The sequence below is a fragment of the Heterodontus francisci genome, chromosome 4 (genome assembly GCF_036365525.1).
Source record: "Heterodontus francisci isolate sHetFra1 chromosome 4, sHetFra1.hap1, whole genome shotgun sequence".
In the NCBI taxonomy this organism is placed as follows: domain Eukaryota; kingdom Metazoa; phylum Chordata; class Chondrichthyes; order Heterodontiformes; family Heterodontidae; genus Heterodontus; species Heterodontus francisci.
In genome coordinates, this window is record NC_090374.1 from 147,456,317 (window position 1) to 147,565,591 (window position 109,275).

The following is a 109,275-nucleotide window of genomic DNA, read 5'->3' on the forward strand; positions in this document are numbered from 1 at the left end:
GCATTGCTGCAGTGCATCTTGTAGATGGTACACACTGCTGCCACTGTGCGTTGGTGGTGGAGGGAGTGAATGTTTGTAGATGGGACCCAATCAAGCAGGCTGCTTTGTCCTGGATGGTGTCGAGCTTCTTGAGTGTTGTTGGAGCCGCACCCATCCAGGCAAGTGGAGAGTATTCCATCACACTCCTGACTTGTGCCTTGTAGATGGTGGACAGGCTTTGGGGAGTCAGGAGGTGAGTTACTCGCCTCAGGATTCCTAGCCTCCGACGTGCTCTTGTAGCCATGGTATGTATATGGCTACTCCAGTTCAGTTTCTGGTCAATGGTAGCCCCTAGGATGTTGATAGTGGGCGATTCAGCGATGGTAATGCCGTTGAATGTCAAGGGGAGATGGTTAGATTCTCTCTTGTTGGAGATGGTCATTGCCTGGCACTTGTGTGGCGCAAATGTTATTTGCCACTTATCAGGCGAAGCCTGGATATTGTATAACTTACCCTGTAAGCCTCCAGCTAACCAGAGGGCTCTAGATTTGGCCTTTATCTTTGTGGGGACATGCCTATACTGTGCCTGTAGAATCTCGCTTTTGAATACCTCCCACTGGTTTGCCACTGATTTTCCTTCAAGTAACTGTATCCAGTCCACTTTCGCTAGGTCACCTCTCAGCTTCGTAAATTTTGCCTTCTCCCAATTTAGAACTTTTATTCCGGTTTTATCCTTGTCCTTTTCCATGGTTATGCTAAAACTAACTGTATCATGGTCACTATTTCCAAAGTGGTCACCGACTGTTACTTCATCCACTTGCCCAGCTTCATTACCAAAAACTAAAACTAGAATTGTGCCCCCTCTCATTGGGCTTGTTATGTGCTGGCTAAAAAAGTTCTATTGAATGCAGTTCAAGAATTTTGTGCCCTCCGTGTCCTTCACACTGTTTGTATCCCAGTTGATATTTGGGTAGTTGAAATCCCCAAATATTATTGCCCTATAGATTTTGCACTCATAAATCTGCCTACTTACTTGTTCTTCTATCTCCCTCTCACTATTTGGGCATGTCTTGTACACTCCTAGTAGTGTGACTGCCCCTTTTTATTTTGGGCTCCACCCATAGGGCCTCATTTGATGATGCATTTAGCATATCATCCCTCCTCAAAGCTGTTATTGATTCCTTAACCAATAATGCTACACCCCCTTTTTTATCCCCCTCTCTATCCCACCTGAAAACTCTGTATCCAGGGATGTTGAGCTGCCATTCTTGCCTCACTTTAAGCCAAGTTTCCATTATAGCAACGATATCATGTTGTCATGTGTCTATCTGTGCCCTCAGCTCATTCGCTTTATTTACATCCTCCTTGCATTTAAATAAATACCCTTTAACACTGCCAAATTCCTGTGCTGCACACTTTTTAACCTTAGTTTCTTCTGTCTTTCAGTCACTCGCTAATTTTCTGCCTCCCGTTCCCTGCCCTGAAATTGTCCTATCGGAGACTGCGTTCAGGTTCCCATGCCTCTGCCAAACTAGTTTAAACCATCCCCAACAGCACTAGCAAACCATCTTGAAAGAATATTTGTCCCAGTCCTGTTCAGGTGCAGACTGTCCGCTTGAACAGGTCCCATCTTTCCAATGGTCCCAATGCCCCAGAAATCTGAAGCCCTCCCTCCTGCATCATCACTCCAGCCATGCATTCATCTGGTGCATTCTCCTTTTTCTATACTCACTAACACGTATCATAGAGTCGTACAGCACAGAAACAGGCCCTTCGGCCCACCGCGTCCATGCCGACCATAATGCCTATCTATACTAATCCCACCTGCCTGCATTAATTCCATATCCCTCTATGCCTTGCTCATTCAAGCACCTGTCCAGATGCCTCTTAAATGTCGCTACTGTTCCTGCCTCCACCACCTCCTCTGGCAGCTCATTCCATTTACCTACTATTCTTTGTGTGAAATATTTACCCCTTTGATCCCCTTTAAACCTCCTCCCTCTCACCTTAAATCTATGCCCTCTAGTTTTAGTCACCCCTACCATGGGAAACAGACTCTGGCTATCTACCCTATCTATGCCTCTCAATTTTATATACCTCTATCATGTCCCCTCCCAGCCTCCTTCACTCCAGGGAAAACAGACCCGGCCTATCCAATCTCTCTTTATAACTCAAGCCCTCCAAACCAGGCAACATCCTTGTGAATCTTTTCTGCGCCCTCTCTAGCTTAATCACATATTTCCTATAGTGCGGCGACCAGAACTGCACACGGTACTCCAAATGCGGCCTAAACAACATTATGTACAACTGTAACATGACGTCCCAACTCTTGTACTCAATGCCTCGGCCGATGAAGGCAAGCATGCCATACACCTTCTTCACCACCCTGTCTACCTGTGTTGCCACTTTCAGGGAGCTATGTACTTGCATGCCAAGGTCTCTCTGCTCGAGAACACTCCCCAGGGCCCTGCCATTCACTGTATATGTCCTGCCCTGGTTTAACTTCCCAAAATGCATCACTTCACACTTGTCTGCATTAAATTCCATTTGCCACTCCCTTGCCCACTTTCCCAGTTGATCTATATCCTGTTGTAACCTTAGACAATCTTCTTCACTGTCCACTATACCACCAATTTTGGTGTCATCTGCAAACTTACTAATCATGCCCCTTACATTCACATCCAAGTCATTAATATATATAACAAACAACAGAGGGCCCAGCACCGATCCCTGCGGCACACCACTGATCACCGGCCTCCAATCTGAAAAACAACCCTCCACTACCACCCTCTGCCTCCTATCACCAAGCCAATTTTGTATCCAATTTTCTAGCTCACTCTGGATCCCATGTGTTCGAACCTTCTGGAGCAGCCTACCATGCGGGACCTTGTCAAAGGCCTTGCTAAAGTCCATGTAGACAACGTACATTACCTTGTCCTAGTCAATCCTCTTGATCACCTCCTCGAAAAACTCAATCAAATTCGTGAGACATGATTTCCCACGCACAAAGCCATGCTGACTATCCCTAATCAGACCTTGCCTCTCCAAATGCATATAAATCCTGTCTCTCAGAATCCCTTCCAATAACTTTCCCACCACTGATGTTAGGCTCACCGGCCTGTAGTTCCCTGGCCTATCCCTGCTGCCCTTCTTAAATAAAGGCACAACATTAGCTATCCTCCAGTCTTCCGGTACCTCACCCGTGGCTAACGATGATACAAAAATCTCTGCCAGGGCCCCAGCAATCTCCTCTCGCTTCCCATAGCAGCCTAGGATATACCTGGTCAGGCCCTGGGGATTTATCCACCTTAATGCGCTTCAAAACCTCCAACACCTCCTCCTTTGTAATGTTGATATGCTCCAGGATATCAGTGTTCCCTCCCTTGAACTCACTAGCTTCCATGACCTTCTCCACGGTAAATACAGATGAGGAATATTAATTTAATACATCGCCCATTTCCCGTGGCTCCACACATAGATTACCACACTGATCCTTAAGGGGACCTACTCTCTCCCTAGCTACCCTTTTACTTTTAATATACTTATAGAATCTTTTAGGATTCTCCTTTATCTTATCTGCCAGGGAAATCTCATGGCCCCTTTTCGCCCTCCTAATTTCCTTCTTAAGTGTAGTCCTACATTCCTATACTCCTCGAGGGACTCGCTCGATCCCAGCTGCCTATACCTGACATATGCCTCCTTCTTTGTCCTGACCAGACCCTCAATATCCCGTGGCCTTGGGAGTAATCCGGAGATTACTACCTTTGAGTTCCTGCTTGCTAATTTCTTTCCTAACTCCCTAAACTCAGCCTGCAGGACCTCATCCCTCTTTCTTCCTACATCTTTGGTACCAATGTGGACCACGACCTCTGGCTGTGCACCCTCACCCTCCAGAATGCCCTGTAGCCACTCAGTGATATCAATGATCCTTGCACCAGGGAGGGAACATACCATCCTGGAATCACATCTGCGACCACAGAAACGCCTATCTGTTCCCCTAACTGTAGAATCCCCTATGACTATTGTTCTCTTGTCTTTTCTCCACCCTCCCTGCACAGCTGAGCCACCTATGCTTTCCGGGCACTCCTGCACTACCTGCCTTGACCTTCTGGTCTGTCTGGCAGCCACCCAGTCCCTCTCTGCCTCTGCTTTCTTCAGCTCTGGTGTGACTACCTTCTGAAATGTGCCACAGTGACTCCAGCTGCCACTCCAAGCTTCTGCAGTCGGTGACACTTCCTGCAGATGTGTTCATCAAGGACACATGGTGCATCCACAACTTCCCAAGTGCCACAGGAAGCACATTCCACTCTGTTGAGCTGCCCTGACATTACTTAGCTTTACAAAAAAATTATTGCTAATGTAATAAGTAGAATAACTAACCAGTTATTTGCCAATCAGCTTCTTTCCCTGTACCGTGGAGGCTGAAAAGGCAGAAAGGAAAAGACTGCAAAGAGCACCTCCTTCCCCTAGTCAGTAAAATCCCACACACACAACTCACAGCCTTACACTCTGTCCAAACATCACTTACTAATTAATTACTAATAAATTACACTAAAACCTTAGTATTACCAACCTTACGTAGCTATTTGAGGGTTTTTAAAAAAGTACTTTTCCGATTTTTAAAAGCTATTTACAGGCATTAACAGCGGTTATTTACTAAGCAATCAGCTTACAGATTTCCCATGACGTCACTTAGTTTTTTTCACTTTTCAAATCCAGCCCCACTCTCGATTTATAGCTCCCGCTCTGGTCCCGTTTCCACAGAGGTCCGCCGCTGACTGCTCCGTTCCTCAGGTAAGATCCTGAAAGGTCTTGACAATTTGGATGTGGAAAGGATGTTTCCTCTTGTGGGTGAGTCCAGAACTAGGGGCCACTGTTTTAAAATTAGCGGTCACTCTTTTAGGACAGAGATGAGGAGAAATTTTTTTCTCTGAGGGTTGAGACACTTTGGAACTCTCTGTCTCAGAGGGTGGTGGAGGCGGGGTCATTGAATATTTTTAAGGCGGAGGTAGACAGATTCTTGTTCGGCAAGGGAATCAAAGGTTATCGGGGGTAGATGGGAGTGTGGAATTCAAGACACAAACAGATCAGCCATGATCTTATTGAATGGCGGAGCAGGCTAGAGAGGTTGAATGGCCCGCTTGATCAACACCCCATCCACCAACTTAAACATTCACTCCCTCCACCACCGGCACACAGTGGCAGCAGTGTTTACCATCTACAAGGTACATTGCAGCAACTCACCAAACCTCCTTCTACAGAACCTTCTAAAGCCGTGACTTTTACCACCTACAAGAACAAGGGCAGCAGGCGCATCGGAACACCACCACCTGCAAGTACCTCTCCAAGCCATACATCATCCTCACTTGTTACTATATTGCTATTCCTTCACAGTGGCTAGGTCAAAATCCTGGAACTCCTTCCCTAATAGCACTGTGGGTGTACCTACACCACGTGAGTGGTTCAAGGTGGTGGTTCACCACCACCTTTTCAAAGGCGACTAGGGATGGACAACAAACCTTGCTAGCAACACTTAGATCCCATGAACAAATAAAAAAAATTATGTAGACTTCCAGAAGGCATTTGATATGGCTGCAGACAAGAGACTATTAGCTAAAATTAAAACTTATGGAATTATTGACCTGTTTAGGAGATCGTTAGATGATAGAAAACATAGAGAGAAGTTAAGTAGATAAGTCATTGCTAGTTGAAGTGAGTGGGCAAGATAAATTTCAACACAGTGTGAGGTTATCCACTTTAGATCAAAAAAAATAGATCCAAGTATTACTTAAAAAGTGAAAAGCGATCCAAAGAGTTTTAGGGCTCTATGTACACAGATCACTAAAATGTAGTAGCCAGTTATAAAGAATCAAAAGGTATAATGGAATATTAGCCTTTATAACTAGAGGGCTACAATATAAAAGAGTAGGAAGTTTTGCTGCAACTATACATGTACAATTCATGGCATCATGCCTTGAAGGGAATATATTGGCCTCGGAAAGAGTGCAACCAGAATGTTACAAGGGCTCCAAGGGTTAGATCATGAGGAGAGATTACATACAATAGGCTTGTATTCCCTGGAATATAGAGAGTTATGGTGTGATTTGACTGAAGTTTTTAGGAATTGATAGGATAAATAGAGAGAAATGGTTTCTGCTGGTGGGGGGAGTCTAGGACAAGGGGCCATCACCTTAAAATCAGATCCAGGCTATTCAGGCGAGAAGTTAGGGAACACCTCTTCATGCAAATAGTGTTAGAAGGGTGGAACACTCTCCCACAAAAAGTAGAAAATAGTAGTTCAATCAATAATTTTAAGTGAGATTGATGAGATTTTTGCTAGACGAGGGTATGGAGCTAACCAGGTGGATGGAATTAAGATATAGATCAGCTATGATCTCACCGAATGGCAAAACAGGCTTGACAGCTGAATGGTCTACTCCTACTCCTCTTTGTATTCTGACCTATGAACACAATTTTGTTGTTAGCAATGAATAAAAAAGAACAATTGTGTGAAGTAAGCTAGAAGCTGGAAGTGTCAGGTTTGACCGAAAAAAGCAATCCAAATGATTTCAAGTTTAATGCAAATGGCCAAAATTAGAATATACTTGGACGTATAACTGAAATCTGAGTGAAGAGTATTGGTGCTTCTGTAGACCCTGGTCCTTCATTCCCCCTTGGAAAGCTTGACAATTCTTAGGACCCTTCCTGCATTTGGTCTCTGAGCCCTATTTGTAGATTATAATCACAGTTTGTTACCCCCTTCTCGAGCTTTGTGCATTATTCCTGCCCTCAACCAATAAAATCAATTTCATTGTATAACAAAATGAGAACTGTTATCTTTTTAGACTGTAAATCTTATATGCTTGCTGTTTAGAAATTGTGGGAGCCCAGTTGTCAATGCATTCCAAGCACGTTATTGAAACCTGAAATGCTGACTGATCACAAGTAGTATGAATCATGCCAACTCATCTCAAGTTGCTTTTTCCAGACATAAAATTAGATTGTGTCCTTCTAATTACTGTGAACTAGAATGTGGTATTTGGAATCCACACAATATGTTTAGCTCTCATTTGCATTGCACAGGAATATTTTAGTATCAGTTCATCATGGTAAGATGTAAAAGACTAATAAATAGTTTCTGCCAGCTGTTGGGGTGAAGGTGCAGGAAAGTCCCAGGTATGAAACAGGATGCCCAATTTCTGATCTCATTATTCAGGATTGTGTTTACCATCTTTAAAAAAATTTGCTGGCAATTGAGAAAAGAGAAAATATTCTAAATCTCAGGAATTGTGCAGCGCTCTGCATCCAGTGCCATTACAGGTAACAACAATTTTTATTTATATAATGCCTTTAATGTAATAAAATGGCCCAAGGCGCTTTACAGGAACATTATAAAACAAAGTACGACACCGAGCCACAAAAGGAGATATTTGGTCAGATGACCAAAAGCTTGGTCAAAGAGGTAGGTCTTGAGGAGTGTCTCAAAGGAGGAAAGTGAGGTGGAGAGGCAAAGAGGTGTAGGGAGGGTATTCTAGAGCTTGAGGCCTGGGCAGCAGAAGGCATGGCCACCAATGGTGGAGCGATTAAAATTAGAGATGCACAAGAGGCCAGGATTGAGGAGTGCAGATATCATGGAGAGTTGTGGGACTGGAGGAGATTACAGAGATAAGGAGGGGCAAGGTCATGGAGGGATTTGAAAATAAGGAATCAGACGTTGCTTGACGGGAGCCATTGTAGGTCAGCGAGCACAGCAGCGTTAGGGGAATAGGACTTGGTGCGGGTTATGACACGGGCAGTAGCGTTTTGGATGAGCTCAACTTTAGAGAGAATAGAATGTGGGAGACCAGCAGGAGTGCATTGGAACAGTCAAATCCAGAGGTAACAGAAGAATGAATGAGGGTTTCAGCAGCACATGAGCTGAGATGGGGTGAAGGTGCAATAAACACCCCAATTAGATAGCTTATATGTTATGGATTCTCACATTTATTCATGGAAGCTGGGAGAACAAGAGATTTGTTTTGTAAATAGTTATTCAAGTAGCATAATTAATGATTCATCAAAGCAAAGAAAAAAATTATCAGTAAATGGCAGTCAGTAGTCTAGCCAGTAAAAATGGTTCAGGATTATGATCCATTTCCTCCAGCTTGACAGGAGATATCATGGGTATCCTATATGCTCTCTAATAAACAATTTGCCATGATTAGAATGATTAGATTTGTTTATTACATAGTGAATTATTTTAGTTACTGTACATCAAAAATGACAGTAATAAGTAAAATAGAACTGGAATCAACTTACTAGTGTGACATGTGCCTCAACATGAGGTTTGTGCCCTTGATCCTTCACTCCGATGAAGGGTCACTGACCCGAAACGTTAACTCTGCTTCTCTTTCCACAGATGCTGCCAGACCTGCTGAGTGGTTCCAGCATTTCTTGTTTTTATCTAATGCACCATCACCTTGTTGGATATCGGGCAGTATAGGCACAAGATTTTCAGATGATTTACAGTAACACCTAGCACTACTGTACAGAGACCAAGGCAAAACCTAAATTCATTACAGTGTTGACATTAAAAACCAAAATACATGAAGAGTGCTCGTATTGATGCCATGTTGAAAAGAAGAAATTGTCTGTTATTTTAGAAGTAACCCCATTGTACAAATAAGTACTTACTCCCTCTAAGTGGAAGCCTTTTATTAATCTACTGCAGGTCTGGACTACAACCTATAAATACCTAAACTTAATGTACCCAATCTTGCTTAAAAAAAATGTTATGAAGCATGCAATGGGACTCCCTCATCTGATCACTCCAGTGTGCCCACTGCTTTAAAATTGACAAGTAAAATTAAACATAGCATTGTTCCCCTCCCCCTCCAAAAAAAGCTTGTAACTGGACAGAAATAAAAGCAAAATACTGCAGATGCTGGAAATCTGAAATAAAAACAAGAAATGCTGGAAATACTCAGCAGGTCAGGCAGCATCTGTGGAGATAGCAGAGTTAACGTTTCAGGTCTGTGACCTTTCATCTTGTGACCTGCTGAGTATTTCCAGCACTTTGTTTTATTTGTAACTGGACAGAGTCTATTATCCCCAAGAGTATATGGTCTCCTTTATAATTAACAATTTGATTAAATTATAAATAAGTAAATGTAAACAATTATTAAAGCCAACAGTTTTCAAAGCAGGTTTTATTGTGTAGATGGCATGATCAATTTTTTTGCTGTATATTTGGTACTTTCTCCAACCCTGAGTAAATTCAACTACTGTTGAAACTGCATAGCAAAGATCTGTAGCACAGGCTTTCTCTTCTCAGTAGTTTACAGTCTTGGGGTTAGTGAATATTCTGCTTAGCACCAAGTACAACTAAGCATCATATTAAAAAGGAAAAGCCTCTTATTTAAAAGGGCAGACAGTCAATTGTCACTCAGCAAGAACCAAACCATGTGCGTATAACTCTGCATTGTTGACTAATGTCTGGTGGGGAGCAGGCTAAGGAAAATGTGGGACAGAGAAAATGGGGATTGCTTATTTTTGCAGTACATTCTCAATTAGGACTACATCTGTGTTGCTTGTTTATACTCAGTAACTGCTATGTAGCAGTCTGCCCAGTTATGGCTTCCTTGCTTAGTGTTACAGAGCTCACTTTAGCCATGAATAGGCACCTCCTACCAAGGACTTACTGCAGAGAGAACAGACACAAAAAGACAAGCCCCTTCCCCGTTGAGAAATAATGCAGAGTTACTTGCTGCATTTCTCCAAAATACAGCAGCACATAGTTGAAAGCGTACAATGGATTTGTTGCAGCAAATTTGTCATTTACTTTTAAGACAGTATATACTTCTCCCTTTAAATATCTTACATAAGTCATATTGCAATTACAACAGGTAAACATGTAGCTGAGATAAGCAGTTACCTGGTCAGCATCTTTCAATGCAGAAATTCCAAGGTCAAATCTCTGCTGTGACATCTTTTTGTAAAGCCAAATGCATAAGACACATTACAGGCATTTAATTTATTCAACTTTACTGGAGTTAAGTTGAGAGTTCACTTAATATTTGAGGTGTAAAGTTTGACAAGATGATTATGAATTGTATGCCTATTATGACAAGTACTGTTGATTTTACCCAAGAAATAAAATCATGTTTTGTTGCACCAGAACAATGATTATTGCTCGGGTCCTAGGTGCTAATATAATGGAGAGCATTAGCATATTGTTATACAAGTGATATACACTACAATGAAACATGCACAATAAATGAAAAGTATGAAACCATATAATGAAACTGTAGTTAAATCTAGAAATAAGTAGGCTGTGCTATAGCCCAGTATGTGATAGCTTACACAAAAAAGATAAACACTTAGTAATTAAAGGTAGTCAAAATCCTGCACCTGTAAACTCCTTTAATGCACCCTACAGGATTAGTTATAATATTTTGTTCTGTTTGATAAGACAGGTGTAATAGAATTAAGGATAATGAATTGAGTGCAATACATTTATGCAGCATTCTCCTTTTAAACATCCATAAAAATTTTCCATATTGTGGTTGCTGCAAGTTCATTGACAGCTTTAAAGTCCCCAGTTTGATATTCTATGGCTCATAGACAGAAAGCAAGTCTGAAGTCCAAATACTGACTGAAAGCAACGTGTTCATATTCACCTTAAGTGCAGCACACAGACTCGAGTGAATACATGTTTCAATACTCAGCTGTTCATTTAGTACCATTGAACATGTAACCATTTGCCCAGTCTATAGCTCTGGTGAATGATTCTTCCAATATCTCTCTCCTATTAACTTGAATGGTATTCACTAGTTAAACTTAGTCTAGTAAAAACAAATCTTGACTATTAGTACCATTACAAAATATAGTAATGTAGGTTCATTAGTTAACAAAAAATACTAACACCACCTAGGCATCAATAGAGAGCAGGAAATTGGAATGGAAAGAAACACTCTGCAGTCTTCAAGTGGGTATTACTATCTGAAATGATATTCACTTTCACATATTGATTAGCTGGTTATCTAATTAAAAATGCAAGCTAAGATTGCAGAGATGTGATGGGATAAACTGTTTAACACTTTGCCCCAAGGTACATTCATGTTTTCAAACTGACTAGTTCCAGCAGAAGTCAAAGGCCCCTTGGTTTTTCTGGCTGAACACAGCATGGGAACATGGTTTTGAATGTAAATTTAGGCCACAAGTTCCTAAGATCAGAAACTTGGAGCAGGTGGTTTGACAGACTGGATTGGAGATGATGTCAAACAGTCAAGTACAATGTCGTCTGGGAATGGTTCAAAAGTGAGGTTTATGGTATTAGAAAATAGAAATGTCTGCAGAAACTGTATTGATAATATTACAATATTGGCTGATAAATCAAATCCACGACTTGAATTTACCATTAAGGTTAAATTCAACCACGCTAATACTAAATCACCCTTTAAATTTGAGGAGTCATGTGATACGAATCAAGCTGAGTATTTTAAGTCTCAAATTATACATTGAACAAATGGACAGCAAGATTAAAAACTCCCAAATTTATTCATTAGACCAAGATGATGTCAGTCAAGACTTTTTTTTTTAAACAGCATTCTCACGATGCTGACATGACCTTGGAGGAAACCAAATGCAAGCCAGGACTTTATAGGCACTAATACTAGGAGAGGGTTCACTCTTTGTGCACAATGGACAGTGCTAATTATTTTTTTTCAGCCCAGGCAGGTTAACTGTATCATTCATTCTATCTTTACTGAAAGTTTCAGTGCATTCTAATATAGGTAATCTGCACAATCTGAACTTCAAATTTACTCTCAGCCACTTTTAAAGGGTTACCAATTTTCAGTGCTATTTAAGATGGCTCATGATGTACACTAAGGAATTACATTAATTGTTCTAGCGGCAAAGCCCAATTCTGAATCCTATGTGCCTGGAAATTTAACTGTTGTGCTGGATACATACACTGTGCTAATTGTAGTAAAGTACCTCCACTAAGAAGAGTAGTGTTTAACAGATTCTCAGCCGAAATAATAAAAGTGCTCACTAACAATTACTCCAATAATGACTGCTCATTTTGCTGTAGTTCTGTATTCCTTTCATATACACCTCATCATGTTACGTTAAATAAGGCAGCTTCACAAGATCATGTACATACTAAAAGGGAGATTTAAACATCATGCTTTGGTGTTATCTTCATATTGGTGCAATCATAGCCTTCAGCTCCATTACCAAACATTCCAATCCAATAGGCTTCATTAATTCCTTGGCATTCCAGCTGAACTATCCCACCCAATAGAAGGTATGAAGTACCCTCTACCTTATCTCTAGAAGGTCAGTTCTGTAGGTTAAGCCACAGAATTAACTTAGTTTCTTTTGCGAATTTTACATGTTCCTTCCAGCTAAAGGAATAATGGCATGGGTACAGATGCACATGGTAGATAAAACCCTGAAGTAGTGCATGTACACTACACATAAATGTATGTTTTTGAAGTTCATGAACACAGATCAACAAGACATGGCTGACTACGGATGTAACCCTGAGTTACGATACAGAACTTTGCTTGTATATTACACGCTGAAAACATTTGCCGTAACTGGGTGTGAAAGGAAAACCAAAGAGTGGGATTGGTCCATCGTATCCACGCTTCCATTCCTTATACGACACAGATTTCCAATCAGCGAGGAATTAAAATCACATCACTCTAAGTAGGTTAGTCTCACGCAAACAATTATTGAGCAAGACCAATTAAACTGTTTTCAGAGCCGCCCAACCCACCATCGCCCTTCTGGAAGGATTTTATAGCACTCGGTACTTGGAGTCCCGTGTACAAGTTTAGGCCACCACACCAGACCTGCAAGGGGAGGGAAGAGTCAATCAAAATAATGGAACATTTCCTAAAATCTGCAATAGAACATGTTTAATCCATACAAATGCAGCTCATTATAAAAAAAAAAGCCCAAAGAACTTAGGAGAATTTTACAGTAGGCAGAATAGTTTAAAGGCAAGCAGCAGCTGCTCAATTTATCTGAAATATTTTTGGATCACATGCCTCATTACAAGTTTCCAACAAATGCAAATACACTGGATCGAACTTACCTCCATCCTACAGTCCGCTTTTTATTGGCACTATTTTTGTACTTTTAAGATTAGAAGCAGTCTTATTTGCATGCATCAGTTTTAGTAACCTTCCTTTGGTTATTTGCACAAATGGGCAAGTGCAATTAGAACAGTTCGTCATTGAATATCAGATTTTCAGAGCTACAATAGTTTACAAACACTTCCCCCAAAGTTGTCCTTCAGCACAGTGTCTATTACTGACTTACCATAAAGGCTGGAATTACTGGTTGAGTAAACTTTGTCTTGAAAGTATGCAATAACTGCTTTGTATCAGCATTGTAAAAGGAAATGTGACCTACAAACACAGAATTGCAAATTTACAAGTGAGCACTTCCATTTTTATATCGAGTCAAGCATAAGGTCTTTTTAAGATGCATCAGATAATCAAATAAACTCAAAATAGGAAAACTTCCACAATTAGTCTGTGCAGATACAACAACTTGCATTTCAGCTGTGGCTCAGTTGGTAGCACTCTCACCTCTCGAGTCAGATGGTTGTGGGTCCAAGACCCACTTCACAACTTGAGCACAAATTCAAAAGCTGACACTTGAGTGCAGTACTGAGGCATTTCTGCTCTGTTAGAGGTGCAGTCTTTGAATTAGACATTAAACCGAGATCCTGTCTGCCCTCTCTCAGGTAGATATAAAAATATCCCACAACACTATTTCAAACAGGAGCGATCCCCGGTGACCTGGCCAATATTTATCCCTCAGTCAATATCACAAAAACAGATTATCTGGTCCATTATCACCTTGCTGTTTGTGGGAGCTCGCTGTTTGCAAACTGGCTGCCGCTTTCCCTGAATTAAACAGTAGCTACAATTCAAAAGTACCTCATTGCCTGTAAAGTGCTTTGAGGTGCCCTGTGGTCGTGAAAGTTGCTAAATAAATGCAAGTTTTTCTTTAGCACTTTCAATGTAGTAAAACACCATAGTAAAGTTTTCAAACAAAATTTGACAGTCACAGAGACAGGTGACCAAAAGCTTGGTCAAAGAGTTATGTTTTAAGAAAGGTTTCATCAAGTCTACAGTACAGAAACAGGCCATTCGACCCAACTTGCATATGCTGATGTTTAAGCTCCACATGAGCCTCCTCCCATCCCTCTTCATCTAACCTCATCAGCGCATGTCCGTCTATTTCTTTCTCCCTCATGTGCTTATTGAGCTTTCCCTTAAATTTATCCTGTTTGCCTCAACTACTCGTCGAATGTTCCACATTCTTACCACTCTTTCTCCTGAACTTCCTATTAGATTTTAGTGATTATCTCATATTTATGACCTCTAGCTTTGGACACCCCAACAAGTGGACACTTTTTCTTCAGTCTACCTGATCAAATTGTTTCAAAATCTTAAAGAACTTATATATTCGGGCAGTGGCTAAACCCAAAACACTACACGTGTAGTGTTTCCCACCCATCCTCCTCCTCTAACCAAAAAAAAAAAGGACTGTGTGGAGGGTTTGGTAAGGTAAGGTTTTCCTTTATTTTTTTTTTTAATTCTCTGATGTCAATTTAGAGCAGAGGGGATGGAAGCTAGGGCAGTTGCATGCTCCTCTTGCAGGATGTGGGAGGTAAGGGTCACCACTTGTGTCCCTGCTGACTTCACCTGTGAGAAGTGCACCCAACTCCAGCTCCTCACAGACCGCGTTAGGGAACTGGAGCTGGATGAACTTCGGATCATTCAGGAGGCTGAGGGGGTTATAGAGAGCAGTTATAGGGAAGTAGTGACACCTAAGTTACAGGATAAAGGTAGCTGGGTGACCGTCAGGGGAAGGAAAGGGATTAGGCGCACAGTGCAGTGGCCGTTCCCCTCAACAATAAGTATACCGTTTTGGATACGGTTGGGGGTTTGGGGGGGGGGGGGGGGGGAGATGACCTACCAGGGGAAAGCCACAGCGGCCAGGTCTCTGGCACTGAGCCTGGCTCTGTGGCTCAGAAGGGAAGGGGGGAGAATAGGAGAGCGATAGTGATAGGAGATTCAATGGTTAGAGGAACAGACAGGAGATTCTGTGGACACGAACGAGACACCCGGATGGTATGTTGCCTCCCGGGTGCCAGGGTTAGGGATGTCTCGGATCGAGTCTACGGGATTCTTAAGGGGGAGGGGGAGCAGCCAGAAGTCGTGGTACACATCGGTACCAATGACATAGCTAGGAAAAGGGATGAGGACCTGAAAAGCGAATATAGGGAGTTAGGTTGGAAGCTAAAAGGCAGGACGAGCAGAGTAGTAATCTCAGGATTGATACCGGTGCCACGTGCTAGTGAGGCTAGAAACAGACAGCGAGTGCAGCTGAACATGTGGCTACAGAGCTGGTGTAGGAGGGAGGGCTTCAGATCTATGGATCATTGGGATACCTTCTGGGGAAGGTGGGACCTGTACAAGAAGGACGGGTTGCATCTGAACTGGAGGGGCACCAATATCCTGGGCGGGAGGTTTGCTAGAGCTCTTCGGGAGGGTTTAAACTAGTTTGGCAGGGGGATGGGAACCGGAGCTACGGATCAGTGGATGGGGTAGCTGTTGAGCAGGCAGATACAGAGTGCAGAGAGTCTGCGAGGAAGGTTAGACAGTTGACAGGGCAAAGTTGCAGCCAGTATGATGGGTTGAAGTGTGTCTATTTTAACGCAAGAAGTGTCAGGAATAAGGGTGATGAACTTAGAGCATGGATCAGTACTTGGAGCTATGATGTTGTGGCCATTACGGGGACTTGGATATCACAGGGGCAGGAATGGATGTTGGATGTTCCGGGGTTTAGATGTTTCAAAAGGAATAGGGAGGGAGGTAAAAGAGGTGGGGGAGTGGCATTGCTAATCAGGGATAGTATCACAGCTGCAGAAAGGGAGGTCGTCGACGAGGGTTTGTCTACTGAGTCATTATGGGTGGAAGTCAGAAACAGGAAAGGAGTAGTCACTTTATTGGGAGTTTTCTATAGACCCCCCAATAGCAACAGAGCCACAGAGGAACAGATTGGGAGGCAGATTTTGGAAAGGTGCAGAAGTAACAGGGTTGTTGTCATGGGTGACTTCAACTTCCCTAATATTGATTGGAACCTCCTCAGTGCAAATAGTTTGGATGGAGCAGTTTTTGTCAGGTGTGTCCAGGAAGGTTTCTTGACTCAATATGTAGATAGGCCAACTAGAGGGGAGGCTATATTGGATTTGGTGCTTGGCAACGAACCAGGCCAGGTGGCAGATCTCTCGGTGGGAGAGCATTTCGGTGATAGTGATCACAACTCCCTGACCTTTACTATAGGCATGGAGAGGGATAGGAGCAGACGGGATGGGAAAATATTTAATTAGGGGAGGGGGAATTACAATGCTATTAGGCAGGAACTGGGGAGCTTGAATTGGGAACAGATGTTCTCAGGGAAATGCACGACAGAAATGTGGAGGTTGTTTAGGGAGCACTTGCTGCGACTGCTGGATAGGTTTGTCCCGATGAGGCAAGGAAGGGATGGGAGGGTGAAGGAATCTTGGATGACAAGAGATGTGGAACAGCTGGTCAAGAGGAAGAAGGAAGCTTACTTAAGGTTCAGGAAGCAAGGATCAAACAGGACTCTAGAGGGTTACAAAATAGCCAGGAAGGAACTGAAGAAAGGACGTAGGAGAGCTAGAAGGGGACATGAAAAAGTCTTGGTGGGTAGGATTAAGGAAAATCCCAAGGCGTTCTACACTTGTGAGGAACAAGAGGATGGCCAGAGTGAGGGTAGGGCCGATCAGGGATAGTGGAGGGAACTTGTGCCTGGAGTCGGAGGAGGTAGGGGAGGTCCTTAATGAATACTTTGCTTCAGTATTCACTAGTGAGAGGGACCTTGTCGTTTGTGAGGACAGCGTGAAACAGGCTGATATGCTCGAACAGGTTGATTTTAAGAAGGAGGATGTGCTGGAAATTTTGAAAGACATGAGGATAGATAAGTCCCCGGGGCCAGACGGGATATACCCAAGGTTATTACAGGAAGCGAGGGAAGAGATTGCCGCGCCTTTGGCGATGATCTTTGCGTCCTCACTGTCCACTGTAGTACCACCAGATGATTGGAGGGTGGCAAATGTTATTCCCTTGTTCAAGAAAGGAAATAGGGATAACCCTGGGAATTACAGACCAGTCAGTCTTACGTCGGTGGTGGGCAAATTATTGGAGAAGATTCTGAGAGACAGGATTTATGATTATTTGGAAAAGCATAGTTTGATTAGCGATAGTCAGCATGGCTTTGTGAGGAGCAGGTCATGCCTCACAAGCCTTATTGAATTCTTTGAGGATATGACAAAACACATTGATGATGGAAGAGCAGTGGATGTGGTGGATATGGATTTTAGCAAGGCGTTTGATAAGGTTCCCCATGGTAGGCTCATTCAGAAAGTAAGGAGGCATGGGATACAGGGAAATTTGGCTGTCTGGATACAGAATTGGCTGGCCCATAGAAGACAGAGAGTGGTAGTAGATGGAAAGTATTCAGCCTGGAGCTCGGTGACTAGTGGTGTTCTGCAGGGATCTGTTCTGGGACCTCTGCTCTTTGTGATTTTTATAAATGACTTGGATGAGGAAGTGGAAGGCTGGGTTTGTAAGTTTGTCAATGACACAAAGGTTGCTGGAGTTGTGGATAGTGTGGAGGGCTGTTGTAGGTTGCAACGGGACATTGACAGGACGCAGAGCTGGGCTGAGAAGTGGCAGATGGAGTTCAACATGGAAAAGTGTGAAGTGATTCATTTTGGAAGGTCGAATGTGAATGCGGAATACAGGCTTAAAGACAGGATTCTTGGCAGTGTGGAGGAACAGAGGGATCTTGGGGTCCACGTCCATAGATCCCTCAAAGTTGCCACCCAAGTTGATAGGGTTGTTAAGAAGGCGTATGGGGCGTTGGCTTTCATTAACAGGGGGATTGAGTTTAAGAGCCGCGAGGTTATGCTGCAGCTCTATAAAGCCCTGGTTAGACCACACTTGGAATATTGTGTTCAGTTCTGGTCGCCTCATTATAGGAAGGATGTGGAAGCTTTAGAGAGGGTGCAGAGGAGATTTACCAGGATGCTGCCTGGACTGGAGGGCATGTCTTATGAAGAAAGGTTGAGGGAGCTAAGGCTTTTCTCATTGGAGCGAAGAAGGATGAGAGGTGACTTGATAGAGGTGTACAAGATGATGAGAGGCATAGATAGAGTGGATAGCCAGAGACTTTTTCCCAGGGCGGAAAGGGCTATCACCAGGGGGTATAATTTTAGGGTGATTGGAGGAAGGTTTAGGGGAGATGTCACAGGTAGGTTCTTTACACAGAGAGTGGTGGGTGCGTGGAATGCACTGCCAGCGGTGGTAGTAGAAGCAGATACATTAGGGACATTTAAGCGACTCTTGGATAGGTACATGGATGATAGTGAAGGGTATGTAGGTAGTTTGATCTTAGAGTAGGTTAAAGGGTTGGCACATCGTGGGCCAAAGGGCCTGTACTGTGCTGTTCTATGTTCATCAGGTCACTCCCCAGCCTTCTCCATTTTGGAGAAAAGAGCTCTAGCATGCTCAGCCTTTCTTGAAAAGTATGTCCTCTCAGTTGTGGCATCATTGTTATGAAACTTTGTTGCACTGTTGTTAATGCTGCTGCATCCTTTTAATAATGCCAGAACTGCGCACAGTACTCCAAATGTGTTCTAACCAAGTTTAACATAACTTTACTGCTTTTCAATTCTATCCCTCTAGAAATTAACCCCAGTACTGCACTGTTGAACTACAAGAAAACACCCAGCGAGCTAACAGCCGTAGCACTTAAAGTAGCCTGAAGCACTGCACAAAGAACAGCCAGGCGCTGTGCAAATGACTACTGGCAACACCTATGCAGTCGTATTCAGCTGGCCTCTGACACCGGAAACATCAGAGGAATGTACGGTGGCATTAAGAGCGCTTTTGGCCAACCATCAAGATCGCCCTCCTCAAGTCTAAATCAGGGGAAATTATCACTGACCAACACAAGCAAATGGACCGCTGGGTGAAGCACTACCTAGAACTGTATTCCAGGAAAAATGTTGTCACTGATACTGCCCTCAATGCAGCCCAGTCTCTGCCAGTGACGGATGAGCTGGACGAACAGCCAACAAAATCAGAACTCAGTGATGCCACTGATGCTCTAGCCAGTGGAAAAGCCCCTGGAAAGGACGGCATTACCCCTGAAATAATCAAGAGTGCCAAGCCTTCTATACTCTCAGCACTCCATGAACTGCTTTGCCTGTGTTGAGATGAGGGAGCAGTACCATAGGACATTCGCGATGCCAATATCGTCACCCTCTATAAGAACAAAGGTGACCGCGGTGACTGCAACAACTACCGTGGAATCTCCCTGCTCAGCATAGTGGGGAAAGTCTTTGCTCGAGTCATTTTAAACAGACTCCAGAAGCTGGCTGAGCATGTCTACCCTGAGGCACAGTGCGGCTTTCGAGCAGGGAGATCCACCATTGACATGCTGTTCTCCCTTCACCAGCTACAGGAGAAATGCCGCGAACAACAGATGCCCCTCTACGTTGCTTTCATAGATCTCACCAAAGCCTTTGACCTCATCAACAGACGTGGTCTCTTCAGACTACGAGCAAAGATTGGATCTCCACCAAAGCTACTAAGTATCATCACCTCATTCCATGACAATATGAAAAGCACAATTCAGCATAGCGGTGCCTCATCAGACCCCTTTCCTATCCTGAGTGGCGTGAAACAGTGCTGTGTTCTCGCAACTACACTGTTTGGGATCTTCTCACTGCTGCTCTCACATGCGTTCAAGTCTTCAGAAGAAGGAATTTTCCTTCACACAAGATCAGATGGCAGGTTGTTCAACCTTGCCCGTCTTAGAGCGAAGACCTAAGTACGGAAAGCCCTCATCAGGGAACTCCTCTTTGCTACGATGCATTAACATCCCACACAGTAGAGTGTCTGCAGAGACTCATCGACAGGATTGCGGCTGCCTGCAACAAATTTGGCCTAACCTTCAGCCTCGAGAAAATGGACATCATTGGACAGGACGTCAGAAATGTTCCATCCATCAATATCGGCGACCACGTTCTGGAAGTGGTTCAAGAGTTCACTACTTAGGCTCAACTATCACCAGTAACCTGTCTCTAGATGCAGAAATCAACAAACGCATGGGAAAGGCGTCCGCTGCTATGTCCAAACTGGCCAAGAGAGTGTGGGAAGATGGCGCACTGACACGGAACACAAAAGTCCGAGTGTTTCAAGCCTGTGTCCTCAGTACCTTGCTCTACGACAGCGAGGCCTGGACAATGTATGTCAGCCAACAGCGACGTCTAAACTCATTCTATCTTCGCCATCTCCAGAGAATCCTTGGCATCAGGTGGCAGGACCGTATCTCCAACGCAGAAGTCCTCGAGGCGGCCAACATCCCCAGCATATACACCCTACTGAGCCAGCGGTGCTCGAGATGGCTGGGCCATGTGAGCCACATGGAAGATGGCAGGATCCCCAAGGACGCATTGTACAGCGAGCTCGTCACTGGTATCAGACCCAGCGGCCCTCCATGTCTCTGCTTTAAAGACGTCTGCAAACACGACACGAAGTGCTGTGACAGTGACCACAAGTCAGTTGCCAGTCAACGCCAGAGCTGGCGGACAGCCATAAAGGCGGGGCTAGAGTGGCGAGTCGAAGAGAATTAGCAGTTGGCAGGAAAAAAGACAGAAGTGTAAGGAGAGAGCCAACTGTGTAACAGCCCTGACAACCAATTTTATCTGCAGCGCCTGTGGAAGAGTCTGTCACTCCAGAATTGGCCTTTATAGACACTCCAAGAGCTGCTCCACAAATCACTGACTACCTCTAGGCACTCACCCATTGTCTCTCGAGACAAGGAGGCCAAAGAAGAAGATGATGATTCTGAGAGACAAGCCAAACTGTCACTTAGAAAGACAGATTAATCAAGGGTAGTCAGCATGCATTTATTAATGGAAGATCTTGTCTGACCAACTTGATCGAATTTTTGGAAGTAGTAACAAGGGAGATAGATGAGGGTAGTGCAGTTGATGTGGTCTACATGGATTTTAGCAAGGCTTTTGACAAGGTCCCACATGGCAGACTGGTTAAAAGATTTAAATCCCATGGGATCTAGGCAAATGCAGCAAGGTGGATACAAGATTGGCAGGAAACAAAGGGTAATTGTTGACAACTGTTTTAGCGACTGGAGGGCTGTTTCCAGTGGCATTCCACGGGGCTCAGTACTGGGTTCCCTGCTTTTTATGGTATATATTAACGATTTGGATGTAAATGTGCAGGGCATGATCAAGAAGTTTACAGATGACACAAAGATTGGCCATGTGGTAGGTAGCAATAGCTGTAGGCTGCAGGAAGATATTGATGGTTTGGTCAGATGGGCAGCAAAGTGGCAAATGGAATTCAACCTAAAGAACTGTGAGGTGATGCATTTGGGGAGGTCAAACAAGGGAAAGGAATACATGATTAATGGGAAAATACTGAGAAGTGTAGAGTAAGTGAGGGACCTTGGAGTGAATGTCCACAGATCCCTGACGATAGCAGGACAGGTCGATAAAGTGGTTAAGAAGGCATGTGGAATCTTTTCCTTTATTAGCCGAGGTATCGAATACAAGAGCAGGGAGATTATGCTGGAACTGTACAACTCATTGGTTAGGCCACAACTTGGAGTACTGTATGCAATTCTGGTCACCTCATTACAGAAAGGATGTAACTGCACTAGAGAGGATACAGAGGAGATTTACAAGGATGTTGCCCAGACTGGAAAAATGCAGCTATGAGGAAAGATTGGATAGGCTTGGGTTGTTCTTGGAACAGGGAAGGCTGAGGGGAGATTTGATTGAGATGTACAAAATTGTGAGGGGCCTGGATGCAGTTAATATGAAGGACCTATTTACCTTAGCAGAGAGGTCACTGACTAGGGGGCATAGACTTAAGGTGAATGGTAGAAGGATTAGAGGGGAGATGAGGAAATGTTTTTTCACCCAGAGGGTGTTTGGAGTCTGGAACTTACTGCCTGAAAGGGTAGTTGAGGCAGAAACTCTCAACTCATTTAAGAGAAGTCTGGACATGCACCTCAAGTGCTGTAATCTGCTGGGCTACAGACCAAATGCTGGAAGGTGGGATTAGAATGGGTGGAACGTTTCTCAGCCAGCAGAGACACAGGTATGGAGGGCAGGCAAGCCCCGAAGCTATTTGAAGGATATTACTAACTGAAGTCCAAACAGAACTCCTAGAATTATTGGGGAACAGCTACTGATCTGGACCCAACTACCAATTCAAGTCAATGAAGTCAATGTTAAACTGTGTACTGTTCTTTGGCTGGTAAGACTCAAAATATACTGACCAATATCAAACTGACTGCTAGATGTGGGTAAGTGAATCATACCCATTCAGAAACACCATTACCCATATATCATTTTAGAAAGAAATATTCATACAACAATGCTACTTCATGAGTCTTGGTTTACAGATTGATAATCTGGACAGTTTCAATTTACACAGACATCACTTTAGAGTATAAATAGAGAATTAATAGATTTATAGAGTAAGGAACTAAGATCACCATCACTGAGCCTAAAATGTAAGTCAATTGTATTGATTTAGACAAAACATTACTGACAGTAATTTCAAGATTGATGTTCAAAACTATTTCAAGGAAAACAGGTATCTCGAAATCACTCCATGCTCTTGTAATGAACTATGGCTGACCAAGACGTGGAGCTTAACAAGTTTTTCAGTTGACAAAGCCATTAGAATAACCATCTAGCAGGTAGCAAAGGAGGAAAAGTTATGATGGGAAAATGACAAATATCTTCTAACAAAACACAATAGACACGAATAAAGCTTTGATAATGTCTTTTAACAAGAAAACTACCTCCATCATAGTCGCAGTATACGCCTATTTTGTCTGGAACCTGTGTGTCCATGAATTTGGCTTTATTGTTGTGTTTAGCAGCAAAGGACGTCTGCAGCCAGTTGTTAATATGAATACACCACGACGCAATAGTCTTTCCCAGCTGATCAAACTTTCCTAGATTTCTGTAGGACACACCTATGCTATAGGATTTACAGTCTTTTTGAGACTTCACTTCCCAATAATGCTGCCCACTTTCGATCACTGCATCTCCTGTGAAAAAAGTACAAAGATTATTTTTTTAATTTAAACAATTTGTATAGCATCTTTTGCACAACGAAGCATCTCAAGGCCTTTTACCAGTGAATGGTGAGCAGAGAAGAGACCTCACCCACTCACCTATGCCTTTTGAAAGTATGTAATAACTGCTTGTATCTGCATCATAAAAGACCACTGCTGTGAGGTTGCACCATCATTTGTAACCTGGAAAAGGAGCCGAACCGAATGACCTCAGATTTACCAATATAAGAGCAAAATACTGAGGATGCTGGGACTCTGAAATGAGAACAGAAAGTGCCGGAAAATACTTACCAGGTCTGGCAGCATCTGTGTAGAGAGAAACAGAGAGTTAAAGTTTCAGGTCTGTGACCCTTCATCAGAACTAGCAAAAGTTAGAAATCGAACAGTCTTTGAGCAAGTGAAAGGGGAGGAGGAAAGAACAAGAGGGCAGGTCTGCGATAGGGCGGGTGGGGGCAGGGGGGAACCTTCCACAGCACCTTCCCATGCAACTGCAGGAGGTGCAATACCTGCCCTTTTATCTCCTCTCTCCTCACCACTCCTTCAAGGTGAAGCAAGGATTTACTTGTACTTCTTTCAATTTAGTATATTGTATTCGGTGCTCACAATGCTGTCTCCTCTACACTGGGGAGACCAAACACAGATTGGGTGACTGCTTTGCAGAACAGCTCCGCTCAGTCTGCAAGCATAACCCAGAACTTTTGGTTGCTTGCCATTTTAATTCACCACCCTGCTCTTATGTCCACATTTCTGTCCTGGGCTTGCTGCAGTGTTCCACTGAAGCTCAACGCAAGCTTGAGGAACAGCATCTCATCTTCCGTTCAGGCACTCAACAGTCAGCCAGCTGGACTAAATATTGAGTTCAATAATTTCAGAAAGTGAGCCCATTATTTATTATTGTTTATTTTTTAACCATGTGCTAGTCTTACACTTGTTTGTCATGTTTTGCTTTTGTACAGAGCTGTTCGTTATTCTGCCATTAGTATTCTCTCTGGACTCATGCTTTGTCTTTCACTACAACTATTTAGCACTTCATTTGCATTCTGTTCCATGACATCTCTTATTTTATTTCTCCCCCTCCGTCCTATCACAGACCTGCCCTCCTCCTCTTCTTTCCCTTCCCTCCTCTTTCACTTGCTCAAAGACAGTTTCATTTCTAACTTTTGCCAGTTCTGATGAAGGGTCACAGACCTGAAACGTTAACTCTGCTTCTCTCTACGCAAATGCTTCCAGATCTGCTGAGCATTTCTGGCACTTTCTGTTCTCATTTCAGATTTACCAGTGTTGAGCTGAAGATAAGTTTTGACTTATCCACCACTTTACAGTTTGGTTTCCAATATCAACTCTCCCAAACTGAGTTATTTCTAAAACAAAAAAGGTTTATACAGTTCTCTGGCAGAAACAAGCTAACTTCAGAATATCAACCTTATCTGCCACTCTCAAGAAGTTAAAAGAAAATAAATTGAACCCTTGCAGATTCACATTCAACAAGATAAACTGGACATCAGAGCAAAATAATTCTACAAATTAGCTGATGTTACTTCTCATCACAATCCAGAAAAAGCCCCATTTTGTACTTCAAAGCATTGTCAATGAAATCTTTCTTCAAAGAATTCACCAAGTCCCCATTCCCAAACATTTAACTTCGATTCAAAATATAACATTTTGGCACGTGTTTCTGATATCAACATTTTGTCCTTCAGAATCAAGTGGAATACGATTGCACCTGTTCTTAAACAGCACAATATTGGCAGCATTTCCTACTTTTTTTTTGAATCACTGATACCACTATTGATCATATTGGAATAGTTTTCAGATTTAAAATATATACAGCATTTGGAGCAGAAAACCACATTGTAAAGTACAGGATCAGAAGAGTATGCAGTCAAACTGGCCACCCCTAAAAGTGAAATAACCACTCAAATCACCCATGCCCTCAAATATCTTCCCAGTTGCTTAACATTTTACACGCTAAATGCCTCCTTCATATCCCTGGCCAGTCCACTGCACACATGTACCATACTCTGCATGAAGCAGTTAAATCTGAACTGCCCCTGTAACTTCCCTCTTTGAAGCTCAAACTACGTTCCTGCTTCAATTCCCTGGTTTGAAAGATTAGAAATTGTCACAAACAATCATTGGACAATGTTATATATAATATTCTGACAAGTAAAAAATCAAATGAAAGGTTCCGAATGGGGAGCTTCAATAGACACAATACTGCAGTTTTTATACACAAAGGCACAGTATTACCTAAAACCGTATAAGATTCACCAGTAAAACGATCTCTGTTACTTCTTGCCGATGCTGGCCGGCAGGACAGTGATGTCCTCTTTGGAGATGGTGTACCACTTCTACAGAATAATGAAAGGAAAGTAAGATTAATTTATATTTAGTAATTGTGGGTAACAAAGGTAGCAGGAAGCTATATAAACAAAATGACAAACCAAGAGAAGCTTACATTTCAACTTTGAGATTTGTACAATTGTCTAAAAACCAAATCACTGTCCTTTAATGTGTAACTGCCTATTTAATGAGTTTTAGGAAGAGTGGATCATGGTGACCTAAGTGAATAGCAATAGTTACCAGAGAAATCATGTGACTTGTAGACAATGTTTATTTCAAGGAGCTTTTAAGTGCCTTATTCAGGTTATTGTATAAGTACAGTAGCCTGTCAGCACTTAATAACATTTATGACTTTCCCTCAGCCCAACCCTGTTCCTATAAATTTAGAGAGAGATGCCCAAGGACTAAGCATCTACTGAATTATCAGTTACAATGTTTTGATATTTCAAGCAAACAGATAGGAGGTGCAGAGTGAAAAACCACCAAACTCATGCATTGGTGGAAAAAGGGAAAAGAATAGCAGCTTTTGAAACACACAAAACTTACTCACCAAAAAATTAAGAATGAATCCGCAGGAAAGGAAAATTAAAAGAGAAGTTAACATTTAGACCTACGATGGATTGATCGAGGGCTGTCTATCACTTCAGCCCCAAACACAGAGTCTTTAATATTGGGATCTAACAGACACTTCAGACCCACCCCCAACACAGATCCCTGTAAATAAGCTTGCTATATTGAGCATTAGTACTCATAATCCACATGCTTCCAGGCTAATTCCATGTTCTCAGATGTAGGAACTTACAATTTTTATGATACTCCTACTAGGAAGTTCACAGCAAAAATAAATTAAAAATTTAGCCGAGGGGATGGGGGGGGGGGGGGGGGGGGGTGGGAGGGGAATCACAAAAGACCCACATCTAATGGTGTGCATCATCAACCACCAAAAACGAAAAGCTGTACACTTGGAATTGAAAACTTTTGAAAGAATCTCCATCAGTTAGTGGTTTTGAAACCCACAGACATTAGAAGCTGTAAAGCAACCATTAATTATGAAACAAACTGAAAAGGTTTGGTAAACTCCAATGTAGGAGGCAGACCAGTGCTCCTGTACAGTCACTTACAGGGTCAAGCGCAAGCAATTATTAATTTGAAGCATGCTTTTGAAAATATGCAATCAAAATTTAATGTAATTATTTAGAGCTTATTTACAATAGCAGAAGATCTGATAACCATAGCTACTTTTGAGAAGACACTGCGCAAAACACTTATACTTGATGTTTGACTTAACTTGATACATCTAAATCCTTCCAAACTATTGTGGTTATGTTTGGCAATCCTGGGGCAGCCCTAATACATGCAATGGAATGGGGCAAAAAAAGCACAACACTTGCCTAGATACAAACTCATTAGTTTGTAACATTCAAAAAAAGTCCCATCAGTATGCAATGACCACCAAAAGGTCAAAACATTTTAAAAAGGATGCACTTTTAGCATGTTAACCACTTGACGATTGCAGTATAACTAACCAGTGCTCCAAATAATTTATCCCAAATTCAGTAAGATTTTTGGAACTAAAGCAAAAAAAAAAATGTATTTAAAGATTTTTTGTGCTTTTAAATTGCTGTTTGAATGAGTAGAAGTGTACTAAATGTGAAATGGCTCCATGACAGTTAAACCCCATCTCTTGAATATTTGCTAATACACACTGACCAAATCTTTAGTTTCACCACTGAGGTGAAATATTTGGAATTTTTTCAGCATTAAGTACCCAAGACTTCACACAGCCTATTCTAGGTGAGATAGCCAACAGGAGCTTCCTGGAGTCATTGCCCAGACAACACGGAATCCCACAATAGCAGCTGAGAAATTTAAATTCAATTAATTAAATAAAATCTGGAATAAAAAGTTAGTATCAGTAATGGTGACCATGAAACGACCAAATTTGCATAAAAATCCATTTGGCTCACTAGTGTCCAATAGGGAAGGAACTCTGCCACCCAAACTGGCAGATATAGGCCATATATCTGGCTTATATGAAACTCCAGATCCACAGTAGCACAGTTGACTCTTACCTGCCCTCTGAACTGGCCTAGCAAGCCACTCAGTTGTATCCAACTCACCACCACCTTCTCAAAGGCAATTAGGAATGGATAACTGGCCTTGCCAGCGACACTCAAATGTCAAATGAATAAAAAAAAACTATCACTGTAAAACCGAACTGCTCCTTTTCATGCTCCGTTCCAATAAATTCTCCATTTTAATGCCACTGGTTCTGGTGGCAGATGATATTCCTGTCGGATTCCAGCGGGTGCCTCAGTAATAAATGCAAATTGGGATCCAATGTGCGTCATAACATTTTAACCTGCTCCCGAGTGGGACACCTGCTGTGGCCAACCTGCCAGGAAAGCAGCGAGTTCATGAAAAGGAAGTTTGAAAAAAATCCTGAATGGGGCCCAAGTGGCGCCTCTAATGCCCTGGGCTTTTCCTTGCCCCCTATTTTCCCAAAAGCATCAAGAGTCTTGCAACACCTCCCCCTCCCATACTTACCCTGTTGCAGACAGGTGGCCTCTGGGCTTCCAGATCACTGTAAACCCACCTCCGTCCCTCACCCCACCAACCATCAGTGTCAGCTGTGGCACAGTCAGTTGCACTTGCGCCTTTGAGGCAGAAGGTTGTTGAGCGATATTTACTGCCTTCTGGAGTGGACAAATGTGTGTATGGTGTGCATCCCAACAATAAATTGCATTTATATAGTATCTTTAATGTAGTGAAACATTCCAAGGCACTTCACTGGAATGTTAAAAATTTGACACAGCCATGTAAAGAGCTACTGGGACACACAACTAAAACAGGTAAGTTTCAAGGAGATTATTAAAGAAGGAAAGACAGTTAGAGAGGTGGAGAGGTTCAGAGCTGAGGCAGGTGAAGGCATGGCCACAAATGGTGGAGTGATTAAATTCGAGGATGTGCAAGGGGCCAGAACTGGAGGAGTGCAGAGATCTGAGCGTTGAAAGACTAGTAACAGATTAGAGATAGGGAGGGGCAAGGCTGTGGAGGGATTAGAAAACATTTTTTAATTGAGGTGTTGCCAGATCCACGGACAACGTAGGCCAGTGAGCACAGGGGTGATGGGTGAATGGGACTTGTGATCCCATGTGATTGATGTCATGCTATGCCATGGTAAAATGGTAACTTAATTTTGTGATACAGTCTCTCATTCACAACATGCATATGGATGCAAGCTTCAGTTCATAGACTGTTCTGGAAACTGTCCTTTTGCCGTGTACACAACTTATAAATGCTGCAATAAAAACATATGAACATACATACACACAAATTAGAAGCAGAATAGGCCACTTGGCTCCTCAACCCTGCTCCACCATTCAATAAGTTAATGGCTGAACTAATTACTCCACATTTCCACCTACTCCCGATAATCTTTCACCCCCTTGCTTATCAAGAATCTATCCACCTCTGCCTTAAAAATATTCAAACACTCTGCTTCCACCACCTTTTGAGGAAGAGAATTCCAAAGAGTCACGACCCTCAGAGAAAAAATTTCTCCTGATCTCAGTCTTAAATGGGCGACCCCTAGTTCTAGATTCTCCCAAAAGGGGAAACATCCTTTCCACAACCACCCTGTCAAGAACCATCAAGATCTTATATGTTTCAATCAAGTTGCCTCTTACTCTTATAAATTCCAGCGGATACAAGCCTAGCCTATCCGTTCTTTCCTTATAAGACAGCCTGCCCATTCCAGGTATTAGTCTAGTAAACTGCTTCCAACGCATTTACATCCTTCATTAAATAAGGAGCCCAGTACTGTCCAGATGTGGTCTCATCAATGCCCTGTATAGCTGAAGCATAACCTCCCTAGTTTTGTATTCAATTCCCTCACGATAAATGATAACATTCTATTAGTTTTCCTAATTATGTGCTGTACCTGCATACTAACCTTTTGTGATTCATGCACTAGGATACCCAGATCCCTCTGCAATCTCTCACCATTTAGATAATATGCTTCTTTTTTATTCTTCCTGCCAAAGTGGACAATTTCCCACTTTCCCACATTATATTTCATTTGCCAGGTCTTTGCCCATCACTTAACCTATCTATATCCCTTTGTAGCCCCCTTATGTCCTCTTCACAAGTTAATTTCCTACCTATCCTTGTGTCATCAGCAAATTTAGCAACCATACCTACAGTCCCTTCATCCAAGTCATTTATATAAAACGTAAAAAGTTGAGGTCCCAGCACAGATCCCTGTGGCACACCACTAGTTACATCTTGCCAACCAGAAAATGACTCATTTAGGCCTAGTCTGTTTGCTGTTAGCTAGCTAATCTTCTATCCATGCCAATATGTTACCCCCTTCAGCATGAGCTTTTATTTTCTGCAATAACCTTTGATGTGGCATCTTATCAAATTTCTTCTGGAAATCTAGGTACAATACAGTACATGAAACTCCCTCAAAGAACTCCAATAAATTGGTTAAACATGATTTCCCTTTCACAAAACCATGTTGACTCTGCCGGATTACCTTGAATTTTTCTAAATGCCTTTTTATAACGTCTTTAATAATAGCTTCTAACATTTTCCCTAAGACAGACGTTAAGCTAACTGCTTTCTGCCTCCCTCTCCTTTTGAATAAAGGAGTTATATTTGCTATTTTCCAATCTAACAGAACCTTCCCCAAATCTAAGGAATTTTGGAAAATTAAAACTAACGCATCAACTATCTCACTAGCTGCTTCTTTTAACATCTTGGATGAAGTCCATCAGGACTAGGGGACTTGTCAGCCTGCAGCTCCAACAATTTGTTCAGTACCACTTCCCTGGTGATTGTAATTTTCTTCAGTTCCTCCCTCCCTTCCATTTCCTGACTTACAGCAAATATTGGGATGTTACTTGTATCCTCAATAGTGGAGACCGATGCAAAATATCTGTTCAATTCATCTGCCATCTCCTTATTATCCATTATTAATTCCCCAGACTCACTTTCTATAGGACCAATGCTCACTTTGTTAACTCTTTTTTTAAAATATCTATAGAAACTCTTACTATCTGTCTTTATATTTCTAGCTAGCTTTCTCTCGTACTCTAATTTTACCTTCTTTATCAATCTTTTAGTAATTCTTTGCTGTTTTTTTATATTCTGACCTGCCTCCCATCTTTGCGCAATTATATGCTTTTCTTTAAGTTTGATACTATCTTTAACTGCTTTAGTTAACCATTGATGGCGGGTCCCACCCTTGGAATTTTTCTTTCTTGTTGAAATGTATCTATTCTGAAATATCCCCTTAAAGGTCTGCCACTACATCTCTATTGACCTATCCCTTAACCTAATTTGCCAGTTCACTTTAGCTTGCTCTGCTTTCATGCCCTCATAATTACCTTTATTTAAGTTTAAAATACTAGTCTTGGACCCACTCTTCTCTCCCTCAAATTGAATATAAAATTCAATCATATTATGATCGCTGCTACCTAGGGGTGCCTTAACTATGAGGTAATTAATTAAGCCCATCTTGTTGCACAATACCGGGTTTAGTATAGCCTGCTCTCTGGTTGGATCCAGAACATACTGTTCTAAGAAATTATCCTCAAAACATTCTATGTACTTCTCACCTAGGCTACCTCTACCCAGCTGATTTTTCCAGTCTATATATATGTTAAAATACCCCATAATTATCGCTGCATCTTTCTGACAAGCTGCCATTATTTCTTCCTTTATATGCCGTCCTACAGTGTGGTTAATGTTAGGTGGTCTGTACACCACTCCCACAAGTGAATTCTTGCCTTTATGATTTCTCATCTCTACCCAAACTGCTTCTACATCCTGGTTTCCTGAACTTAGGTCATCCCTCTCTACTGCGCTAATACCATCATTAATTAACAGAGCTACCCCTCCACCATTTACTAGCTTCCTGTCTTTCCTAAATGCCACGTACCCACAGTGGCGCAGTGGTTAGCACTGCAGCCTCACCGCTCCAGCGACCCGGGTTCAATTCTGGGTACTGCCTGTGCGGAGTTTGCAAGTTCTCCCTGTGACCACGTGGGTTTTCTCCGGGTACTCCGGTTTCCTCCCACAGCCAAAGACTTGCAGGTTGATAGGTAAATTGGCCATTATAAATTGCCCCTAGTATAGGTAGGTGATAGGGGAGTATAGGGACAGGTGGGGATGTGGTAGGAATATGGGATTAGTGCAGGATTAGTATAAGTGGGTGGTTGATGGTCGGCACAGACTCGGTGGGCCGAAGGGCCTGTTTCAGTGCTGTATCTCTAAATAAAATAAAAATAAATAAAATAATATACAGGTCTCAATCTATGTCATCCTGCAGCCATGTCTCTGTAATGGCTATCAGATCATATTTATTTTTGTTTGCGCTCTCAGTTCATCTGTTTCATTTCGAAAGCCACGTGCATTCAGATAGAGATTTTAGTTTTGTCCTTGTATTATTTTTGTAACCTCTAGCCTTATCCTGTTGATTTACTCTTTGATTTGTACACTCTGTCCCTTCCTGTCACAGTCTGTTTATCATTTCCCACATTCATACTTTTCTCTCGCCTTGTCTCTACGCCTTGATTTACCATATCTTCCCAAATTTGATCCCTTGCCCCCACTATTCAGTTTAAAACCCTCTCTACTTCCCTAGTTATGCGGCTCGCTAGAACACTGGCCCTAGCACAGTTCAGGTGTAAACTGTCCCAACGGTACAGCCACCACTTTCCCCAGTACTGGTGCCACTGCCCCATGAACTGGAACCCACTTCTACCACACCAGTCTTTGAGCCACGCATTAATTTCTCTAATCTCATTTGCCCTATGCCAATATGCACGTGGCTCAGGTAATAATCCAGAGATTATTACCTTTGAGGTTCTGCTTCTTAATTTGGTGCCTAGTTCCTCATATTGACTATGCAGAATCTCTTTCCTTGTCCTGCCTATGTCATTGGTACCGACATGGACCATGATGACTGGATCCTCCCCCTCCCACTGTAGGTTTCTCTCCAGCCCTGAGGCAGGCAACACAGCCATTTGGCCTCTCACTCTTTGCTGCAGAGAACAGTGTCAATCCCCCGAACTATACTGTCCCCTACTACCACTAGATTCCTTTTTTCTCCCTCCACTTGAATGGCTACCATGGTGCCATGGTCAGGTTGCTCATCCACCCTGCAGCCCCCACTCTGGTCCGAACAAGCTGAAAGAACCTCAAACCTGTTGGACAATCGCAAAGGCTGAGGCTCCTGCACTCCTGCCCTCTGGGTCCCCTTACCTGCCTCAGCTGCAGCCACACTCTCCTGTCCCTGACCAAATCAGAAGACCCTATCCTAAGGGGTGTGTCCTGGTGCAAAGTGTCCCGGTAACTTTCCCCCTCCCTGATGTGTACCTTAATTGTATCAAAGCGACTCGTTATTTTGTCTGCCAAGTCACTGGTGAAATTTCTCTCTGAAGTAATAATTGTAACAATTTTTAAAACACACCAAAACTATGCTAAAACTGAGTAAATGTGGATTAATTTAAATTTAGATTTTTTTTTTTAAATGGACAAAGGCAGCAACAAACGCTGCAGACACCATTGTTCTTTAAAGCCACTTTCTCACATGTCCTGATGCCCAAATAGTTGCATCAATAAAATTCATATAAAGACAAAATACTGCAGACACTAGTAATCTGAAACAATAAAATGTTGGACTTACTCAGGTCAGCTAGCATCTATGGAGTGAGAAAAAACAGAGCTGTTTAAGATTGATGACCGTTTGACAGAACTGGAAAATGCTGCAGATGTAACAGGTTTTAAGCGAGTACCAAGAGGCAGGCAAAAGTTAAATTTATAGCATTTTCAGTTCTGACGAAAGGTCATCAACCTAAAATGTTAACTCTTTCTCTCCCCATAGATGCTGCTCGACTTGCTGAGCATTTCCAGCATTTACTGCTTATATTAAAAATTAGTGTTTATTAGGCATTTTAGTAGGGTAAAGATGGCAAAGGTACTGTAAATCAAATTGGCAAGTAGAAACTGATTTCCCATCATCCTTCACAGAACAGGTAACGTAATACAGAATCTGCAAGTCAGTACTTCATCCATGTAGCGCAAACAAGAAAATGCTGAGCGCTGTTCTACCAGCTGTTACCATACACTTCCACATAAACACAGATATTTCATCATCTGAAAGAAAAGTTACTGGATGTAGCACCATTCATTTCTACTGAAACAGATTTATCCTTTTACCAGAATTCATGATATTTTCTTGGGTTTTCTCAATCTCTATTCAATGATATAAAGGCATTGTGTATATATTAGTTTAATTTTAAGCCACTTTGCTTTTATTACAATACATTTCACCAATAACCCCACTCAAATTTTGAAGTCTACAGGATCAACTTCTAGCTGCTTTCACATATTTATTGGTTAAAAATGGCAGGGAAAGGAACACTGAATTCAGAGGACGAATATCAAAACTAAACAGCCACCAGAGATCATTAACTGGGGGCAACTAAAATGAGTTTCCCTAAGCCCTAAATTAAATTAAGAGTAAGTCTACTCAACTTCAACCTGTACAAGATGGATATATTCCAAATCAACAAGAAAATTGAAAGGATTGATAAGGCTGGCAGATCAGTTCCACATTATTCCCATTAGTAGAAGAAATGCAAGTACGGTTATCAGTGTGCTACTGCTAGCAGCTAAGCTCAAACTATGCAACTATTATATTTCACCTCATATTGTTCTTCACCAAGGAAACCTGGCCACTGTGAGATGATGAAAATAAGTAGATTAGCAAAATACATTATGTAAACACGGAAAATTTAAATAAAAATGCATATAGACAGTTTTTTTAAATACTGCTATATTATGCTTTGTTGCGAGTTAACTACACAAAAGGATACTGGTCATCAGAAAGTGGATTTTAAAGCAATACAATCAAGTGCAAAACCAAATGACTCCTGTTCATTTGAACCTAGCCCCTTAAATTCCCTCACAGATTTAGAATAGAATTCAGTGATTACTTTGTATTATTTTCTTACTTTGCAGTAGCCAGTGCCTTAAAGTTTTCCCAAAGTTAATTAAACTGGAAGTAGGAGAAACGGTGTTACCAATTAGGATCGCAACATGTTCAGATGAAAGGTCACTGACCTGAAACGTTAACTCTGCTTCTCTCTCCACAGATGCTGCCAGACCTGCTGAGTATTTCCAGCACTTTTTAAATTTAGGATCTCAACATGTATTTGATTACATCACAGGACTTGTGGCTATCCTGCATATTTTCTACACAATGCATTATGGGGTTTTGAGGGTGTGGGGTGAGGGGGGGGTGGGGGAGGTAAGCTAATACTGGCTCCATGCAAGACAGCCCACGTGCAAGTCTGAAGCTTCAGGTTTGATCTGACAGGCTTGAGGGGCTGAATGGACTACTCCTGTTCTAATGTTTGGAATACAAGAGAGGACTAACTTCCTGCTCTTTGTATTCATATTGGATCCTGCAGCATTTACATTAGAGGCAATTTCCACCCAGAATTTCCACAGGGTTCTTCTGGGCAAAGTTACTGCAGCGAAACAGTGATTGCTTGTAACTATGCATGATGGGGGATCCTGTAAGTCTAGACAAAAATGAGGAAGACAAACATTTCCTGCTTTAGATCAAATATTCACAATACACCCACCTGAACCATACACAGTACTGAACCTAACAACTGCTAAATAGATTCTTCCATTTAACCTGCACTTTAGTGTTACAAGTTCATTGGATTAATTCTTTTCATTACATGATTACGTTAGTCCTTGTATTACAGAAATATCTTCAAGTATAGTTGTTGATACAATAACCTCTCTTGCAGTAGTTTAAATCCACAGATTATGGGCCTGGAAAACAGTGACAGTTTATTAGGTACAAAATCTTTTGCTCTGAATAAAAGAAGTGGATGCAATAAAATGATTACCTGCCCTTGTTTTCTTTTCCTTTTACTTTACTTTCCTGCCCTTTTCCCCCAGAAGAGTCCCATTCAACAGTGAAATCATCAACTTTTAAGTTCTGGTGTGAAGTTGTGCCATCAAAGCTAAAGTTGAAACCTACAAACAAATTGGTACAAAACTAACTTTGATCAACATTTTAGGGCAGAGAATGAAGTGAAATGGCACATAAAACACTGCTTTACATTTTTCACAAATTAATTCAAATTTCATGTAATAAAATTAAAACATTCAAGAAATATAAATTAAATTACACAAAGCACAACCTTGATAAATCTGGAACAATGCTCCACTGGCAGAGCTCAAACTACAAAAATAAATTGGTGAGTGCTCAAACCTGACCACACAGTAGAGTCAAAACAGTCAGCTTTTACAGAGGAACCCTACTGGCTTACAGCCTTAGGAAGATGAAACACCATGCGAGTATGGGCAATTGGTTTGAGGAGGGCTGTGGAAAGACAAAAGATCATGGGCGAGGCTCATGTGCTCATTTCAAGAACATCGGGAATCCTGAAACATTTCTAAAGCTTAGAAAGCTTTTATTTTGAGAGTGAGCAGGACAACGGAAAGGTAGGGCGGCACAGTGGCGCAGTGGTTAGCACCGCAGCCTCACAGCTCCAGCGACCCGGGTTCAATTCTGGGTACTGCCTGTGCGGAATTTGCAAGTTCTCCCTGTGACCGCGTGGGTTTTCGCCGGGTGCTCCGGTTTCCTCCCACAGCCAAAGACTTGCAGGTTGATAGGTACATTGGCCATTATAAATTGCCCCTAGTATAGGTAGGTGGTAGGGGAATTGAGGGAAGGTGGGGATGTGGTAGGAATATGGGATTAATGTAGGATTAGTATAAATGGGTGGTTGATGGTCGGCCGAAGGGCCTGTTTCAGTGCTGTATCTCTAAATAAAATTAAAATAAAATAGACTTTGTAGAGTTGTCTTCTTCAATAACCACAGGAACTAGGCCAACTCAACTGGTTGAGGAAGCCAAGTGCTAAGCTTGCCCAGCTGCATAATAATATACATTCCCACTTCCGTCTTGTGTGAAACCCCAGGAGGTATGCAATATTACAGGTTTCTTTATGGCCTGAAGCTAATTTCTACTGACCTCTCACCATAACGCCCAACTGAACCAAAATAATCTTGGGAAAGCCAGAGGTATGTGAATTAAGACTTGTATCAAATGCATAAAGAGCCTAAAAGGCAAGCAATTTATCTTTATTCAAGCATCATTCACACATTGCAAGAGCCATGCAAATGCAATCCAGATTCAGAAGCATGGCCCTCCTAGAGGAAATAAACATCCCATTGCAAAAATATATCTGCAAAAAAGACAACTGCTTTATTCAATAAATTTAAACTGACTTGAAGTGAGGAGCACTTCATTTAGCTTCTTTATAAACACTACTTGGGAAACAGACCTGGGAACCACTCCAATGACGTAAAACTAGATACTCAAGAGAGCAATACCATTCCACCAGCTATTTTAACGCCTTCTTCGTTATTAACTGCCTAATGCTATCCTGACACAGGACACAAACAGGTAAATTCAACTCCTGGATTCTCAGTCCACAGCAACTTGGGCATGAAGAATCCTCAACAAGTTGGAGGCTGTGATATTTGGAGGAAAGCTGCCAAGGTCCCATACAGTACCCTTGGGAGTTAGGGAGTGCTCCAAACTGTGAATGTGCACTCATTTTCCAACACTTTCAAGGAAGAAATCTGGTAAGCCTTTTGACGGGGGAAGCGGAATGCCTTAGGACATATAAGCTAACAAAGACAACCTCTTTGGGATCAGACAGACAGTCCTACGCTTGTTGGCAGAGCTAGAAGTGATAAAGGTAGGCCGAATAAAGGTGATCTCATCAGCTGAAGTGCTGAATCTGTCGTTTTTGGCATATAGAATCATGGAATAGTACAGCACTGAAGGATACTATTCAGCCCATTGAGTCCATGCCAGCTCCTTCAAAGGGCAATCCAGTTAGTCCCACACCCCAGTCTTTTCCCATATCCCTGTAATTTATTTCTCCTTCAAGTACTTATCCAATTCCCTTTTGAAGGCTACTATTGAATCTATATCCACCACCCTATCAAGCAGTGCAATCCAAATTCTGACCACTTGGTCCATAAAAAATCCTGACCACTTGTTCCATTTTTCCTCATGTAGTCCCTGATTCTTCTTCTTTTGGGCCTCCTTATCTCGAGAGACAATGGATACGCGCCTGGAGTTTATTCTGAGTAAAAATGCACCATCTTTCTCTCCTCCCATGAGATGTGTTGGTAAGATTGGAAAGAATTTTTTTGTCTGTATTTTGCTTGAGTTTGGTATGAGGAGCAACTAAACTAGAATTAGTGGACCTCAAAGCTGGGCTCTCATTCAGTATGAATTGACAGTTGCTCACACCCGGTAAAACGACCCCTTTTAAAGTGAAACTTTTTATGATCTGAAACAGATAATGAACAACTCCAGAATACATTTTAAAGAATAACATTTATGTGCTGTGCTTAATACCTCCAAAACCTACAAGCTGGACCACATTCCTACAGAGAGTGGAGAACACAAGAATAAAAACAAAAATTTAACATTATTTGAAAGATGCAATGAAACATTAGGCAGAGTCCAAATGATGCTACAACACACCCTGTGAACAAATCACTATAAGAGGATTATAAAAGCAATGAATTATGCATCTTTACTTTCCAGTATTAAGTGTCAATTTTAAACTAAAACCTACTTATACATTCAAATTTATTTTGGCCAATGAAAGCAATAATTCTTTGAAATGCAGCCTTTGAAAGTAGTCCTAAAATTTACTGATTGGGAACAAATGTGAAACATTGCAAAGGAGTCACCTTTTGTTTCCAAGGTTATTGGTTCAGAATAGTCTCCTGCCACAGCCTTGTTGCATGCTCTGACCCGAAAATTCATGTATTTGGATTCAAACTTTAGACCTGGAGAACAAAGTAAGACCATGAGTGAACGAGGCTCCACCCTCATTGGTGAAACATTCAAAATATGAACATTTTCTTTTGGTATTACACACTGTAACCCTCCCCTGTTCTAGTTCACTGCTATGATAAATCATACCTATCCACATACACTCAGGAACAAATAAGCATTGCCCTTTAGAATTATTCCTAATTATAATGCCAAACCTAGTTTCCACATGCTCCATAAACTAGTTTGGATATTAATGGACAATTTACAAAATTTCAAAACTGAGAGCAGTTAAATTTGCTCTCGTTTGAGAACTGTTACACAAGTAATACTCAGATAGAATGTCAGCTACTCTACAAAAAAAAGGCTGGCAGTAGAAGGTGTCGAGGGGACCTAGTCAGATTCACAGTGAAGAGAGAATGGATAAATTAATTTTCTGGAGAAAATATGGAATCCATAGACAGTGCAGCAGGTCCTTCTATATTGCAGAAATGTGTTTGAAGATATCCTGACGACCATAATTCCATGCAAAAGTCTTATTTCAGGGATTATACATTCCTAGAATTGGCTGGAACTTGGGACACAATGAAATGGAAAACTTTCACACTATGTTGCCTTTGATAGTGTAAAAAGCTGGAAATGTGATAGTCTACCCGAGATTTTTTTAATTAAACTGCCCCTAATTATTAATCTCATTACATAGGCGTGACAAGGATGGGAAATTTAAATGTCATAACAATGCAATGAATGATTTAGCCCTGGCCTCAGATGAATAACTGTGTTTGGGCAGAGCAGAGAAAGCTTTACTGAGCAGCTGCAACATTTATACTTGTCTGCTATTTAAAAAAAAAATATATTCATTCATGGCATGTGAGCGTCACTAGCAAGGCCAGCATTTACTAAGCTGCACAGTGGCGCAGTGGTTAGCACTGCAGCCTCACAGCTCCAGTGACCCGGGTTCAATTCTGGGTACTGCCTGTGTGGAGTTTGCAAGTTCTCCCTGTGTCTGCGTGGGTTTCCTCCGGGTGCTCCGGTTTCCTCCCACATGCCAAAAGACTTGCAGGTTGATAGGTAAATTGGCCATTATAAATTGCCCCTAGTATAGGTAGGTGGTAGGGAAATATAGGGACAGGTGGGGATGTGGTAGGAATATGGAATTAGTGTAGGATTAGTATAAATGGGTGGTTGATGGTCGGCACAGACTCGGTGGGCCGAAGAGCCTGTTTCAGTGCTGTATCTCTAAACTAAACTAAGCATCCCTAATTGCCCTTGAAGGTGGTGGTGGAGCCGCTATCTTGAACCACTGCAGTCCACGTGCTGTAGGTACACTAAAGCCTGGCTAACTGACCCGAACCCGACCAAACCAGACAACACGTGTCGGGATCGGGTCGGGTCTGTATTCTATGTCCAGCATTCAGGCTTGGGTCGGGTTGGACTATACTGTTTTGTTTCGTAGTGTTTTCATTTTAATCTATGATTTTTTTGCTGTTTCAATAATATGTTTGTTATTTTCGGGTCGGGTCGGGCATTAAAAAAAATTAAAGGACTCGGGCTTGGGTCGGGCCCGGGTTGGGTTTTAATTTTGCAGCTGAGCCAGGCTTTAAGGTACACCACAGTGCTAGTAGGGAGTTCCAGGATTTTGACCCAGTGACTGTGAAGGAATGGCGAATTAGTTCCAAGTCAGGATGGTGTATAACTTAAGAGGCGAACTTGCAGGTGGTGGTGGTGTTCCCACATGTCTGCTGCCTTTGTTCTTCCAGGTGGTAGACGTCATGGGTTTGGAAGGTGCTGTCAAAGGAGGCTTGGTAAGTTGCTGCAGTGCATCTTTTAAATGGTACACACTGCTTCCACTGGGTGCCAGTGATGGATAGGGTGGCAATCAAGCAGGCTGCTTTGGCCTAGATGGTGGAGAGTTTCTTGAGTTATTGGAGCTGCACTCTTCCAGACAAGTGGAGAGCATTCCATAACACTTCTGACCTGTCCACAAGATGGGATACTCAGTACAGAATTCCCAGCCTCTGACCTGTTCTTGTAGCCACAGTATTTACATGGCTGGTCCAGTTACATTTCTGGTCAACGGTGACTTCCAGGATGTTAAAGTTGGGGGATTCAGCGATGGTAAGCAATGCCATTGAACGTCAAGGGGAGATGGTTAGATTCTCTCTCGTTGGAGATGGTCTTTGCCTGGCACTTGTGTGACATGAGTGTTACTTGCCACTTATCAGCCCAAGCCTGAATGTTGTCCAGGTCTTGCTGCATGTGGGCACGGACTGCTTCAGCATGAGGAGCTGCAAATGGTACTGAACATTGTGCAATCATCAGCAAACAATTTCACTTCTGACCTTATGATGGAGGGAAGGTCATTTATGAAACAGTTGAAGATGGTTGGGTCTAGGACACTACTCTGAGGAATGCCTGCAGTGATGTCCTGGGGCTGAGATGACTGCCCTCCAGCAACCACAACCATCTTTCTTTGTGTTAGGTATGAATCCAACCAGTGTAAAGTTTTCCACAATTCCCATTGACTTCAATTTTGTTAAGACTGCCTTGATGTCAAGAGCTGTGACTCATCTCACCTCTGGAATTAAGCTCTTTTGTTCATGCTTGAACCAAGGCTGTAATGAGGTCTGAAGCCAAGTGGCCCTGGTGGACCTCAAGCTGAGCATAGGTGAGCAGGTTATTGCTGAGTAAAAGCTGTTTTGATAGCACTGTCAATGACACCTTCCATCACTTTGCTGATGACTGAGAATAGACTAATGGGGCAACAATTGGCCAGATTAGAATTGTCCTGCTTTTTGTGGACAGGACATACCTGGGCAATTTAGCACATTGTCTGTTAGATGCCAGTGTTGTAGCTGTACTGGAACATCTTACCTAGTGGCGTGGCTAGTTCTGGAGCACAAGTCTTCACAACTCAGCCAGGATGTTGTCAGGGTCAATAGGCTTTGCTGTATCCAGTGCTGTCAACTGTTTCTTGATATCACATGGAGTGAATTGAGTTGGCTGAAAACTGGCATCTGTGATGCTGGGGACGTCAGGCGGAGGCTGAGATGGATCATCCACTCAGCACTTCTGGTTGAAGATGGTTGCAAATGCTTCAGCCTTATCTTTTACACTGATGTGCTGGGCTGCATCATCTTTGTGGAGCCTCCTCCTCCGGTTAGTTGTTTAATTGCCAACCACCATTCACAATTGGATGTGGCAGGATTGCAGAGCTTTGATCTGATCCGTTGATTGTACGAATCACCTAGCTGTCTATAGTAAAGGGCTGCTTAGGTATAAAATTGAAACCCGACCCGAACAAAGCCAACCCGAACCCGACCCGGGATAGAGTCCTTGAATTTTTTTTGCGCCGACCCAACCCAAATATCATTCATCTGTTCTGGCAGCAGGCTATTCCTGCAGCTGGAGTTGTGGGGAATTATAGGTGAGCCTGATCCTGTGGGTTCCTGTAGACAGCACTGTCCAGCCCGACCCAAGCCCGAATATTGGACTCGGAATATAGACCCGCCCCATACCAGACACTAGACACAGGTCTAGTCGGGTAGCTAGGCTTTAGTCTGTAGCATGCTGCCTCTGCTGTTTAGCATGCATGTAGTCTTATGTCGTAGCTTCACTAGGTTGGCACTCATTTTTAGGTTTGCCTGGTCCTGCTCTCCTACACTCCTCATTGAACCAGGGTGGGTCCCCTGGCTTGATATGATATGCTGGCCCATGAGGTTACAAATTATGGTTGAGTACAATTCTACTGCTGCTGATGGCCCACAGCATCTCATGGATGCCTAGTTTTGAGCTGCTAGATCTGTTCTGAATCTATCCCACTTAGCATGGTGGCAGCACCACACAACATGATGGAGCATGTCTTCAGTATGAAGACAGGACTTTGTGGTAGTCACTACCAATAATGTCATGGACAGATGCATCTGCGACAGGTAGATTAGCGAGAACGAGGCCAGGTAGGGTTATACCCCTTGTTGGTTATCTCGCCATCTGCCGTAGGTCTAGTCTGGCAGATATGTCCTTCAGGAGTCAGCCAGCTTGGTCAGTAGTGGTGCTACTGAGACACTCTTTGTGATGAGCATTGCAGTCCCCACTCAGAGTACATTCCGTGTTCTTGCTACTCTTGCTGCTTCTTTTGATGAATGGTGGTTAGGTGCCTGAAATTGGAAAATGCCCAAGTTCCCAGTGCCTTGATGGTTATGTAAAGTTCAGCAACGTGTACCACTATGCCCCCACCACCCCCCACCCCACCCAACCAATACCAAGCATGTTATAGACAATGAACTAAGTAGTGGAAGAATTTCTGCTTGTCCATGAAAGTTTTGGGTAATAAATTATTAACAATAGCTAGCTGCCAAATATTCTATTTTCACATGACAGGATTTTGAGAAGTATTGTGCCTGACCTTCCTATCTGAAATGTATTTACTGTTGGACAATGTTAGAGAAAAGTTAGGAGTACATCACAACTAATGAGTGTACAGCTTTGGCTCAGAGTTCTAGATTGAAGCTTCATTCTAGAGACTTGAGCACAAAATCTAGGTTGACGCCTCAGTGCAGTAAGAAGAGTGCTACACTGTTGTGGGTACTCTTTCGGATTAGACGTTAAACCGAGGTTCTGTCTGCCCTCTAAGGCGGACGCAAAAAATCCCAAGATATTAAAGAAAAGCAGGGAGTTCACCCATTATCCTGGTCACCATTTGTTTTTCAATCAAGATCACGAAAACAAATTATCTGGTCATCACATTGATGTTTATGGGACCTTGCTATGTACAAATTGGTTGCCACGTTTCCTACATTACAACAGGGATGACACTTCAAAAGCACAGCACTTTGGGACTTCCTGAGGATATGGAAGATGTTATATGAAATGCAAGTTCTTTTTAACGATGAAGACATGAGCAAAATGAATCACCTATTTACAGATGCTGATCTGGGGTGACAGGACCCTCCTGAGTTCAGCTGCCTATTATGTTACAGTCCCAAAGCTCATGTTGTCACTTTTCCCCACTCCGCTGAAAGTAACAAACATTAGCACTGCTACTACTTGCAAGGTTATGCAGTGGAATCGCATATCCCAACCCGAGAAAGTTGCAAATATGGCTGTTCCAATTATAAGAATAAGTCATTTTCACTCAACTTCAATTTTTAGGTGGGGTGCGCATAAAGAGAAAAGATAATAGGAGTATTTTTCAGCAGGGAGACAAGACCATTCACCTAGAATACTCTTTCAGCAAATAAAATATCCATTATCTAATTAATTCCCTGATGTGGAACTGTATGGTCATGTGACCTGCCATTAATAAAGCCATAACTCTGACAGAGAGATTGTGGATCAACAACAAAATGGCCAGGGCCTGATGGGGCAAAGTATTGGTGGATCAGTAACACAAGAAATTTATCCCCATCCACTGCTTGCACATATATTATGTTTAACTTTTAAAATGCAGAAGTGACCTGATAATGTGTATTCAGTGCCCTTGATATTATCAATGATATCCCAGTTACGTTCTTCTTTAACTCTAGGAGGTCCTTCATAGTTGGTTTTTCTGTACTCTAGGATGTAGTGATCAATCTTATTATCTTCCTCTGGCATTCTCCACAGTACAGTTGCACAATTATCAGCAACCAGGCAGTCATCTGGATCTATCTCAGGAGCTCGTGGGACTGCAGAAAAAGTTACACATTTAATCATTTACAGCAATAACATTTTACCACACATGGATATAACCAATAACTCAAAATTAAATTAGAAAATAAAACTTTCCAAACAGAAGTTAACATAAACAAATATTTCATTACAATACGTTCACTGGTGAAATTTCAAGGAATTAACACCTCAATTTAAAGATGTAACCATGTAGCTCCCTCAAGGCTCAGTTAACACAGGCAGCGTCTAGCTTAACCACAAAGAAAAGAAATCCCAGGTTTGATTTCTGACTTGTGGGGTGTTGGCTGATCTCAGCTAGGATAGAAGAAAGGGTGCTATAGTTGCCCTGGACACCCAAGCATTGGGATGGTTGAAGGGGGTTGGGGGTAGAAAATTAAGCAGGGTTCTCACTCCTGATCATTATACAACACTGCCCCAGTTAAATATTCTTGCCATCTGTGCTCACAAGAAGATTGAAAGACACCCAATGAACTACAGCCAAGTACTGTGAGGACAATGGCAACCCATGGAAATACAGCCAGTAAAGGAGAAAGTTGCCTTTAAATAAAGGCTGAACCATGCAAAGTCATGGCAATGGTACTCAAACACACACCACATACCAAACCTGTACTTTAGGGGAAAAAAATGGCAACAAAACTGCAGGACTTCAATAAAAGCAAAATACTGCGGATGCTGGAAATCTGAAATAAAAATAAGAAATGCTGGAACCACTCAGCTGGTCTGGCAGCATCTGTGGAAAGAGAAGCAGAGTTAACGTTTCGGGTCAGTGACCCTTCTTCGGAACTAGCAAATATTAGAAATGTCAAAGGTTATAAGCAAGTGAGCCGGGGGTGGGGCAAGAGATAACAAAGGAGGTGTAGATTGGACAAGGCCACATAGCTGACCAAGAGGTCATGGAGCAAAGGCAAACAATATGTTAATAGTGTGTTGAAAGACAAAGCATTAGTACAGATAAGGTGTTAACGAACTGAAGATTGAACAGCAAGTACAAACATGAAAAATAACAGTGGGTAAGCAAACTGAACAAACTACAATGAAATGAAATAAACAAAAGAAAAAAATTGTAAAAAATGTAGAAAAGAAAAAGTAACTAAAAATAAAAGAGTAAAATGGGGGGCCCCGTCATGCTCTGAAATTATTGAACTCAATGTTCAGTCCGGCAGGGTGTAGTGTGCCTAATCGGAAAATGAGATGCTGTTCCTCGAGCTTGTGTTGATGTTCAGTGGAACACTGCAGCAAGCCCAGGATAGAGATGTGAGCATGAGAGCAGGGGGGAAGTGTTGAAATGGCAAGCAACCGGAAGCTCAGGGTCCTGCTTGCTTATTTTTAGTTACTTTTTCTTTTTTACATTTTTCTTTTGTTTATTTCATTTCATTGTAGTTTGTTCAGTTTACCTTCTCTACCCAATTAACTTCTCTCATACTGCCAAAGCTGAAAGTCACAGCTAAATAATGAATGGAGTATTGTCACATGCCAGGAACCAAAGTATAACAGTTCCCGTTGTGAAACAAGTGCTCAACCCTTACAACGAGGCAGCACTGATAATTCACCCTTCCAACACCCCAACATTGCTGATTCTTTCAATATGTACAACAAACCCATTTGTATTCATGTTCCAAATGAAGGTTTTGGAAAAAAATATTGTAATTGCATCTTTGTGGAAAAAGCTTACATGTCAAGATCGAAATGAAGAATTGGCCTGGAGATGACAAAAAGGCACCAGAAAAAGTATTGATTAAAAAAAAAACTTTAATCTAGCTTCTACACATTCTTGCAAGCAAATCATTACATACATACTTCCCAATAACAAAATTTACAATTTGTCGTCCCGATTACAGACAAGGCAATCTCCAATCGCTCAAGACCCATATTGCCCTTTCATTCACATGTCCTTCTGCACTTTGTACTGGAAAAACATGCCTTATTTCACTTACAACTGTACTTCAGCACTACTAACTGTCCAATCGTTTGGACCTCTATTTGCATGATACCTCCAACTGTCGATTTGCTCAACCACTGCTTCACCTCCACCTTTGATGCCCTTATTAGCAGAAAAACCTTCATCTCCTCCCCTCAGCCCTTTGTTCCCATGGCATGGGCCCCATCATTGGTCCCTCATGACTGGAGTATATTTGGTGCACAAGTGGTCAATCACTCATCACAGATCTAGCTGGACCACATCAAGCTCTACCAAGTCTCACTCCACTGCATGAAAAACAGCCACTACTCCAGGATCATGAAGAAGATAGATAATCCATTTCCCCTCCCCCCCCAACCCGTCCATTACTAACAATTGAAACCCCTCTGCACTGTCACCTCCACCCTTCCCTTAAGTGCAAAGAACTCACAGCCTTTTGTCACCAAGATCAAGACCATCCATTCAGCTGCCACTGCTGCTGCACCTTGTCCACCAAAACAAACCTTGCCCAGGCTTCCCTCTGCTGTAGCCCAGAATCTTCAAATCTCACCAGTTTTTCTCCTATTTCCTTCTGTGCCCTCTGCAAGCTATCACACCCACGTAACCCATTTCCTGTTCCCTCAAACCCATTCTATACTGTAAACTGCTTCCCACTTCAAATCCATCATTATCACACCTCTCCTCAAAAATCCCATTAGTCCCACTGTCCTTACAAACGACTGTTCCATCTCCAAATTCCCGTTCTTCTCAAAGTCTTGAAATGTGTTATCACTTCCCAGATCCATGCCCATCTCTCCTGCAGATTCAATTAAACACTTCTGTCCCTCCAACAAAGTGGCCTAAAAAAGTCACAAATGATATGACCAGGGTGCATTGTCCCTCCTCAAACTCACTGCAATCTTTAAAATGATCAAACACACCATCTTCCTCCAATTCCTCTCCTCTGTTGTACAGATCAGTGGAACTGTCCTCGCTTGGTTGATTTTACTTCTCTGACCATAGACAGAGCACCTCTGCCAATGGTTTCTCTGCCCACTCCATCACTTCAGTGGTTCCCCCTCCCTGACCACCTTATCAGGCTAAACCATCACAATTTGGATGTGCTTTCAACTGCAAGCTGAATTTACAAACCACTTCCTACTTCCACATGAACACCGCACACCTCTACTCCTACCTCCTCAAAGAAATTAGGTAAGAATTTCATTCTTGTGCTTATATCCTTCCGTGGCCTTTTCCATCCTTATCCAACGTTCTCCAGCATGTAAATTCCTCCTCAAATCTTTATATTCCTCTGACTTCTGTCTCTTGTGCAACCCCACCACTTTGTAGCACCATTGTTGGCCGTCTTCAGCACATAGGTCCCTCAATTTCCTTCCTAAATTTCTCCATCTCCCACTCCTCCCTAAACTCAGCTTTTGGTCACCCCTTCTAATAATCTCGTTGGATTGGTACCCTATGTTTTCTCTTGACAAATCTGAAAAGTAATTTTTTCTTCATTAAAGACAAATTGAAGTTTGGGAAGTCACATTGCTTGAAAGATCATCCAGAGTTATATTTGGGTATTGCACAACATCTGCCTCCATGGAACTAGATGATAGCCACACGACCTCTGCAGCTCCAGTTATGAGAACTTAAAGGGTATGAGCAGCAAGATCGAAGAGCAAGGACCAGAGTTTTTTTTTAAAATTTGTTCATGGGATGCAAACATCACCGGCAAGGCCAGCATTAATAGTACATCCTTATTGCCCTTGAGAAGGTGGTAGTGAGTTGCCTTGTTGAACCCTGCAGTCCATGTGGTGTAGGTACACCCACAGTGCTATTAGAAAGGGAGTTCCAGGATTTTGACCCAACGACAATGAAGGAACGACAATATAGTTCCAAGTCAGGATGGTGTGTGGCTTGGAGGGGAACTTCCAGGTGGTGGTGTTCCCATGCAACTGCTGCCTTTGTCTTTCTAGGTGGTACAGGTTGTGGTTTGAAAGGTGCTGTCGGAGGTGGCTCAATGAGTTGCTGCAGTGCATCTTGTAGATGCTACACACTGTTACCACTGTGCACTGGTAGTGGAGGGAGTGAATGTTTAAGATGGTGGATGGGGTTGCAATCAACCAGGCTGCTTTGGCCTGGATAGTGTTGAGCTTCGACTGTTGTTGCAGCTGCACTCATCCAGGCAAGTGGAGAGTATTGCATCATACTCCTGACTTATGCCTTGTAGATGGTGGACACGTTTTGGGGAGCTAGGTGACTTACTTGCTGCAGAATTCCCAGCCTCTGAACTGCTCCTGTAGCTACAATATTTATTTATTTTTTAAAATTTGTTCGTGGGACGTGGGCGTCGCTGGCCAGGCCAGCATTTATTGCCCATCCCGAATTGCCCTCGAGAAGGTGGTGGTGAGCTGCCTCTTGAACTGCTGCAGTCCAAGTGGGGTAGGTATGCCCACAGTGCTGTTAGGAAGGGAGTTCCAGGATTTTGACCCAGTGACAATGAAGGAATGACAATATAGTTTCAAGTCAGGATGGTGTGTGGCTTGGAGGGGAACTTGCAGGTGGTGGTGTTCCCACGCAACTGCTGCCCTTGTCCTTCTAGGTGGTAGAGGTTGCAGGTTTAGAAGGTGCTGTTGAAGGAGCCTTGGTGCGTTGCTGCAGTGCATCTTATAGATGGTACACACTACTGCCACTGTGCATCGGTGGTGAAGGGCGTGAATGTTTGCGGATGGTGTGCCAATCAAGCGGGCTGCTTTGTCCCGGATGGTGTTGAGCTTCCTGAGTGTTGTTGGAGCTGCACCCATCCAGGTAAGTGGAGAGTATTCCATCACACGCCTGACTTGTGCCTTGTAGATGGTGGACAGGTTTTGGGGAGTCAGGAGTAGAGCTCCCCACCGGATTCCTAGCCTCTGACCTGCTCTTGTAGCCACAGTATTTACATGGCTACTCCAATTCAGTTTCTGGCCAATAGTGACCACCAGGATGTTGATAGTGGAGGATTCAGTGACCGGAATGCCATGGAACGTCAAGGAGAGATGGTTAGATTGTCTCTTGTTGGAATTGGACATTGCCCTGGCACGTGTGTGTCACAAATGTAACTTGCCACTTATCTGCCCAAGCCGTAGATTGGGCCGGCTAGTTTTCAGCCAGCACAGACACTACGGGCTGAACGGCCTCCTTCTGTGCTATAATTTTCCTATGGTTCTATGGCAGCCTGAATATTGCCCAGATCTTGATGCATTTTTATACGGACTGCTTCAGTATCTGAGGAGTCGCGAACATAGAGTCATACAGCACAGAAACAGGCCCTCTGGCCTATCAGGTCTGTCCCGGCCATCACGCAACTAACTATTCTAATCCCATTTTCCAGCACTTGGCCCATAGCCTTGTATGCTATGATGCTTCAAGTGCTCATCTAAATACTTTTTAAATGTTGAGGGCTCCTGCCTCTACCAAACCCCCACTTTAGGCAGTGCGTTCCAGATTCCAACCATTTTTCCTCAAATCCCCTCTAAAACTCCTGCCCCTTACCTTAAATCTATGCTCCCTGGTTACGGACCCCTCCGCTAAGGGAAGACGTTGTTTCTTCCTATCTATCCTATCAATGTCGCTCATAATTTTGTATACCTCAATCAGGAGCCCCCTCAGCCTTCTCTGCTCTAAGGAAAACAACCCTCGCCTACCCAGTCTCTCTTCATAGCTGAAATGCTCCAGCCCAGGCAACATGCTGGTGAATCTCCTCTGCACCCTCTCCTGTGCAATCACATCCTTCCTATAGTGTGGTGTCCAGAAGGGTACACAGTACTCCAGCTGAGGCCTAACCAGCGTTTTATACATCTTCATAACCTCCCTGCTCTTATATTCTATACTTCGGCTAATAAAGGCAAGCATCCCATATGCCTACCTAACCACCTTATCTACCTGTGCTGCTGCCTTCAGTGATCTATGGACAAGTACACCAAGGTCCATCTGACCCTCTGTACTTTCTAGGGTCCTACCATCCATTGTATATTCCCTTGCCTTGTTAGTCCTCCCAAAATGCATCACTGCACACTTCTCAGGATTAAACTCCATTTGCCACTGCTCCACCCATCTATAACGTCCTATAATCTAAGGCTTTCCTCCTATTTACAACACCACCAATTTTCATGTTATCTGCAAACTTACTGATCACACCTCCTATATTCACGTCTAGATCATTAATGTACACTACAAACAGCAAGGGTCCCAGCACTGATCCCTGTGGTACACCACTGGTCACAGGCTTCCACTCGCAAAAACAACCCTCGACCATCACCCTCTGCCTCCTGCCACTAAGCCAATTTTGGATCCAATTTGCCAAATTGCCCTGGATTCCATGGGCTCTTACCTTCTTAAATGATCTCCCATGTGGGACCTCATCAAAAGCCTTACTGAAGTCCATGTTGACTACATCAACTGCTTTACCCTCATCTACACATCTAGTTACCACCTCGAAAAATACAATCAAGTTTGATAGACATGCTCTCCCCCTGACAAAGCCATGCTGACTAGCCTTGATTAATCCCTGCCTCTCCAAGTGGAGATTAATCCTGTCCCTCAGAATTTCTTTCAATAATTTTCCTACCACTGATGTTAGACTCACCTGCTGTAATTACCTGGTTTATCCCTGCCACCCTTCTTGAATAATGGTACCACATTTGCTGTCCTCCAGTCCTCTGGCACCTCTTCTGTGACCAGAGAGGATTTGAAAATTTGTGTCAGAGCCCTTGCTATCTCCTCCCTTGCCTCACATAACAGCCTAGGTTACATCTCATCTGGGCCTGGGGATGTATCCATTTTTAAGCCAGCTAATACTTCCTCCCTTTCAATGCTAATATGTTCAAGTATATCACAATCCTGCTTCCTGATCTCTACACCTACATCGTCCTTCTCCATAGTGAACACAGATAAAAAGTAATCATTTAAAACCTCACCTATGTCCGCCGGCTCCGCACACAGATTGCCACTTTGGTCCCTAATGGGCCCTACTCTTTCCCTGGCTATCCTCTTGCCCTTAATATACTTATAAAACGCCTTGGGATTTTCCTTTATCTTGCCCGCCAGTGTTTTTTCATGCCTCATCTTCGCTCTCCTGATTACTTTTTTAAGCACCCCCTACACTTTCTATACTCCTCTAGTGCCTCTGCTGTTTTCAGCGCTCTGAATGTCATAAGCCTCCTTTTTTTTTTTCCTTATCCAATCCTCCATATCCCTTGACATCCAGGGTTCTTTGGACTTGTTGGTCCGACCCTTCACCTTTAAGGGAACATGTTGGCCCTGAACTCTCACTTTTCCCTCTTTCTGAATGACTCCCACTGGTCTGATGTAGACTTTCCTACAAGTAGCTGCTCTCCGTCCACTTTGGCCAGATCCGGTTTTATCATATTGAAATTGACCTTCCCCCAATTCAGTACCTTTATTTCCAGTCCGTCTTTGTCCTTTTCCATAACTACCTTAAATCTGACAGAGTTATGGTCACTAACGCCGAAATGCTCCCCCGCTGACACTTCTACCACTTGTCCGACTTCATTCCCTAGGATTAGGTCCAGTATCGCCCCTTTCCTTGTAGGACTTTCTATGTGCTGGCTCAAAAAGCTCTCCTGTATGCATTTTAAGAATTCCGCCCCCTTTAAGCCTTTTGCACTAAGACTATCCCAGTTAATATTGGGGAAGTTGAAATCCCCTAATATTACTCTATTATTTTTACACCTCTCTGAGATTTGCCTACATATCTGCTCCTCTATCTCTCCCTGACTGTTTGGAGGCCTGTAGCACACTCTCAGCCAAGTGATTGCCCCCTTTTTGTCTTTAAGTTTTACCCATACGGCCTCATTTGAGGAACCTTCTAAGATATCATCCTTCCTTACTGCAGTAATTGACTCCTTGATCAACAGTGCAATGCCATCTCCCATTTTACCCCCTCTCCTGTCGCGCCTGAAGATTCTATACCCTGAAATATTGAGCTGCCAGTCCTGCCCCTCCCTCAACCTCGGATAGGAATAATAGCATATTCCCATGTGTTAATCAACGCCCTCAATTCATCTGACTTACTAGTAAGACGCCTTGCGTTAAAATAGATGCAATCCAGCCTTGCATTATTCACTTGTACCTTAACAGGTCTATATTTGCTCTGCCTTCCAGACAGACTCAGTTTCTCTTCTATATTTGACTGTGCTTCACCCCCTACTGTACCTCCAACTCTGTATCCCAACCCCCTGCCAAATTAGTTTAAAATCCCTCCAACATTGCTCAATCAGCAGCGAACATCCCCACTTCTGACGTTATGACTGAAGGAATGTCACTGATGAAGCAGCTGAAGATGGCTGGGCCTACGACACTACCCTGAGGAACTCCTGCAGTGATCTCCTGGACTGAGATGATTGACCTCCAACAACCATAATCATCTTCCTTTGCGCTAGGTATGACTCCAACCAGCAGAGTGTTTTCCCCCGATTCCCAGACTCCAGTTTTGCTAGGGCTCCTTGATGCCATACTTGGTCAAATGCTGCCTTGATGTCAAGGGCAGTCACTCTGACCTCGCCTCTTGAGTTAGCTCTTTTGCTCATGTTTGAACCAAGGCTGTAATGAGGTCAGGAGCTGAGTGGCCCTGGCGGAACCCAAACTGAGCGTCACTGAGCAGGTTATTGCTCAGCAAGTGCCGCTTGATAGCACTGGTCGACGACATCTTCCATCACTTTACTGATGACTGAGAGTAGACTGATGGGGCAGTAGTTGGCCGGGTTGCATTTGCCCTGCTTTTTGTGGGCAGGACATACCTGGGCAATTTTCCACATTGCCGGGTAGATGCCAGTGTTGTAGCTGTACTGGAACAGCTTGGCTAAGGGCGCGGCTAGTTCTGGAGAACAAATCTTCAGTACTATTGCCGGAATGTTGTCAGGGTCCATAGCCTTTGCAGTATCCAGTGCCTTCAGTCGTTTCTTGATATCACACTGAGTGAATGAAATTGGCTGAAGACTGGTATCTGTGATGCTGGGGACTTCAGGAGGAGGCCAAGATGGATCATCCACTTGACACTTCTGGCTGAAAACTGGTGCAAATGCTTCAGCCTTATCTTTTGCACTGATGTGCTGGGCTCCCCCATCATTGAGGTTAGGGATATTTGTGGAGCCACCTCCTCCTGTTAGTTGTTTAATTGCCCACCACCATTCACGACTGGATGTGTCAGGACTGCAGAGCTTAAATCTGATCCGTTGGTTGTGGGATTGCTTAGCTCTATCTATCACATGCTGCTTCCGGTATTTGGCACGCAAGTAGTCCTGGGTTGTAGCCTCACCAGGTTGACGCCTCATTTTGAGGTATGCCTGGTGCTTCTCCTGGCGTGCCCTCCTGCACTCTTCTTTGAACCAGGGTTGATTCCCCCAGCTGGATGGTAATGGTAGTGTGGGGGATATGCTGGGCCATGAGGTTACAGATTGTGGTTGAATACAATTCTGCTGCTGCTGCTGATGGCCCACAGCACATCAAGGATGCCCACTTTGTGTTGCTCGATCTGTTCAAAATTGGGCCATATTGTCCAGTGCAGCTGATAATACCGGACCTCGACTTCGGCACTCTTCTGCTTCCACAGTGGGTGGTGCAGTGAATCCTGCCACAGTATGGAGTCCTCCTGTCATTTCAAACACTGCATAAGGTATAAACTACAGACCCCTTGATTTTTAATTGATTTTCAACACTCTCCCTTCCCTTCCTCTCCCCATAAGTGATAAAATCATGGAGCAATTAATGCATGAAAGTCAGGTTTTTGCAATAAGGCTGAATGGTCATGGCACTGCTCAGACATCATTGTACTCTATCTGCATAATTAAACGTCCTTATGATAGTACACAACTGTAAGGACTCATAACTCAAATGTATTTTTCTAATTCTGAGCTGTTTGTTGACACATTCCAGTGCATACGTCTTAAAGGTTAAATTTATACACTATATAAATTAGAAACAAACACAATTAAACATACCCACAAAATTGGCCACTGTATCTTGGAAATGTTTTCATGAAGTCTTTTCCTTAAGGACCTGTTCTTGAGGTTTGAATTCCACTCTATCCTAAAAGTTCGAATGCTTTAACTGGGCTGAGGAGTTCTAACACCTGTTGACAAATTCTTTGCTAGATATGCGCTGTATGGAAGTCTTAATTTCCATCCTCTTTTGTCTAACCAGAAATACCAAAGAGTGCACTCCAACAAGCCCAGTCCAAGGACAGGCAGGCAGAAAATTCTTACACGAGATTTGAGCAGCAGAGATCTCCTTCCTCTCACTCCCACATTCTCCATGTGAAGTCACTAAATAAAAATTAAGCCTAAATATGCCATTTGGGATGAGTTTTGGTTTTGAGGCACAGATGACATGTTTAGAAGGTGCTTTGATGCTGGGTTCAGGACATTGCAGCCGAAGTCAACCACGTGGCCCATGGCGACTGACCACTTGAAGCTCCTAGAGAGCAAACTGTAGGAGGAAACTTCCATGTTACAGAGCTTTGCAAATTAATTTCAGCAACTATAGATTCACCATAGGTGCACCAGAAAAAAAGTCAATAGATGGAAATAAAGAAATATTGTCTAACGAGATGAAAATGGTTGCATCTTAAATACTGCTAATTCGCCATGGGGAGAGGAGTAAAAAGTCTTAACATATACAGAGTTACTTGCATCTTACATAAGTTTGGATAAGTGATAGATAAACATTCTGTGGGACCTGCAGCTTCCAGTCTCAGGGGAATGTAGTTTTGTCAGTCATGTAATTTCTCAGTTTCAGCTGAACTGTTGCCATGTTTAGACCGCAGTGATCAGAAACAATTATCTGGATGTTAACTCAGACACATTAGGATGGTTCACGTGGGATAGTCTTAGTGCAAAAGACTTAAAGGGGGCGGAATTCTTAAAGTGCATACAGGAGAGCTTTTTGAGCCAGCACGTAGAAAGTGCTACAAGAGAAGGGGTGGTACTGGATGCAATCCTAGGGAATGAAGCCAGACAAGTGGTAGAAGTGTCAGTGGGGGTGCATTTCGGGGATAGTGACCATAACTCTGTCAGATTTAAGGTAGTTATGGAAAAGGACAAAGACGGACTGGAAATAAAGGTACTGAATTGGGGGAAGGCTGATTTCAATATAATAAAACATGATCTGGCCAAAGTGGAATGGGAGCAGCTACTTGTAGGAAAGTCTGTATCATACCAGTGGGAGTCATTCAAAAAGAGGGGAAAGTGAGAGTTCAGGGCCAACATGTTACTTTAAAGGCGAAGGGTCGGACCAACAAGTCCTGGGAACCCTGGGCATCAAAGGATATGGAAAATTGGATAAGGAAAAAAAAAGGAGGCTTATGGCAGACTCAGGAGGCAGAAAACAGCGGAGGCCCTAGAGGAGTATAAAAGGTGTAGGGTGGGGGTACTTAACAAAAATAATTAGGAGAGCGAAGAGAGGGCATGAAAAAACACTGGCGGGCAAGATAAAGGAAAATCCCAAGGCGCTTTATAAGTATATTAAGGGCAAGAGGATAACCAGGGAAAGACTAGGGTCCATTAGAGACCTAAGGGGCAATCTGTGTGTGGAGCTGGCGGACATAGGTGAGGTTTTAAATGATTACTTTTCATCTGTGTTCACTATGGAGAAGGATGATGTAGGTGTAGAGATCAGCGAGGGGGATTGTGATATACTCGAACAAATTAGCATTGAAAGGGAGGAGGTATTAGCAGTTTTAGCTATCTTAAAAGTGGATAAATCCCCAGGCCCAGATGAGATGTATCCCAGGCTGTTGTGCGAGGCAAGGGAGGAGATAGCAGGGGCTCTGACACAAATTTTCAAATCCTCTCTGGCCACAGGAGAGGTGCCAGAGGACTGGAGGACAACGAATGTGGTGCCATTATTCAAGAAGGGTAGCAGGGATAAACCAGGTAATTACAAGCCGATGAGTCTAACATCAGTGGTAGGAAAACTATTGGAAAAAGTATTGAGGAACAGAATTAATCTCCACTTGGAGAGGCAGGGATTAATCAAGGATAGTCAGCATGGTTCTGTCAGGGGGAGATTATATCTAACAAACTTGACTGAATTTTTCGAGGAGATGACTAGATGTGTAGATGAGGTAAAGCAGTTGATGTAGTCTACATGGACTTCAGTAAGGCTTTTGATAAGGTCCCACATGGGAGATTGTTTAAGGTGGTAAGAGCCCATGGGATCCAGGGCAATTTGGCAAATTGGATCCAAAATTGGCTTAGTGGCAGGAGGCAGAGGGTGATGGAGGGTTTTTTTTGCGATTGGAAGCCTGTGACCAGTGGTGTACCGCAGGGATCGGTGCTGGGACCCTTGCTGTCTGTAGTGTACATTAATGATGTAGACGTGAATAAAGGAGGTATGATCAGTAAGTTCGCAGATGACATGAAAATTGGTGGTGTAAATAGTGAGGATGAAAGCCTTAGATTACAGGATGATATAGATGGGCTGGTAAGATGGGCAGAGCAGTGGCAAATGGAATTTAGTCCTGAGAAGTGTGAGGAAATGCATTTTGGGAGGACTAACAAGGCAAGGGAATATACAATGGATGGTAGGACCCTAGGAAGTACAGAGGGACCCGAGTGTACTTGTCCATAGATCACTGAAGGCAGCAGCACAGGTAGATAAGGTGGTTAGGAAGGCATATGGGATACTTGCCTTTATTAGCCGGGGCATAGAATATAAGAGCAGGGAGGTTATAATGGAGCTGCATAAAATGCTAATTAGGCCTCAGCTGGAGTACAGTGTACAGTTCTGGTCGCCACACTATAGGAAGGATGTGATTGCACTGGAGAAGGTGCAGAGGAGATTCACCAGGATGTTGCCTGGACTTGAGCATTTCAGATATGAAGAGAGACTGGGTAGGCTAGGGTTATTTTCCTTGGAGCAGAGAAGGCTGAGGGGAGACCCGATTGAGGTACACAAAATTATGAGGGGCATAGATAGGGTAGATAGGAAGAAACTTTTTCCCTTAGCGGAGGTGTCAATAACCAGGGGGCAAAGATTTAAGGTAAGGGGCAGGAGGTTTGGAGGGGATTTGAGGAAAAATGTTTTCACCCAGAGGGCGGTTGGAATCTGGAGCACACTGCCCGAAGGGGTGGTAGAAGCAGGAACCCTCACAACATTTAAGAAGTATCCAGATGAGCACTTGAAACACCATAGCATACAAGGCTATGGGCCAAGTGCTGGAAAATGGGATTCGAATAGACAGGTACTTGATGGCCGGCACAGACACGATGGGTCAAAGGGCCTGTTTCTGTGCCGTATGACTCTATGACTAAATCTGGAAAAAAGTTCAGCGTATCTGTCAGTGGCTTTTTAAAACTGTCAGCTCATTAGCATTTTACTTCTGGGTTTGGTGTCCAATGTGCAGTAGTTGGCATGAGGACCCACATTACACGATCTCAACTCGAGTATTTAAAGGGCGATTATGAAGATGGATTTGCAGGAGCTGGAAACAAGAGAAGTCAAAGTGCAACAACTGATTTCAGACTGAACCACAGTGCAGCCTTTTCCAATAATACCTCACTTGAAATGTTCTGGGGTTAGCAAGGAGTTGACCGATACTCTTCCCCAGAAATGATAGAAAGACACCTGCTGACACCAAAGTGGTACATCTGGAGGTCAGCAGCAGCAGCATAATGCCATGCTCCTGGATTCAGCACAGGAAGCACTTTAAATGACCTAAACTGGTCAGGGAAGGAGAGTACAGTTGCATATTCAAATACATCCTGCTGCGTGCATCAGCACAACCACTCTCTCTGCCTTGTCACGCTTATTCCATCACACCACTCTGCACACCGACTTAACCTTGCCAGTACACCCACCCTTTGCTCTCTATACACCTCCTCAAATTCCCATTTACCCATCCACTACGACCATTCACCCTCATCCTTATGCTATTTCATGCCTCTGCCTGATTGTTGCCCTCACTAAATGCACTGCATTAATTGGCTGAACACGTGCCATTACACTCACCTGTTGGTCTGTTCTTTCCGTTGTTGCAGAGAAAAGAGCACAAAACGAGGGTGAGGGAGAACATTGGACGTAGGCTCCACAGATTTCCCAGCAGTCAAATGCAGAGGCAGAAGCATTAGGTAATCAGTGGAATTTCAGTGTCCTTGGCCAGGGATAGGGATTTGCGATATATGGACAGCAGAGTTAAACTTTTCAGGTCGATGAAAGGTCATCAACCTGAAAAGTTAACTGTTTCTTTCTTCACCGATGCTGTCAGATCTGCTGAGCATTTCCAGCATTTTCTGTTTTATTTCAGATTTCCAGCAGCCCCAGCATTTTGCTTTTGCATTGGCAGATGGGAACCTGGGGAGAGGGCTAGCTCACTGATGTGTTAGACCATATCTGTCCAGCACTGCCAATTAGTTGCTTTAGCCTCAACCGGTACCGAGACTGAAAAGAACAATTAAGATACACATCGATCCATCCTGCAGCTCCAGTCAATTTCCAATTTCTTCTTGTGAAGGCTAGGCAGTAGAGACTATTGCTGAAGGACATTCTCCAAGTCTCAGGCTGCCTCATTGACAAATCACCCTAGGAACCTTATCTTACTCGCAGCTGGATCAATGGTAGTTGGGACAGCAATATCTCGCTGTGGCTTTTGATCTACTGGCAGTGATAGCGGAGGTGTTAATTAATTAATTCTCAATCTTTAACTTACTGGTCTTTAAAATTAATAGAAAACTATCAAACTGTTTCACTTAAATGATTCTTGATTCTCAATTTGACGGTTGGCTGTTGGGCTTCATTGGTCAGATTTCTGATGGGTGTCAGCAGCCAAATTTGAAGTAGGTATTCCCTTGTCTCTTAGTAGCCACCCCTTAGGTTTACTTGCAGGTCCAAAAACATCAGAGTGCTTGGACTGCCACAGGACGACCGCATCATAGCAGCTCCCTGAGAACTTCACATACTAACATAAATATCACTTTGTGGTTGCATACCAACTGCACATTGATGCAGTGGCAGCCCTTGTGGTTGATGAATACTCCTGGTTGACCTGGGGGGGGGGGGTGGGGGGATGGTGCCAAAATTGCCAAGTGTGTGCAGAAGATGACACCCTGCAGCTGTGAGAGGACAGCCAGAGAATCAAACCTGGCCACCCACTCGTTCTGACTGGTGTCATCACAGGTGAAGTCCACATCAATTGCCAGCCATGGCAAACAAGCCATTAGTCATCAGCTGTCTTATCAATTTGTGGGCTGCTGAGAGATCCTGGATAGGTCTCCAGGAACTAAAAAGTTGAGGACAGTCTCGACTTTGATGATCACTGGTAACACGTGGCCACCAGGCAGCAGGCCTTCTTCTGGGAGGATGCAGATGTCTACAACCACCTGTTGCATCAACCCGAGCTTCCTGAAACACTGCTGTTTGGACAAGTCAAGAAAACTTGGCTTCTCCCTGTACACCCATGTCATGGGTAGTACCTCCTGCGAGCAGCTGTTCCCTTCTCTGCTGCACAGCTACAGGTTTCAAAAGCAGGCTGCTGGTCATATTGCGCCTCACCCGAGGTCCTATCTAAGACAGCCAAAGCACCATCCATCTTGTTGTGATTCAGAAAACCTCCAAAGTGTAGAAAGTAAATTCTCAACTGGAGTACTGTGAAAGGTTAGAAAGCAGATGCTGAATATTTATTGCCATATTTCTGAGTTCGATTCAGCCCCCTCAAGCCATTGTTCTCACCTCGCTTCCACTGGCAAGTTTCAGGAAGCCCAGGAAACGCTTGGATGCACTATTAAATTTGAAAGAGTTGAAATATCACTCCAATTGAGTGATTAGCATATGCTAATAGGCAATTGCCTATCTTGAGGGGGAAACATGCAAGCAGTGGGTTGGAGCCAGCTTTCCAACACGCTCGAATTCTTGCCAGTTTTAATGCCCCCCGCTTTGCCAAGTTAAAAATTAACAATGCTCCAGTTCCCAAGGCATCCTTAAGCAAAGCCTCGAGAAATCTGCTAATAGTTAATGTGTGTTATTTTTAAACAAAGGATTCACTCATTATATTTATGAATTAAAGATATTTTAAAACTCCCAATTGATATCCTATCTTTAGACCCCAATAACATTTGTGCAACCAAATAAAAATCAGTTGGCCCTACTCTGTGGCATCACTGACATTGTAAAGTAACTTCTGGCTACAGTGATTTGATTACCCAGGACTAAAGAGCTTTGAGATCCGTTCATTCACATTGTTCTGACAATCCGTAATGCAGCATCCTTGAGGTCTATTTCTATCAGCCAGTCTGCTGGACAAATTACCATAATCCATGCTGGCCCAAGCCAATAGGCAGATTTGCCAAGAGCTGCTTTAGGCCTCAACACCACCCTGTCTTTCTGTAGTGACCCAAAGACCCAGGCCATGAGTTCCTAACACACATGAAGGATCACACTAACACCTGCATCTTCTATAGGTATCCAAGTTCCTAGGACAATTACAATGGATGAAGAATGAGAACAGTAACTTGCATCTAGATTACACCTTCAGCATATAAGGGTCAAGATCCTACACAAAGGCTTAAGCAAGAAGTGCATGCTGAGCCAAAGGAGATATCAGGAGGAGCAACCATAAACTTGGTCAAAAAGATGGCCTTTAAGAAGGGTCTTGAAGGACAGGAAGGAGATAAGGCAGAGAAAATTAAAGAGGGATTTCTCAAGTATAGGGATTAGCAGGCTGAAGGTACTGCTGGCAATGAGGACTGACGGGAGGGGGTTGCACAAAGAGCCAGAGGCAGAGGAATGGAGATTTAGAAGAGCAGGTGGGGGGGGGGGGGGGGGGGGGTGCGGTGGGAGGTTGTAGGGCTGCAAGAGATTACAGAAATACATCCCACAGATTTGAAAACAAGCTGCTGGAGGTCTTAGCCAGAGCAGGTCAGCGAGATGGATGAGCAGGACTTGGGGCAGGATACGACATAAGCAGCATTTACTATGTATATTCTAAATAATGATAGTCTATGGTTGACAGTTTTCAAATTTATTATAGGCTCAGAGAATGAAAATTACTGAGGGAACTTCATCAGTCTACATAATTTTAAATTACAAAAGCTCAACAGAAAAGGCAACAGATGTCTGATTAATACATCATTATACAGTCTAGACAAACAGGTGGCGTAATCAGGCCCATTGTAATAGGGTTCTATATAAACTCTGCTACATTTGAAAACAGTCCAACTGAGCTTTGAATAATCTACGGTAAACTCAATAGACAGGTCCACATAATAAAAACAAGAAATGCTGGAAATACTCAGCAGGTCTGGCAGCATCTGTGGAGAGAGAAGCAGTTAACGTTTCAGGTCAGTGACCCTTCTTCGGAACTGCATCTTCCAGCATCTGCAGTATTTTGCTTTTATTATAGACAGATCCATATACTTTGATATATTTATTTTAAGCTTATATCTCTTTCTCCTCAAGATTCACATGGCAACAGTGTAAGATTAATATAATTGTGTGGGGAAAAATGCATTTATCACACACACTTCACCCCACCTTAAATGTTTTAATTACCTTGTACATTGTCATTTCAGTCAGTGTGCAGATTAAGCTGCAGCCAGATACAAGTTCACAAGAGTATAAATTATACAATTTACAGCAGCAAACTGATGTTCTTAACTGAATTACCATATTGATAAGAACATTTAATAATGGGCATAAATTTTTGATGCAGATGAGGATTACTTACTTCCACCTGGGCAGTGTGGGTGTCACAGTAGATTAGGAAGATACATGCAGTGCAGCAAGTTAAGGAGCTACAGCCTACTGTTCCCATACTTCAACTAATCTGGCTTCAATTTTATGTTATTCAACAGTACTCCAAAGATAGAATGCTACACAAAGTAATGCTGTGAGGTTTGAAAACATCCATGTAATACCATCAATAGTCCTTCTCTATAGATTTCAAGGCACAATTTCAAGCAGCAGCAAACTATTAAAGGAGCATTTACAATTACAGAAACCGCCACTGAATGTGGAAATACTACATTGACAGGTGCAAGAACGATTCCTGCCTCTTTGAAATTCAGGCATGATGGCTTTGCTTGAAACAAAAAAATAAAATTGACTACAGGTTGAATCTCATATTTCTGATCCCGATTTCAGCTGCATAGCTGTTTGGGGGGAGGGGGGGGGGGGGTGCTGTGAGTGGAATGGGGAAGGGCAAAGATGTTATTTTTACATTGCCAACAGACCTGGGAGAAAACTGCCCTAGATTATGTGGTCTAGGGATTGGACATCCAGATAAGAGAATACTGATGCAGTTATGTTTCTCCAGAGGAAGAGGCAAGAAGCAAGAACAAAAAAGCTGTGCAACACTCCAGTTTGTAGCCCATTGCCAGGACTTGGAATGGAGCAGTTGAGGCAATATTAGGGATGGGCAACAAATGCTGACCTAGCCAGAGACGCATACATCCCACAAATGAATAAGAAAATGTCAGTGGTCTGAGCAAGTCAGCTATTGGCCTAGGATTTATTGCTAGGAGAGAAAGAGAACAGACCAGGTTAGTTTAATACCCAAGAGTCTAATTGCTAATGGTTTTGCTAGAACGGAGCAAAAGTACTATACAGGCACTGTGTTGATCTAAATCAAATTCTTACCTGGTAAAAATTTCAGCAATCTAAGCATCTGCTTTTCCTGGGAGAAATCAACCATCAAATGAGTCATGTTGTCGCTGACTTTTGGTTTTAAAGACAGTCGAAATGCAGGAGCCATTGTTACCCTATGAAATTAATGCAAAATCTGACAAGTTATTAGAATTACAAGGTACTGTTTTCAGCCTATTGTATTGATAAAAAACAAAAGTGTACTGATTTTTTTTTTAAACAAGCCAATTTGATCTTCACCAGCTTTTTCCACTACATTTCACCTTCGGCTGAGTGGAGAGGGAGTACATGGTCTAGTCCACAGCTACATCAACCTCCCTTTCCAACTACTTAAACAGCATATTCCTGCCAGATATGGATGGTCGCAATAGCCTTGTCCAGTATACAGACAAAGACCACTGCTATTCCAAAGACCCATCCAAAATTTAGAGAAACAGCCAGGCAAAGTTCCAGAATCATACTGAGCATTAGGTGCTGATGTAAGTAAAACACAAGGAGAGCAGGACCGAGGTACACTGAATGATATACTCATTTAAACGCTTTAAAAATATGAGTGTGAGATCATCAGCTAATGATCACCGGTTTAAAAAAAAAAAGTACAAGTCAATGAGCTGGCAAACATGCAGAGCAGCTCAGAATAACGCCAATTCAGCAGTGCTGTAAATAAGTTTTAAAAAATAAAGTTGTGTTCAGTAATCTCCAATCTCAGCCTCTCACACTTTTCTCATTATGATTCTGAAACAAGTTATTCTTTGATATAAAATTCAATAAATTTTCCAACTTTGGTGTCAATTTAGAATAGATATCAGAGCATTGATGGGTGTCTGTTAACTGTTGATCAAGCATAAGGCAAGCTTCTCCATTGAAACCAGACCCCAGGCTGTGCCAGCTTTTGACCTTCAATACTATGGATGATGGTTCGGGAAGGAACCAATGAACATCTATCTAATGTTAACCCAAAGCCAATGAAAAAGCAGGCTGAGGAAGACGATCTTCTAGTGAGCAAAATACATGGCACTTACTGGTGCACAAAATTCTGAGCGAATGCCACATCCAATCCTATGACAGAGTTTACGTGGACTGAGCTGGAGCCCACTTCAACTACAATGACCCTCAAAAACCTTCTCACCCAGTAGCTTGCTCAAATACAAAAAAAGTAATTCAAATATAACACATTGCACCTCCAATATTGGAGCACAGATTGAAGTTAGTTTCTACAGATTAGATATAATTTCCTGGCTCAGGGGCTTGCCACTAGTGGTAGACTCCCTAAGCAAAATGTCAGTTTCCTTCATACAAGCAGATTAATTGGGAAATAAAAAGCATATTATCTATGCTATTTTTCTTACACCCTCCATAAAAAGGAGTTCCATTTCTGTACCATTAGACAAAAATTATGGAAATTCTACTCTTGCCCTATATTCTCTCAATCTGGTATTAAATAAAGTTATCATAGATATTACACACGTACATTATTCAACAATTGCCAGAGAAGATAAATAAGTATTTTTTTACCTATCCTTGATCTGCTTGGCAGCCTTGGAGTGAAAGAGGAAGAGGAAAAGAGGATGTTAGTTCTGCTCATGCAAGTTGTCTGAAACATCATGCTGAAGGTGTAAGAGGTGAAAGTACAAGAGAAATCTACAAACTTGTTCAAGAAAACCCAAGACATTTTTGTAATAAAAATATTGGGATCTACTTTTAGTTACCAGCAATATTGTAAAAAGGTTACAGAATCTCATCTTTGCTGCAGCAGTTAGTGGGTTCGTGCTGCAGTAGCCAAAATAATTAACTTTCAAAGACATGCATAAGCACACCACATTATATGCAGTTATTGAAGCAGCACAGCAACTTTAGGGAAAGGGATTTTAGGCCAAGAATTCAAAACAAAATTCAAAAACATGTGCCCACCAGTGCAGAGATGCATTCCTAGTAATACAATTGAGTACAGTCCATTTCTGTCAAAGGTCACTTAATTCGAGTCACTGGATAATTCAAATTTTTAGTGGAAAATGTGATTGCCAATATATTGCTATGCACGACTTTACAATTAGCGCACAATGGGCTAAGTAGCCTCTTCTAGAAGTCATGTGATCAATGACTTACCAGTCTTTGCTTGCACACTGAGTATTACAGCTGCATGTAGAGCACAACTCAGTTCTTTTAACTCCAGAGACCATTTTTAGAATGTTTTGTTAATTATTAAGTACAATTTCAAATCCAAATAGAGTATGGCACTGAATTGTATTGAAGAATGTTACTCTCGGCAAATATTTACTATTACTGGCAAGTGTTAGAGCTGAATGTAAATTCCATGCTGAAGAACATGGCAATTCTTTATCACAGCTACCAATCTCCAGCATGCTTGGTGAATGGGTCAAGATCTTTTAGAACATCTCATGACAGTTGCTTTCAAAATGTGGAAAAGCTCAAATGTGCAGTTACCCAAGGTTAACTCCCGTTAATTCAAGAGCACAAATTGTTACTTTCTCTGAATAAGTATTTCAAGTTTCATTGCTTTGGTCGTACCGGTGTTAACGTTAACTGCGATTTCTACTTTGTGCAACCATTCAAATTTCCAGTCATGGGATGTGGTGGGGGGAATGCTATGGTGGATGCAGGTGTCACCCCCTAATCTATTGGATTCCTGATTGCAGTCAGTCATTGTGTGTATGAAAAGACTAGAGGGGCAAAAAGCCTTCATTCAGCTGCTCCTAGCACTGGCCAAGAACATCAGCGGAAGCAGACTGCCCATACTACCAATTTTAGTAGTCGCCACACAGTTCACCAGGCAAAAGAAGTGCAAACCTGTAGGAGAAACCAGTGACCATTAGACTCCCCAACATTACAACAGTGACTACACTTCAGAAGTAACTGAGGCTCTTTGGGGTAACACATGAAAGTTAATTTGTTCTAGTTATAGAAGAGCGAAGCTGTCTTCAGTTTGCTGGGACTTCTGTTGGATTGCACTTCTAAAGGCAAGTGGACTTTGGCATGCTTGCCAAAGACAATTCCTTGAAATCACTCCTTTTAATCCACTCTATTGATGTGATCCTATCTTTTGCTCATGAGACTTTTTCCCCCATTCTTAAATAGGGAGTCTTTCTTGATCATTTCGCAACAGATCATGAGCTCAGCTGCTCTTGCATCTTGAAGGTTGGTCTCTCTAGTTTGTTTGCATATAAATCCTGCACTTACCCTGTTTTGGTACCAAAGGGGAACCTCTTTTCAATCTTTCCAGGTCTGTTCTTACCAGGAGTGCCAGAGTTAGAACACACAAAATCTTTTTGTTCATTCAGTTTAAGCCCACTGATAGCAGCCCACAGATCAATGACCTTTTAAACTGGAACCTGGGATAAATGTGTCCCATCCCAGGGCTTCAAAAAATAAATGATACACTAATCAAGTCAACAAATAAAGGAACATGCATGCATGAGAGAGAACAGGCAGCGGAAAGAGAAAAAGACAGAGGATCAGAATGTGGGAGTAGGATCGGTGGCAGGGGGTCGGTAATGGGGAAGCCATAGTATTGAAGTGTAATCATTGTTATGTAGGGGAAACATGGCAGCCAAATTTGCATAAAGCAAGATCCCAAAAACAACAATGAAACAAACAATCAGAATTTTTTTGGTGAATCTTGCAGAATTGGAGAGAGATGATTTGTTGGAAAAGCTCAAAGATTGGAAAAATCAGATGCTTTTAATGCAGAGAAAGAAATTCCCAACATTCAATGGTTTTGAGGTATTTCTGTCTGGCCTATCCTGTGCTTCTCAGACCTGATAATTTTGGAGCCCTTCAGACATGTATGTTACATTACAATCTTGATGTTCTTCAAATATTGCTACAAGATCTTTTATGTCCACCCGAGAGTTTAGGCAGGACCTTGGTTTGAATTCTCACTGAAAAGATGGAACCTCCAACAGTGCAGCACTTCCTCAGTACTGCTCTAAAGTGTCAACCTAGATTGTGTCCAAGACTCTGGAGTGGAGATTCAACCCATGGCCTTCTGACTCAGAGGCTAGGGTACTACCACTGAGCCAAGACCAATATAGAAAAGTTAGCTAACACCTGCTAAGAGTACACATTGAAAATACAGTTGAAAGGCATTTTCTCACAAACATCCAGAAGAGTCTTTTAGCTGAATGTCTCAGATACAAAAAAGTGACTTTTAAAATTACAACAACTGAAAGACAGGTCTGTAGGTAGATCTACAACCAAGGCGCAAGTCAGGAATGTGTTAGAATACCCTTCACTTTTCTAGATGGGTGTAGCACCAACAACATTCAAGGAGGTCAGCACTTTCCGCTTGTTTGCCACCCCATCCACCTACTCACTCCACCATTGGTATATCATGGCTACAGTGCGTAATACCTGCAGGGCGCACTGCAGAAACTTGCCAAGGTTTCTTCGGCAGCGCCTCCCAACTCTGCAATCTCCAGCACCTAGAAGCACAATGGCAGCAGGTGCATGGGAACACCATTACCTGCAAGTTTCCCTTCATATTAAATACAATCCTGATGGACATATATTACCATTATTTCATCGTAACTATCAAAATGCTGGAATTTTCAACAGTTCAAGGAGACAGCTCATCACCTTCAATGGAAACTAGGGATGGGAAATAAATGCTGGCTTTGCCAGCAACATCCATATCATGGGAATGATTTTTAAAAAAAATAATTACACTACAGGGAGTAAGTATCCTATAAATGCAACTTTCAATATTTTGATGCACAGGTGCAGTGTGTACAGTGATCCATATTTGTGGCTAATTAAACATTTCCTAGTTTGGAGTTAAAACCGGAGTACATCATCAAAATTGTTAACAACCAGTTAAATGAGAAAAGATCAGGGCTAAATTAACTCATTGGTCTGGGTTAGAGTCAAAACAGCCCGAGAACTATAAGGATTCCAATGTAACATCCTATGTCAACCTGAACAGGATATGCATATTGTCCAATTTTTTAAAAAAGGAGTGATGAATAGGGAAAGGTTCTCCTTTATTTCCAAAAAGGAAACTACAGAATTCCTACTATAGCTGTGCTGTGCTCTTCAAACATATTCCATTCTTCACAGGTAAAATCCACCCAGGACCCTGCACATTTTAGAATTGTGCATCATAGTTGCCCAGTTACATTTTCTCACTTAGTTGTAAACATCCTAAATGCTTCAATGGAAGAGACAGCAATGAGATTGCAAATACATCATACATGCCTATTGTATGTGATCCATTACCATCTCCAATCCACAAAGAAACACCTCAAAACCACGAAGCAATGGCAACATCCTTCCCTTCTCTTACCCAATAAAAATGCTTAATTTTCCAAGTCTCTTCCAGCTTTTCCAATAAACCATTTCACTCCAATTTTTCCATATGCATGCATTTTCTGTGAATTCAACATCTAGCTTCCTTTCAGTACAGATTCTAACATGGCTGTTCCAACATAGCATTTCTTCATATTTGAATTGACAACTAATTGAGAGGAGCAAATGCAGGTTTTGGATCCACGGTACATGGCATGTTTGTACGAGGATATTTAAGACAACTTGTCTGATTCTTAGTTCTAAGCACTCATGGCCTGAATGTTTTTCTCCTTCATGGTAGGTATATCAATCAACAGCAGAAATCAGAAATCCACCATAGTAGGCAACTCTCAAATCTATTAGAAGCTGTAAAGCAGAAAAATTAGTACAGAAACTTACCAAGATGTCTTAAATACCAAGAACACGAGGAATTGAAGCCAGCATGGCTAAGCTTTTGCAGGTAACAAAAAGTTTGCTGACATCCCAGAATTTAGTCAAGAGGCCAACCACATCATTTCAGAGGTCAATGCGAAACATACAGTATGCAAAGTTCATAGGGTAGTTTTTACAATATTCAATTCGTTCAATATCCCTTAAACCAATTCTATAGTAGCTGCATTTTACATACAAGTCTACATGCTGCATTTAATTGTTTTTTTTTTTAAATGATTAAGTGCATTGAAATACTGGTAATACTGCAACTGGAAAAGAAATGAAACCCACACAACAGCTTATAGACATACCCATTCTGAGATCTCTCTGTCCCCATTTTGATAGCTGTCTCACCTTTCTCGCTAGGATCTCCTGAGCCTTGCATTATTTGCTCACTAAAGTGGCAGAGACAGGGAACATACTCCAGAGTTTCAGCCACTCCTGCTATCAGTAATTATGCAAGAGCACTCCTAAGTGAAACTCTCTCCAGCTCAGTTTGTGGAGAAACACACAACCTTAACTCTCCAATTTTCTAAATGCACACTTAAGATCAGAAATGTACAGTGCAGGTAACTATCCACATTTTACCTTTCCACAGTGCAGTAAGCAGTCCAACATTGCAATGGACAGTTGTCTCCATTTAAACTGACATGGTGGATGTGTCAGACATTCTTATCCTGATGGAAAGATATCATGTGCTGTGCAGTTTACAATTAAAAAAAAATGACATCACCTTGCATGATTGTTATATTCCATTGGCCATTTCATTGATCGATAATGTTCCTCTACAGTTTAAAAAATGCTGCTTCCAAATTTTCAAAACTTTTCTCCTACCAGAAATGGTCAACATCTTCCTACTTTGTTTCTACCACTTCCATGTAAAGTCAAAATCATACCTTAGTAAAAGCTTCAGAGTCATCCGTGCTCAGTGTCCGATTTGCATATTCCAGAAGCTCCTCCGAACCTTCCAATGCATTGTTGCATATGGTCAACTGGTTCTGATGGAATCAAAAAGTTGACAGGAGTCATCCATCCAACTCCAATGGAATTACACATCGCTATAATGTTTACATTCTATCTTACCTGATCAGGCTTAATCAACAAATTGCAAGCCAAAGGACATTAATCCATTCAAATTCATTTATAAGAACTCCAAATTTCAGCAGTATAAAAAAAAACCAAGAAAAAAATTAAATATTTACATTTTGATAGTTCTAACTCACCCTCACTTCAGTTGTACAAAAAAGTGTTCACATTTTCAGTTGCCTATTCACCTAACACAGAAGAAGTCCACAAGAACCAAATGAGAAGTTTACGATGTCAAGTTTTCGACATTTGTGGGCAGGTTAATTATCAAATTACAAAAGCCCCAATATGCTCGAACACTAAATACAAGAAAAATCAGGTCGCCAGCAACCAAGATAGAACATGGTATGAGAAAAATTTAGAAAGATATGGTCAACAACACACAAAATCTCCATTTGCTTCATTTCCTACCATGCTTTGAATGAAATTTAGCCACCACTAAAAAAAGAGAACCTGGTGGCAGGACTCTGAAGAACAACATAGTCAAAGCTGCTTAGAACATGGCCCCAAACTTGACCAAGGGACGATGGAAGAGAAATTGTATACCATGCATGATATACAATGTCATAAAATTGCAGGTTATAACAATAAAACAGGCGGTTTGGGGTTGTTTATCCTCAGTGCTAATCAGACTGTTCATGCAACATTCAGTCTTGAACAAGCTGCAATTTCAAGTTAAACATTCGAAGATTAAAACCATCGTCTTTGGCTCCACCACAAACTTCATACCCTTGCTACTGATTCCACCCCCTCCCTAGCCATTGTTTCAATTTTGACCAGACTGTACCCAGACTCAGCATCCTATTTGACCCTGAGATTTAGCTTCTGACCAGATATCCAGCCCTTCATAAAGACTGTCCAATTCTACCTCCATAACACTGCTCGTGCCTCAGTCCATCTGCTGCTGAAAAATTTATCTATGCTTTTGTCACCTCCAAACCCAACTATCCCAAGCTTTCCTGGTCGACCCCACATCTACTGTTCATAAATTTCAGCTCATACAAAACTCTATTGCTCGTATCCCTTTTCCACACCATCCCAATTACCCATCTTCTTGCTGACTTACATTAATGGATATCAAATATCCTAGACTTGGGGTGCTCTTTTTAGAAGGAATGTTAATTTCCAATATTCTTGAAATACACAGGAAGAAGTCTGCCTACATATTGCTGCAAAGTGACCAAAAATGGTAACAATGCAGTTTTTTGCACGACACTGTTCAAGACTTCTAGACAGCAGTCCATCAGAATTGGTAAGTCATGTAAATGTGACCTTTACAATCTTTATAAAAGGTTGGCCTGTTTTATTCTGTTAATATGAAAACTTGTCCAACATCACAGCTCAACTCCACTTCCCCTATCCTACAAAATGCTGTTCAAGACTTAGGGAACAAGTTTTACTTCAAACTTGTCTCAAAATTCTTCATTGGGGTTTATTACTCTCTAATGATTAAAACAATTGTTAGTCAGATTGTGTAACAATTTTAGACAGTGACACATTACAATTGCTCTATAAAAGACTTTGGTTTAACTTTTAGAATCTAATCCAATGTTATGAAAAGTAGTCTCAGTAATATTTCAAATTATGCCACTCCACTCTGTTACACATAACTAGTGTCTGTTTCAACTGTGTCTGCTGTACTCCTTTCTGTTAAATTTCCTCAACATTTTCAAGCAGTTTCATATTCAGAATCAAAATGATGAAACATCCAAACCAAAAGTAATGAGGAATACTTAAGTAAACTAAATAAGTCACACCAATGTAAATGCCAAAATGACGAGATCAAAAAGTTGATTTGAAAATAGAAGATCTTAACATTTTGATAACCAATCAATAGATTATTTTCATCTGAGGCTTAGTCAACAATTGCACTGACCATAAATTAACCTGAAAACATATGATTTTACGCTATTTCTATTTCACTATATTAATCTGAATGGTAACAAAACAGACAACAGTACCAATAGTGCCAAATTCTACTGATTTCTATATAACCTTTAGAAACATAGGAATAGGCCATTTAGCCCCTCGAGTCTGTTCTGCCATTCAGTGAGATCCTGGCAGATCTGCAACCTAACGCCATACGCCTGCCTTTTCTCCATATCCCTCAATAACAAAAATCTATCAATCTCAATTAAAATTTACAATTGATCTACCATCAATTGCTGTTTGCAGAAAAGTCTGCCAAACTTCTACCACCCTTTATGTGTAGAAGTGTTTCCTAATTTCACTCCTGAAAGGTCTGGCTCTAATCTTTAGGCTATGCCCTCTAGTCTTAGACTCTCCAATGTATGGAAACATTTTCTCTCTTATCTACTGTACCTGTTCCCCTTAATATCTTAAACTTCAGATCACCCCTTAAACCTCCTAAATTCCAAGGAATACAACCTAGTTTGCATAATCTCGTAATTTAACCCTTGGAGCTCAGTTATCATTGTGGTAAACCTACACTGCATTTCCTCCAAGATTAGTATGTCCTTCCTAAGGTGTGGTGCCCAGAACTGCTCAGAGTACTCCAGGTGTGGTCTAACCAGACTCAGTATACTGAAGTATGACTTCTATTCCCTTGTATGTATCTCAGTCCTCTGGATATAAAGGCCAGCATTCCATTAGCCTTTGATAAATTTCTGTGCTTATTCATGACATTTTAATGATCTATGTACGTGGATCTTCAAATTATTCCGATCTCCACTGTTTCTAGATTTTCCCCATTTAGAAAGAATGCTGTTATATTTGTCCAAAGTGGATGGCCTCACAATTGCCTACATTGAAACTTTCCAGTTTTGCCCATTCACTTAATTGACAACTGTTATTTTATGCTTCCATCTAAACTGCTTACAATACTACCTCCGTGGTCATCAGCAAAGTTGGATATGTGGCTTTCTATCTCATTATCTAAGTAGTTAAGAAACGCAGTGAATAGATCATTGTGGGACACCTTTAGTCACATTCTGCCAATTAGAGTACCGGCCCATTATTTCCTACCCAGGTCAATAATTTGCCATCAATTCCATGAGCTTCAACTGTAGCTAACAGTCTCTTATGGAGGGACTTTATCAAATGCCTTCCAGAAATCCATATAAATAACACATAGACATTCCCCTGTCCACAAATCGAGTCACTTCTTCAAAAAAATTCAATCAGGTTCATCAGGCATGACCTACCCTTTTACAAATCTGTGTTGGCTCTCTTGGATCAGCTAAAAATTTTCAAGGTGTTCAGTCACCCTATCTTTCATTACAGACTTTAGTAATTTCCCAGCAGATGTTAGGCTAACTGGTCTATAATTCCCTGGTTTTTCTCTCTCACCTTTTTTTAAATAGCTGAGTGACATATACAATTTTCCAATCAAAAGGAACAGTTCCCGAATGAAGAGAACTTTGGAAAATTTAGTCAGGGAATCTGTTACATTCTCACCCATTTCCTTTAAAGCCTTGCGATGGAAAATATCTGGCCCCGGGGATATGCTGCTCTTCAGTCCTATTATTTTCTTCATTACTGTTATTTCATTTGTGTTAACTTTGGCGAGTCCCCGATTCATTAGCTTCCTTAGAATTTCCAGCATACTGACATCTTCCTCCATTGCAAATAATGACGCAAGTAACTATTCAACTTGTCCGCCATTTCTTTACATTTATTGAAATATCACTTATCAGTTGTCAAGGGGCCTATGCTAATCCATACTGTCCTCTTATTCCTAACATTATTGTAAAAATGTTGATCTCTTGCAGGTTTCTTTTCATACTCCTTTTTGCAGCCCTTACTATCTGTTTTGTCACCCTTTGTTCTTCTTTGCATCTTTCCCTTTTTCCAGGATCTGTGCTATTTTTTTGTACTTTGTATGCTTTTTCTTTAGCTTTCTGTTCACTCTTAGCTCTTTAAACATCCCTGGCCCTTTTCATTTGACAACTCTTACATTAAATTATTTTTGAACACCTTCTGCTGATCTGTCATTTTACCCAATAACAGACCATTAACAATCTCTGTTTCACTGCATTAAAGCCAGCCTTATCCAAGTCTAGAATCTTAGTAGCTGTTTTTAGTAGCTGCATTTCTCCCTTTTAAACACTATGTTGAATTTCATCATATGATCACTATTAGATAAATGTTCACACATCATTAGACCGTTCACTAATGTGGCTCATTACTAAATCTAATATAGCATAGCCCCTTTTTTGTTTGTTCTAGGCCATAACATTGGAGAAAACTATCCTGAACATGCTCAAAAAAAATTCATTACCTTTCTGACATGTGCTAGTCTGCTTATTCCAATCTAGATGAAAGTTAAAATTGCCCATTAAAACTACTCTGCTTTTACAACATGCTTGTCTAATCTCTGCATTATTGTAATCTACCACTTCACAACTGCTACCAGTGGGTCTACACACAAACCCTAGAGTTTTAAATCCTTTTGTTTCTTAATTCTGCCCATAAAGTCTCCACTGCCTGCTTACCTGTCGTTCTATCCTCTTACCACTGAAGTGGTTACATCCTTAAATCACTGCTACTCCTCCCCTTCTACTGTTGCAGATCTTTTTTTTTAGACCTCATAACTCGCTTTTTGGTTCCCAGTCCTAACCATATTGCAGCCGTGCCTCAGTAATGGCTGCCATGTCACAGCCTCCAAGTTGAACCTGTGCCTGCATTTCATTCAATTTGTTCCTTACACTCCATGCATTTGTATAAAGAACATTTATTTGGGCCCACACTCTAACCTACCCTTCAGCTCTAACGTTTTAATTGCAGATTTCTTATTTCTCTCTCTCGGCTGATTCACCTTCAATCTTTTGGTTTTCCCTTCACTTGTACTGCCTAAAGCATAATTTCTATTACTCTCTCTTCCTTTTTGTTTGTTTTTGAACTGTTATATACTACATTTTCCACCTTAGCCTCTACCGTCCCACTTATTCGTTTAAAGTCCTGTGCCCACCCTTTCCACACGGACCCTGATCCCAGCCAAGTTCAGGTGCAGCCTGTCCCAATGGTACAGTTCCTTCCTGCCCCAATACTGGTACCAGGGTCCCCTTGGACAACCTCCTGCTCCAAGGTGCCATGGTCTGCATTCTGACTGTCATTCCGACAAGTCTTTATTTTTATCTTTACATTGTACCTGTTGAAAAGGAACAGTTTCTGTGGATCCTTGAACCACTTACACTGTACACTACTGGTCACACCAACCACATTCTGAACCTGCACCTCTCTACAAAGGTGACCGATGTCTGAAGCAAACCTTCAGATGTTGTTCCCGTTCCCTTATGTGTTGGAGTGTCTCCAACTCATACTCAGGCTCATTGAGCTAAAGAGATGAGAAAGAGACATTTGTTGCAAATGTGTTCATTCTGGACAGTCTCAGCGCCCAAAACTTCTACATTCAACCTGCTCTGCCAGATCTTAGTTAGACTACTTACACCTATACTTTAGTTTGTTTTAAGTTTTTGTCTTTACACATTAATTTGCAGTAAGTACTAAATCACTGGACAAAAGTACTGCCTCAAGCTTATACGAGCCACTACAAGTATTGAAAGCAAAAGCAGCACCTCCTTTCCCTTGTGCACATAATTCCCACTTGCACCAAATTCCCAACTTTTGCACTTTAAGATGTACTCTGTGCCCATACTTTGAACTGAATTATTTTTAATAGTTAGTTGGGTAATTGGCTTCCATGGATATCTTCTAAGCCACCTTTCTTGGAAACAGACAAAGCAGGGAACTCTAAATCCCAGGCCTCCTATCTAGATATAATGCAGGCTTTCTTCAAAGTAGAGGATTGCTTCTCTCTTTCTCAAGTCAGGCAATCAGAATGTTAACCAATTTTATTGCTGAAGGAGTTCCATTTCTTCCCCCTCAGACTGAACGGACAGTTCTTTCTGCAAGGAAATTAGATATTGTCTCTTCTCATTGTTATAACTTTTGAGAAAAGGAGCTTTTAGGGCCAATAAGATGTTACAAATACAATGCACCACACACTTTACTTGCGCTTTTGAACTGCTAGTGGGATCGGGAGAAAGAGATGGAACAAATTCACACATTTTCATGTACATGAAAAGAGGTTCTGCATAACCTTGTGACTGACATGGCCTGTCCTCAAGCAGAGGACTTAACACTAAGAAGCAAACAGATATTCCCAGAAATAGACAGTTCTGACAATGTCATGGTGAAATGCGAAACAGACATCTCAGTTAATGTACCTAAATAAGAGGATTCTATTTGGACAGTATTATGATGAGCAGGAGAAACAAGGCTTTATCTCCCTGTTGATGCAGCTGCCCACCATAGTTTTTCTGTCTACACAAACTGGCTTGTGCTGTACTGTGTTTGAAAGTGTGCCGGAGTAGCCTTACTGCCCTTCCTTCCAGCTAATTTATGTACCAGTTGGACTTCTTCTGTTTCAAGATTGGTGACCCTTTATTTTGTTGCGTTATGGGCAACACCGGGAAGGCTGCACTTACTGCCCATCCCTAATTGCAGAGGTGGTGCACCTTCTTGAAACACTGTAGTCCCTGCAGTGACAATGCTCTCATTAGGTAGGGAATTCCAGGATATTGATCCAGCAAGAATGATCAAAAAGTGATACAAGCCCATGGTCGGATGGTATGATTTTTGAGGGGAATGTATCTGCTATCTCTGGTAGAGGCAGTTCAGGGAGTGAGAGGTTCCACTCTGGGTCAAAGACCTATGCAAACACATTGAACCTTTGGACAACCTTTGTTCTAGTACCTCGATGTACTTGGAGCTTTGCTCTAATTGCACACAATGGCAATTCTTCATCATCCCCCTTAGGAAATTTCAGTTCCCAAATACCTGTTAGGCACATGGATAAATAGTACATATCATAGCCATAGAGTGTCAGCAGCATATACGGAGACCATCAGGGCAACCATCAAGGGAAGTGCTCTCTCCTGGATGGTATTGAGCTTCTTGAGTGTTGTTGCAACCACACCTGTCTAAGTGAATGCTGAACCTTCCATCACACTTTTTAAAAAAAAATTACTCATTCACAGGATATGGGTGCCACTGGCAAGGCCAGTATTCATTGTCCATCCCTAACCACCTGAGAAAATGGTGAGCCACGTTCTCAACCTGCTGCAGTTCATGTGGCGTATGCACTCCCACAGCACTGTTAGGTAGGGAATTCCAGGATTTTGACCCAGCAACGATGAAATAACTGCAACATATTTCCAAGTCAGGATGGTGTTCATCTTGGAGGAGAACTTGCAGGTGGTGGCGCTCCCATGCACCTGCTACCCATGCCCTTCTAGGTACTGGAGGTCATGGGTTTGGGATGCGCTGTCGAAGAAGCCTTGGTGAGCTGCTGCAGTGCATTCTATACATGGTATATGCTGCAACCACATAGTGGCAGTCGTGGAGGAAGCCACTGTCCTGAGGAACTCCTGCAGTGATGTTCTGGGGTTGAGATGATTAGCCTCCAACAATGGCCATCTTTTATTGCATGAGGTGGAGCCAAGGGAGAGTCCTTCCCCACAACCCTCCCCAATCAGATTCCCATTGACTTTAATTTTACTAGGGTTCTAATACGAGTCATTCTGTCGAAGGCTGCCTTGATATCAAGGGCATTCTCCCCTCACCTCTGGAATTTAGTACTTCTGTCCATATCTGGATCAAGACTGAAATGTGGTCTGAAGCAGAGTGGTCCTGGCCAAACCCAAACCATGCATCAGTGATCAAATAAGTGCCATTTTGACGAACCCACGTCTGAATTAAGGTTCTGACCAGGTGCACAGCCAAGTGGCTCTGGTAGAATCTAAACTGAGCATCAGCAAACAGGTTCTGATGAATGTCACAGACCTTAAATGTTATAACCCTCTCTCTCCACAGATGCTGCCAGACCTGCTATATATTTCCAGCATTTTCTATTTTACAACAGGTTATTGGTAAACAGAAGTCACTTGATGACATTGTTGACTCATTCCATCACTTTGTTGATTGAGGGGCAAATGATAGGGCAGTAATTGCCAGGGTTAGATTTATCATGCTTTTGTGGATGGGATGTACCTGGGCAATGTTTTTACATTGCCATCAGGTAGGTACCAGCATCAAAGCTGCACTGTAACAACTTGGGCTCGGCGGCTAGTGCCTGTGCACAGGTCTTCAGCACTGCACTACTTTTTTGCCCAATTGTCCATCACCATTCTTGAATGGATGGGGTAGGGCACAAGCTTTGCTCTGATCAAGATAGTTGGGGGGGCCACTTAGTTGTTTATAACCTGCTGCTTTGTGTGGTAGCTGGTCTAGGTTAGTACTGCATTCTAAACCAAGTCTTATGTTGCATCTGGCACCCTTCCATACCTTCAGTGAATCAGAGTTGGCCACCTGATAATGGAGGAGGAAGAGAGAGATCTGTGGGGCCATTTGGTCACAGATATTGGTATACAATTTTGCTGCTGCTGGCCCACAGCATTTCATGGGCACCCAGTAGCTTACCTTAGTCTGTCCTACTGATCATGCCAAACTACATGAAGATGTGTGCCTTCAAAAAGGACTGTGCAGCTGTCATTTCTGTATAGACTAGTGTGGTCAGATGTGCCTTTGACAGGTAGGCTAACAAGGATGAGGTCAAGTAAGTTGCTCCCTTTACCCTCTGACAGAGGCTCAGTCTGGCAGCTCGTTAAAGTGGCACCACCAAGCCATTCTTGGTGAATAACAATAAAGATCCACCATCCAGAGTACTTTGTGTCCTTGTTTACCCTAAGTTGTGTTCAACATGGAGGAGTACTCATAGGATGTTTGGTACCAGGGGTTTCCTTGGTCTTGCTTGACCTGAATCCAAGAGATTTATGGGGTCCAGAATGAATTTGGAGGTTGCCCAGGGTCAAGCCCACCTGACTGTACACCACTGTACCACACTTCTGGTGTGTCTATTCCTGCTAGGTAGGAACAGGGGTGGTGGCAGGGACACAGTGGGTGGGAAGGAAGCCAAGATGATGGAGGAGTCAATGCTGGCTGATAGATATGACTTGACCATGACTGTCCGGTATTGCTAAAGTAGTCTGTGGGACAACTCCTTCAACTTTATAGTGAACGGGACTCTGTAGGGTTGATTAGGCTGAGATTGCTAGATTCGTACCCTGATCTGACAGGTTCCTTTCCCTGAAAGACATGTGAACCATGTTTTTTTTTTTGAAAATGACAAGTCGCCTTGTTCAAGATTGCAGACTAGCACCAGGAAAAAAACAAGTGACCAATTTATTGAATTAATTTCACAACTTGTCAGAGTAATATTTGAACTCAACTTCTAGGTTTCCAGCCAGTATAATAGCCTTGTGTGAGCATTTCTTGAAAGCAAATTTGTCAAGTCATGATGCTTGGAAACAAGGATTTTCTGCAGCAATTAAAAGTCAGTGAATATGAATGGACTATTATATTTTGCACAGTATTTATAGCCTGACAGATGGCAACATAAACATGCTGACTCAGCTATTGAGGTACATTGTTTTGACGCAGGCAGTGCATCATATGGGACATATTCCAGCTGGGGTAAGGTCTGTAATGAGGGCAAAATGCCAAGCTGTCTCTTGGCCTTTTGCATGTGAATAGCCATTTATTTTCCCCCTGCTTGATATGTATTCAATACTGCGGTCTAGGGAATCAACATAACCTTCCCTTCCTTTGTACACTTGTCCTACAAAAAAACCCACAAATATGATATGCTTCAGAGGCAGCTCATTCAACTTCTGGAGAATCTAAGAAAATGAAATCTTGGATATTTAGAACACAGAATATTTGACACTGTCTAATTTATCCGATGCTCGAAACTACCTTCCGAGTGGTTGAAAAATATTCAAGACAAAATTATTGACCTCATCAGGGCATGCACAAGCACCTGTCCAAGGATTCTGGTACCAGAGTGATCACAATTGTCTTGGTCCCCATATGAAGAAACTCAGACTCTGAGGGTTTGAAGTAGCTACTCTTCATCTTCCACATATTGTAGCAGTATTGTCTACCTTGAAAGGTTCTGAAAAAACCACTTGCTGAGTAAGTAAATGGATGCCATCATGTTACAGATAGCGATGCTACTTGTGGCCTCTGCTCTTGCATCGTATCAAGCCCCAGGCCTGGTGCCATTTGTATCAGTTCATTCCCCAGTTGAGGCTTTCACTGTCAAATTTTTCCTTGGTAAAAAGTTTGGGAAAAAATCTTCAACCACTTATTTGGTGCTTTGTACTGCTTGTGGTTTGATAAACATATGCTGCATATTGTATGATTCTGCCTGTTGCATTCTTAGCACAAAGGATGTAAGAAATAGTAGTAGACTATATGGCCCCTCAACCCTGCTCTGCCATTGTATACAATCATAGATGATCTTCTGCTTGAACTCTACTTTCCTGTCTGGTCCCCATATTTGCTATACTGTTCAGCTGGATGAGTTCAAGCTGCTAGTAACTGGCTTCTTTGTCCCTTACTTGGACACACAAAATTCAATGGCTACAAAATGGTCACTAATCAGAGAATAGGGCTCCCAACAGCTGCTCGCTTGCACCAAATAAGGAGCTATTTCTAGAATAGGATCAGGTGCAGTTACCAGTGATGGATAAGAGAGTTTCCTGACCTGAAGGCCAGTATCTCATTGTAAAAATTCTACTAAATACAGATCAGCCAGTAAGTGAGAAAGGCTATCTGCAACTGTTGCAGAATATGAAACAGCACAAGATTACACACAATATTTTTAATAGGTTGAAATGACAAAGGCAGCACTTTTGATTGGGAAACTATCCTTCACCAATAGAAGTGACAATTCTGGGGTAGGGGAGAGATGGCAGCCAAAATTTATACTTTGCGAGGTTAACATTTTATTAACCTTTCATTAGTCAAACGCAAGCTGGTGCCGCGTTAAATTCCCACGCTAGGAGTAGCACAATTAAAAGAAAGTTGTCAAATTTCTGAATCTCTGACCAATTCTGGTTGACTTGAATCGAGATCAAAGTTACAAGTTTGAGTAAAAGAGAAATTCAATAGTTTGAAGTAATACATTTAATTTTCTACATACACAAATATACAGATTAAAAAAATTGCATTCTTCAAGATAATCCCAACAAGATAGTTACAAGATGGAAAAAACACAATGAAAAGTTTGTCTTGAAGGACTGATGTTACCTGGAGCTCTTGACTTTTGTATGCTTGTTCTTGCTTAATCTTATTCACCATACTAGCCTTCATTTCATCCAAGGTGGCCTGGAGAGCACCAAATTCTTCGTCTAAGTCAAACATTACCTTGGTGGTATTGACCTGCGTGGAAAAGGAAAAGTAACAAAATTAATTCTCATCAGTTATATAGGTAAATAGGATCTTAAGCAAAGATGTCGTCACAATGATATTTTGGTACAAGAATTGGTTAAAATAAAACTGAGAGGAAAGAGGAACTGAAGGGAAACAAAGACATTTTCAGTGCATTCCATTAGTCTGTATGCAGTCAATTCATATTACATAACTATTAAGAATAGAAGTTATGTTCATTTATGAACTTTAATTCTAAAGGTACAAGTTCCCTCAGATTTAATTAGTTGTGTTTTGGCAGACTTGGATGGATATGTAGCATGCTATAGTGAAGAAAGATTATTACATAATGTTGACTTACTTTAGACATTTGACTAATTTACAATTAAAATTGTTTTAACACGAGTAAAAAGGATAAATTTATTTTATAAAAATTGGAATTAGCAATTAAACAAAAATAATTGCTAAAGCTTTGAATAAGAAGTTGAATGATTTCACCAGGACCATATGAACCCCCTAAAAAATGTTGTTAGAAAGAATTAAGTTCAGTATCCTTTTAAGAATCATGAGCATGGACATGAGTGCCTAAAGATGATCAGTGTTCACTGCTGTTGTCTCATTACTAGGTTCAGACAGTCTCCCCATGAAGGGCAATCAGCTAAAATCACTCAATAATTTTAATCCATTACCTCCAATGATAGCTATTCACACAAAATTAAATCAAGGGGAAGTAAGCCATAATAGTGCAAAATCTATTTTTTTTTTTTAAAAAGTGCTCCTCATGCTATCTTCCCTCAAACAGATGTACCTATGCAGCATGGTTAATGCTCACTACATCACTGAAATGTTATTTAACTGAGAGACCTTTTCAAATTCATTCTACAAGGAAAAGGAAACAGTTAACAAATGGTTCAATAAACTTTCCATTCTGCCTTTTTAATTAATCATGCAAATCAGCAAGGTGTGTAGCCTTATGCAATGGCAGTAAATGATGGTGAACAATTCAGAACTTTCTCATCAAAAGCTAAACTAAATATTGCATTACTGACAACCTTAAGCCTCAATATGCAGTTAATCGCTTATACACAAGCCCTCTTAAGTAATTCAGGCACATGCAAATTAATTATTTTGAATTCTCCCTTTTTAAAATGGTATTCCAATCCAAGTCTATTCACACTTCACATTAAACCAGAGAAAATACTCTCTGAATCTCAACTTTTGATCATTCACAGCATTAAAGTAATGGGGAAAAACCCTGTTCCTAAGGACATTACAATTTGAGAAGTCATGTGGGCCAACAGGATTACTGAGCCTTGTGGGATTGGAGTCCCACATAAAAAAAAGTTGCAAAGCAACCCAGATTCCTGGAAATGTTTGACCTTCAAAATACCCTTACAACGGAAAACTCTATTCAGGAATTTGTAAACAACTTATATTTATATAGTATATTTAACATAATAACATGTCCCAAGAAGTATTATTAAACAAAATATATGATAGCCACATGGGAGATATTAGGTCAGATAATCAAAAGCTTTTTAAAAAATATTTGTTAGAGGATGTGGGCATCGCTGGCTAGACCAGCATTTATTGCCCATCCCTAATTGCCCTCGAGAACGTGGTGGTGAGCTGCCTTCTTGAACCGCTGCAGTCCTTGGTGTATGTACACCCACAGTGCTGTTAGAAAGGAAGTTCCAGGATTTTGACCCAGCGACAGTGAAGGAGCGACAATATAGTTCTGTCAGGATAGTGTGTGGCTTGGAGGGGAACTTACAGGTCATGGTGTTCTTATGCATCTGCTGCCCTTGTCCTTCTAGATGTTAGAGGTCATGGGTTTGGAACATGCTGTGGGAAGGGGCCTTGGCGAGTTGCTGCAGTGCATTTTGTAGATGGTACACTGTGCTTCAGTGGTGGAGGGAGTGAATTTTGAAGGCGGTGGATGGGACACAAATCAAGCGGGCTGCTTTGTCCTGAATGGTGTCGAGCTTCGAGTGTTGTTGGAGCTGCACCAATCCAGGCAAGTGGAGAGTATTCCATTACACTCCTGACTTGTGCCTTATAGATGATGGGTAGGCACTGGGGAGACAGAAGGCGAATTACTCATTGCAGAATTTGCAGCCTCAAACCTGCTCTTATAGCCACTGCGTTTGTGTCCAGTTCAGTTTCTAGTCAATGGTGACCCCCAGGATGTTGATAGTGGGGGATTCAGCGATGGTAATGCCACTGAACATCAAGGGGAGATGATTAGATTCCCTCTTGTTTGAGATGGTCATTACCTGGCACTTGTGTGGTGTGAATGTTACTTGGTCAAAGAGGTAGGTTTTAAGGAATGTCTTAAAGGAGGAAAGGTGAAGAGCTATAGGGAGGGTATTCCAGAGCTTGGGCCGAAGCAACAGCCACCAATGATGCACAAGAGGCTAGTCCCCCACAGGAGGTTGGTTAGCAAAATTAAAGCACCTGGGATAGGAGGCAATATATTGGCATGGATTAAGAATTGATCAACAGGCAGAAAACAGAGTAGGGATAAACGGCTCAGTCTTGCATTGGCAGGCTGTGACTAGTGGGGTACCTCAAGGACCAGTACTTGGCCCTCGGCTGTTCACAATATATATCAATGATTTGGATCTGGGGACCAAATGTAATCTGTCCCAGTTCGCAGATGACACAAAAACTAGGTGGGAACGTGCGTTGTAAGGAAGATGTAAAGTGGCTTCAAGGGGATTTGGACAGACTTAATGAGTGGGCAAGAACGTGGCAGATGGAATATAAAATGTGGAAAAATGTGAGGTTATCCATTTTGGTAGGAGGAACAGATGCGCAGAGTGTTTCTTAAATGATAAGAGATTAGAAAGTGTAGATGTACAAAGGGAGCTGGTTGTCCTAGTCAATAAGTCACTGAAAGCTGGCATGCAGGTGCAGCAAGCAATTAAGGAGGCTAATGGCATGTTGGGCTTTATCACAAGAGGATGAGAGTCCAGGGGTAGTGAAGTCTTGCTTCCGTTGTATAGACCCTTGGGTAGGCCGCACTTGGAGTACCTTAGGAAGGATATTGCTGCCATAAAAGGAGTGCAACGAAGGTTCACCAGACTTGTTTATGGGATGGCGGGACTGTCCGATAAAGAGAAATTGTGGAAACTAGGCCTGCACTCTCTAGAGTTTCAAAGAATGATCTCACTACAAACTACAAAATACTTAAAGAAATAGACAGGGTAGATGCAGCCAAGATGTTTCCCCTGGTTGAGGAGTCTAGAACCAGGAGACATGATTTCAAAATAAGGGGAAAGCCATTTAGGACAGAGATGAGGAGAAATTTCTTTACTCAAAGGATTGTGAATCTGTGGAATTCTCCACCCCAGAGGGCTGTGGAAGCTCAGGCATTGAGTATGTTTAAAGTAGAGACTGAGATTTTTAAATACCAATGACAAAGGGATATGGGGATAGTGTGGGAAAAAGGATGATCTGCCATGATTGTATTGAATGGCAGAGCAGACTCAATGGGCTGAATGACCTTACTCCTGCTTCTATGTCCCTATAATTAGAGGAGTGCAGATATCATGGAGGTTGTGGGGCTGGAGAAGATGACAGAGGTAGAGAGGGGCAAGGCCATGGAGAGATTTGTAAACAAGGATGAGAATTTTAAAAATCAAGACGTTGCTTGACTGGGAGCCAATGTAGGTCAGTGAGCACAGGGGTGATAGCGGAATGGGATTTGGCGCAAGTTAAGACACAGGCAGCAGAGTTTTGGATGACCTCAAGTTTACGGAGAGAAGAATGTGGGGAGGCCAGCCAGGACTGCATTGGAATAGTCAAGTCCAGAGGTAACAGGCATGAATGAGGGTTTCAGCAGCAGATCAGCTAAGACAGAGATGAAGTCAGACGACGTTACAGAAGTGATAACAGACAATCTTAGTAAGGCATGGATCGGAGGTTGGAAGTTCATCTTGGGGTCAAATGTGACAAAAAGGTTTTGAACAGACTGGCTTAATCTCAGACTGTTGCGAGAGAGAGGGATGGAGTCGGTCGCTAGAGAACAGAGTTTGGAGAGGGGGCTGAAACAATGGCTTCAATCTTGTCAATATTTAATTGGAGGAACTTTCTGCATGTCGGATAAGCAAACAATCAAAAGCATGGCATTTGTGGTGATACTTCAATCTCCATTTACAGTAATACATAGCCGCCAACTGGAACTGATGAAATTGATAACCTATCTGCAGATCTTAGATGATTAAACCACTATTGTTTCTCATCTACAAAAAAGGACTTGGAATCGGAAACCACTGCAAACGTATCCAGTTTCTTGGCAGCATGGAAATAGAAGAGGAACACAGGCAACGCAAAAGTATCTAGATTAGTCCTCAATTGGGCAGACAGATAGCAAGTGAAATTTAACACTGACAAAGGCAATATTACATGTAGGCCAAAAGATATATGGAGCATCAGCATGCAACAAATTGGATAAAATTAGCACAGAAGACTCAACAGGAGTTCAGAAGTTCTTCCTCTTGAGAGACAGTGGGTAAATGCCTAGAGGTGGTCTGGTTTGTGGAGCAGCACCTGGAGTGGCTATAAAGGCCAATTCCAGAGTGACAGACTCTTCCACAGGCGCGGCAGATAAAATTGGTTGTTGGGGCTGTTACACAGTTGGCTCTCTCCTTGCACTTCTGTCTTTTTTTCCTGCCAACTGCCCAAGTCACTTCGACTCGCCACTTTTTAGCCCTGCCTTTATGGCTGTCCGCCAGCTCTGGCCATCACAGGCCTTCATTTTGTGTTTGCAGACGTCTTTAAAGTGGAGGTACGGCCGGCTGGTGGGTCTGATACCAGTGACAAGTTCACTGTACAATGCGTCCTTGTGGATCCTGCCATCTTTCATGCGGCTCACACGGCCAAGCCATCTCAAGCGCTGCTGGCTCAATAGGGTGTATATGCTGGGATGTTGGCCGCCTCGAGGACTTCTGCGTTGGAGATACGGTCCTGCCACCTGATGCCAAGGATTCTCTGGAGGCAGCGAAGATGAAATGAGTTGAGACGTCGCTCTTGTCCAGGCCTCGCTGCCATAGAGCAAGGTACTGAGAACACAGGCTTGAAACACTGACTTTTGTGTTCAGTGCACCATTTTCCCACATCCTCTTTGCCAGGCTGGACATAGCAGCGGATGCCTTTCCCATGCGCTTGTTGATTTCTGCATCGAGAGACAGGTTACTGGTGACAGTTGAGCCTAGGTAGGAGAACTCTTGAACCACTTCCAGAGCGTGGTTGCCGATATTGATGTATGGAGCATTTCTGACATCCTGTCCCATTATGTTCATTTTCTTGAGACTGATGGTTAGGCCAAATTCATTGCAGGCAGCAGCAATCCTTTCGATGAGTCTCTGCAGACACTCTTCGGTGTGGGACGTTAATGCAGCATCGTCAGCAAAGAGGAGTTCCCTGATGAGGACTTTCCGTACTTTGGTCGTCGCTCTGAGACGGGCATGGTTGAACAACCTGCCATCTGATCTTATGTGGAGGAAAATTCCTTCTTCTGAAGACTTGAACGCATGTGAGAAGCAGCAGTGAGAAGAACCCAAGCAGTGTAGGTGCAAGAACACAGCCCTGTTTCACACCACTCAGGATAGGAAAGGAGTCTGATGAGGCACTGCTATGCTGAATTGTGCCTTTCATATGGTCATGGAATGAGGTAATGATACTTAGCTTTGGTGGACATTCGATCTTTGCTAGTAGTCTGAAGAGACCACATCTGCTGACGAGGTCAAAGGCTTTTGTGAGATCAATGAAAGCAATGTAGAGGGGCATCTGTTGTTCGCGGCATTTCTCCTGTAGCTGGCGAAGGGAGAACAGCATGTCAATGGTGGATCTCTCTGCTTGAAAGCCGTACTGTGCCTCAGGGTAGACACGCTCAGCCAACTTCTGGAGTCTGTTTAAAACAACTCAAGCGAAGACTTTCCCCACTATGCTGAGCAGGGAGATTCCACGGTAGTTGTTGCAGTCACCCTTGTTCTTACACAGGGTGATGATATCGGCATCACGCATTCCTGTGGTACTGCTCCCTCTTCCCAGCACAGGCAAAGCAGTTCATGGAGTGCTGAGAGTATAGAAGGCTTAGCACTCTTGATTATTTCACGGGCAATGCTGTCCTTTCCAAGGACTTTTCTACTGGCTAGAGAATCAATGGCATCACTGAGTTCCGATTTTGCTGGCTGTTCGTCCAGCTCATCCATGACTGGCAGAGACTGGGCTGCATTGAGGGCGGTCTCAGGGACAACCTTTTCCCTGGAGTACAGTCCTAGGTAGTGCTCCACCCAGCGGTTCATTTGCTCGCGTTGGTCAGTGATCGTGTCCTCGATTTAGACTTGGTGGGGGGGGGGGATCTTCTTGATGGTAGGCCCAAAAGCTCTCTTAATGCCATCACACATTCCTCTGATGTTTCTGGTGTCGGAGGCCAGCTGAATACGACTGCATAGGTGTTGCCAGTAGTCATTTGCACAGTGCCTGGCTGTTTTGTGCAGCGCTTCTGGCTACTTTCAGTGCTACGGATGTTAACTCACTGGGGGCTTTCTTGTAGTTGAACAGTGCAGTGCACTTAGTGGCTATGACAGGTTCCAGCTCTTCAAAGTGAGATTGAAACCAGTCTGCATTCTGCTTCTCACCTTTGCCAAAGGTTGTCATTGCTGAATCATGGATGACGTCTCTGATGTGGGCCCACTTCGTCTCTGCATCCCCTGCAGGAGTGTTTTGAAGGGCTTTTTCGAGTGAATTTAGAAACTTATGTAACAGTTGTGGATAAAAAATTCTGTTAGTGTTGATGCGCAGGCGGCCCTTCTGCTTGGAGTGATGTAGCTTCTTTGACTAGAGTCTAACCTTTGCTGGGTTAGACCACAGGGAGTGGTCGGTGTCGCAGTCCGCACTGTGGAAGCTGCGTGTGATTTGGACACTGTTCATAGAGACTCGCCTTGTGATGGTGAGGTCCAGCTGGTGCCAACGACGTGACCTTGGGTGTCTCCATGAAACCTGGTGACAAGGTTTAGTATGAAAGAACGAGCTGGTGATGCAGAGGTTGTGATAGGTACACAACACCAGCAGTCTCTGTCCATTCTCGTTCATCCTTCCAATGCCATAGCGCCCAAGGCAGGAGTGCCATGAGTCATGGTCGGCCCCAACCCTGGCATTAAAGTCCCCCAGGCAGGAACAAATGTTCGGTATTAGAAATGCTACTAATGATATTATGGAGTTCCTCGTAGAACTGGTCTTCAACTTCAGGTGAGGAGCAGAGTGTTAGAGCATAGATGCTGAGTAGGTGTACTGGGCCAGAGGCGGTGAGCAGTCGGATGCACAGTATGCGTTCCAAGCCATTTGAAGGTGGCTCCATCATGCTGAGTAAAGAGTTTCTGATGGCAAAGCCCACTCCATGCTGTCTTGGCTCTTCTGGATCCCTACCCTGCCAGTAGAAGGTGTAGTCTTGCTCTCTTAGAGATCCGCTCACAGGGAGGAATGTCTCCTGAAGTGCTGCAACGTCCACATTGAGTCTACTGAGCTCATTGTTAATGATGGCGGTCTTCCAAGAGTCGTTGATTTGTGTAAGGTCTTCCAACAGGCCAGGACACATAGTTCTGTCGTTCCAGCTTGCAAAACGAAGGGCCGGTACCTTCTTTCCTTTTTTTGTCATGCTGTTTGTTGCGGTGTTACAGTCCACTTGTCGGGCAATGACCCTGAGCTCCAAGCATCCATTGAAGCAGGTGGACTGTGGCGGGACAGAACCTTTCTGACCAGGGGCTGCCTGGTTTGAGGCGGGCGGTAGCTGTCCAGTGAGATACGATGAGCTCTCCCACCAACAAAGGCAACCCATGGCGCCCAATCTCAATGCCAATTGAGCTGGACTTATAACCCGTAACTGCTGCCTTCCGTGTTGTTTTGGTTGCTGTGAGACGATTATGGAGCGACCTCTCCATGGCGCATGCCTGGGCAGAATGTATGGAGGTTGTGAGTTTCCCAAGCATCAAAACCCCCTTCTCAGCTATCCTAGTGGAGTCCAAAAGAGTGCAGAGCATGACGTTTGGCTCCGGTATGGCTGTAGGAACTGCTGGAAACATGTCAAAGGTGACATATGACCGTTAGGGTTTACTCCCTTCGCCTTGGTTAGCACAGAAGACTCAAAGGAATTTAGGAGTTACAGCGGAAACATTACTCTCCATGCCAAATGAAAAACCTAATATGTAGTCTACCAGTCCAGGGTTTTACAATGAACTAAAAAAATAAAAACAAATAAAAAAAAAACTAGGCAAGCCAAAGAGAGAATGTCCTGTTCAGTTTTTTTTCCATCATGAAATAAAAAAACATCCCCACCACTTAAAACACTGATATTTAAAACAGCCAGTCGCTTATATTGGATAAAAAACAGTAATCATTTGCATGAATGGAATCATCGTATGATGAATACCATTCGACCCATAATCCCTTTATCGGCTCTTTGAAAGAGCTATACAATAGTTAGAGGTTTCCGGATGACAGAATGGTGAAATAGGCAGAGAATGCAAGTAGACTTCAATGTAAAGTGTGAAGTGATGCCATGTGGGTGGGAAGGCTAATATGGAAAGACAGTATACAATAAAGGGCACAATTTTGAAAAGCAGATGCATAGACACACCTTGGTGTCCATATACACAAATCCTTAAAAGGTGGCACAGCAAGTTGATAAGATGGTGCAAAAACAGATGGATTATTTGGGTTTATAACTAGAGGAGTAGGATATAAAAGCAAATAAATCATGCTAATCTTCATAAATCACTGGTTAGGTCTTAGCTGGGGTTTGGGAACAATTCTTGGAACCACATGAAATGAATCAAAGAAGCACTTTATTTCCAGATTAAATTGAGATGCAGATTCCAGGTTGCCAAGGGAATGGACGCACATCAGCAGTTTAAAATGAAGACTAGAGGCATAGTGCAGAAAGCTTAATTACGCTTCCATATCTATGTGAATAAACCCACCCCACACTCCTTCGCTATGGACTCTCGTTAATCCCTATGAAGGTATGTCACCCAACATTCATAGCAAAAAAAAAATCTCCTATTAAAACTACAGGGTTTTCACCATAGCCCATTCTACCAGTCATTGCACATAAATCTTCAGAGTGCTAAATGTATAGTAATTGAGTATTTTTAATTCTATTTGGGCATTAACTGGGGATTCACTTGTGCATTGATACATAGCAGACTGAAACTGTGGTTGTTTGGAAGTAAATGTTTATAAGCTTTTATTTACAAGATACACATTACAAAGTGTATAAAGATTGGGCTTCAGTTCTATTCTCAGCCTAGCTTTCTAGAATAGAACATGGTAGCAGAGGATAGTTACCTAATGGTGAAAGCGGAAAACTAAGAACATTTTCAGACATTAAACTAAAATCCTAGTGCCATTGTGGAAAAAAAAAGGAAGCAGAAAGCAAGTTTAAAATGTTGGGGTATGATTACCCTCCATTGTTCTCTAGAGTCTGAACCATATGACCATGGATGAATGAAGTGGATATGTGGACATGGGTTATCACTCTACCAAGAGAAAACAAGATTATGGCCTTGGTGCTGTCACTACCTCAAAGAAGTAAAATCAGAGGTATTTTGTGAGATGGATGCTTGTCAGTTGGATTGTGAAGATGATTTGGGCCCAAGAGTTCCTGGATGAAATCTACAAGATAATTTGTTAAATGCCTGAGGCATAAGAACTTCACAGATTTTGGAAAACAGGTGGTCATTGCCATGGAAGAATATATCATGGACTTTAACAGATTGTACAAAAGGTTGAAGAAGTTCAATTTGGGTATCCCTGGATGAGCACTTAAGTTACTGGATTGTGCTAAAGTGTCTCAGATGGACAGGTAACTGGGTCGAACTAGCATTCTTTTCTGAGAAGGGGACTCTGTTGGATCAGATGCCTGCTGCCTTAAAAAGGGGTGTGAAGTGTAGTCGAGGTAGCTGTGGGAGTCGGCACCCTCCCATGCAATCACAGGAGGTGTAACACCTGCTCTTTTACCTCCTCTCTATCCAAGGCCCCAAACAGTCCTTTCAGGTGAAGCAGCGATTTAGTTGTACTTCTTTCAATGTAGTATACTATATGCACTGCTCACAATGTGGTCTCCTCTGCACTGGAGAGGCCAAATGCAGATTGGGCGAACGCTTTGCGGAACACCTCCGCTCAGTCTGAAAACATGACCCCAAGCTTCCGATTGCTTGCCATTTCAACATACCTCCCTGCTCTCATGCCCACATATCTGTCCTGGGCTTGATGCAGCGTTCCAGTGAACATCAACGCAAGCTCGAGGAACAGCATCTCATTCACCGATTAGGCACGCTACAGGCTGCCGGAATGAACATTGAGTTCAATAATTTCAGAGCATGACAGACCCCCCTTTTCATTTTGTTTTTAAAAAAATTTTCGTTTGTTTCATCATTCATTTTCAATGCTGACACAAGACAAGGACAACCTCCAAACGGTGTCTAAGTCTTGATATGACCAGGTGAGAAAGAGGTCTAGGGTTGCCTTTCAGCCTTCGCCTGGTCTTACTGTAACACGGTTTAATTTTAAACAGTGTTTTTAGCTCCCCCTTGGTGAATCCTTGTTCACCGCTTTCCAATTATAAGTCAAAGAAACCAGCACAAACAGGCTTTCTTAGGTTTAAAATTGAAATTTATTAAACTTAAACTCTAGTTCGGTTGACATCTACACACGACGCGCCCACGCTAGCATGCATACGCGATACACACATGCAAATAGAGACAGAAAAGAGAAAAGTAAAGTGGAAAAGTTTGAGGCGATATCTGAAGAGTTGTTGTTGTTACGGTTCTTTGAGCTCACTGTAGAATCCTTGATTGTAGGTAGATCTTGTATTTCGCTGGGGCCCAGTATTATTCTTAAACCTAGTTCGCATTAGGAGACTTTTCTCTCTTGGGCTTCATGTGTCTTCGGTGGATTCAGAGGCTTGAGAGAAAGAGATGGGAGCAGACAGGAGAGAGATCTCCTCAGTCCAGGAGCAAAACAGCTTTCTGCCCAACCTGTTTGTACAAATTTAAAAAACTCACGTTGCCCAGCAGGTTAGTCATATGATTAGCTGGTTTGACCATGTCCGTTTGTGTATTCAGCCATCTTAGCAGTGAACCTGGAATGCTAGCGTCCCCACCTTCAATGCATGGTGATCAAAAGTCCATTGTGGGTTGAATGTCAGGGAATGGCTGCTTTGTCCTTCCAAACACTGTCTGTTACTATGCAAATGCATTTTCTAGCCACAGCTGATCTGTTCAAGTTCTCCCCTCACTCCAGTAACAGTTTAAAATCAATGTTCATGACAAAATAAATGTGCCTCATTCTTGGCAGTTGGGGGCCTAGCATGACAGTCTGTTCAACTTCCTTGCTGCATACAAACAGCTTCTTAGAGAAGGTTCTCCACTAATGAGAATTGAAGAAAGACACACCATTCTTATGGTGGAACGATTAGCAACATGCGTTTAGCATGTTGAAACAAGTACGGTCAGCCGACTCGTATCTTCAATACCATGACCCTCAAAAGGTAACAATATTAGGTCTCGGTGCATATCTTAAAGAGGGCAAGCCAGTCGCATTTGGTTCAAAAAAATGTTGCCAGCACAAGCAAATTACTTCAATATTGAATGAGAAAATCTTGCTTGTCTTTGAGATCACCAGATTCCACACATACTTATTCGGAAAAGGTTCACGGTCGAGACAGATCATAAGCTGCTGGAGATAATCTGTAGAAAACCACTCACAAGTGCATTGTCTCAACTCCAGAGGTTACTCATTAAGATTCAGGTATCACCTGCTACAACCGTAATGTCAGATAGAAACCAAGTTTTCAGATGAGCCTATCAGACACCCTAAGTAGAGTGTCTAACCCTGGCAAGGCACGAGAAATGTTATTTGACTTCCAGGTGGATGAAATCTGCACAAGCTTAATGGGCGTCTATAATGTAGATCTCATGTGCTTCAGTCAAAACAAGAGAAGAGAACTACAGAGAGAAACTTAAGACCCCAAACTCTGAGCTTTATGGCAAACAGTCATAGAGGGTTGGCTTGAGACCATTCAGGAGATCCCAAGAGATCTAACATACTGGCCATAGAGACAAAATCGGTATAACCAATGAAGTATTATTCAAAGGACGCCAAGTACTCATACCAGCGACACTTCAGTCCGATGTACTTGGAAAGCTCCACCAAGGACACATGGGAATAGAGAGGATGAGACGACTTGCCCATGAGTCAGTATTCTGGCTTGGCATCAGCAAGTACATTGACCAGAAGACAAGATCTTGTGATGCGTGTCAGGGACATCAGGCTAGTCAACAAAAAGAGCCTCTCCAACTGCATGACATACCATCGTCATCATGGATCAAGATAGCAACAGATCTCTGTTCTGTGGGCAGAGAAGACTATCACTCCAAATTTCCGACTGAGCAGAAACGTCAAGACACATCAAATACATCAGTGGCTAACACTGTTAGTACCAACTTTATTCTTTTTGGTGCCCCGGTAGAAGTGGTATCCAACAACGGCCCACAATATACCAGAAAACCATTTCAGGCTATGAGAGAACTATGGTCCATCACCCAGATATCCTCATTTGAATGGGATGGCTGAACGTATGGTCAGGACAGTCAAATCGCTGATCAACAAACATTCAGAAACCAAGCAAGATAACCAAGTTGCGTTACTTCAACTTCGCACAACACCATTAGTTTCTGGATTGCCATCACCTGCTGAGATTATGTTTGGTCCACCAGTGAGAACCACACTACCAAGTTACCATCTCACCAGTCATCCTTGATCACAGACTGGTTATATCAGAATAAAGATAAGATGAAAGACACACATGACGTACATGAGGGTGCAGAATTATTGCCACTGGCCAGAAGGTGAGGGTCCTTCATCCACAAGAACAGACATGGATCTCAGGAGAAGTGTCCAAGGTGTGCAAAGAACCACATTTGTGAGGTATCACCACCAAATGGTGCAGTTCTATGAAGGAATCAATCTCATCTCAGGGGACTCTGTTAGCCATGCACAAGGTGAGCAACCAGCATCGCCTACACGTACTAGAGTACGTTTTGCAGACAAAGAGACAACAAGCAACACACTGACAACTGAGGACAATCCTCCCAAACACAATCTCCAGGAGGGGAGGAAGGACAGTTCGAGAACACGCCCACATCATTGTCACAAGGCGTGGTCGAGTCAGCCAACGACCAGAACGCTTCCAAATGTAGACTACACATTGAAGAAGTGTTCCAAATGCTCTTGTTTCTATTTACAAAAATAGAAACATTCAACTGTGTTATAGTTGTTATTTAAGGGAAGGGGAATTTTGTGATAGTGTAGTGTATTTGTTATTAGCATAAACATATTTAAATACATACTATGTATATCACAGGAAGTGATGTAATATCACGTGATTCAGTTCTCCTACACAGTTAGTACGTGTAAGCTGAAACAACAGCAAGTCTCTATTAAAGCTTGGTGTTCTAAACCTTTATGCCTACCCTTCAGCTTCATTTGTATTAATCTAGAAAGAGATAAAACAATAATACTTTTCAGAGAGAAGTGTTTCTGAAACCAGCGAAAGAGGCAGCAGATGCAGAAGGAAAACTATGGAAACTAAACAAGTAACTTTATGGCCTAAATGAGACTTCCAGGATCTGGTATTTTTCTGTGAGTTCCGTTTTGCTGAAAATAGGCTGTGTTCAACTAAAAGCGTCCGGCAATGTTTTAGTGCTATCAAAGGAAAAATTTCAGGCATCTTCATGATGCACGTTGATGATTTCTTAGGGGGTGGTAATTTGAGGTATGTGTTGTCAACAAGATTAGAGTATTACAGTAGAATTTATAACTGGGTCTCAGGCTTGTGGGGTTCAAATATATTGATTTAGATATTAAGCAAAGTAGGTCTGGTATAACTTTAAATCAACTATCCTATTTAGAGAGTGTCACTCCCATCCCAGTTAATTGTACTAAGTCATCATGTTGTTATAATTAAAGAGACAGAGCAATTGTGAAGCTTGATCAGTCAGCTGAACTGGTTGTGAACTTAGACTGGACCAGATGTTAGTTTTGCTGTGTTGGAGTTAAGTACTACAATGAAACACGCTTTAAAGGCAAATAAAAATCTGGATAAATGCACAATTATGCAACTCGAAGAACATGAAGCTTTGCATGCTAATCTTCCCGATGGGTATTCCAGTGCAGCTTCTTTCAAAGTAGTTCTTAAGGGTGAGAATGTTGTCCTTTAGCTTGGAAAGCTAAGCAAATAAAGATGGTTGTTCGAAGTACTCTGGCTGCCGAAACACTGGCTCTTGTCAACTGTTCTGAGTGAGATTCTGTACAATGGGCATACTGAAGCTAGTAAACTCTTTAAATGTTATGTAGATAATTGCTCATTGTGGGATAATGTGCACTCTATGAGAACAGAGTGAGAAGAGGTTATGGATTGACATTGATGGCGAGAAACAAATGCTGGATAGAAAGGACATCTCTAAAATTAAATGGTTGGATTCAAGCCAATAACTGTCAGATTGTAGATGCATTTCCTTTAGTGAAACAAAGACATTGTTAAGGGTCTGAGAGGAGGCATAGCTCACAATGTAATGCTTTTTACAGAATATGGAAGTCAATTTAATTTAAAAAAATCTTTGGTTATACATAGGAAGTCTAACTTTTGAGAAAGAAGGGATTCTGTTAATTATATAGTAATCGAGTATTTAATTGCATTCTGGTAGTGGGCACTAACTGGTGCTCCTCTATATAGGAGCAGATTGAAAATGTTGGGTTTGGAGGTACATGATTATAATATCGTTACGACTGAGGCGGGAGGAGTGCATTGTTTATTCTAGTTCCACTTCTCCACAGGTCGCAACATATGTTTAAAATTTTCCCACTTACTGATATGGCCAATCATATACTATTTTTTCCCAGAATAAAACACTAACCAGGTTTCTTTAATGAACAAAATTATCAGATTATAAAACAAGTCTTAAACAATAATGAAGTAAAGTATAAACACAGATTAAAATTTTAAACACACACACACACACAAACCAGAAAAATAAAAGGGATTTTTGTTTAGAGCTCTGTTACAGACAAAAAAAGGCTTGGGCTGAATATTTGCCCATTCTTGAAGAAACAGATGAGATACATTGTGTTCCAAAATTGGCATACAGTCTGGCCTCCGAGTACACGGATAGGTCACAGGGATCTTTTAGAACAGTTCTTTTCAGGAGGCATTGAGAATTAATTTAGCAGGCTTTTCTTCAAAGACAGGAGACACGATGGACTTGGGGTCTTTTAGAGGGGTGCTGGAAAGCTGAGCTGGGTTGTGGTTAAACAGTTCATTCTCAACTCCAAACAACTCAAAAGTAAAGCTGGAAACAGAAAGTCCACCTTCTGACCTGACACTTCTCTGCACACATCTTCCCCAATTACCAGGGTATCTGTTCTATTTTAAACTTGAGTCATGTGACAACCAGTAAATGTTGTCAAACAAGTCCTTTCAGTGTTCTCTTGATGACCCTCTTGAAAAAATACCTGATTCAACATTTTTTTCAGTTTGACTATGAATTCTCAAAAAAATATATATATTTTTAACAAAAACAGAAGCACTTTTGTAGCAATATGAATCTCTAAATAAAAGCTTATCAAGTGCATAAAGTTTGGGCTCTAGTTCTATCCTTCACTGCCTGGCTTGCTAGAATAGAAAAGTTTGAACGTGCCCGCTATAATTAATGGGAGCTGTATTTATTATACTACTGTTGCCAAATGGGGATGAGTTACACGGAAAACATCAAGAAAGGGGGGGGGGGGGGAATCTCAAACTATTAAATGGTCTAGTTAAGGTAGAACCAGAATGTTACTTCAAAGCATGTTAAGAAAACTGGACTCAAGCATGCAACTATGCATGCAACTATAAAGTGAAGTAAATTTAGAACAGGTAACAGGAAAAATGTCAAGCCGGAAACATTTGGAACACTACCAGCAAAATAAGAGTTAAAAACATTATGGTACAGTATTGAGTTTAAGTTAAATTCAATAAATCTGAAATGAAAAAGGTACATCATAAATGGTGACCATTAAACTTAGGGATTGTTGTAAAAGCTCATCTGACTCATTAATGTCCTTTAGATTAGGAAATCTGTTGTCCTTACCCAGTCTGGCCTTGTTTTGACTCCAGACCCATGGTTGACTCTTAATTGCCCTGTGAAATGGCCTAGCAAGTCTCAGTTGTACTTAAGGTGGCAGCTCATCACCTTCTTGAGGTAACTAGGGATGGGCTTAAATACTGACCTTTCCAGCGACACCCACATCTGTGAATGAATAAAAAGTGAGATACCATAATGATAGTATTTGAGCTACAATAGCTTCATTGGTTTTTCCTCTGGTGTGGCCATTTGTCCCAGGCATCTGCAGACGTTGAGATCCTTTTTATACAGTTAGAGCTTGCACTGTTTTTTAGTCAGCAACATCATTCAAAATGCAAATGTCTCCCTCTTTACTGCTACCAGGTTTTAATGTTAAAAAAACATGGTGAGTTCATAGAAAGGTCAATTAAGAGGCTGCAGACATTTGGCTCTGCCCTTGCGTTTTTGGAAAGTTCCTTTGTTTCTTCACACTTGTCTTTGAAGTGTGACACGAAGTTAATTGTGACAACTGAAATGTCAGAGAGGTAACAAAGGACAGAAAATGCACACTGCAGGCACTGCAGCATTCCTAGGAATTAAAGGTACATATTTAGTTGGTAACATGCTTAAGTGACACTGCTAGTTGTTGCAAAAATATCAATTGGAAGGCCAGGTTTTTGAGAAAGGCTGAGGCCTCAAAGTAAAACCTTACTGAAAGCACTCAAAGAAACAAAAGATGGTGTAATCGTATTATTGTGAAATATGCAAATTTAGTTTAAGCTTTTTTGGAAGTCGGGCATGAGAACACCTTGTCAAAAAGTATTCAGCAATTTGTTTAGTTCATCTTTTACTTTCTAATAGATTTGCAATTACCAAGTTCCACATAGACAATTAAATGGAAGAAATATGAATGGCGAGGAAAAGCATTTGAATGAGCCAATCAAGTGCATATGAGTTTACATTTCAGAACAGTTGAATAATCCAACATATGAAGTATTATTACCTGAACATTTTTCAAAGTATGGTTCAACGTTTCAATGAAATTCTGTATTTCATCATCTTTGTTTGCCAATGTTGTGATAATTCTTTGCAATGCTTCCTACAACAAAGAAAAATATGTTAGCCACCTAACAAAATGACATTCTATACATGAATGAATACCAATGTTGTATTCGATGTAGTGATGGAAGTTTATCATGTTACGGCTTTATATGCATATTAGGTAGATATATGTTCTACATGTAAAGGCCCCTCACTATTTTCCAGGATTAAGAATATATGACTGAACAACAAGAGTAGACCACTCAACCCCTCGAGCCTGCTTCGCTATTCAATACAATAAGGGCTGATCGTTTCCCTAAACTTTAACTTTCCTGCCTGCTCCCCATACCCCTCTATTCCCTCAGAGATCAAAAAATAAACCGGAGTCTTGAAAATACTCAACAATCGAGCATCAATAACCCTCTGGAATATACAATTCCAAAGATTCACAACCCTTTGAGTGAAGAAATTTCTCCGCATCTAAGCCTTATGAGGCTGTGCCCCATGTTTTAAATTTCCCAGCCAGGGGAAACAACCTTTCAGTATGTACCCTGTGAAGCCCCTCCACAATCTTGCATGTTTCAATGAGATCACCTCTCATTCTTAACTCCAGTGAGTACAGGCCCAATTTACTCAGTCTATCATAGGACAACTCTCATCCCAGGAACTAATCCAGTGAACCATCGCTTAGTCTATCATAGGACAACTCTCATCCCAGGAACAAATCCAGTGAACTATCGCTGTACCACCTCCAAGGCAAGTATATCCTTCCTTAGATATGGAGACCAAAACTGAACACATCACCCCAGGTGTGGTCTCATGAAAGCCTTATGCAATTGTAGTAAGACTTCCTTATTCTTTTACTGCAATCCCCTTGCAATAAAGGCCAGCATGCCATTTGCCTTCCTAACTGCTTGCTGTACCTGCATGCTAACTTTGTGTTCCTTGTAGGTGTACACCAAGGCCTCACTGAACATCAAATTTAAAAGTTTCATACCTTTTAGAAATATCCTATTACTACTAGTGAATAACCTCACACTTCCCCACATGATAATCCATCTGGCACCTTGTTGTCCACTCACTTAACTTGTCTATATCTCTTTGCAGCCTCCCTCCTCACAGCTTACACTCCCACCTAATAACATGCAGTAGAACCAACTCGGGATAAAGCTACCTTAGGTCCAGCGTTGTGCAATGAGGCAAGTTCAATTAGTAATTTCATGGTAAAAGATCCTCTGAGGGAAAAAATAAGTGTTCATAATACAAGTGAATTCCATATTAAGTTTGAAAGCAACAAACTCCAGTCCCAAACAAAAATCTTAAACAAAGCTATTTACATAGGCATGAGGGGAGAGCTGGCTAAGGTCGATTGGGTTAATAGACTAAAAGGTATGGCTCTAAACAAACAGTGGGAAACATTTAAAGAAACAATTCAAAATGTTCAACAAAAACTTAGCAAGAAAGATCGATCCAAAGCTTACTAGGGGAGTTAAGGGTAGTATTAGATTAAAAGAGGCTTATAATGTTGCAAAGAATGGTAGTAAGCCATAGTAGATTGGCAGTGTTTTAGAAACCAGCAAAAATCCAAAGTTGATTGAGGGGGAAGAGAGTAAACTGATGAAAGGTCACAGACCTGAAATGTTAACTCTGCTTTTCTGTCCACAAATGCTGCCTGACCTGCTGAGTATTTCTAGCACTTATTTCAGATTTCCAGCATCTGCAGTATTTTGCTTTTATGATACTGGAGAGTAAACTAGCCGGGAACATAAAAGCAGATAATAGCTTTTCTACGTAAATAAAAAGGAAAGTAGTTAAATATGGGGAATAAGGAAATGGCTGGGACGGTGAACAAATATTGTGTTAAGATTTTTGTTTGGGACTGGAGTATGTTGCTTTCGAAATTGATATGGAATTCAATTTTATGATCACTTTTACCATGAGATTGCTAATCAAATCCACCTCATTGCCCAAACTAGATCTAAAATAGCGTTATCCCTAGTTGGTTCCACCACATACTGTTGCAGGAAACTTGTCACAAAAGCATTCTACAAATACATCCTCCAGACTACCTTTGCCAATTTGATCTGTCCAAGCTACAAAAGATTAAAGTCACCCACAATCATTACATTACCTTTGTTACATGCTCCAATTATTTTTTGCTTAATGCTCTGTCCAACAGTACAACTACTGTTAGGGGTGCTCTCAACTACTCCCACCAGCATTTTCTGATCTCCATTCATACTGATTCTACTTGATTCTTACCAAAGTCACAAATGACTGTGATTTCTAACAAACGTAAACTTTCCCTCCTCGTCTTTCTCCACCTGTCTGTAGCCTTTGCCACAGCTACCACCACCAACCACCTCCAATGCCTCTCCACTGTCGTCCAGCACGGTGGGATGCTCTCACCTATACCATTCTTATATAACTGTAGCCAGAGAATCACTTGAAATGGCTTCTTTTCCTGTCCCATGCCATTTTTCTGGTGTCCCCCAAGGATCTATCTTTGGACCTCTCATTTCTCATCTTCTCACTGCCCCTTGGTGACATCATCTGAAAGCACAGCATTAGTTTTCACATGTATGCTGATGGCACTCAGTTCTACCTCACCACCACTTCTTGTGACTCTTTCAAATGTTGCTAAATTATCAGACTGCTTTCTTCAACATCCAGTACTGGATGGGCAAAAATTTTTTCCAATTAAATATTGGGAAGACTGAAGTCATTGTTTTTGGTCGCCGCTCCAAACTCCATTCCCTATCTACTGACTCCATCCCTCTCCCTAGCAACAATCCGAGATTAAGCCTTGTTGTTGAGATTAAGCAAGGTTGTTCACAACCTTGATGCCACATTTGACCCTGAGATGAGCTTCCAACTTCGTATTCGTGCCATCATTAAGACTTCCTATTTTCACCACCATAGCATTGCCCGACTTCGTCCCTGTCTCAGCTCTTCTGCTGTTGAAACTGTGTTACCTCTAGACTTGACTATTCCAATACACTCCTGGCTGGTGTCCCACATTCTGCTCTTTGTAAACTTGAGGTCATCCTAAACTCTGCTGCCCATATTTTAACTTGCACCAAGTCTCGTTCCCCTATCACCCCTATGCTCACTGACCTACATTGGCTCCGAGTCAAGCAAGTCTGAATTTTAAAATTCTCATCCTTGTTTTCAAATCACTCCATGACTTCGCTCCTCCCCAACTCTGTAATCTCCTCCAGCCCTATAACACTCCATGATATCTGTGTTCCTCTAATTCTGGCCTCTTGTGCATCCCCGATTTTAATTGTTCCATCATTGGTGGACGCACCTTCAGTTTCCTAGGCCCCAAGCTCTGGAATACCCTCCCTACACCTCTCTGCCTCTCAACCTTCCTTTCCTCCTTTAAGAAACTCCTTAAAACCTAACTCTTTGACCAAGCTTTTGATCAACTGATCCAATATCTCCTTCTGTGGCTCGGTGTCATGCTTTAATAATGCTCCTGTAAAGCACCTTGGGACATTTTGTTGCATTAAAGGCACTATATAAATACAAGTTTTGTTACTTCCTGATCTTCTGAGCCAAGATCCTCTCAATAATATCCTTATGTCATCCTTTACGATCAGGGCTATTCCTCTTCCTTTACCATTCTGTCTTTTCAAAATGTTGTGTACCCTAGGATATTTATTTTCCAATCTTGGTCACCTTGTAACCATGTCTCTATAATGATGATTAGATCTAAACCAATAATCTCTATGTGCCACTCGTTCATCCACCTTATTACAAACACTTCATGCATTCAGTTAAAGAGGCTTTAACTTATTTTTACTATTATTCTTTGCATGGACCAGCTTCGCTGCTACACGATTGCTATGAAACTCTGTCCCTTCCATTCCCACTCTGCTTATCTTTACCCAACTTACTACATTGTTCTATTACTTTGACTTTTCTCTTTAGATTTCTAAATTTCCCTTCATCAGATCCCTCCCCTAATTGATAGTTTCCATTGAAGCATGTTTATTTTTAAACAGCTTCTAGAGGATTACCTATGGCTTGTCTCAGCGTCCCAGAGATACTGTTTCTAATAATGTTGTATGATGGAATGCACCGGTTGATTTTGTAATCTAGCAAACATCCCACAGTCCCACACCACTCCTCTGGATAAAAGGCAATGGTTTAGTACTCAGCATCAATGCTTGCTCTTGCACCTTTTTCCTGGGTCATTTTTTAAAAATTATTCTTTCATGGAATGTGGGCATCACTGGCAATGCCAGCATTCGTTGCCCATCCTTAATTACTCTTGAACTGAGTGGCTTGCTAGACTATTTCAGAGGGCAGTTAAGAGTCAATCACATTGCTGTGGGTCTGGAGTTGCATGTGGGTCTGGAGTTGCATGTAGGCCTGACCAGGTAAGGGCAGCAGATTTCCTTCCCTAAAGGACATTAGCAAACCAGATAGGTTTCTTTTTTTATGACAATCGATGATAGTAATGGTGCCATGAAACTGAGGCTAGCTTTCAATTCCAGATTTTTATGAACTGAATTTAAATTACACCAGCTGCCATGGTGGAATTTGAACCCATGTCCCCAGAGCATTAGGCACGGTCTTCTGGATTACTAGTCCATTACCACACCACCACCATCTCCCGCTGCAGAGCGGGCTGGGGAGCTCTCACCCCATCGCCAGCAACAGCGGGGTCTGAGCCCATAGCGAGACAGAGGAGCTCGGTCACCCCCAACTCCCAGCCCCCAGTAGTGAAGGTGCAATCACTCTGCAACTATGGTCCTTTGACCCCAGTCCGGTATCTATTGTTACTAACTGCATTTGCTCATCATTGAATTTGATTTATAAAATTCACCAAATCACTTAACTGCCTTTAAAAAAAAACATGAGCGCATGAGTAAAACTTCCTTAGTGTCGGGATTGGCAACAGAATAAATAGGTAAGTCAGCTCCATTGAATTATGTGCAAAAAATAATAAAATCTGTAACAAAACAAGTTCACCCCTCTGGCATTATAACCACAGACCTGCACCCGCCATGCCCAGTGAGCTGCTACAGCGACATTAGATACACAGTTACAGGTCAAAACTGACAAGAGATAAAACTAGATTCTTCAGAAATAAGAAGTGTCGTTTTCCAAACTATGTTTACAAAATAGAGCTGAGGTATTGAAGAGTCAAGTTTCTTTGTCATGTTACACAAATAACAAGCATTCTCCCTCCCATACAGACATACTTTGGCCACCTTTACATTCCTTTTTACTCCACTTAATTCCCCCTTTTGAAGTGGTTCTGCTCCCCACATGCATGCTAAGTGCTGAGAGCAAGAATGAAGAGACTCACCCAGGAAAGAGTTTGATGGCCAGAATACTGAAGTGGACAGCTTTCAGCCACTTCAGATCAACACAGACATTGCCAGTCTTACTCTCCCTGATCTTTTCAACTCCCCTACATGCCTGCAGTTTTTTTTGTACCTCAAGCCCTATGCAAAGGGAAAGGACAGACTGTCACATGTAGAAAGTGCCAACGACACCCACATCCAATCACCAACAGCAGAGCAAATTTTAAACTCCGTCCAAACAGTGGATCTAACCATATCCTCTGAATCTTAAAAGGGAAGCTTTGACTGCCAAATTGCACCGTTACCAATATCACATCGACAGACTAAAGATTTGTCAATCTGCCAATCCACTAATCCTGCAAATGCTCTCGTCACAGTGGGTTGAATCAGACAGCAGTCACGCTATTTTCGGCTCCGACTACATAGAGGCTTTCGCGCAGATACTGAAAAAAATCGCCTTTGATACAGGATTCCTTTCCAATCCTAATGCTCCAAAATATCAAAAAAGCTCTGCTACACGCCCCTTTTTAATACATCTTGTCTCTAACTTCTTGCTCAGCAACAATGAAAGTCTAAAAAGGTCTTAAAAGATTCGCCCTCAAATGACTGTAAAAACGTCTGTAGAATTTACTTCCAGAAAAAGTAATATTGTTTCCCATGGAAGCTAGTTTGTAATATTTCGACACGGACATATACTTACTTAAGGATACAATGTAAGCACACACTGCAACAAACGAATCGTAACTCAGCCAACACCCTACATTAATCCCAATATTGATTTTACTGCAAGTCCAGTATTCAGCAATAACTGCCAAAGCCGGTCAGGATGGACGTCGCTAACACATCACAGTGATGCAGTATTTTCATTCCTCCGCCACAACCTGCTTAACCAAACTCAGCCCCCATCCCATCCATTTCCCCTCCCAAACCTGAACGCAATATCAAAGGCTTGTACAATCCTCAGGGCAAATGAACGAGGGCTGGAAATAGCCCGCAGAGACTTTAACCAAACTGAATTAACTAAAATCAAAATAACTCAATAAATACATCAAACACTAAACTAAAGGGGAGAAATCTACAAGAAGCCGAATGCCTCCGATTATCTTGTTGCTGTTGTGTGATGCAGCAGGCCGGGGAGAAGCTGCAGCCCTTGTGGGGGCTTGGGGCCAGGCTGGGTTGGGGGTGAAGCTGCGGCCCGGGTTGGGGGTGAAGCTGCGGCCCGGGTTGGGGGTGAAGCTGCGGCCCGGGTTGGGGGTGAAGCTGCGGCCCGGGTTGGGGGTGAAGCTGCGGCCCGGGTTGGGGGTGAAGCTGCGGCCCGGGTTGGGGGTGAAGCTGCGGCCCGGGTTGGGGGTGAAGCTGCGGCCCGGGTTGGGGGTGAAGCTGCGGCCCGGGTTGGGGGTGAAGCTGCGGCCCGGGTTGGGGGTGAAGCTGCGGCCCGGGTTGGGGGTGAAGCTGCGGCCCGGGTTGGGGGTGAAGCTGCGGCCCGGGTTGGGGGTGAAGCTGCGGCCCGGGTTGGGGGTGAAGCTGCGGCCCGGGGGCTGGGTTGGGGGTGAAGCTGCGGCCCGGGGGCTGGGTTGGGGGTGAAGCTGCGGCCCGGGGGCTGGGTTGGGGGTGAAGCTGCGGCCCGGGGGCTGGGTTGGGGGTGAAGCTGCGGCCCGGGGGCTGGGTTGGGGGTGAAGCTGCGGCCCGGGGGCTGGGTTGGGGGTGAAGCTGCGGCCCGGGGGCTGGGTTGGGGGTGAAGCTGCGGCCCTGCCTGGAACTCACAGAGCTCCTGTCCCTTACTATGGACTCATATACTGCTGGCGATGGAGTCGGAAGGCTCCAAAGTCCGGCTCACCTCTTTCTCAGAAGCAGACAGGAGACCAGGCACTTACCCGCTGCGAGTCCATGGAAGCAGTGAAGCCTCCCGGCCGCCCCTAACAGTGACCCCGAAGACAAGGAGACACCCGACCCTAACCACAGACCCAGTGGACCACCCTGCTGCGCATGCGCATCAACCGGCGGCACAGCGCAAGATATTAATATTAATGAGGGCTGTGCGACGTCACAATCAGTGACGTCACAAGCGCGCTCCCTGCGCCGTGTGCTTTTCACTTGAACTGTGCAGGCGTCAAAAAGCTGCCGACTAAAAACTCTTGTGTAATACTTACAGCAATTTGTGGCGAGGAAGAGATTGCCATTGAGTTGGCAAATGACGGCTCAACCTCAGCCCACCCGTTATTTTTAAGAACCTACCGGATTTCTACATTGGAGTCAAATTAAGCTCTCTGCAGAAAATCTGCACTGATATTTTACAGCGTGAGAACCCTTTACTGTTGCGATAATTGCTAATGCAATTCCAATCAATCTCCCCGGCCCAGAAGGGGAGCAATTTAAACTGTTGAGTCTCACTCCCGCATATAGAATCATAGATACAGCACTGAATCAGGACCTTCGGCTCACCGAGTCCACGCTGACCGTCAACCACCCATTTATACCAATCCTACATTAATCCCATATTCCCTACCACATCCCCACCTTCCCTCAATTCTCCTACCACCTACCTACACTAGGGGCAATTTACAGTGGCCAATTTACCTATCAACCTGCAAGTCTTTGGCTGTGGGAGGAAACCAGAGCACCCGGCGGAAACCCACACAGTCATAGGGAGAACTTGCAAACTCCGCACAGGCAGTACCCAGAACCGTACCCGGGTCGCTGGAGCTGTGAAGCTGTGGTGCTAACCACTGTGCCACTGTGCCGTAGTAAATTATTCTTAGAGATTTTTAAAATCGTAAATTTTACATTTAATTTTTTATCACTTTTCATTTCTGTCTCTTTTCTCTCTCTTAATTCAATGTTTCCCTTTTTATTTGTCTTTCTGTACCTGACTTGATCCTTAAGTCACCCTCCTTCTCCATTCCTCAGTTTCTTTCTCAATCTTTAAATCTCATTGGCCCGGATTTTGCAGTCAGCAGCAAAGCAAAAGCACTCACCTCCAGCCTCAAAGAAAGTTGCCCACAAAAATCTGGCGATTTCTGTGGTATGGTTTTCCTCTTTCCTGATGACAGTTTAAATTGGCACCAAGTCAAGGGGATCTCCAGGTATGCAGTAGTAGTGATGTCAGCAAGCAGATGAGCGGCAAATCACACTGAAGTATTCACACACAGCAAACTAAGTAAAGTTAAAAGCACTTAACATCTAAGCTTTTAAAGTAAATTTTCAAATAGAGAAATAAATGATTATAAATAAAAACAGAAAGTGCTGGAAATACTCAGCAGATCTGGCAGCATCTGTGGATTCTGAAGAAGAGTCAGATCTCATGTGAGATATTAACTCTGTTACTCTCTCCACAGATGCTGCTAGACCTGCTGAGTAAGTCCATCACTTTCCATTTTTATTTCAGATTCCCAGCATCCGCAGTATTTTGCTTTTATTTAAATAAATGGTTATGATTGGATTAAGATCGAAGCTAAAACAAAGATAATGGATTTTTTTATTATTATGCAGACATCTGATATTCCACAAATATAAAATTAGCTTCTCAGGGCCCGTGAGAGTGCTTAGCAGTAATTATGAAGTTGGTGCACCATTAAAAACCCAGTTACACCTCATTCAACAAGGCATAACTTTTTCAAGGGTTTTTACAATGAGACTAATAGCGTGAGAGTGGGCATTCTCACAAATTCAATTGATTTCCCATTGATTGCAATCTGCGGGTGCCTCAACAGCGCACCCTCTGGAAAAGCATAGTATCACTGACAGCAATATCTAGAGTTCGGCATTATTCTGAATCTGTACAGACTCCAGACGTTGTTGTCAGTTTCTGAGGAGTAATAATGGCAAACGCAGATTGGTTATGGCTTATTGCTTAGGGAAATAGACTGGTGGTCACTAAGGTGCCAGATGTCCCATTACCCTTGCTGTTCTATTATCAGGAACTTAATGGCAAAAGTTTTTTGAGCTGAAGGGTGAAGGAAAAAGTTCAACTCATGGAGTATGTTAAGAAATGCCCTACTCCAGCAGAATCTAGGCCCAAACTTTAAATATTGACACACGGATTGCCTCGACCTGGTAGAAATAGAACCACCACAAGTGTGATTTCTGCTCCAGCCCCAACAAAGTTACAACCTCCAGTTTCAGTGTTTAGTGTGATTTTGTAGGTCCCTTTGCCTGCTAGGAGGGTCTTAGTTAAGCGGTTGGTGACAAATATACCTGGTATTGGCTATTGAATTGTAAAATCAAGGTGTCTGCCTCCACAAACTGCTATAGAATCCTCCCATTGCACCAAGAGGACTTCTCCATCACACAGTTAATGAACAAACCTTAGACTTGGCAACAGCAGCTGAAAGGTGTTTCCTATAGGCTGTGTTTGTCAAGGTGAATTAATATATTTATCACTTGATGCCCATTCTGATTGAATGGCAGGAAGCCAAGAGGTGGCTGCATCTCCAACAGGTGAAGCCACTGTTAGAAGGGTTTTGTTTTGAGCCAATGCTGCCATCAAGGATGTGGTTAAGGATGGTGGCAATGGACTTGCACATCCCATGGCACACTGTGCTGCTCACCTTGGTGCTTATGAGGAGTTCCTTGTACCTCCTTTTTGCCCACCAAGGGTGCCAATTTGTGACTCTCATTACAGTACAACAGTGATAGCATTTCTAAAGTGCTTAATTGGCTGTCAAATCCTGAGGTCTAAAAAGGTGCAAGTGGATCCCTTTGGGAATCTGGATCTGGAGTGTGTGAATACATAAACAGCGAGAGGATAACTAAAGGAAAGACTAGGACTGATTAGAGACCACAAAGCTAACTTGTGTGTGGACATGGAAGATGTGGGCATAGTTCTTAATGAATACTTTTTGCATCTGTCTTCACAAAAAGGGGGATGATGTAGACATTGTAGATAGGGAGGAGGAGTGTGAAATATTGGATGGTATAAACATGGGAGAGAGGAAATATTAAGGAGTTTAGCATCTTTGAAAGTGGATAAATTGCCAGGCCCAGATGAAATGTGTACTAAGCTGCTAAGAGAAGCAAGGGAGGAAATAACAGAGGCTCTGACCATCATTTTGCAATCCTCTCAGGTTACATGCATGGTTTCAGAGGACTGGAGGACAGCTAAATCTGTACTATTGTTTAAAAAGTGAGAAAGGGATAGACTGAGTAATTACATGCCAGTCAGCCTAACCTCAACAGTAGACATTTATTGAAAAAAATTCTTAGGGACAGTATAAATTATCATTTAGAAAGGCACAGATTAATCAAAGACAATCAGCATGAATTTGTTAAGGGAAGGTCGTGTCTGACTAACTTGATTGAATTTTTGAGCAGGCGACAAGGAGTGTTGATGAGAGAAGCATGTTTGATGTAGTCTACATGGATTTTAGAAAGGCTTTTGACAAGGCATGGTAGACTGATCAGTAAATTAAAACCTCTTGGGATACAAGGGCAAGTTGGATCCAAAATTGGCTCAGTGGCAGGAAGTAAAGGGTAAAGGTTGACGGGTGTTTTTGTGACTGGAAGGCTATTTCCAACTGGGCTCCACAGGGTGCAGTACTGCATCCCTTGCTTTTCATGGTATATATATCAATGATTTAGATGCAAATGTAGGGGGTTTAGAAGTTTGCAGACAATACAGAAATTGCTTGTGTGTTTGATAGTGAGGAGTAAAGCTGTAGCTGTAAGAAAATATCAGTGGACTGGTCAGGTAAGCAGAAAAGTGGGAAATGGAATTCAAGCCGGAGAAGTGTGAGGTGATGCATTTGGAGAGGGACAACAATGCAAGGAAATACACAATATAAATGGTAGGATACCAAGAAGTGTAGAGGAACAGAAGGACCTTGGAGTGCATGTCCACAGATCTCTGAAGGTAGAAGGACAAGTAGATAAGGTGGTCAAGAAGGCATATGGGATACTTCATTTACTAGCGACACATAGAGTATAAGAGCAGAAAGGTTATCTTCGAGCTATATAAAGCACTAGTTAGATAACAGCTAGAGTACTGCATACAGTTCTGGTCGTTGCATTAGAGGAAGGATGTAATTGCACTAGAAAGTGTACAGAG

General features: G+C 42.4%; 1 protein-coding gene across 2 annotated transcripts; it reads right to left on the bottom strand.

The window, feature by feature from the left end:
* Positions 1-9,058: 9,058 nt before the first annotated feature.
* fsd1l (fibronectin type III and SPRY domain containing 1-like) lies at positions 9,059-105,209 on the bottom strand. Of its 2 annotated transcripts, XM_068030299.1 has the most exons (14): positions 105,107-105,209; positions 97,874-97,969; positions 80,585-80,716; positions 69,280-69,381; positions 64,163-64,185; positions 62,642-62,763; positions 43,902-44,111; positions 38,361-38,459; positions 35,484-35,613; positions 34,263-34,295; positions 25,453-25,553; positions 22,924-23,175; positions 13,297-13,385; positions 9,059-12,824 (listed from the first exon to the last, which is right to left on the bottom strand). In XM_068030299.1, the coding sequence occupies exons 1-14, from the start codon at positions 105,119-105,121 to the stop codon at positions 12,702-12,704; spliced, it is 1,527 nt and encodes a 508-aa protein (XP_067886400.1). In that variant the 5' UTR covers positions 105,122-105,209; the 3' UTR covers positions 9,059-12,701. The 2 variants fall into 2 exon arrangements, with proteins under 2 accessions (XP_067886400.1, XP_067886401.1); XM_068030300.1 differs by lacking the exon at positions 34,263-34,295 and having other exon boundaries at positions 9,060-12,824.
* Positions 105,210-109,275: the final 4,066 nt, after the last annotated feature.

Excerpts from the sequence above, each read along its gene's own strand:
- fsd1l (XM_068030299.1), bottom strand. Across the intron at positions 80,717-97,873 it reads ATACTTTGAAAAATGTTCAG|GTCAATACCACCAAGGTAAT; the intron begins GTAATAATACTT and ends TTTTCCACGCAG. Across the intron at positions 44,112-62,641 it reads ATTGCTGAAATTTTTACCAG|TCCCACGAGCTCCTGAGATA; the intron begins GTAAGAATTTGA and ends CTTTTTCTGCAG.